This window comes from Pelobates fuscus, chromosome 9 (assembly GCF_036172605.1).
Source record: "Pelobates fuscus isolate aPelFus1 chromosome 9, aPelFus1.pri, whole genome shotgun sequence".
NCBI lineage: Eukaryota > Metazoa > Chordata > Amphibia > Anura > Pelobatidae > Pelobates > Pelobates fuscus.
The window spans coordinates 168,886,504-169,027,891 of NC_086325.1; the positions used below are offsets into that span (position 1 = coordinate 168,886,504).

At 46.8% G+C, this 141,388-nt stretch overlaps 4 protein-coding genes across 8 annotated transcripts; 3 read left to right on the forward strand and 1 right to left on the reverse strand.

The window, feature by feature from the left end:
• The first annotated feature begins 2,911 nt into the window (after nucleotides 1–2,911).
• Nucleotides 2,912–39,394, forward strand: CDK16 (cyclin dependent kinase 16). Of its 3 annotated transcripts, none has more exons than XM_063433063.1 (17): nucleotides 2,912–3,025; nucleotides 13,050–13,185; nucleotides 14,493–14,651; nucleotides 21,558–21,688; nucleotides 21,843–21,968; nucleotides 22,211–22,267; nucleotides 23,254–23,368; nucleotides 23,781–23,875; nucleotides 25,171–25,233; nucleotides 26,070–26,193; nucleotides 26,711–26,831; nucleotides 31,906–32,003; nucleotides 33,238–33,343; nucleotides 33,431–33,473; nucleotides 35,463–35,553; nucleotides 36,507–36,578; nucleotides 38,316–39,394. In XM_063433063.1, the coding sequence occupies exons 2-17, from the start codon at nucleotides 13,059–13,061 to the stop codon at nucleotides 38,354–38,356; spliced, it is 1,569 nt and encodes a 522-aa protein (XP_063289133.1). In that variant the 5' UTR covers nucleotides 2,912–3,025; nucleotides 13,050–13,058; the 3' UTR covers nucleotides 38,357–39,394. The 3 variants fall into 3 exon arrangements, with proteins under 3 accessions (XP_063289133.1, XP_063289134.1, XP_063289135.1); XM_063433064.1 differs by having other exon boundaries at nucleotides 38,327–39,394; XM_063433065.1 differs by lacking the exon at nucleotides 14,493–14,651.
• Nucleotides 39,395–39,517: 123 nt separating this feature from the next.
• LOC134573361 (ER membrane protein complex subunit 3-like) lies at nucleotides 39,518–57,039 on the reverse strand. The gene is made up of 8 exons (XM_063433066.1): nucleotides 56,885–57,039; nucleotides 43,883–43,940; nucleotides 42,144–42,237; nucleotides 41,958–42,062; nucleotides 41,782–41,863; nucleotides 41,627–41,706; nucleotides 40,705–40,787; nucleotides 39,518–39,697 (listed from the first exon to the last, which is right to left on the reverse strand). Exons 1-8 carry the CDS (start codon nucleotides 57,037–57,039, stop codon nucleotides 39,596–39,598), a joined length of 759 nt encoding a protein of 252 aa, XP_063289136.1. The 3' UTR covers nucleotides 39,518–39,595.
• A 96-nt stretch (nucleotides 57,040–57,135) lies between these two features.
• Nucleotides 57,136–73,346, forward strand: UXT (ubiquitously expressed prefoldin like chaperone). Its single transcript, XM_063433067.1, has 6 exons — nucleotides 57,136–57,219; nucleotides 61,825–61,906; nucleotides 62,087–62,157; nucleotides 62,424–62,531; nucleotides 67,381–67,444; nucleotides 73,090–73,346. Exons 1-6 carry the CDS (start codon nucleotides 57,158–57,160, stop codon nucleotides 73,126–73,128), a joined length of 426 nt encoding a protein of 141 aa, XP_063289137.1. The 5' UTR covers nucleotides 57,136–57,157; the 3' UTR covers nucleotides 73,129–73,346.
• A 19,080-nt stretch (nucleotides 73,347–92,426) lies between these two features.
• On the forward strand, nucleotides 92,427–130,572 carry ELK1 (ETS transcription factor ELK1). Of its 3 annotated transcripts, none has more exons than XR_010085319.1 (7): nucleotides 92,427–92,589; nucleotides 101,262–101,470; nucleotides 102,379–102,810; nucleotides 105,266–105,673; nucleotides 105,804–105,905; nucleotides 115,641–116,313; nucleotides 128,825–130,572. XR_010085319.1 is itself a non-coding variant. In XM_063433068.1 (7 exons), the coding sequence occupies exons 2-6, from the start codon at nucleotides 101,264–101,266 to the stop codon at nucleotides 115,737–115,739; spliced, it is 1,248 nt and encodes a 415-aa protein (XP_063289138.1). In that variant the 5' UTR covers nucleotides 92,427–92,589; nucleotides 101,262–101,263; the 3' UTR covers nucleotides 115,740–115,786; nucleotides 128,825–130,572. The 3 variants fall into 3 exon arrangements, 2 of the variants coding, with proteins under 2 accessions (XP_063289138.1, XP_063289139.1); XM_063433068.1 differs by having other exon boundaries at nucleotides 115,641–115,786; XM_063433069.1 differs by lacking the exon at nucleotides 128,825–130,572 and having other exon boundaries at nucleotides 105,266–105,658; nucleotides 115,641–116,716.
• The last annotated feature ends 10,816 nt before the right edge of the window (nucleotides 130,573–141,388 follow it).

Below are 141,388 nucleotides of genomic sequence, written 5' to 3' on the forward strand. Positions count from 1 at the left end.
AGTACCTCCGCCAATCGATGCTCCTAGTGCTCGCTGAGGACTCCAAGCACTCCAACCGACACCATCAGCACTGCGGACACCACTTCCAGCAATGCAGCTGCGCCGGGGTCTCGCCGTCTCCACCCACCCTGGACTCAATACCAGGATCCAGCTTCCCGTGGGTGAACCTCTCTTTCCCCAGAGAGCAGGAACAAGCTCTTAGCAGAGTTTAGTGGTCATACCCTGGGGAGTATAGTGATTGTAGCAATCCCCAGAGTGTAGGTATCCCTTCCCCCAAACATGAGCCAAGGCTTCAAGAAAGTTTCAAGATGATCTGACTTTAATTAGCACACACAGAATTTTATGCAAGGGGACATCCCACAGGGAGGGACAACATGTAACCAATCCCGTACAGTAAAACAGAAGGCACACCAAGCACAAACACATAAAATCCTCCCCTCTGCCTGTAATATAATTACTGAACACAATGGGTTAACGTAATTTATCACAGGCAGGACAAATACAGTTTTTACAGCATATTCATAACTTCTAAAATATACAACACATTCACATAATTATATTATATATTCACAATCAATCCATTCAGGGGAACAACATATCAAAAAATGGCATGAATCAGACCAGGGGTTCAGAAGTTAGTAAAGTATCTTTTGGGGCCTGGCTGGCAGCATGGCTATCTGGCCCAAACCGGTTTTACAGAGCCCTCTATCCTGGAGACAATGGGGAAAATAATCCAATTATATCCAGGGATAGAGGCAGACTCCATTGAGCACATGTTACCAGTAAAATACAAAAATACATAACTCCTATCATACTGAATTGAATGGGCCAAATGTCCCAGGGTCCATAGTCACAGGGCAAGAGGCGGGAAAGCAGTCCTCTCCAGGCCCAAGTAGCGAAGGGCACTTCGTCACAGGTACTTTTTCCGCACGAATGGACTTAACCCAGATAGCTATGCCATGGAGCCCATTCATATACCGAAAGACTATGTGAAAGACCTTGGCTCCATGGAGATTGAACTGTATGTATGTGATCTGAGCGCCATTCGGTAATAATGCACGCTCCGGTCTAAGCTATCTGGGGATACAATAATTGTACCTAGTGCATTCGGTATTTTCCCTGTTATACATTTTGTGTTTTTACTGTTACATGTAAAATGGCGATTTGCCTCTATCCTGGGAGATAATTGGATTACTTCCCCAATTATCTCCAGGATAGAGGCAAATCTCCAGCTAAAGGGGAGTGTTTATGTCTGAGTCACTGTGATTGGCTACTGTTTTATTATTATCCCAGTTTTCCACCAGGTCCCCTTGGGGAGTGTCCACCTGGTGGAATACCGCATAAATACCGGGCAGGTAGCCCACATTAAATCGGATCTCTGCTTAACCCTCAATACGGAGCTTGGTCTCGTACTTGGGGGTATTGGATTCGTATGGTTTACTTGTTCGGCTGTTTGATACGTGAAGGATTTCGTATGGTACCTGTTCAGCTGATTGGAGCTCTCGTTAGCTGTCTCTCCATTCGTAAGGTGAACGTCATCAGTGGTATTAACCCCTCTTATACCTGGGTATACCGTTAAACTGTATATCATAGGACAGCACTGAGTGGTACACACTGTATATCATGGGACAGAACTGAGTGGTACTCACTGTATATCATGGGACAGCACTGAGTGGTACACACTGTATATCATGGGATAGTACTGAGTGATACACACTGTATATCATAGGACAACACTGAGTGATACACACTGTATATCATAGGACAGCACTGAGTGATACACTGTATATCATAGGGCAGCACTGAGTTATACACACTGTATATCATAGGACAGCACTGAGTTATACACACTGTATATCATAGGACAGCACTGAGTTATACACACTGTATATTATAGGACAGCACTGAGTGATACACTGTATATTATAGGACAGCACTGAGTGATACACACTGTATATCATGGGATAGTACTGAGTGATACACACTGTATATCATAGGACAACACTGAGTGATACACACTGTATATCATAGGACAGCACTGAGTGATACACTGTATATCATAGGGCAGCACTGAGTTATACACACTGTATATCATAGGACAGCACTGAGTGATACACACTGTATATCATAGGACAGCACTGAGTGACACACACTGTATATCATAGGAGAGCACTGAGTGATACACACTGTATATCATAGGACAGCACTGAGTGATACACGCTGTATATCATAGGGCAGCACTGAGTGATACACACTGTATATCATAGGACAGCACTGAGTGATACACACTGTATATCATAGGACAGCACCGAGCGAGACACACTGTATATCATAGGACAGCACTGAGTGATACACACTGTATATCATAGGACAGCACTGAGTGACACACACTGTATATCATAGGAGAGCACTGAGTGATACACACTGTATATCATAGGGCAGCACTGAGTGATACACACTGTATATCATAGGGCAGCACTGAGTGACACACACTGTATATCATAGGACAGCACTGAGTGATACACACTGTATATCATAGGACAGCACTGAGTGACACACACTGTATATCATAGGACAGCACTGAGTGATACACACTGTATATCATAGGACAGCACTTAGTGGTACACACTGTATATCATAGGACAGCACTGAGTGATACACGCTGTATATCATAGGGCAGATATTTGGATCCATAGATGTATTGGTAGAGGTGTATGAATAACGCAGAGACAGCAGTGGGCTCTGAGCTCAGGATAACAGGAGGAGGGTAGGCTGACACACACCCATGGCAGAGGCGGTGAGAGAGGGATAGCAGGGGGAGGGCAGGGAGGAGACAGCCTGGGTAGGGGCAGGGGGAGGGCAGGGAGGAGACAGCCTGGGTAAGGAGGGGGGCAGGAAGAGGAGGGCACAGGCTCAGTCTGGGGGGGAAGGAGGGGTTTCAGCACAGGAACAATGGCTGAGGATTACAGAGACCTGGCTGCTGGGCCTAATTCATGTCATTGACTCTCTGCCCTTCACAAACAGGGTGAGCAGCTTGGCAGGGTGTGGACAACAGGGCAGGGGCAGCACACTGTATGCTGGGAGCAGGGAACACAGCTGGGGTAACATGTTAATGGGGGGGTTAGTGACAGATTGCAAGGGGTGTATACAGGGATAGCTGGTACTATACAGAGATAGGATGCACTATACAGGGATAGCTGGTACTATACAGAGATAGCTGGTACTATACAGAGATAGGATGCACTATACAGAGATAGCTGGTACTATACAGAGATAGGATGCACTATACAGAGACAGCAAGGGGGTGTATACAGAGATAGGATGCACTATACAGAGACAGCAAGGGGGTGTATACAGAGATAGGATGCACTATACAGAGACAGCAAGAGGGTGTATACAGAGATAACTGGTACTATACAGAGATAGGATGTACTATAAAGGGATTGCTGGTACTATGCAGAGATAGGATGTACTATACAGAGGTAGGATGTACTATACAAAGATAGCTGGTACTATACAGAGATAGGATGTACTATAAAGGGATAGCTGGTACTATACAGAGATTGCTGGTACTATATAGAGATTGCTGGTACTATATAGAGAGGATGTACTATAGAGAGATAGGAGATCGCTGGTACTATACAGAGATAGGATGTATTATACAGGGATAGCTAGAGATAGGATTCACTACACAGAGATAGCTGGTACTATACCGAGATATGATTCACTATACAGAGATAGCTGGTACTATACAGAGATAGGATGTACTATACAGAGATAGCTAGTACTATACAGAGATAGGGTGCACTATACAGGGATAGCTAGTACTATACAGAGATAGGTTGCACTATACAGAGATAGGTTGCACTATACAGAGATAGGATGCACTATACAGAGATAGGATGCACTATACAGAGATAGCTGGTACTATACAGAGATAGGATGTACTATACAGGGATAGCTGGTACTATACAGAGATAGGGTGCACTATACAGGGATAGCTAGTACTATACAGAGATAGGATGCACTATACAGAGATAGCTGGTACTATACAGAGATAGGATGCACTATACAGAGATAGCTGGTACTATACAGAGATAGGATGTACTATACAGGGATAGCTGGTACTATACAGAGATAGGGTGCACTATACAGGGATAGCTAGTACTATACAGAGATAGGGTGCACTATACAGGGATAGCTAGTACTATACAGAGATAGGGTGCACTATACAGGGATAGCTAGTACTATACAGAGATAGGGTGCACTATACAGGGATAGCTGGTACTATACAGAGATAGGGTGCACTATACAGGGATAGCTGGTACTATACAGAGATAGGGTGCACTATACAGAGATAGCTGGTACTATACAGAGATAGGGTGCACTATACAGAGATAGCTGGTACTATACAGAGATAGGGTGCACTATACAGAGATAGCTGGTACTATACAGAGATAGGGTGCACTATACAGAGATAGCTGGTACTATACAGAGATAGGATGCACTATACAGAGATAGCTGGTACTATACAGAGATAGGATGCACTATACAGAGATAGCTGGTACTATACAGAGATAGGATGCACTATACAGAGATAGCTGGTACTATACAGAGATAGGATGCACTATACAGAGATAGCTGGTACTATACAGAGATAGGATGCACTATACAGAGATAGCTGGTACTATACAGAGATAGGATGCACTATACAGAGATAGGATGTACTAGTACTATAAAGACCGATATCGGTGAGAACCGGTAAATATAAATATATTTGTTAGAATGTACAGGAATAGAATAGTGATTTATGTTAAAATATACAGGAATGGCAGAGAGACGTGTGTATACGAATAGCAGAGTTTTTGTGTTGTGTGTTTGAAGAGTTGTATTATGAAGTGTGTTAGAATGTACAGGAGTAGCAGGGTTGTGTCTGTGGTTTATAGAATGTACGGGAGTAGCAGGGTTGTGTTTATGGTTTATAGAATGTACAGGAGTAGCAGGGTTGTGTTTGTGGTTTATAGAATGTACAGGAGTAGCAGGGTTGTGTTTGTTGTTTACAGAACGTACAGGAGTAGAAGGGTTGTGTCTGTGGTTTATAGAATGTACAGGAGTAGCAGGGTTGTGCTTATGGTTTATAGAATGTACAGGAGTAGCAGGGTTGTGCTTATGGTTTATAGAATGTACAGGAGTAGCAGGGTTGTGTTTGTTGTTTACAGAACGTACAGGAGTAGAAGGGTTGTGTCTGTGGTTTATAGAATGTACAGGAGTAGCAGGGTTGTGCTTATGGTTTATAGAATGTACAGGAGTAGCAGGGTTGTGTTTGTTGTTTACAGAACGTACAGGAGTAGAAGGGTTGTGTCTGTGGTTTATAGAATGTACAGGAGTAGCAGGGTTGTGCTTATGGTTTATAGAATGTACAGGAGTAGCAGGGTTGTGTTTGTTGTTTACAGAACGTACAGGAGTAGAAGGGTTGTGTTTGTGGTTTATAGAATGTACAGGAGTAGCAGGGTTGTGTTTGTTGTTTACAGAACGTACAGGAGTAGCAGGGTTGTGTTTGTGGTTTATAGAATGTACAGGAGTAGAAGGGTTGTGTTTGTGGTTTATAGAATGTACAGGAGTAGAAGGGCTGTGTTTGTGGTTTATAGAATGTACAGGAGTAGCAGGGTTGTGTTTGTGGTTTATAGAATGTACAGGAGTAGAAGGGTTGTGTTTGTGGTTTATAGAATGTACAGGAGTAGCAGGGTTGTGTTTGTTGTTTACAGAACGTACAGGAGTAGAAGGGTTGTGTTTGTGGTTTATAGAATGTACAGGAGTAGCAGGGTTGTGTTTGTGGTTTATAGAATGTACAGGAGTAGCAGGGTTGTGTTTGTGGTTTATAGAATGTACAGGAGTAGAAGGGTTGTGTTTGTGGTTTATAGAATGTACAGGAGTAGCAGGGTTGTGCTTATGGTTTATAGAATGTACAGGAGTAGCAGGGTTGTGTTTGTGGTTTATAGAATGTACAGGAGTAGCAGGGTTGTGTTTGTGGTTAATAGAATGTACAGGAGTAGCAGGGTTGTGTTTATGGTTTATAGAATGTACGGGAGTAGCAGGGTTGTGTTTGTGGTTAATAGAATGTACAGGAGTAGCGGGGTTGTGTTTATGGTTAATAGAATGTACAGGCGTAGCAGGGTTCTGTTTATGGTTTATAGAATGTACAGGCGTAGAAGGGTTGTGTTTGTGGTTTATAGAATGTACAGGAGTAGCAGGGTTGTGTTTATGGTTTATAGAATGTACAGGAGTAGCAGGGTTGTGTTTGTGGTTTATAGAATGTACGGAAGTAGCAGGGTTCTGTTTATGGTTTATAGAATGTACAGGCGTAGAAGGGTTGTGTTTGTGGTTTATAGAATGTACAGGCGTAGCAGGGTTCTGTTTATGGTTTATAGAATGTACAGGCGTAGAAGGGTTGTGTTTGTGGTTTATAGAATGTACAGGAGTAGCAGGGTTGTGTTTGTGGTTTATAGAATGTACGGAAGTAGCAGGGTTGTGCTTATGGTTTATAGAATGTACAGGAGTAGCAGGGTTGTTTTTGTGGTTTATAGAATGTACAGGAGTAGCAGGGTTGTGTTTATGGTTTATAGAATGTACAGGAGTAGCAGGGTTGTTTTTGTGGTTTATAGAATGTACAGGAGTAGCAGGGTTGTGTTTGTGGTTTATAGAATGTACAGGAGTAGAAGGGTTGTGTTTGTGGTTTATAGAATGTACAGGCGTAGCAGGGTTGTGTTTGTGGTTTATAGAATGTACAGGAGTAGAAGGGTTGTTTTTGTGGTTTATAGAATGTACAGGAGTAGCAGGGTTGTGTTTGTGGTTTACAGAACGTACAGGAGTAGAAGGGTTGTGTTTGTGGTTTATAGAATGTACAGGAGTAGCAGGGTTGTGTTTGTGGTTTATAGAATGTACAGGAGTAGCAGGGTTGTGTTTGTTGTTTACAGAACGTACAGGAGTAGAAGGGTTGTGTTTGTGGTTTATAGAATGTACAGGAGTAGCAGGGTTGTGTTTGTGGTTTATAGAATGTACAGGAGTAGCAGGGTTGTGTTTGTGGTTTATAGAATGTACAGGAGTAGCAGGGTTGTGTTTGTGGTTTATAGAATGTACAGGAGTAGCAGGGTTGTGTTTGTGGTTTATAGAATGTACAGGAGTAGTAGGGTTGTGTTTGTGGTTTACAGAATGTACAGGAGTAGAAGGGTTGTGTTTGTGGTTTATAGAATGTACAGGAGTAGCAGGGTTGTGTTTGGTTTACAGAATGTACAGGAGTAGAAGGGTTGTGTTTGTGGTTTATAGAATGTACAGGAGTAGAAGTGTTGTGTTTGTGGTTTACAGACACGCTCACTCACTGTCACACACACTCACTCACTGACACACACACTCGCTCACTGACACACACACTCGCTCACTGACACACACACTCGCTCACTGACACACACACTCGCTCACTGACACACACACTCGCTCACTGACACGCACACACTCGCTCACTGACACACACTCACCAATGTGGCTTAGTAGAGAAGTAAAAAAAGAGATTAAAAATAAGAAAAGGGCATTTAAAGCATTTAAATCAGAGGCATCCTATATAAGATATAAGGAAGCCAATAATGCTGGCAAAAAAGGCAATTAAAGTGGCTAAACTAGAAAATGAGAAATTGATAGCCAAAGAATGCAAAACCAACCCCAAAAGTACATCAATTCTAAAAAAAATAATAAAAAAAATGAAAGTGTAGATACACTGGAAACAGAGATAGTTCTGTTAGTTAATGAAGACCAGGAAAAGGCAGAAATTTTAAATAATTATTTTTCTTCAGTATATATTAATGTGGATCCCATGGCAAGAGATATGCAAATGATTGCTGCAAAAAACTTGCAGATAACTTGTGATTGGATGACTTGAGACAAGGTGCTACAGCAGGTAAAGAAAATTAATGTAAATAAAGCACGGGGGCCTGACGGTATTTACCCACTAGTATTTAAGGAGCTAAGTGGGGAAATAAGTGAACCTCTGTATTTAATCTTTCAAGATTATTTTGTTTCGGGTATTGTACCGGAGGATTGGAGGAAGGCAGATGTTGTTCCTATATTTAAAAAGGGTTCAAAATCCTTGCCTGGAAATTATAGACCTGTGAGCTTAACTATTGCGACTGGGAAAATATTTGAAGGACTATTAAGGGATAATATTCAGGAATGAATTCTGAAGAACTTTGTTATTAGAAATAATCAGCATGGTTTTATGAAACATAAGTCATGTCAAACTAATCTAATTGCATTCTACGAAGAAGTAAGTAGAAATATAGATCAGGGTGTTGCAGTGGATGTGATCTACTTGGATTTTGCCAAGGCATTTGATACAGTTCCTCACAATAGGTTAGTCTTCAAACTAAAAGAAATTGGTCTAGATGAATATTCTTGTTCTTGGGTAGAACATTGGCTTGAGGATAGAGTACAGTGAGTTGTCATTAATGGTAAATTTTCGGGCTGGACAAAAGTGGTAAGTGGTGTCCCTCAGGGTTCTGTTTTGGGACCGCTTCTATGTGTGTGTCAGTGAGCGAGTGTGTGTGTGTGTCAATGAGTGAGTGTGTGTTTAGGTGATCGGTCCCCCTCCAATCACATGGGTAAGGGGGTTTTACTCACCCTTTTCCCCCCACGCTGTGCTGGTCTTGCCGCAGCTGGCCCTGCCTCCTTGGCTGCGATCATCAATTTTGATGATCTCAGCCAATCCAATGCTTTCCTATAGGAAAGCATTGGAAGACTATTGCGCACGCGCAGCAAAACGCCAAGCTCTGCAATCAGCTTCTCCTCATGTATCTTACAACTACTTTAGTGTATCTCATCCTCCTTTTCCCCTTTGTGTGTCTCTTACTACCCCAGCCCCTTTGTGTGCCTTCTACTTCTCCCAGCTCCGTTGTGTGTGCCTCACCCCAGTGTGATGAGAGAATTAATTTATACAAGGGTGGCAAAGAGATTGGAAGATTAGAATGTACATGAATAGCAGACAGATGGAAAAATTAGAATGTACAGGGATAGCAGAGAGGTGTGGAGATTAGACTGTACAGGGATAGTAGAGAGGTGTGGAGATTAGACTGTACAGGGATAGTAGAGAGCTGGGAAGATTAGAATGTACAGGGATAGCAGATAAATGGGATTAGAATGTACATGATAGCAGTGAGGTGGGGAGTAGAATGTACAGGGATAGTAGAGAACTGGGAAGATTAGAATGTACAGGGATAGCAGATAAGTGGGATTAGAATGCACATGATAGCAGTGAGGTGGGGAGTAGAATGTACATGGTTAGCAGAGAGATGAGAAGAATAGAATGTACAGTGATAGCAGAGAGCTGGGAAGATTAGGGTGTACAGGAATAGCAGATAGGTGGGGATATTAGAATGTACAAGGATAGCAGATAGGTGGGGATATTATAATGTACAAGGATAGCAGAGAGGTGGGGAGATTAGAATGTACAGGGATAGCAGAGAGGTGGGAAGATTAGAATGTACAGGGATAGCAGATAAATGGGATTAGAATGTACATGGATAGCAGTGAGGTGGGTAGAGTAGAATGTACAGGGATAGCAGAGAGGCGGGAAGATTAGAATGTACAGGGATAGCAGAGAGACGGAAAGATTAGAATGTACATGGATAACAGAGAGGTGGGAAGATTAGAATATACAAGGATAGCAGATAGGTGGGGAGATTAGAATGTACATGGATAGCAAAGAGGTGGTAAGTTTAGAATGTACAAGGATAGCAGAGAGGTGGGATGATTGGAATGTACAGGGATAACAGAGATGTGGGAAGATTAGAATGTACAGGGATAACAGAGAGGTGGGAAGATTAGAATGTACAAGGATAGCAGATAGGTGGGATGATTGGAATGTACAGGGATAACAGAGAGGTGGGAAGATTAGAATGTACAAGGATAGCAGATAGGTGGGATGATTGGAATGTACAGGGATAACAGTGAGGTGGGAAGATTAGAATGTACAAGGATAGCAGATAGGTGGGATGATTAGAATGTACAGGGATAACAGAGAGGTGGGAAGATTAGAATGTACAAGGATAGCAGATAGGTGGGATGATTGGAATGTACAGGGATAACAGTGAGGTGGGAAGATTAGAATGTACAAGGATAGCAGATAGGTGGGATGATTAGAATGTACAGGGATAACAGAGAGGTGGGAAGATTAGAATGTACAAGGATAGCAGATAGGTGGGATGATTGGAATGTACAGGGATAACAGAGAGGTGGGAAGATTAGAATGTACAAGGATAGCAGATAGGTGGGATGATTGGAATGTACAGGGATAACAGTGAGGTGGGAAGATTAGAATGTACAAGGATAGCAGATAGGTGGGATGATTAGAATGTACAGGGATAACAGAGAGGTGGGAAGGTTAGAATGTACAAGGATAGCAGATAGGTGGGATGATTGGAATGTACAGGGATAACAGAGAGGTGGGAAGATTAGAATGTACAAAGATAACAGGTGGGAAGATTAGAATGTACAAGGATAGCAGATAGGTGGGAAGATTAGAATGTACAAGGATAGCAGATAGGTGGGATGATTGGAATGTACAGGGATAACAGAGAGGTGGGAAGATTAGAATGTACAAGGATAACAGAGAGGTGGGAAGATTAGAATGTACAAGGATAGCAGATAGGTGGGATGATTGGAATGTACAGGGATAACAGAGAGGTGGGAAGATTAGAATGTACAAGGATAGCAGATAGGTGGGATGATTGGAATGTACAGGGATAACAGTGAGGTGGGAAGATTAGAATGTACAAGGATAGCAGATAGGTGGGATGATTAGAATGTACAGGGATAACAGAGGTGGGAAGATTAGAATGTACAAGGATAGCAGATAGGTGGGATGATTGGAATGTACAGGGATAACAGAGAGGTGGGGAGATTAGAATGTACAAGGATAACAGGTGGGAAGATTAGAATGTACAAGGATAGCAGATAGGTGGGATGATTAGAATGTACAGGGATAACAGAGAGGTGGGAAGATTAGAATGTACAAGGATAGCAGATAGGTGGGATGATTGGAATGTACAGGGATAACAGAGAGGTGGGAAGATTAGAATGTACAAGGATAACAGAGAGGTGGGAAGATTAGAATGTACAAGGATAGCAGATAGGTGGGATGATTGGAATGTACAGGGGTAACAGAGAGGTGGGAAGATTAGAATGTACAAGGATAGCAGATAGGTGGGATGATTGGAATGTACAGGGATAACAGAGAGGTGGGGGGATTAGAATGTACAGGGATAACAGAGAGGTGGGAAGATTAGAATGTACAAGGATAGCAGATAGGTGGGATGATTGGAATGTACAGGGATAACAGTGAGGTGGGAAGATTAGAATGTACAAGGATAGCAGATAGGTGGGATGATTAGAATGTACAGGGATAACAGAGAGGTGGGAAGATTAGAATGTACAAGGATAGCAGATAGGTGGGATGATTGGAATGTACAGGGATAACAGAGAGGTGGGAAGATTAGAATGTACAAGGATAACAGGTGGGAAGATTAGAATGTACAAGGATAGCAGATAGGTGGGATGATTAGAATGTACAGGGATAACAGAGAGGTGGGAAGATTAGAATGTACAAGGATAGCAGATAGGTGGGATGATTGGAATGTACAAGGATAGCAGATAGGTGGGGAGATTAGAATGTACAGGGATAACAGAGAGGTGGGAAGATTAGAATGTACAAGGATAGCAGATAGGTGGGATTATTGGAATGTACAGGGATAACAGAGAGGTGGGGAGATTAGAATGTACAAGGATAACAGGTGGGAAGATTAGAATGTACAAGGATAGCAGATAGGTGGGATGATTAGAATGTACAGGGATAACAGAGAGGTGGGAAGATTAGAATGTACAAGGATAGCAGATAGGTGGGATGATTGGAATGTACAGGGATAACAGAGAGGTGGGAAGATTAGAATGTACAAGGATAACAGAGAGGTGGGAAGATTAGAATGTACAAGGATAGCAGATAGGTGGGATGATTGGAATGTACAGGGGTAACAGAGAGGTGGGAAGATTAGAATGTACAAGGATAACAGAGAGGTGGGAAGATTAGAATGTACAAGGATAGCAGATAGGTGGGATGATTGGAATGTACAGGGATAACAGAGAGGTGGGAAGATTTGAATGTACAAGGATAGCAGATAGGTGGGATGATTGGAATGTACAGGGATAACAGAGAGGTGGGGAGATTAGAATGTACAGGGATAACAGAGAGGTGGGAAGATTAGAATGTACAAGGATAGCAGATAGGTGGGATGATTGGAATGTACAGGGATAACAGTGAGGTGGGAAGATTAGAATGTACAAGGATAGCAGATAGGTGGGATGATTAGAATGTACAGGGATAACAGAGAGGTGGGAAGATTAGAATGTACAAGGATAGCAGATAGGTGGGATGATTGGAATGTACAGGGATAACAGAGAGGTGGGAAGATTAGAATGTACAAGGATAACAGGTGGGAAGATTAGAATGTACAAGGATAGCAGATAGGTGGGATGATTAGAATGTACAGGGATAACAGAGAGGTGGGAAGATTAGAATGTACAAGGATAGCAGATAGGTGGGATGATTGGAATGTACAGGGATAACAGAGAGGTGGGGAGATTAGAATGTACAGGGATAACAGAGAGGTGGGAGGATTAGAATGAGATGATTAGAATGTACACGAATAGTAGTACGAAAGTTTAAAATGTTCATGGGTAGATGAGAGGTGAGAAGATTAGAATTTACAGGAATTAATTCATTTACTGTGAGTTCTGTGATTCCACCAATTTATTCTTATTTCCACACCCAAACAATCCTCATAAAGTGTTGAGCCCCACCTGTCTGAGATTGATTGCTACCAAATTACTCGTGGCATGGCTCCTTAGCTCCAACATCCTCTCCGAGAGGGCTACCTTTACCTATAGTACCCAAGTACTTTCTTGTGTTTTGTTACTTTTTCCCAAATCGTTATGATTCTATTTCCTTTCAGCTGGAAACCATGGATCGGATGAAAAAAATCAAGAGGCAACTGTCCATGACCCTTCGGGGAGGACGAACAACGGAGAAAGGCCCTGGGGACCACTCCGAACCTATTGCATTGGAGGAGAACAGCAGCAGTGATAACGGTGAGCTCCTATCCCACTCCCTCATCACCTGATCATGAGGGTAAGGTGGGCAGAGAGGTGACAGCAATGAGGGCTTGTCTGAAGAGTGTAGGCAGATGTGGGTTGGTTGGATAAATTGGGTAGAGGCACAGAGTGTCGATGTTCTGCCAAGTATTTGGTGAAGAGGTTTTGTAGAAGAGGTCAAGGATTGGAGGAGGGTTGGTGAGAAATTAGGGAGACTGAGAACGGGAAGTTATCACTCTAGGCTGTGTGAATTTGGGTTGTAGAACTGGTGAAGACAGATTTTCGTGGTGGTCAGGTAAGTGGCACACGTTATACTATATACACCCAGATCATTATAGCCAAATTCCTGACTGGAGGGAGACAGGTGAGTGTTGCTTTGCATGTGGCTGAATAGGAGTAAAATCTGGGTGTTTTTCCGTCTATTTTTTGTTTGTTTCTTTTCCTTTGTTTCTTTCTCAGTTTGGTTTATTTTTTCCCCCCATTATCTTTCCTCTTGCTATTCCCCAACCCCTGCACTTTCCCTCCTTGTGAATCTATTATTACTTTCACCCTCGTCTTAATTGATTTGTTCATTTTTACTTTTTCCGCCCCCCTCCCCACCCCCACACTCCAACCTGCGATCCCTGCTTTGAATACGTGCTTGCCCTGACTTCTTTCATGTTCATGTATCGCCACCACTTCCTTCCTGCTCCCATCTTCCTCCGACTTCCTTCCTGCTCTTATTGTCTACGGACTTTCTCCTCCTATCTATCAATGACATTTTCTCTGCTCCTACTCCCACTTCCTTCCTTCTCCTGTCTTCCACTGAATTCCTGCTCTTACTTTAACTTCCTTCCTTCTCCTGTCTTCGACTGAATTCCTGCTCTTACTTCCACTTCCTTCCTTCTCCTGTCTTCCATTGACTTCTTACCTGCTCCTACTCCCACTTCCTTCCTGCCCTTATCTTCCAATTACTTTTTACCGGCTCCTATTCCCACTTCCTTCCTGCTGGTACTTCCACTTCCTACCTGCTCCTACTTGCACTTCCTTCCTGCTATCTTCCACTGACTTTCTGCTCTTACTTCCACTTTCTTCGTGCTCCTGTCTTCCATTGACATCCTTCCTGCTCATGATGTCCCTTGTCCTGCAATTGTTTTTTCCTCCTTGTTCTTCCAACTTGTCTCTGCTTTTGCCTCTCTAATTGGTCCCCATGCATGTCTTGTCACTACTGCTTTCCTGTTCTTGTCTTGCCCCTTACCTTTTTACCTCTTACCTGCTTTTGCCCTGCCTCTCCAATCTGCCCCTGCTCTTATCCTGCCCCTCAGAGCCCATCGTCAGAAATGGGAGAAGCCTTTCGTCCCACAGCATGCAATCCTTCCTGCACCACTACACAGCCAGCTCCTTTCAAAAGCCGCCCATTCCCAGACCTCACAGCGCCGTCTGCAGGAGTCTGAGCTCTTACCTGAACAGGAGCAGCAGACTAGGTACGTGTGCGCAAGTCGTTTCTCAGCCTCAATTTGTGTAAGCACTGCCGTGTGTGAGCATGAGTGAACACTGGCTTCAATGGTGTATGTGAATGCACAAACATATATGCACTGGCTGATAACATAGTTTGCACTGAAAACAGTGTTGGACATGTGTCGTTGCACTGTGTAGCTATATGTGTATAATGACCCTATCTGTTTGTGTATTGTGGCCCTATGTGTGTATTGTGTCCTTGTGGGTCTGTGTATAGTGGCACTCTGTGTGCAGTATGTGCTTTCAGGAAGTATGTGTGTCTGTCTATAGTGGCCCTGTGTGTGTATATAGTGATCCTGTGTGTGTGTGTGTGTATAGTGACCATGTGTGTGTATAGTGACCGTGTGTGTGCGTCTAGTGGCCCTGTGTGTGTGTGTGTGTGTGTGTATAGTGACCCTGTGTGTGTGTATAGTGACCCTGTGTGTATAGTGACCGTGTGTGTATGTGTGTATAGTGACCCTGTATGTGTAGTGATCGTGTGTGTATAGTGACCATGTGTATGTGTGTATATAGTGATCCTGTGTGTGTGTGTGTGTTGTGGCAGAAATGCCTCTGCCACGTGTTCTTGGAGGGGCCTGCTTGCCAGCCTCCTGCCAAAAGTCTATGGGCAATTTAAAAACGTATGTGATTTCTGTATTTTTGTACTCCATAAGGAGAGACCGACCGTTGGCCCTAATTCCCTGGAACTGTTTTGGGCATAGGACCAGTGCATGGTCAGTCAAAATTATGACTTCCATGGAAATCCCGAACCCCTGAACCGATCTGGGTGATTTTTGGATATGTTGGTTCCCCAGATCGGGGCTATCAGGGGATATGACTTTGTGGGGTTTCCATGTGTTTTAGGGGTACTTTTGGGGTATTGTTGTATTGCATGTTTTCTGTGCTTGGAGATAATTGGATTAGGTCAGATTAGATTAGCTTAGCTTAGTACAGTTCCTGATCCAATTATCTCCAAAGCACAGAGTAGGGATTGTCTTATTATGTATGGGAGTGTCCTGGATTTGAGAGCCAATGTAATTGTGTATTTGTTTCTACTGTGGTTTACTCTCTGGTCCAGGGGGGAGTTCCCCTTGCATGGGGACCTGTATATAAGGCCAGTTGTGGCTACCATTAAACAAGTTCCTGCCTACCCTTAACATAGAGTCTCATCTCATGTAACGGCACCCCAGGTATAGAAGGGGTTAACGCCGCCAAAGATGTTCCCTTTCCGAATACAAGATCAGCTATCGAACACTCCTAAGCGGCGAACAGGAAAACACACAAATAATCCCCCCCAAGTATGAGACGAGGCTCTGATTTGAGGGTCAAGAAGGAATCTCAGCATTCTGAGGGTTTATTGTCATATATGCAACTTTTCCCACAAGGTTACCACCCACGTGGTCTTGTGGAACAGCCAATCAAACACATTACAATACAGTCAGACCCTCCCAGTTAAGGCACACAAACCCTCCCTTCTGCCTGTGATATAATTACTGAACACAATGGACTAACTTAATTATCACAGGCAGAAAACATACAGTTTTCATACAGCATGGCTTTCCTACCCAAAACGGTTCCACAGATTTGGGCTGTGCGGACGGTCTTTTCCCCATAGTTCACATAATGTTCAAATGTCTTTTGAATGCACGAACTGGGCCATTCGTGCAAATAGCCGATGTAAAAAGTGGCGTTCGAATCCCGCCGAAGTGTCGAAGTTCCAAAGAAGGTAAGGTTCAGCGGTGTTCGCGCCGTTGTGTAGCCGATTTCAGTTCCATGAGCTTGACAGCAAAACACCGCTGACCGCGTTCGACAAAACAAGATGGCCTCCGCCATGTGTTTGATTATACGAACGGCGGCCACCCAGTGTTCGACCATTAACCTGCGGTTAACCACAGCTTCTGGGAGGTAAATTGCCTGCACACTCCACATGCAGGTGGTCCGGCTGTTCAGTTGTTTGTTCGGTAAATTCCATTTACCGAACCCCATGGTAACAAAGCATGAACAAAGTATTTGCACAGTCTGGGGACACAGTTTTAAAGAGGCATTGTTCCCAAAAGTCTCCATATGCCCCAATAACAGTTTTAAAGGGCCATACACCACAGGGCCATAATCCTGCTCTGGGGATTGCTATACTCCTTATACTCATCTGGGTTATAATCACTTGCTCTTGTAAGAGCACCCTGTTACACTCTGGAGTAGGAGAAGTCTGCCCTCTGGAAGCTGGATCCTGGTCTTGCATCCAGGGTGGGTGGAGGATGGCGAGACCCCAGCCAAGCTGTAACGATGGAAGTGGGACTACGGTGCTGATGGTGTCTAGTGGAGTGGTTGGAAGTACTCGGAGGTAGTAGGAAGCAGCAATTGGTGGAGGCACCCAGTTGGGGTGCCAGGTGGTCTGTCACATGTGTATAGTGACCCTGAGTGTGTGTGTATAGTGACCCTGAGTGTGTGTGTATAGTGGCCCTGAGTGTGTGTGTGTGTATAGTGGCCCTGTGTGTGTGTGTGTGTATAGTGGCCCTGAGTGTGTGTGTATAGTGGCCCTGAGTGTGTGTGTGTATAGTGACCCTGAGTGTGTGTGTGTGTGTATAGTGACCCTGAGTGTGTGTGTGTATAGTGGCCCTGTGTGTGTGTCTACGTATAAGCCGTGTAGAGCTTTAGTTGCAGTAATATCCCATAACTGCTTGCTTTTTTCCAATTTCCAGTGGAAAATCAAATAAATTGAAAGCCAACATTTGAGTCAGTTAATTTACGTTCTGGTTGAATTGCTGAATAATGTCAGACGTTGTCTCTGTAAAGTGTTCTTTTAAAAAACCCAGAGTGTTTATTATTAATGAGTTATATATAATAAGCTCTTTAACTATTAATAAATAAATCTCTGTACAGGCTTTACAGCACATGGTAAATTATTGCAGTGTATTATAACATGCCAGTCTGTACTGCCAACACATTACATGCTACGTCATGCCAGTCTGAACTGCCAACACATTACATGTTATGTCATACCAGTCTGAACTGCCAACATATTACATGCTACGTCATGCCAGTCTGAACTGCCAACATGTTATATTGATCTCCTTGTGACAGCTGGCATGAACTGAATACAATGCTTTATCGTTACGATGGGCAGACTGGCAGATGTACTTTCCTGTTCCTAACGCTAAGACATTTAACTAGTGGACAAACATTTAAAGGATCTCTATAGGGTCAGGAACACAAATATGTATTCCTGACCCTATAGTGTTAAAACCACCATCTAGCCCCCCTGGAACCCTCATGCCTCCATAAATATAGCAAAATCTTACTGTATTCAAGCAGGAAGCTGTAACTCTGCATGCTGTTTGCCTCAGAATAATAAGTAGTCTGCTGACATCATCAGAAGTGGTGCCCTGATCCAATCACAATGCTTCCCCATAGGATTGGCTGAGACTGACAAAGAGGCCGATCAGGGGCAGAGCCAGCATGATTCAAACACAGCCCTGGCCAATCAGCATCTCCTCATAGAGATGAATTGAATCAATGAATCTCTATGAGGAAAGTTCAGTGTCTGCATGCAGAGGGAGGAGACACTGAATGTTTGGATGCATTTTAGGCAGCCATGACCCAGGAAGGATCTCTAACAGCCATCTGAGGAGTGGCCAGTGAAGTTATCACTAGGCTGTAATGTAAACACTGCATTTTCTCTGAAAAGACAGTGTTTACAGCAAAAAGCCTGAAGGTAATGATTCTAATAAGCTGTAGTTGTTCTGGTGACTATAGTGTCCCTTTAATAACTGATGACAAGGAGGCTGGGGAGGGGCTGCAGGGTGATGGGTGGAGGTGTTCAGAGATGTGACTGATGGCTGGATGGGTTTTCCAGATACCCTGGATTCTATGGCAGTTTGATGAGCGTCTAATGGAGTGCGGCCACTTTATTTTAGGACCTCTACAGAGAGCTGCAAGGTATATACACAAAGGAATTCCCTACATCTTGATGGATAATTGCTCCCAGTACCCCACTAAATAGTTTCTTAAATCGCTCATTGAGAGCTCACTTTGCTCAGTGTTTGTACAATGAAAGGAGCAATCAGCACTGTGTGAGTGCTCTCCTCCAATCAGTTCTGTGTGAGTGCTCTCCTCCACTGGGTACTGTGTGAGTGCTCTCCTCCAATCAGCACTGTGTGAGTGCTCTCCTCCAATCAGTTCTGTGTGAGTGCTCTCCTCCATTGGGTACTGTGTGAGTGCTCTCCTCCATTCAGCACTGTGTGAGTGCTCTCCTCCAATGGGTACTGTGTGAGTGCTCTCCTCCAAATCAGCACTGTGTGAGTGCTCTCCTCCAATCAGTTCTGTGTGAGTGCTCTCCTCCAATGGGTACTGTGTGAGTGCTCTCCTCCAATCAGCACTGTGTGAGTGCTCTCCTCCAAATCAGCACTGTGTGAGTGCTCTCCTCCAATCTGTTCTGTGTGAGTGCTCTCCTCCAATGGGTACTGTGTGAGTGCTCTCCTCCAAATCAGCACTGTGTGAGTGCTCTCCTCCAAATCCACACTGTGTGAGTGCTCTCCTCCAATGGGCACTGTGTGAGTGCTCTCCTCCAATGGGCACTGTGTGTGTGCTCTCCTCCAATCAGTTCTGTGTGAGTGCTCTCCTCCAAATCCGCACTGTGTAAGTGCTCTCCTCCAATGGGTACTGTGTGAGTGCTCTCCTCCAATCAGCACTGTGTGAGTGCTCTCCTCCAATCAGCACTGTGTGAGTGCTCTCCTCCAATCAGTTCTGTGGGAGTGCTCTCCTACAATCAGTTCTGTGTGAGTGCTCTCCTCCAAATCAGCACTGTGTGAGTGCTCTCCTCCAATCAGCACTGTGTGAGTGCTCTCCTCAAATGGGCACTGTGTGAGTGCTCTCCTCCAATCAGCACTGTGTGAGTGCTCTCCTCCAATGGGCGCTGTGTGAGTGCTCTCCTCCAATCAGCGCTGTGTGAGTGCTCTCCTCCAATGGGCACCGTGTGAGTGCTCTCCTCCAATGGGCACTGTGTGAGTGCTCTCCTCCAATGGGCACTGTGTGAGTGCTCTCCTCCAATGGGCACTGTGTGTGTGCTCTCCTCCAATGGGCACTGTGTGAGTGCTCTCCTCCAATCAGCACTGTGTGAGTGCTCTCCTACAATCAGCACTGTGTGAGTGCTCTCCTCCAATGGGCACCGTGTGAGTGCTCTCCTCCAATCAGCACTGTGTGAGTGCTCTCCTACAATCAGCACTGTGTGAGTGCTCTCCTACAATCAGCACTGTGTGAGTGCTCTCCTCCAAATCAGCACTGTGTGAGTGCTCTCCTACAATCAGCACTGTGTGAGTGCTCTCCTCCAATCAGCACTGTGTGGGTGCTCTCCTCCAATCAGCACTGTGTGAGTGCTCTCCTCCAATGGGCGCTGTGTGAGTGCTCTCCTCCAATCAGCGCTGTGTGAGTGCTCTCCTCCAATCAGTTCTGTGTGAGTGCTCTCCTCCAATGGGCACTGTGTGAGTGCTCTCCTCCAATGGGCACTGTGTGAGTGCTCTCCTCCAATGGGCACTGTGTGTGTGCTCTCCTCCAATGGGCACTGTGTGAGTGCTCTCCTCCAATCAGCACTGTGTGAGTGCTCTCCTACAATCAGCACTGTGTGAGTGCTCTCCTCCAATGGGCACCGTGTGAGTGCTCTCCTCCAATCAGCACTGTGTGAGTGCTCTCCTACAATCAGCACTGTGTGAGTGCTCTCCTACAATCAGCACTGTGTGAGTGCTCTCCTCCAAATCAGCACTGTGTGAGTGCTCTCCTACAATCAGCACTGTGTGAGTGCTCTCCTCCAATCAGCACTGTGTGGGTGCTCTCCTCCAATCAGCACTGTGTGAGTGCTCTCCTCCAATCAGCACTGTGTGAGTGCTCTCCTCCAATCAGCGCTGTGTGAGTGCTCTCCTCCAATCAGTTCTGTGTGAGTGCTCTCCTCCAATCAGCACTGTGTGAGTGCTCTCCTCCAAATCAGCACTGTGTGAGTGCTCTCCTCCAATCAGCACTGTGTGAGTGCTCTCCTCCAATCAGCACTGTGTGAGTGCTCTCCTCCAATCAGCACTGTGTGAGTGCTCTCCTCCAATCAGCGCTGTGTGAGTGCTCTCCTCCAATGGGTGCTGTGTGAGTGCTCTCCTCCAATGGGTGTTGTGTGAGTGCTCTCCTCCAATCAGCGCTGTGTGAGTGCTCTCCTACAATCAGCACTGTGTGAGTGCTCTCCTCCAAATCAGCACTGTGTCAGTGCTCTCCTCCAAATCAGCACTGTGTGAGTGCTCTCCTCCAAATCAGCACTGTGTGAGTGCTCTCCTCCAAATCAGCACTGTGTGAGTGCTCTCCTCCAATCAGCACTGTATGAGTGCTCTCCTCCAATCAGCACTGTGTGAGTGCTCTCCTCCAATGGGCGCTGTGTGAGTGCTCTCCTCCAATCAGCGCTGTGTGAGTGCTCTCCTCCAATGGGTGCTGTGTGAGTGCTCTCCTCCAATGGGTGTTGTGTGAGTGCTCTCCTCCAATCAGCACTGTGTGAGTGCTCTCCTCCAATCAGCACTGTGTGAGTGCTCTCCTCCAATCAGTTCTGTGTGAGTGCTCTCCTCCAATCAGCGCTGTGTAAGTGCTCTCCTCCAATCAGTTCTGTGTGAGTGCTCTCCTCCAATCAGTTCTTTGTGTTCTAATACATTCAGTTGTGTCAGTGCTTTCCTTCACTCAGTTCTGTGTGTCCTGTTCCAGTCTGCACTCCTGCTGGCGGCACTGTGTGAGCGTCTCCTCCAGTCAGTCCTGTGTGTAGCGGGTCCACCAGTCTGTCTTACTTTCTAACACCCATTACCTAGCTCCTGCTGTTTGTATGATGGAATGGACCTGCCTGTCTTCTCCAATAATCATATGCCCTCTTTGTTCAGAGATTGTGCATGAAGATTTGAAGATGGGCTCAGACGGGGAGAGTGACCAGGCCTCGGGCTCCTCTGACGAGGTCCAGTCCCCTGTGCGCGTGCGAATGAGGAACAACGCCGCTCGCAAAATATCCACGGAGGTAAAGCTTCAAGCATGCTCTGACCCGATATACTCACCATGTTCTGAATTACTACTCAAACGCTGGTCACTCGGGGTCATCCACGCTCCGCTGTAGTCAGTATAAGACTTTGTACGTTGCACAATGCTAATTAGTCGTTTTACCTCCTCTGCAGGATATTAATAAGCGCCTATCCCTCCCTGCGGATATTCGCCTCCCAGAGGGATACCTGGAAAAGCTGGCTCTTAGCAGCCCCCCATTTGACAAACCTCTCAGCAGACGTCTTAGACGCGTTTCTCTGGTGAGCAGAAATTTATAGAACGCAAGGTGTGTGGCCAATGTAATGACTCAAGGGCTAAAGTTATTGTCAAAATTACATGAGATTGCAAATTTTAGATAGTTGGAGAACTTGGCCCTAAACATTTGCAATTCTGAGTTTAGTAAATAAACCCCATGTTTGCCTCACATGAGTATAAAGTTTCTGTGGTTTGTTAACAGTCGAGCAGAATGAGCTGATATTCTTGGTGTCTCTCTCTCCTGCAGTCGGAAATCGGTTTTGGGAAACTGGAGACTTACGTCAAGTTGGATAAACTGGGAGAGGTGTGTACCTTAAGGAAATAACCTTCAATCAAACTTAATATAACATATAAAGAGACTGGAGCCATGGCCTTTCAGTAATACTGTGTTAGGATTGTGAGTGACACCAAACCTCTTAATTGCCTTGATTTTAGTGGGTCTGTCCAAATTTTAGGGTCATGTCCTCCTTTTGGGGATTCTAGGACCATGCAATGAGCAGAGCACTGAAACAGTGCTTCCTGCGTGGTCCTCCTCAGTGAGTTGGCCTGAGTGGTTGAGGTACATTCATGCCAACCTGTCATTTATTTGGGTGAACCCAGCCCCCATTCAAGGCAGATCCACTTCTTTGGGCTGCACCAGTCATTGCCAGTGGCGTGATTCAAGTGGCGTGATTCAAGTCATTGCCTGCCCCCTTTTTGCTCTGCCCACTGGCATTCCAATTAACGGAACGCCAATGTTGGCGGGGGGGGGAGGGGGTGAATGTGAGATTATATGACTTTATATTATATGATGCTTTACATAAAATAGGAGATCACTAATCCAGTCCGGAGACCACTCCAAGTATTCATCCTGTGTTATCGGAGTACCAGGGGGATAAAGCCTTGAGCTGCGAGAAACTGATATAATGGCTGAATATTCCTATTTTTTACAACTGACTCCATAGATTGTCTCATTTCTGTAGAGAAGGGATAGGCAACCTTCGCCACTCCAGATGGTGCTGACTACATTTCCGATAATGCTTTTCCAGCTATAAGAGCATCAGGGGGGGACGGGGGGACGCAGAGTCAAACTCTCTATTTTATTTTTACAGGCTGGAGGGGGACCTTCTCCATATTTTATAATGGTTTGAGTAACCCCTTAAACCTCTCGTTCTTTTCCCGGTTTAGTGAGACAGGCAGTCTATTGCAATGGTCTGACTCGTATTGAAACGCAGCTCTTTAGAGAGGATCTTTGTTAGGGTGACCCTTCTCTCCATTTGGTTCTGTGTCTTAGTCTAACTGTCTTTTTAGGGAACCTATGCCACAGTATACAAGGGCCGCAGCAAACTGACCGAGAACTTGGTTGCTCTTAAAGAAATTCGCCTGGAACATGAAGAGGGGGCTCCGTGTACAGCCATTAGAGAAGGTGAGTACCCCTAGGGCACTGCAGAGGTATAAGTACCCCTAGGGTATCGGTATTATTAAATTCTGTATCAGTATTGTTAGATATTTTGTCACCCATTCATCATATGGTTGGTCCTTAGAACAGGTTATTAGAAATTATCTCAGTGGAGGGGCGCGCAGTGAGCCTGTGCCTGTATGACGCACCTTCGAAGGTGCATTATGGTATGTAATGTATTTTATTGCTAACTTGTAGAATAATAAACATATACCACACCACCTAGCATTGTACCTGGAGGACAGTCTGCATCCTGTGATTCTGACACCCACAGTAGTGCTGTATCCCCATAACAATACTCTGTCCCGGCTCTGAGATCGGTGGCACATGGCATTCTCTAACTTTACTCATCTATAATAATTTATTTCTTTTTTGGCAGTTTCTCTTCTGAAAGATTTAAAGCACGCAAATATTGTTACTCTCCATGACATCATCCACACGGAAAGGACACTCACGCTTGTCTTTGAATATTTGGTAAGTGAATAAAGGTATAACGGGGGTCTCTTGCTATAACGGTCCGTGTTCCGGTGCTGTCACTCAGTATCCGGCTGTAATATGACTGTGGTTACCATGGTGATGAGTGTTTGTTCTGGTGCTGTCACTCAGTATCCGGCTGTAATATGGCTGTGGTTACTATGGTGATGAGTGTTTGTTCTGGTGCTGTCACTCAGTATCCGGCTGTAATATGGCTGTGGTTACTATGGTGATGAGTGTTTGTTCTGGTGCTGTCACTCAGTATCCGGCTGTAATATGGCTGTGGTTACTATGGTGATGAGTGTTTGTTCTGGTGCTGTCACTCAGTATCCGGCTGTAATATGGCTGTGGTTACTATGGTGATGAGTGTTTGTTCTGGTGCTGTCACTCAGTATCCGGCTGTAATATGGCTGTGGTTACTATGGTGATGAGTGTTTGTTCTGGTGCTGTCACTCAGTATCCGGCTGTAATATGACTGTGGTTACCATGGTGATGAGTGTTTGTTCTGGTGCTGTCACTCAGTATCCGGCTGTAATATGGCTGTGGTTACCATGGTGATGAGTGTTTGTTCTAGTGCTGTCACTCATTATCTGGCTGTAATATGGCTGTGGTTACTATGGTGATGAGTGTTTGTTCTGGTGCTGTCACTCAGTATCCGGCTGTAATATGACTGTGGTTACCATGGTGATGAGTGTTTGTTCTGGTGCTGTCACTCAGTATCCGGCTGTAATATGGCTGTGGTTACTATGGTGAATAGTGTTTGTTCTGGTGCTGTCACTCAGTATCCGGCTGTAATATGGCTGTGGTTACCATGGTGATGAGTGTTTGTTCTGGTGCTGTCACTCAGTATCCGGCTGTAATATGGCTGTGGTTACCATGTTGATCAGTGTTTGTTTTGGTGCTGTCACTCAGTATCTGGCTGTAATATGGCTGTGGTTACTATGGTGATGAGTGTTTGTTCTAGTGCTGTCACTCATTATCTGGCTGTAATATGGCTGTGGTTACTATGGTGATGAGTGTTTGTTCTAGTGCTGTCACTCATTATCTGGCTGTAATATGGCTGTGGTTACTATGGTGATGAGTGTTTGTTCTAGTGCTGTCACTCATTATCTGGCTGTAATATACCTGTGGTTACTATGGTGATGAGTGTTTGTTCTGGTGCTGTCACTCAGTATCTGGCTATAAAGTGGTTGTGGTTATTCCGGTGCAGGATGTGTACCACGGCACTGTCACTTACAATGTAATATTTGCAGTTTTTACTCTACTGATGCAAACCTGTTCTTTTTTTTTTTCAGGATAAGGATTTGAAGCAGTATCTGGATGATTGTGGAAATCTAATAAATATCCATAATGTAAAGGTGAGGAGATGAAGGAGGATAGCGGTGGGTGTGTGGTGTGGCGGCCTACGCGCAGTGGACCCTTAGAAATTTCCCTTAGAAATTATAGCCCACTTGTGCCAATGAACAATTTCTAATAAAAAAAACAACATATTTCCTTTGTCTACATCCTTAACCCCTTAAGGACACATGACGTGTGTGACACGTCATGATTCCCTTTTATTCCAGAAGTTTGGTCCTTAAGGGGTTAAACAAATGCCATCCCTGGAAAGCTCTCTTCTGAGCGCCCACTCTGTACAAAGAGCACTCGAATCAGAGGTGGCTAGCCCAAGTTAGCTAGAAGTAAGGTTGTGACCAGGTCATGATAGTCCTTCGATCCGGCGCGAGTTCCATAGCATTTGGTGTGAAGTCCTGGTCACCTAAACTGATGGAGCTCCGTCATGGCCTGGGTATCGTTTAATGCCTCACCACGTCCTCTATGACCCCTCCAAATAGCGCTCCGATAGGTGACTCTGGGACCGAGAGCACCGTCAACAGAGTTCCTGAGGTGGCTCCTGGTCAGGAGCGCCGTACCTCTATGAGTTTTCTGATGGTCTGCGTTGAAAGGGCACTGGACTGGGAGGTACAGGCTGGAGGGGTAAATATGGTGATTATAGTCCTTTTTAAAGGGAGGTGGTGGTTGGGAGACATGTACCAGTCCTGGGTGAACGGGTGGCCTGTCACAGGTGGTAATAAGAGTGTGGAGGAAGAATGGCTGTGTGGAAATACTGTCAGGTAGGTAGTGGGTGAAGAAGAGATATGGAGCTCTATTGAACATGAAATCACGCCTTTTTTTTTTTACTTTGTCGTCTCCTCAGATCTTCCTTTTTCAGCTGCTTCGGGGGCTAGCCTACTGTCACCGACGCAAGGTGCTGCACAGAGACCTGAAACCGCAGAACTTGTTAATAAATGAGAAAGGAGAACTCAAACTAGCTGACTTTGGTGAGTCCGGAGTGGGCGCTGGGAGCGTGGCAGGGATACAGGGAGGAGTGGGCGCACGGAGCGTGGCAGGGAGTGGGCGCTGGGAACGTGGCAGGAATACAGGGAGGAGAGGGCGCTGGGAGCGTGGCAGGGAGACAGGGAGGAGTGGGAACTGGGAGCATGGCAGGGATACAGGGAGGAGTGGGCGTTGGGAGCCTGGCAGGGAGACCGGGAGGAGTGGGCGCTGGGAGCATGGCAGGGAGACAGGGAGGAGTGGGCGCTGGGAGCGTGGCAGGGAGGAGTGGGCGCTGGGAGCGTGGCAGGGATAGAGGGAGGAGTGGGCGCTGGGAGCGTGGCAGGGATACAGGGAGGAGTGGGCGCTGGGAGCGTGGCAGGGAGACAGGGAGGAGTGGACGCTGGAAGCGTGGCAGGGATACAGGGAGGAGTGGGCGCTGGGAGCGTGGCAGGGATACAGGGACAAGGATAAGCTGGGATTTCTTCAGGATTTTGTTTGTGTCATAATTGCTTCTTTTCCCAGGATTAGCTCGAGCAAAGTCCATCCCCACCAAGACTTACTCCAACGAGGTGGTTACCTTGTGGTATCGACCCCCAGATATCCTGCTAGGGTCTACAGAATATTCCACGCAGATCGATATGTGGTGAGATGAGGGTGTTGATGTTACCACAAGGGTGGGTTATAAGGGCATAAGAGCAGGGGGGTTTTATAAGAAAGGGTAATTTTTTTAACATGATGCTAGTGTGATAAGAACAAAGGATGAGGAGAGAGTACATGGTGGGGGTTGGTGTAGCTCTGTGTATACTGGGAGGGTTGGTGTAGTGCTGTGTATACTAGGAGGGTTGGTGTAGTGCTGTGTATACTGGGAGGGTTGGTGTAGTGCTGTGTATACTGGGAGGGTTGGTGTAGCGCTGTGTATACTGGGAGGGTTGGTGTAGTGCGGTGTATACTGGGAGGGTTGGTGTAGTGCGGTGTATACTGGGAGGGTTGGTGTAGTGCTGTGTATACTCGGAGGGTTGGTGTAGCTGTGTGTATACTGGGAGGGTTGGTGTAGCGCTGTGTATACTGGGAGGGTTGGTGTAGTGCTGTGTATACTGGGAGGGTTGGTGTAGTGCTGTGTATACTGGGAGGGTTGGTGTAGTGCTGTGTATACTGGGAGGGTTGGTGTAGTGCTGTGTATACTGGGAGGGTTGGTGTAGTGCTGTGTATACTGGGAGGGTTGGTGTAGTGCTGTGTATACTGGGAGGGTTGGTGTATGCTGTGTATACTGGGAGAGTTGGTGTAGTGCGGTGTATACTGGGAGGGTTGGTGTAGTGCTGTGTATACTGGGAGGGTTGGTGTAGTGCTGTGTATACTGGGAGGGTTGGTGTAGTGCTGTGTATACTGGGAGGGTTGGTGTAGTGCTGTGTATACTGGGAGGGTTGGTGTAGTGCTGTGTATACTGGGAGGGTTGGTGTAGTGCTGTGTATACTGGGAGGGTTGGTGTAGTGCTGTGTATACTGGGAGAGTTGGTGTAGTGCGGTGTATACTGGGAGGGTTGGTGTAGTGCTGTGTATACTGGGAGGGTTGGTGTAGTGCTGTGTATACTGGGAGGGTTGGTGTATGCTGTGTATACTGGGAGAGTTGGTGTAGTGCGGTGTATACTGGGAGGGTTGGTGTAGTGCTGTGTATACTGGGAGGGTTGGTGTAGTGCTGTGTATACTGGGAGGGTTGGTGTAGTGCTGTGTATACTGGGAGGGTTGGTGTAGTGCTGTGTATACTGGGAGGGTTGGTGTAGTGCTGTGTATACTGGGAGGGTTGGTGTATGCTGTGTATACTGGGAGAGTTGGTGTAGTGCGGTGTATACTGGGAGGGTTGGTGTAGTGCTGTGTCTGGGAGGGTTGGTGTAGTGCTGTGTATACTGGGAGGGTTGGTGTAGTGCTGTGTATACTGGGAGGGTTGGTGTAGTGCTGTGTATACTGGGAGGGTTGGTGTAGTGCTGTGTATACTGGGAGGGTTGGTGTAGTGCTGTGTATACTGGGAGGGTTGGTGTACTGCTGTGTATACTGGGAGGGTTGGTGTAGCGTTGTGTATACTGGGAGGGTTGGTGTAGTACTGTATATACTGGGAGGGTTGGTGTAGTGCTGTGTATACTGGGAGGGTTGGTGTAGTGCTGTGTATACTGGGGGGGTTGGTGTAGTGCATACTGGGAGGGTTGGTGTAGTGCATACTGGGAGGGTTGGTGTAGTGCATACTGGGAGGGTTGGTGTAGTGCATACTGGGAGGGTTTGTGTAGTGCATACTGGGAGGGTTGGTGTAGTGCATACTGGGAGGGTTGGTGTAGTACATACTGGGAGGGTTGGTGTAGTACATACTGGGAGGGTTGGTGTAGTGCTGTGTATCCTGGGAGGGTTGGCGTAGTGCATACTAGGAGGGCTGGTGTAGTGCATACTGGGAGGGTTGGTTTAGTGCTGTGTATCCTGGGAGGGTTGGTGTAGTGCATACTGGGAGGGCTGGTGTAGTGCATACTGGGAGGGTTGGTGTAGTGTTGTGAATACTGGGAGGGCTGGTGTAGTGCATATACTGGGAGGGTTGGTGTAGTGCTGGGAATACTGGGAGGGCTGGTGTAGTGCATACTGGGAGGGTTGGTGTAGTGTTGTGAATACTGGGAGGGCTGGTGTAGTGCATACTGGGAGGGCTGGTGTAGTGTATACTGGGAGGGTTGGTGTAGTGTTGTGAATACTGGGAGGGCTGGTGTAGTGCATACTAGGAGTGTTGGTGTAGTGCTGTGAATACTGGGAGGGTTGGTGTAGTGCATACTAGGAGGGCTGGTGTAGTGCATACTGGGAGGGCTGGTGTAGTGCATACTAGGAGTGTTGGTGTAGTGCTGTGTATCCTGGGAGGGTTGGTGTAATGCGGTGTATCCTGGGAGGGCTGGTGTAGTGCATATACTGGGAGGGTTGGTGTAGTGTTGTGAATACTGGGAGGGCTGGTGTAGTGTATACTGGGAGGGTTGGTGTAGTGCTGTGAATACTGGGAGGGCTGGTGTAGTGCATACTGGGAGGTTTGGTGTAGTGCTGTGTATACTGGGAGGGTTGGTGTAGTGCATACTGGGAGGGTTGGTGTAGTGCTGTGTATACTGCGAGGGCTGGTGTAGTGCATACTGGGAGGGTTGGTGTAGTGCTGTGAATACTGGGAGGGCAGGTGTAGTGCATACTGGGACGGCTGGTGTAGTGTATACTGGGAGGGTTGGTGTATGCTGTGTATACTGGGAGGGTTGGTGTATGCTGTGTATACTGGGAGGGTTGGTGTATGCTGTGTATACTGGGAAGGTTGGTGTATGCTGTGTATACTGGGAGGGTTGGTGTATGCTGTGTATACTGGGAGGGTTGGTGTAGTGCTGTGAATACTGGTAGGTTGGGGTAGTGCATACTGGGAGTGTTGGTGAATACTAGGAGGGCTGGTGTAGTGCTGTGAATACTGGGAGGGTTGGTGTAGTGTTGTGAATACTGGGAGGGTTGGTGTAGTGCATACTGGGAGGGTTGGTGTAGTGCTGTGTATACTGGGAGGGCTGGTGTAGTGCATACTGGGAGGGTTGGTGTAGTGCTGTGAATACTGGGAGGGCTGGTGTAGTGCATACTGGGAGGGCTGGTGTAGTGCATACTGGGAGGGTTGGTGTAGTGCTGTGAATACTGGGAGGGCTGGTGTAGTGCATACTGGGAGGGCTGGTGTAGTGTATACTGGGAGGGCTGGTGTAGTGTATACTGGGAGGGCTGGTGTAGTGCATACTGGGAGGGTTGGTGTAGTGTTGTGAATACTGGGAGGGCTGGTTTAGTGCATACTGGGAGGGTTGGTGTAGTGCTGTGTATACTGGGAGGGCTGGTGTAGTGTATACTGGGAGGATTGGTGTAGTGCTGTGAATACTGGGAGGGCTGGTGTAGTGCATACTGGGAGGGTTGGTGTAGTGCTGTGTATACTGGGAGGGTTGGTGTAGTGCTGTGAATACTGGGAGGGGTAGTGTAGTGCTGTGTATACTGGGAGGGTTGGTGTAGTGCTGTGTATACTGGGAGGGTTGGTGTAGTGTATACTGGGAGGGTTGGTGTAGTGCATACTGGGATGGTTGGTGTAGTGCTGTGTATACTGGGAGGGTTGGTGTAGTGTATACTGGGAGGGTTGGTGTAGTGCATACTGGGAGGGTTGGTGTAGTGCTGTGAATACTGGGAGGGTTGGTGTAGTGCATACTGGGAGGGTTGGTGTAGTGCTGTGAATATTGTCAGGGTTGATGAAGTGCTGTGTATACTGTAGAGCAGGGGTCCTCAAACTCCCCCCCTCCCCCCCCCCCCCCCCCCCCCCCCCCGATGTTGCTGAACTACAACTCCCATGATTCTCTGGCTATCTATGTAATTCAAAGAATCATGGGAGTTGTAGTTCAGCAACATCTGGGGGGCCGGAGTTTGAGGACCCCTGCTGTAGAGGGTTGGTGTAGTGCTGTATATACTGGTAGGTTGGGGTAGTGCATACTGGGAGTGTTGGTGAATACTAGGAGGGCTGGTGTAGTGCTGTGAATACTGGGAGGGTTGGTGTAGTGTTGTGAATACTGGGAGGGTTGGTGTAGTGCATACTGGGAGGGTTGGTGTAGTGCTGTGTATACTGGGAGGGCTGGTGTAGTGCTGTGAATACTGGGAGGGCTGGTGTAGTGCATACTGGGAGGGTTGGTGTAGTGCTGTGAATACTGGGAGGGCTGGTGTAGTGCATACTGGGAGGGCTGGTGTAGTGTATACTGGGAGGGCTGGTGTAGTGCATACTGGGAGGGTTGGTGTAGTGTTGTGAATACTGGGAGGGCTGGTTTAGTGCATACTGGGAGGGTTGGTGTAGTGCTGTGTATACTGGGAGGGCTGGTGTAGTGTTGTGAATACTGGGAGGGCTGGTTTAGTGCATACTGGGAGGGTTGGTGTAGTGCTGTGTATACTGGGAGGGCTGGTGTAGTGTATACTGGGAGGGTTGGTGTAGTGCTGTGAATACTGGGAGGGCTGGTGTAGTGCATACTGGGAGGGTTGGTGTAGTGCTGTGTATACTGGGAGGGTTGGTGTAGTGCATACTGGGAGGGTTGGTGTAGTGTATACTGGGAGGGCTGGTGTAGTGCTGTGTATACTGGGAGGGTTGGTGTAGTGCATACTGGGAGGGTTGGTGTAGTGCTGTGAATACTGGGAGGGCTGGTGTAGTGCATACTGGGAGGGTTGGTGTAGTGCATACTGGGAGGGTTGGTGTAGTGCTGTGAATACTGGGAGGGGTAGTGTAGTGCTGTGTATACTGGGAGGGTTGGTGTAGTGCTGTGTATACTTGGAGGGTTGGTGTAGTGCTGTGTATACTTGGAGGGTTGGTGTAGTGCTGTGTATACTTGGAGGGTTGGTGTAGTGCTGTGTATACTGGGAGGGTTGGTGTAGTGCATACTGGGAGGGTTGGTGTAGTGCTGTGAATACTGGGAGGGTTGGTGTAGTGCTGTGTATACTGTAGAGCAGGGGTCCTCAAACTCCCTCCCTCCCCCCCGATGTTGCTGAACTACAACTCCCATGATTCTCTGGCTATCTATGTAATTCAAAGAATCATGGGAGTTGTAGTTCAGCAACATCTGGGGGGCCGGAGTTTGAGGACCCCTGCTGTAGATGGTTGGTGTAGTGCTGTGTATACTGTGGAGGGTTGCTATGGTGCTGTACTTACTCCTGTCTTGTTTATTCTAGGGGCGTTGGTTGTATATTCTATGAGATGGTTACAGGGCGTCCGCTCTTTCCAGGATCTACGGTTGAGGAGCAGCTCCATTTTATATTCCGGATTCTCGGTATTGTGGCGCTGTAATGATATGCTGCTGATTGTTTTACTGGTGATGAAACTATACGAGTACTCTGGGGATCGGTGTGAGTGCTACGAGTACTCTGGGGATCGGTGTGAGTGCTACTAGTACTCTGGGGATCGGTGTGAGTGCTACGAGTACTCTGGGGATCGGTGTGAGTGCTACGAGTACTCTGGGGATCGGTGTGAGTGCTACGAGTACTCTGGGGATCGGTATGAGCGCTACGAGTACTCTGGGGATCGGTGTGAGTGCTACAAGTACTCTGGGGATCGGTGTGAGTGCTACGAGTACTCTGGGGATCGGTGTGAGCGCTACGAGTACTCTGGGGATCGGTGTGAGTGCTACGAGTACTCTGGGGATCGGTGTGAGCGCTACGCGTACTCTGGGGATCGGTGTGAGTGCTACGAGTACTCTGGGGATCGGTGTGAGCGCTACGAGTACTCTGGGGATCGGTGTGAGTGCTACGAGTACTCTGGGGATCGGTGTGAGTGCTACGAGTACTCTGGGGATCGGTGTGAGTGCTACGAGTACTCTGGGGATCGGTGTGAGTGCTACGAGTACTCTGGGGATCGGTGTGAGTGCTACGAGTACTCTGGGGATCGGTGTGAGTGCTACGAGTACTCTAGGGATCGGTGTGAGCGCTACGAGTACTCTAGGGATCGGTGTGAGCGCTACGAGTACTCTAGGGATCGGTGTGAGCGCTACGAGTACTCTAGGGATCGGTGTGAGCGCTACGAGTACTCTAGGGATCGGTGTGAGCGCTACGAGTACTCTAGGGATCGGTGTGAGCGCTACGAGTACTCTGGGGATCGGTGTGAGCGCTACGAGTACTCTGGGGATCGGTGTGAGAGCTACGAGTACTCTGGGGATCAGTGTGAGTGCTACAAGTACTCTGGGGATCGGTGTGAGCACTTCGGGTACTCTGGGGAGCGGTGTGAGCGCTACGAGTACTCTGAGGATCAGTGTGAGCACTTAGTAAATTGTAGTGTTAAATGTGAGTCCTGGGTGTTTTGTAGGAGGATAATTATGAATGCATGGTGCAAAGATACGTGTGAGTGCTGAGTACACTGTAGTGGAATTAGTGTGAGTGCTGAGTACACTGTAGTGGAATTAGTGTGAGTGCTGAGTACACTGCAGTGGAATTAGTGCGAGTGCTGAGTACACTATAGTGGAATTAGTGTAAGTATTCTGAACAGTGACTCATGGGATTGTCTGCACACAGGAACCCCAACTGAAGAAACCTGGCCTGGAATTCTCTCCAATGACGAATTTAAATCGTACAATTATCCCAGATATTCCCCAGATCCCATCCAGAAGCACGCAGCCAGGTAGGAGACTGGGTTCGCTGCGGCATGGTGCCCTCCACGGCCATAACTGAACATACACAAGGCTAACACACTTTCCTCTTCATACAGGCTGGAGTCAGATGGAGCTAACCTGCTCTCCAAACTATTACAGGTAAAACGGCCCCATTGCTCAACGGCCCCAATGGACAGAGAGAGAGGGACAGGGTGCGTGTCTGAGCTAGGGGTGGAGGGGTCATGGTGAGAATAGGGGGGATATTGAGGATGCAGGGCAGAAGATAGTCTGATGTCATAGTAAGAAGAAGGGGGCATATTGGGGGTCATGGTGAGGAGGAGGATATTGGGGATTAAGGGCACACTAGCCTGAGGTCATGGGGGTCATGGTGAGAAGAAGGGGAGATATTGGGGATCATGGTAAGCAGAAGGTACAAGCTAGCGTGAGGTCATGGTGAGTACAAGGGCAGATAAATGGTTAAATAACTCTTTAAACACTTGCCTGACTCAGGGAACCTAATGTGCATACGGTGACTGCCTTGCCCCTAGGGAAGCATTGAATCACTGTGTGGACGTCTTCATGCACAGCGTTGTTTCACTGAGTCAAACTCGGTGATACTGCAGGAAGCGCCTCTAGTGGCCGTCTGGTAAACATGTAAACATTACAGTTTCTCTAAATCTGGGACACTGCAAGCCAACCACTTCAGTCAGCAGTTTTAGTAAATATAGATCGTGCCCCTAAATTCTCTGCTTTTTAGGAGGTAAATCACTTTATTTATTATGCAGCCCTAGCCACACCTCACCTCGCTGTCATTCACACATAGAGGTCACATATGTATATATATATATATATATATATATATATATATATATATATATATATTTATATACTGTATGTATGTGTATATATATATGTGTATATATATATATATATATATATATACACACACATATATAATATAATATAATGTGGAAGCTAGGATCAGATAGAGGTCACCGACTTAAACTGAGGTCAGCTGGCTCATTGTAAGGTGGAACCAGATGTCACAGAATGAGCAGAGCTTACAGTGTGAGCAGGTGGTCAGTCAGAGGTCACTATCTAAGCAAGGGGGTCAGTCAGAGGTCACTAAGCAAGGGGGCTCGTCAGAGGTCACTATCTAAGCAAGGGGGCTCGACAGAGTAAGCAGGGGCAGTCAGAAGTCACTATCTAAGCAAGGGGGCAGACAGAGGTCACCATCTAAGCACAGGGTCAATCACAGGTCACTATCTAGGCAAGGGAGCTAGACAGGTCACTATCTAAGCAGGGGGCAGGCAGACAGAGGTCACTTTCTAAGCAGGGGGCAGACAGAGGTCACTATCTAAGCAGGGGGCAGACAGAGGTCACTAAGCAGGGGGTCAGTCAGAGGTCACTATCTAAGGGGTCCGTCAGAGGTCACTATCTAAGCAAGGGGCAGACAGAGGTCACTATCTAAGGGGGCAGACAGAGGTCACTATCTAAGGGGGCAGACAGAGGTCACTATCTAAGCAGGGGGGCAGACAGAGGTCACTATCTAAGCAGGGGGCAGACAGAGGTCACTAAGCAGGGGGTCAGTCAGAGGTTACTATCTAAGCAGGGGGCAGACAGAGGTCACTATCTAAGGGGGCAGACAGAGGTCACTATCTAAGGGGGCAGACAGAGGTCACTATCTAAGCAGGGGGGCAGACAGAGGTCACTATCTAAGCAGGGGGGCAGTCAGAGGTCACTATCTAAGCAGGGGGATAGTCAGAGGTCACTATCTAAGCAGGGGGGCAGTCAGAGGTCACTATCTAAGCAGGGGGGCAGTCAGAGGTCACTATCTAAGGGGGCAGACAGAGGTCACTATCTAAGGGGGCAGACAGAGGTCACTATCTAAGCAGGGGTTAGTCAGAGGTCACTATCTAAGCAGGGGGCAGTCAGAGGTCACTGTCTAAGCACTATCTAGGCGGGGGGAAGAGGAATAAGTCACTATCTAGGTGGGTGGGGAGAGGAATAAGTCACTATCTAGGCGGGGGGAGAGGAATAAGTCACTGTCAAAGCGGGCGGGGGAGGAGGGAGGAAGAAATCACTATAAGGCTTTGTCTTCAGAATGAACCCATCAGCTGCACATATTCACACATATTCCTGTTACAGTTGGAGGGCAGGAGGAGGATCTCTGCAGAGGAAGCAATGAGGCATTTCTATTTCCAGGACCTTGGAGAAAGGATCCACAAGCTACCAGACAGTGAGTGCAACTAACCCTCCAAACCCCATATCCACCCATATTATCTGTCCCCTCCCAGACTCCTCCATGCGGTCAGATTATCTACCCCATGGATCTCCATTTAGTCATTAACTACCCAAGTACTCCGCCCAGTCATAATATCTACCCCTAGACCTCCGTCCAGTCATATTATCTACCCCCGAGCACTCCGTCCAGTCATATTATCTACCCCCGAGCACTCCGTCCAGTCACATTATCTACCCCCGAGCACTCCGTCGAGTCATATTCTCTACCCCTAGACCTCCGTCCAGTCACATTATCTACCCCATGTCCTCCGTCCAGTCACATTATCTACCCCCGAGCACTCCGTCCAGTCACATTATCTACCCCCGAGCACTCCGTCCAGTCATATTATCTACCCCTAGACCTCCGTCCAGTCACATTATCTACCCCATGACCTTCGTCGAGTCACATTATCTACCTCTAGACCTCCGTCCAGTCACATTATCTACCCCTAGACCTCCGTCCAGTCACATTATCTACCTCTAGACCTCCGTCCAGTCACATTATCTACCTCTAGACCTCCGTCCAGTCACATTATCTACCTCTAGACCTCCGTCCAGTCACATTATCTACCTCTAGACCTCCGTCCAGTCACATTATCTACCTCTAGACCTCCGTCCAGTCACATTATCTACCCCTAGACCTCCGTCCAGTCACATTATCTACCTCTAGACCTCCGTCCAGTCACATTATCTACCTCTAGACCTCCATCCAGTCACATTATCTACCTCTAGACCTCCGTCCAGTCACATTATCTACCTCTAGACCTCCGTCCAGTCATATTATTACTGCCCTCACCTCAGCAAGATTACACATGCATCCATTTAGTCATGTCTACTTGTCCAACCCCTTTAATTCATATTTCACCTTTTTCTGTGTTCAGCGTTGACTTGTGTACTTTCTCTCTCTAGCTACTTCCATCTTTGCACTGAAAGAGATTAGTCTCGAACCAGAGACCAAGCTCAGACCTGTCCCCGAACCAGGTAAAAAAAATAAACAAACTCCATCAATTGCCCCCCCCCCCCCCCCCCTTTCATCTTTATTTAACTAAATAACATTTAAGGGATGGTTGGGAGATATAAAATATATTAAAAGTGTTGAAAGCCAAATGCTAAAGTGAATCTAGAACCATCGAATGGGAAAGGGGTACATCCCATTGTACAGCGCTACAGAATTTGCTGGTGCTATATAAATAATAAAATAATAATCATATACTGAATCTAGAAACCTTGTATCCGAGAGGGAGGATATTTAATATACAGAATCTAGAACCATGGATCCGAGATGGATATATAATATACTGAATCTAGAACCATGGATCTGAGAGGGAGGATATATCCTATACTGAATCTAAAACCTTGGATCTGAGTGGGAGATATATATTATACACTGAATCTAAAACCATGGATCTCGGAGGGAGGATATATAATATACTGAATCTAAAACCTTGGATCGGAGTGGGAGATATATATTATACACTGAATCTAAAACCATGGATCTCGGAGGGAGGATATATAATATACTGAATCTAAAACCATGGATCTGAGTGGGAGATATATATTATACACTGTATCTAAAACCATGGATCTCGGAGGGAGGATATATAATATACTGAATCTAAAACCATGGATCTGAGTGGGAGATATATATTATACACTGAATCTAAAACCATGGATCTCGGAGGGAGGATATATAATATACTGAATCTAAAACCATGGATCTGAGTGGGAGATATATATTATACACTGTATCTAAAACCATGGATCTTAGAGGGAGGATATATAATATACTGAATCTAAAACCATGGATCTGAGTGGGAGATATATATTATACACTGAATCTAAAACCATGGATCTCGGAGGGAGGATATATAATATACTGAATCTAAAACCATGGATCTCAGAGGGAGGATATATAATATACTGAATCTAAAACCATGGATCTGAGAGGGAGGATATATAATATACTGAATCTAGAACCATGGATCAGACAGGGAGAGGGCTATATCATACCGAGGGTAGATTGGGAGGGTGCTATATCATATAATATTTCTAGGACCATAAATTAGACAGGGAGAGAGGTATATCATATCTAGTGTAGGTTGGGAGGGGGGGCTATATCATAATATTTCTAGGACCATAGATCAGACAGGGAGGGGGCTATATCATTCCGAGTGTAGATTGGGAGGGGGCTATATCATATAATATTTCTAGGACCATAGATCAGACAGGGAGGGCTATATCATATAATATTTCTAGGACCATAGATCAGACAGGGAGAGGTTGATATACTAAATGTAGAAACCGATATCAGTCAGTGTTTGGCTATATGATCTATACTATCTAGAATAATGTCGGTCAGCATGATGGGTGTATTATACCCTAAATCTGAGCCAGGACACCTAGAAGTAGTCCCATTAATAAGACATAGATAAAATTAGAAAGAAAGGGAATTGGGGGCACACCCAGAACATGCATTTGTCAGCAGTGGTACTGGCGTAGAGGCCAAAATGTAAACACAATACAGATTAAGGAACAACGCACACACACAGAAAGTGTACTTAAAATAACCTAGCTCAGCAAACTAACGTGTATCCGGTTCCACCATGTGGGACGTACATTCATTTTAACGTGGGAGACGAATTAGTGCTAAATGAACGAAGTATTTAATAAATCTGTTGTGAGAGAAGTCAGACTGCCGAGATCTCACTTGTTTTTCAGTTCACATCCAGTCACGTAGACTCAGCCTGGTCCTCGGGTGAATGGAAGAATGTGGTCTTCACTAGAAGATTGTGATCTTGACGGCTGGAAGAAAAATGAGCCGGGCAGTGCCTGACAGACTGCTCTCTGTGCCCGCAGCTGGTGGACAAGTGAACGTGGATATTAGGCAGTGCCAGCATGGGGCACATAAGATACCCATATTATCTCTCCCAGTACGGACACTATGTGCTGATTTGCTGCTGTCCCTTTCAGGGACCCCTCCCACACTCCCTGCCGTGTAATGCTGTGCTCTTGCTGCCCCTCCTTCCTATGTTACTTCGTGTGTGCTTATTCTATCCTTTACGCTCGGGCGCTGCTGAGCTCCACTATATAAAGGACTCGTGTGTTGCCCTGAGATGTTAACTCCCACAACCCTGGACATTCTCCATGACATTTATACCTTTGTCCAGCAAGTGGCCTGGACCTGTTGCAACAGAAGTGATGGAGACGTTTAGATGAAGGAACAGAAGTTTTGTATAATGTGTGAGTGCCAGAGGGGGGTGGATAAAGGCTGTGCGGTATCGTGGTAGAGAAGGAATGAAGCCTGGAAGGGAGAGGAGGGGTTTATGTGATGTCTTGCACAGGATGAATTCCTGGAGGGGGTGTTAAATCACAAGAGTTCTCTCTGCAATTCAGCAGAGGCCCATGTCACCCTCGGTCCTGCTCTGTTTTAGGCTCTTGTCAAACTTCACTCTGGGGGCCCAAGTCTGGCAGATGTGGGTTCTCTAAAGGAACATTAACTGTATTTTCTCAGGAATTAAGAAGCAGCGCTCTGAGTGAGGCAGTCAGTGTTAGAAGGGGGTCATTAGACCAGATAAAGTGATGGTGTAGGCAGGGACAGGTGCTGGACTTTCCAAATCCTGCTTGCTCACAGGCCCCATGTTTAATGCTATGGAGGCTGTACTGCTGTACTCCCTACCCTGTAATGAAGGTATTAAATTATTTGTTTGCTAGTCAGGGAAGAGTAAGGCAGGACTGAATCCCTCTCCCTGCTACATATCAACTGTATGAACTATTACAATAAAAACACGAAAGCTGTACTCTGTATTCTAGTCTTTGAGAACCAGAAGCTGTACTGTGTGTGTACTCAAGGAAGTGCCAATCATGGCATGTGTAAACGTATAAAAAGGTACGCAAAAACCACTTTAAAGAATGCAATCATCTCCAAAAAAAAATCCACTTTATTGTGTCACTCTGCAGGAAAAGCATAATGCAGACGTCCAGCTAAGAAAATGATGCTTTCAGTGAGAACTGTCAAGGTTTAGGTCATGCGATGTCACATCCTCTTCTACGTTTTCCAAGGCCCAGTGATGCTCTGTGATTTCCATGGCTTCCCACTCGGCCTGAGTATAGGAGAAAGTAAATAGGATTTGTCTCTACCTCCATAATGGCACATTCCAGTAGTGAACTAAATGTCAGCTGCCGTTGCCCAATCAAATTAAAGGGATCCTATAGTGCCAGGAAAACAAACCCGCTTTCCTGGCACTATAGGGTTAATATGTCAGTCCCTCCCTTGGCTGAAGGTTTTACTTACCTTAATCCAGCGCCAGGCTCCCGCTGCGCTGGTGACCTCTCCTCCCCCTGCTGTCAGCTCCCGAGTGGAGCCGCATGCGCAGCCAGAGGCGGGCACATTCAAACCCACCCATAGGAAAGCATTAATCAATGCTTTCCTATGGGGATCTTTTTTGACATTGGAATCAGTGAGAACGTAAAATACATGCGATTTACTCCATGTAAATGGTAGAGGCGGCCTCGAGTGAGTGTCAGGAAAACGGCCACTAGAGGCTGGATTAACCCTCAGTGTAAACATAGCAGAGTCTCTGAAACTATGTTTTCAGCTGCAGGGTTAAAACTGGGGGGGGGGGGGGGGGAGACTTGGAACCAGTCCAAAAGATACAGTAAGACAAAGTAGGGACTACTTTGTTTTATGGTAAAGCCTGAGGTCGATTAAAAGTGGAGCTTCGCTGTCAGCTATTGTCCAATCCCAATAGCCGTTACAAATGACAGCTGTGGGATTCAGGCTTTGTCTATGAGGATCTTGCGGGATCTCGTGCATATGCAAGAGTACAGCACTGACATGGCTACAGACAACTGAAGCACCAGGAGCCAAAAAAGACCTGCAGCATGAAGATGGCAGCAGCCGTGAGGGACTGAAGAAGGTAAGTAAAACTCACCTCCCCATTATTCCACAGTCACGGCACCCACACCGGATCTGTCAGTTTCAGGGGTCTTTGCAAAATATACACACTTTGCTTGTGTAAAAAATACTGTTCAACAAACACATCTAAACTGGCCATAAAGCAGGGTTTAGCATAATATTAACAGAAAATAAGGGGCTTGGTAAACTCACTTTAAAAGCTTTGTTGGGGTCAGGAGGTACAGCTAACGCAGCGCCTGTCATTTGATCCTGCATTATACGACTCTGGTCGGCAGCTGGAATAGTGAGGACAGTCATTAAATCAGCACAGATTCACCACACTAAATCGCTTGTACTCAGAGTAACAGGACTGGCTCATGGTATACATTACATCACTCCACAGAGAGAGACAGGACTGGCTCATGGTATACATTACATCACTCCACAGAGAGAGACCGGACTGGCTCATGGTATACATTACATCACTCCACAGAGAGAGACCGGACTGGCTCATGGTATACATTACATCACTCCACAGAGAGAGACAGGACTGGCTCATGGTATACATTACATCACTCCACAGAGAGAGACCGGACTGGCTCATGGTATACATTACATCACTCCACAGAGAGAGAGACAGGACTGGCTCATGGTATACATTACATAAATCCACGAGAGAGACAGGACTGGCTCATGGTATACATTACATAAATCCACGAGAGAGACAGGACTGGCTCATGGTATACATTACATAAATCCACGAGAGAGACAGGACTGGCTCATGGTATACATTACATAAATCCACGAGAGAGACAGGACTGGCTCATGGTATACATTACATAAATCCACGAGAGAGACAGGACTGGCTCATGGTATACATTACATAAATCCACGAGAGAGACAGGACTGGCTCATGGTATACATTACATCACTCCACAGAGAGAGAGACAGGACTGGCTCATGGTATACATTACATCACTCCACAGAGAGAGACAGGACTGGCTCATGGTATACATTACATCACTCCACAGAGAGAGACCGGACTGGCTCATGGTATACATTACATCACTCCACAGAGAGAGACCGGACTGGCTCATGGTATACATTACATAAATCCACCGAGAGAGTCACTCACCGTTGTCCTGTCCTAAGAGAAGCGCATACATACTGCGAAGGCCAAACACATTAAGGAAATACCAGGAGGCTGAACTCACCCTGCAAACAAATAAAGACATTAAGGACGTGGAATGGTGGCTGGCCAAGCATCAAACAGTGTGTCAGATGTCTTACCAGGAGGCGTCTAGAGACACCAGGTCAATCCCACGCTGCAACATGGGTTTAAATCTCAGTGTTAAGGGAAATGGCACTTTAGCTAGAAAAGATAAAAGCATGGTCTTCTAACATCTCCAAGTACTCAAGTTCCATCACATGGCATTAGCCTAACACATTACAGTATTTCTACCTACTTGTCAGAAAGCCAGAGAAGGCCCAGTTGATCCAACCTCCGATGAGAATCATAGGGAGAACATTCGTGAGATTCCCCTTCATCATCTCAGTGACCATGGTGGGGTCTATAGGCCAAAAGAGGGAAATTATAACAGTTGCAATTCTTAGAGTTGGAATGGGTCTGGGAGGAGGCTTCGCATTCTTACCTGTCATTGGATTTTTCTGGGTTACTTTTCTCTTGGTCTTCTTGAAGAAACCATTCTCTGAGTCATTGAAATAAATCTTCCTCATCAAGAAAGACTAAGGACAAGTCAGAAAATGAAGGTTATGTTTGTGTAACTTGCCATATAGTCAGGGAGGTTATATGTACAAGTCATCACAGAGGGTATGTTTACAGGGCACAACAAACACTGACACATTGGGGGGAGATTTATCGTACTTGTCGCTGACACATTGGGGGGAGATTTATCGTACTTGTCGCTGACACATTTACATGTAATTTTCATAGATTTTGTTGGCAGAATTTGTTAAATGTGAGACCTTTAAACCTGGTGGTCTTCTAAAATGTATATTCTGAAATTGGCAAGATTTACAAAATTGTCACTTTATAGATCACTTGTCCCGTGGCACACAGTCATAGTCAGCTGTTACATGCGCCGTGGCACACAGCCAGCTATTACATTGTCCCGTAGAACACAGCCAGCTGTTACATGCACCATGGCACAGTCATAGCCTGCTGTTACATGCGCCATGGCACAGTCATAGCCAGCTGTTACATTGTCCCATGGCACACAGCCAGATGTTAGATACTCCGTGGCACACGGTCACACACACAGGCACAGTCAGCTGTCACATGCGCCGTGGCACACAGGCACAGTCAGCTGTCACATGCGCCGTGGCACACAGCCACAGTCAGCTGTCACATGCGCCGTGGCACACAGCCACAGTCAGCTGTCACATGCGCCGTGGCACACAGCCAGAGTCAGCTGTCACATGCGCCGTGGCACACAGCCAGCTGTCACATGCGCCGTGGCACACAGCCAGCTGTCACATGCGCCGTGGCACACAGCCAGCTGTCACATGCGCCGTGGCACACAGCCAGCTGTCACATGCGCCGTGGCACACAGCCAGCTGTCACATGCGCCGTGGCACACAGCCAGCTGTCACATGCGCCGTGGCACACAGCCAGCTGTCACATGCGCCGTGGCACACAGCCAGCTGTCACATGCGCCGTGGCACACAGCCAGCTGTCACATGCGCCGTGGCACACAGCCAGCTGTCACATGCGCCGTGGCACACAGCCAGCTGTCACATGCGCCGTGGCACACAGCCAGCTGTCACATGCGCCGTGGCACACAGCCAGCTGTCACATGCGCCGTGGCACACAGTGTCCTGCGATACCCATAATAAATCCCACAGTGTCCTGGCACGTTGCACTGTGCCACGTTACATGCGCCGTGGCACACAGCCAGAGTCAGCTGTTACATGCGCCGTGGCACACAGCCAGAGTCAGCTGTTACATGCGCCGTGGCACACAGCCAGAGTCAGCTGTTACATGCGCCGTGGCACACAGCCAGAGTCAGCTGTTACATGCGCCGTGGCACACAGCCAGAGTCAGCTGTTACATGCGCCGTGGCACACAGCCAGAGTCAGCTGTTACATGCGCCGTGGCACACAGCCAGAGTCAGCTGTTACATGCGCCGTGGCACACAGCCAGAGTCAGCTGTTACATGCGCCGTGGCACACAGCCAGAGTCAGCTGTTACATGCGCCGTGGCACACAGCCAGAGTCAGCTGTTACATGCGCCGTGGCACACAGCCAGAGTCAGCTGTTACATGCGCCGTGGCACACAGCCAGAGTCAGCTGTTACATGCGCCGTGGTACACAGGAGTAGGCTGTTGTTCAACATCAGATAGACAATGCAGTCTCCCAGGCTCATATATACCTGACGGGGGATATACTTGCAATTCTCCCTGAGGATCCGGCTGCGAAGTAGTACCTGGCTGAGAGATGGAGGAAAATCTTGTTTATTAAGTTTAGTAATTACTTTAGTATAAGCGACATGTCAAGTCTCAAGTAAGGTGAGTAGCAGTAATAGGGGGGGGGGGACGGGGGGGGGCAGGTTAGTGGGAAGGGAGTAATATTACTTAAAGATGATTCATTTGGGGGAGGGGGAGTGGGTGTAGGATATTTGGTAGATGGAGGGTAATCGCAGGGCACTATGGGATTTATTATGGATATCGCAGGACACTATGGGATTTATTATGATATCGCAGGACACTATGGGATTAATTATGATATCGCAGGACACTATGGGATTAATTATGATATCGCAGGACACTATGGGATTAATTATGATATCGCAGGACACTATGGGATTAATTATGATATCGCAGGACACTATGGGATTAATTATGATATGGGATTAATTATGATATCGCAGGACACTGTGGGATTTATTATGGGTATCGCAGGACACTGTGGGATTTATTATGGGTATCGCAGGACACTGTGGGATTTATTATGGGTATCGCAGGACACTGTGGGATTTATTATGGGTATCGCAGGACACTGTGGGATTTATTATGGGTATCGCAGGACACTGTGGGATTTATTATGGGTATCGCAGGACACTGTGGGATTTATTATGGGTATCGCAGGACACTGTGGGATTTATTATGGGTATCGCAGGACACTGTGGGATTTATTATGGGTATCGCAGGACACTGTGGGATTTATTATGGGTATCGCAGGACACTGTGGGATTTATTATGGGTATCGCAGGACACTGTGGGATTTATTATGGGTATCGCAGGACACTGTGGGATTTATTATGGGTATCGCAGGACACACTGGGATTTATTATGGGTATCGCAGGACACTGTGGGATTTATTATGGGTATCGCAGGACACTGTGGGATTTATTATGGGTATCGCAGGACACTGTGGGATTTATTATGGGTATCGCAGGACACTGTGGGATTTATTATGGGTATCGCAGGACACTGTGGGATTTATTATGGGTATCGCAGGACACTGTGGGATTTATTATGGGTATCGCAGGACACTGTGGGATTTATTATGGGTATCGCAGGACACTGTGGGATTTATTATGGGTATCGCAGGACACTGGGATTTATTATGGGTATCGCAGGACACTGGGATTTATTATGGGTATCGCAGGACACTGTGGGATTTATTATGGGTATCGCAGGACACTGTGGGATTTATTATGGGTATCGCAGGACACTGTGGGATTTATTATGGGTATCGCAGGACACTGTGGGATTTATTATGGGTATCGCAGGACACTGTGGGATTTATTATGGGTATCGCAGGACACTGTGGGATTTATTATGGGTATCGCAGGACACTGTGGGATTTATTATGGGTATCGCAGGACACTGTGGGATTTATTATGGGTATCGCAGGACACTGTGGGATTTATTATGGGTATCGCAGGACACTGTGGGATTTATTATGGGTATCGCAGGACACTGTGGGATTTATTATGGGTATCGCAGGACACTGTGGGATTTATTATGGATATCGCGGGACACTATGGGATTTATTATGGATATCGCAGGACACTATGGGATTTATTATGGATATCGCAGGGCAATGTGGGATTTATTATGGGTATCGCAGAGCACTGTGGGATTTATTATGGGTATCGCGGGGCACTATGGGATTTATTATGGGTATCGCGGGGCACTATGGGATTTATTATGGGTATCGCGGGGCACTATGGGATTTATTATGGGTATCGCGGGGCACTATGGGATTTATTATGGGTATCGCGGGGCACTATGGGATTTATTATGGGTATCGCGGGGCACTATGGGATTTATTATGGGTATCGCGGGGCACTATGGGATTTATTATGGGTATCGCGGGGCACTATGGGATTTATTATGGGTATCGCGGGGCACTATGGGATTTATTATGGGTATCGCGGGGCACTATGGGATTTATTATGGGTATCGCGGGGCACTATGGGATTTGTTATGGGTATCGCGGGGCACTATGGGATTTATTATGGGTATCGCGGGGCACTATGGGATTTATTATGGGTATCGCGGGGCACTATGGGATTTATTATGGGTATCGCGGGGCACTATGGGATTTATTATGGGTATCGCGGGGCACTATGGGATTTATTATGGGTATCGCAGGTCACTGTGGGATTTATTATGGGTATCGCGGGGCACTGTGGGATTTATTATGGGTATCGCAGGTCACTGTGGGATTTATTATGGGTATCGCAGGTCACTGTGGGATTTATTATGGGTATCGCAGGTCACTGTGGGATTTATTATGGGTATCGCAGGGCACTATGGGATTTATTATGGGTATCGCAGGACACTATGGGATTTATTATGGGTATCGCAGGGCAATGTGGGATTTATTATGGGTATCGCAGGACACTATGGGATTTATTATGGGTATCGCAGGACACTATGGGATTTATTATGGGTATCGCAGGACACTATGGGATTTATTATGGGTATCGCAGGGCACTATGGGATTTATTATGGGTATCGCAGGACACTGTGGGATTTATTATGGGTATCGCAGGACACTGGGATTTATTATGGGTATCGCAGGACACTATGGGATTTATTATGGGTATCGCGGGGCACTATGGGATTTATTATGGGTATCGCAGGGCACTGTGGGATTTATTATGGGTATCGCAGGACACTGTGGGATTTATTATGGGTATCGCAGGACACTGTGGGATTTATTATGGGTATCGCGGGGCACTATGGGATTTATTATGGGTATCGCAGGGCACTGTGGGATTTATTATGGGTATCGCAGGACACTGTGGGATTTATTATGGGTATCGCAGGACACTGTGGGATTTATTATGGGTATCGCGGGGCACTATGGGATTTATTATGGGTATCGCAGGACACTGTGGGATTTATTATGGGTATCGCAGGACACTGTGGGATTTATTATGGGTATCGCAGGGCACTGTGGGATTTAGTATGGGTATCGCAGGACACTGTGGGATTTATTATGGGTATCGCAGGACACTATGGGATTTATTATGGGTATCGCAGGGCACTGTGGGATTTATTATAGGTATCGCGGGGCACTGTGGGATTTATTATGGGTATCGCGGGGCACTGTGGGATTTATTATGGGTATCGCAGGACACTGTGGGATTTATTATGGGTATCGCAGGACACTGGGATTTATTATGGGTATCGCGGGGCACTATGGGATTTATTATGGGTATCGCAGGGCACTGTGGGATTTATTATGGGTATCGCAGGACACTGTGGGATTTATTATGGGTATCGCAGGACACTGTGGGATTTATTATGGGTATCGCAGGACACTGTGGGATTTATTATGGGTATCGCGGGGCACTGTGGGATTTATTATGGGTATCGCAGGACACTGTGGGATTTATTATGGGTATCGCAGGACACTGTGGGATTTATTATGGGTATCGCAGGACACTATGGGATTTATTATGGGTATCGCGGGGCACTATGGGATTTATTATGGGTATCGCAGGGCACTGTGGGATTTATTATGGGTATCGCAGGACACTGTGGGATTTATTATGGGTATCGCGGGGCACTATGGGATTTATTATGGGTATCGCAGGAAACTGTGGGATTTATTATGGGTATCGCAGGACACTGTGGGATTTATTATGGGTATCGCAGGGCACTGTGGGATTTATTATGGGTATCGCAGGACACTGGGATTTATTATGGGTATCGCAGGACACTGGGATTTATTATGGGTATCGCAGGACACTGTGGGATTTATTATGGGTATCGCAGGGCACTGTGGGATTTATTATGGGTATCGCAGGGCACTGTGGGATTTATTATGGGTATTGCGGGGCACTATGGGATTTATTATGGGTATCGCAGGACACTGTGGGATTTATTATGGGTATCGCGGGGCACTATGGGATTTATTATGGGTATCGCAGGACACTGTGGGATTTATTATGGGTATCGCAGGACACTGTGGGATTTATTATGGGTATCGCAGGACACTATGGGATTTATTATGGGTATCGCAGGACACTGTGGGATTTATTATGGGTATCGCGGGGCACTATGGGATTTATTATGGGTATCGCAGGGCACTGTGGGATTTATTATGGGTATCGCAGGGCACTGTGGGATTTATTATGGGTATCGCAGAACACTGTGGGAATTATTATGGGTATCGCGGGGCACTGTGGGATTTATTATGGGTATCGCAGGACACTGTGGGATTTATTATGGGTATCGCGGGGCACTGTGGGATTTATTATGGGTATCGCAGGACACTGTGGGATTTATTATGGGTATCGCAGGGCACTGTGGGATTTATTATGGGTATCGCGGGGCACTGTGGGATTTATTATGGGTATCGCGGGGCACTGTGGGATTTATTATGGGTATCGCAGGACACTGTGGGATTTATTATGGGTATCGCGGGGCACTGTGGGATTTATTATGGGTATCGCGGGGCACTGTGGGATTTATTATGGGTATCGCGGGGCACTGTGGGATTTATTATGGGTATCGCAGGACACTGTGGGATTTATTATGGGTATCGCGGGGCACTGTGGGATTTATTATGGGTATCGCGGGGCACTGTGGGATTTATTATGGATATCGCAGGGCACTGTGGGATTTATTATGGGTATAGCAGGACACTGTGGGATTTATTATGGGTATCGCGGGGCACTGTGGGATTTATTATGGGTATCGCAGGGCACTGTGGGATTTATTATGGGTATCGCAGGACACTGTGGGATTTATTATGGGTATCGCAGGACACTGTGGGATTTATTATGGGTATCGCAGGGCACTGTGGGATTTATTATGGGTATCGCGGGGCACTATGGGATTTATTATGGGTATCGCGGGGCACTATGGGATTTATTATGGGTATCGCGGGGCACTGTGGGATTTATTATGGGTATCGCAGGACACTGTGGGATTTATTATGGGTATCGCAGGGCACTATGGGATTTATTATGGGTATCGCAGGACACTGTGGGATTTATTATGGGTATCGCAGGACACTGTGGGATTTATTATGGGTATCGCAGGACACTGTGGGATTTATTATGGGTATCGCAGGACACTGTGGGATTTATTATGGGTATCGCGGGGCACTGTGGGATTTATTATGGGTATCGCGGGGCACTGTGGGATTTATTATGGGTATCGCAGGACACTGTGGGATTTATTATGGGTATCGCGGGGCACTATGGGATTTATTATGGGTATCGCGGGGCACTATGGGATTTATTATGGGTATCGCAGGGCACTATGGGATTTATTATGGGTATCGCAGGGCACTGTGGGATTTATTATGGGTATCGCGGGGCACTGTGGGATTTATTATGTGTATCGCAGGACACTGTGGGATTTATTATGGGTATCGCAGGACACTGTGGGATTTATTATGGGTATCGCAGTGCACTGTGGGATTTATTATGGGTATCGCAGGACACTGTGGGATTTATTATGGGTATCGCGGGGCACTATGTGATTTATTATGGGTATCGCAGGACACTGGGATTTATTATGGGTATCGCAGTGCACTATGGGATTTATTATGGGTATCGCAGGACACTGGGATTTATTATGGGTATCGCGGGGCACTGTGGGTTTTATTATGGGTATCGCAGGACACTATGGGATTTATTATGGGTATCGCAGGACACTGTGGGATTTATTATGGGTATCGCAGTGCACTGTGGGATTTATTATGGGTATCGCAGGACACTGTGGGATTTATTATGGGTATCGCGGGGCACTATGTGATTTATTATGGGTATCGCAGGACACTATGGGATTTATTATGGGTATCGCAGGACACTATGGGATTTATTATCGGTATCGCAGGACACTGTGGGATATATTATGGGTATCGCAGAGCACTATGGGATTTATTATGGGTATCGCGGGGCACTATGGGATTTATTATGGGTATCGCAGGGCACTATGGGATTTATTATGGGTATCGCAGGGCACTGTGGGATTTATTATGGGTATCGCAGGGCAATGTGGGATTTATTATGGGTATCGCAGGGCAATGTGGGATTTATTATGGGTATCGCAGGGCACTATGGGATTTATTATGGGTATCGCAGGACACTATGGGATTTATTATGGGTATCGCAGGACACTGTGGGATTTATTATGGGTATCGCAGGGCACTGTGGGATTTATTATGGGTATCGCAGGACACTGTGGGATTTATTATGGGTATCGCAGGACACTGTGGGATTTATTATGGGTATCGCAGGACACTGTGGGATTTATTATGGGTATCGCAGGGCAATGTGGGATTTATTATGGGTATCGCAAGGCACTGTGGGATTTATTATCGGTATCGCAGGGCAATGTGGGATTTATTATGGGTATCGCAAGGCACTGTGGGATTTATTATGGGTATCGCAGGACACTGTGGGATTTATTATGGGTATCGCAGGGCAATGTGGGATTTATTATGGGTATCGCAGGGCACTGTGGGATTTATTATGGGTATCGCAGGACACTGTGGGATTTATTATGGGTATCGCAGGACACTGTGGGATTTATTATGGGTATCGCAGGACACTGTGGGATTTATTATGGGTATCGCGGGGCACTATGGGATTTATTATGGATATCGCAGGGCACTGTGGGATTTATTATGGGTATCGCAGGACACTGTGGGATTTATTATGGGTATCGCAGGACACTGTGGGATTTATTATGGGTATCGCAGAGCACTGTGGGATTTATTATGGGTATCGCGGGGCACTGTGGGATTTATTATGGGTATCGCGGGGCACTGTGGGATTTATTATGGGTATCGCAGAGCACTGTGGGATTTATTATGGGTATCGCAGAGCACTGTGGGATTTATTATGGGTATCGCAGGGCACTGTGGGATTTATCATGGGTATCGCAGGGCACTGTGGGATTTATTATGGGTATCGCAGGGCAATGTGGGATTTATTATGGGTATCGCAGGGCAATGTGGGATTTATTATGGGTATCGCAGGGCACTGTGGGATTTATTATGGGTATCGCAGGACACTGTGGGATTTATTATGGGTATCGCAGGGCAATGTGGGATTTATTATGGGTATCGCAGGACACTGTGGGATTTATTATGGGTATCGCAGGGCACTATGGGATTTATTATGGGTATCGCAGGGCAATGTGGGATTTATTATGGGTATCGCAGGGCACTGTGGGATTTATTATGGGTATCGCAGGGCACTGTGGGATTTATTATGGGTATCGCAGGGCACTGTGGGATTTATTATGGGTATCGCAGGGCACTGTGGGATTTATTATGGGTATCGCAGGGCAATGTGGGATTTATTATGGGTATCGCAGGGCACTGTGGGATTTATTATGGGTATCGCAGGGCACTGTGGGATTTATTATGGGTATCGCAGGACACTGTGGGATTTATTATGGGTATCGCAGGACACTGTGGGATTTATTATGGGTATCGCAGGACACTGTGGGATTTATTATGGGTATCGCAGGACACTGTGGGATTTATTATGGGTATCGCAGGACACTGTGGGATTTATTATGGGTATCGCAGGACACTGTGGGATTTATTATGGGTATCGCGGGACACTGTGGGATTTATTATGGGTATCGCGGGACACTGTGGGATTTATTATGGGTATCGCAGGACACTGTGGGATTTATTATGGGTATCGCGGGGCACTGTGGGATTTATTATGGGTATCGCAGGACACTGTGGGATTTATTATGGGTATCGCAGGACACTGTGGGATTTATTATGGGTATCGCAGAGCACTGTGGGATTTATTATGGGTATCGCAGAGCACTGTGGGATTTATTATGGGTATCGCAGGGCACTGTGGGATTTATTATGGGTATCGCAGGGCACTGTGGGATTTATTATGGGTATCGCAGGGCACTGTGGGATTTATTATGGGTATCGCAGGACACTGTGGGATTTATTATGGGTATCGCAGGACACTGTGGGATTTATTATGGGTATCGCAGGGCAATGTGGGATTTATTATGGGTATCGCAGGACACTATGGGATTTATTATGGGTATCGCAGGACACTATGGGATTTATTATGGGTATCGCAGGACACTGTGGGATTTATTATGGGTATCGCAGGACACTGTGGGATTTATTATGGGTATCGCAGGGCACTATGGGATTTATTATGGGTATCGCAGGGCAATGTGGGATTTATTATGGGTATCGCAGGGCACTGTGGGATTTATTATGGGTATCGCAGGGCAATGTGGGATTTATTATGGGTATCGCAGGGCACTGTGGGATTTATTATGGGTATCGCAGGGCACTGTGGGATTTATTATGGGTATCGCAGGGCACTGTGGGATTTATTATGGGTATCGCAGGGCACTGTGGGATTTATTATGGGTATCGCAGGGCACTGTGGGATTTATTATGGGTATCGCAGGACACTGTGGGATTTATTATGGGTATCGCAGGACACTGTGGGATTTATTATGGGTATCGCAGGGCACTGTGGGATTTATTATGGGTATCGCAGGGCACTGTGGGATTTATTATGGGTATCGCAGGGCACTGTGGGATTTATTATGGGTATCGCAGGACACTGTGGGATTTATTATGGGTATCGCAGGACACTGTGGGATTTATTATGGGTATCGCAGGACACTGTGGGATTTATTATGGGTATCGCAGGACACTGTGGGATTTATTATGGGTATCGCAGGACACTATGGGATTTATTATGGGTATCGCAGGACACTGTGGGATTTATTATGGGTATCGCAGGGCACTGTGGGATTTATTATGGGTATCGCAGGGCACTGTGGGATTTATTATGGGTATCGCAGGACACTGGGATTTATTATGGGTATCGCAGGACACTGTGGGATTTATTAAGGGTATCGCAGTGCACTGTGGGATTTATTATGGGTATCGCAGGACACTGTGGGATTTATTATGGGTATCGCAGGACACTGTGGGATTTATTATGGGTATCGCGGGGCACTGTGGGATTTATTATGGGTATCGCAGGACACTGTGGGATTTATTATGGGTATCGCGGGGCACTGTGGGATTTATTATGGGTATCGCAGGACACTGTGGGATTTATTATGGGTATCGCGGGGCACTGTGGGATTTATTATGGGTATCGCGGGGCACTGTGGGATTTATTATGGATATCGCAGGGCACTGTGGGATTTATTATGGGTATAGCAGGACACTGTGGGATTTATTATGGGTATCGCGGGGCACTGTGGGATTTATTATGGGTATCGCAGGGCACTGTGGGATTTATTATGGGTATCGCAGGACACTGTGGGATTTATTATGGGTATCGCAGGACACTGTGGGATTTATTATGGGTATCGCAGGGCACTGTGGGATTTATTATGGGTATCGCGGGGCACTATGGGATTTATTATGGGTATCGCAGGGCACTATGGGATTTATTATGGGTATCGCGGGGCACTGTGGGATTTATTATGGGTATCGCAGGACACTGTGGGATTTATTATGGGTATCGCAGAGCACTATGGGATTTATTATGGGTATCGCGGGGCACTGTGGGATTTATTATGGGTATCGCAGGACACTGTGGGATTTATTATGGGTATCGCAGGACACTGTGGGATTTATTATGGGTATCGCAGGACACTGTGGGATTTATTATGGGTATCGCAGGACACTGTGGGATTTATTATGGGTATCGCAGGACACTGTGGGATTTATTATGGGTATCGCAGGACACTGTGGGATTTATTATGGGTATCGCGGGGCACTGTGGGATTTATTATGGGTATCGCGGGGCACTGTGGGATTTATTATGGGTATCGCAGGACACTGTGGGATTTATTATGGGTATCGCGGGGCACTATGGGATTTATTATGGGTATCGCGGGGCACTATGGGATTTATTATGGGTATCGCAGAGCACTATGGGATTTATTATGGGTATCGCAGGGCACTGTGGGATTTATTATGGGTATCGCGGGGCACTGTGGGATTTATTATGGGTATCGCAGGACACTGTGGGATTTATTATGGGTATCGCAGGACACTGTGGGATTTATTATGGGTATCGCAGGACACTGGGATTTATTATGGGTATCGCAGTGCACTATGGGATTTATTATGGGTATCGCAGGACACTGTGGGATTTATTATGGGTATCGCGGGGCACTGTGGGATTTATTATGGGTATCGCAGGACACTATGGGATTTATTATGGGTATCGCAGGACACTGTGGGATTTATTATGGGTATCGCAGTGCACTATGGGATTTATTATGGGTATCGCAGGACACTGTGGGATTTATTATGGGAATCGCAGGACACTGGGATTTATTATGGGTATCGCAGGACACTGTGGGATTTATTATGGGTATCGCGGGGCACTATGGGATTTATTATGGGTATCGCAGGACACTATGGGATTTATTATGGGTATCGCAGGACACTATGGGATTTATTATGGGTATCGCAGGACACTGTGGGATATATTATGGGTATCGCAGAGCACTATGGGATTTATTATGGGTATCGCGGGGCACTATGGGATTTATTATGGGTATCGCAGGGCACTATGGGATTTATTATGGGTATCGCAGGGCACTGTGGGATTTATTATGGGTATCGCAGGGCAATGTGGGATTTATTATGGGTATCGCAGGGCACTATGGGATTTATTATGGGTATCGCAGGACACTGTGGGATTTATTATGGGTATCGCAGGGCACTGTGGGATTTATTATGGGTATCGCAGGACACTGTGGGATTTATTATGGGTATCGCAGGACACTGTGGGATTTATTATGGGTATCGCAGGACACTGTGGGATTTATTATGGGTATCGCAGGACACTGTGGGATTTATTATGGGTATCGCAGGGCAATGTGGGATTTATTATGGGTATCGCAAGGCACTGTGGGATTTATTATGGGTATCGCAGGGCAATGTGGGATTTATTATGGGTATCGCAAGGCACTGTGGGATTTATTATGGGTATCGCAGGACACTGTGGGATTTATTATGGGTATCGCAGGGCACTGTGGGATTTATTATGGGTATCGCAGGGCACTGTGGGATTTATTATGGGTATCGCAGGACACTGTGGGATTTATTATGGGTATCGCAGGGCACTGTGGGATTTATTATGGGTATCGCGGGGCACTGTGGGATTTATTATGGGTATCGCAGGACACTGTGGGATTTATTATGGGTATCGCAGGACACTGTGGGATTTATTATGGGTATCGCAGGACACTGTGGGATTTATTATGGGTATCGCAGGACACTGTGGGATTTATTATGGGTATCGCAGGGCACTGTGGGATTTATTATGGGTATCGCAGGACACTGTGGGATTTATTATGGGTATCGCAGGACACTGTGGGATTTATTATGGGTATCGCAGGACACTGTGGGATTTATTATGGGTATCGCAGGGCACTGTGGGATTTATTATGGGTATCGCAGGACACTGTGGGATTTATTATGGGTATCGCAGGACACTGTGGGATTTATTATGGGTATCGCAGGGCACTGTGGGATTTATTATGGGTATCGCAGGACACTGTGGGATTTATTATGGGTATCGCAGGACACTGTGGGATTTATTATGGGTATCGCAGGACACTGTGGGATTTATTATGGGTATCGCGGGGCACTGTGGGATTTATTATGGGTATCGCAGGACACTGTGGGATTTATTATGGGTATCGCAGGACACTGTGGGATTTATTATGGGTATCGCAGGACACTGTGGGATTTATTATGGGTATCGCAGGGCACTGTGGGATTTATTATGGGTATCGCAGGACACTGTGGGATTTATTATGGGTATCGCAGGACACTGTGGGATTTATTATGGGTATCGCAGGACACTGTGGGATTTATTATGGGTATCGCAGGACACTGTGGGATTTATTATGGGTATCGCGGGGCACTGTGGGATTTATTATGGGTATCGCAGGACACTGTGGGATTTATTATGGGTATCGCAGGACACTGTGGGATTTATTATGGGTATCGCAGGACACTGTGGGATTTATTATGGGTATCGCAGGACACTGTGGGATTTATTATGGGTATCGCGGGGCACTGTGGGATTTATTATGGGTATCGCAGGACACTGTGGGATTTATTATGGGTATCGCGGGGCACTGTGGGATTTATTATGGGTATCGCAGGGCACTATGGGATTTATTATGGGTATCGCAGGGCACTATGGGATTTATTATGGGTATCGCAGGGCACTGTGGGATTTATTATGGGTATCGCAGGACACTGTGGGATTTATTATGGGTATCGCAGGGCACTGTGGGATTTATTATGGGTATCGCAGGACACTGTGGGATTTATTATGGGTATCGCAGGACACTGTGGGATTTATTATGGGTATCGCAGGACACTGTGGGATTTATTATGGGTATCGCGGGGCACTGTGGGATTTATTATGGGTATCGCAGGACACTGTGGGATTTATTATGGGTATCGCGGGGCACTGTGGGATTTATTATGGGTATCGCAGGACACTGTGGGATTTATTATGGGTATCGCGGGGCACTGTGGGATTTATTATGGGTATCGCAGGACACTGTGGGATTTATTATGGGTATCGCAGGACACTGTGGGATTTATTATGGGTATCGCAGGACACTATGGGATTTATTATGGGTATCGCAGGGCACTGTGGGATTTATTATGGGTATCGCAGGACACTGTGGGATTTATTATGGCTGTCGCGGTGCATGCCGGGTAGCAGTGTATGTGTCGCGGTGCATGCCGGGTACTCAGTATAATTCTCGCGGTGCATGCCGGGTACTGTCACTGTGTGGCTCTCGCGGTGCATGCCGGGTACTGTCACTGTGTGGCTCTCGCGGTGCATGCCGGGTACTGTCACTGTGTGGCTGTCGCGGTGCATGCCGGGTAGTACCTGTCGCTCAGGGCCTCCAGCTCGGTGCCCTTGTCCCCCTGGAGGAGCCGGCTGACATGGTGTCGGAGGAGGCCGCTCAGGAAGGTGATGAAGACGATGGGTAGGACGACCCACACCCGGATACTGGAGTCCAGCAGCAGCTCGGGACTCGCCATCTTGCCGTGACGTCACCCAGGAGGACTTCCGGGTCACCTGACAACTTCCGCCTCCCAGCCGGGTCAAGTCAGTCCCACGTGATCCCGGAAGTGGGTGGAGCGAGCTGGAGCCGCTCTGATGGAGGAGAAGGTCCAGCGCTATGAGGGCTTCGTGTCAGACACCCTGCAGCGAGACCTGCTGTGAGTACTGAGACACGCCCACCGCGCGGCCAGACACGCCCACCGCGCAGCCAGACACGCCCACCGCGCAGCGAGACCTGCTGTGAGTACTGAGACACGCCCACCGCGCGGCCAGACACGCCCACCGCGCGGCCAGACACGCCCACCCTGCAGCGAGACCTGCTGTGAGTACTGAGACACGCCCACCGCGCAGCCAGACACGCCCACCGCGCGGCCAGACACGCCCACCGCGCAGCCAGACACGCCCACCGCGCGGCCAGACACGCCCACCGCGCAGCGAGACCTGCTGTGAGTACTGAGACACGCCCACCGCGCGGCCAGACACGCCCACCGCGCAGCGAGACACGCCCACCGCGCAGCGAGACCTGCTGTGAGTACTGAGACACGCCCACCGCGCGGCCAGACACGCCCACCGCGCAGCCAGACACGCCCACCGCGCAGCGAGACCTGCTGTGAGTACTGAGACACGCCCACCGCGCGGCCAGACACGCCCACCGCGCAGCCAGACACGCCCACCGCGCGGCCAGACACGCCCACCCTGCAGCGAGACCTGCTGTGAGTACTGAGACACGCCCACCGCGCAGCCAGACACGCCCACCGCGCAGCGAGACACGCCCACCGCGCAGCGAGACCTGCTGTGAGTACAGAGACACGCCCACCGCGCAGCGAGACACGCCCACCGCGCAGCGAGACCTGCTGTGAGTACTGAGACACGCCCACCGCGCAGCCAGACACGCCCACCGCGCGGCCAGACACGCCCACCGCGCGGCCAGACACGCCCACCGCGCAGCGAGACACGCCCACCGCGCAGCGAGACCTGCTGTGAGTACTGAGACACGCCCACCGCGCGGCCAGACACGCCCACCGCGCAGCGAGACACGCCCACCGCGCAGCGAGACCTGCTGTGAGTACTGAGACACGCCCACCGCGCGGCCAGACACGCCCACCGCGCAGCCAGACACGCCCACCGCGCAGCGAGACCTGCTGTGAGTACAGAGACACGCCCACCGCGCAGCGAGACACGCCCACCGCGCAGCGAGACCTGCTGTGAGTACTGAGACACGCCCACCGCGCAGCCAGACACGCCCACCGCGCGGCCAGACAAGCCCACCGCGCGGCCAGACACGCCCACCGCGCAGCGAGACACGCCCACCGCGCAGCGAGACCTGCTGTGAGTACTGAGACACGCCCACCGCGCGGCCAGACATGCCCACCGCGCAGCGAGACACGCCCACCGCGCAGCGAGACCTGCTGTGAGTACTGAGACACGCCCACCGCGCGGCCAGACACGCCCACCGCGCAGCCAGACACGCCCACCGCGCAGCGAGACCTGCTGTGAGTACTGAGACACGCCCACCGCGCGGCCAGACACGCCCACCGCGCAGCCAGACACGCCCACCGCGCGGCCAGACACGCCCACCCTGCAGCGAGACCTGCTGTGAGTACTGAGACACGCCCACCGCGCAGCCAGACACGCCCACCGCGCAGCGAGACACGCCCACCGCGCAGCGAGACCTGCTGTGAGTACTGAGACACGCCCACCGCGCGGCCAGACACGCCCACCGCGCAGCGAGACACGCCCACCGCGCAGCGAGACCTGTTGTGAGTACTGAGACACGCCCACCGCGCAGCCAGACACGCCCACCGCGCGGCCAGACAAGCCCACCGCGCGGCCAGACTCGCCCACCGCGCAGCGAGACACGCCCACCGCGCAGCGAGACCTGCTGTGAGTACTGAGACACGCCCACCGCGCAGCGAGACACGCCCACCGCGCAGCGAGACCTGCTGTGAGTACTGAGACACGCCCACCGCGCAGCCAGACACGCCCACCGCGCGGCCAGACAAGCACACCGCGCGGCCAGACTCGCCCACCGCGCAGCGAGACACGCCCACCGCGCAGCGAGACCTGCTGTGAGTACTGAGACACGCCCACCGCGCAGCCAGACAAGCCCACCATGCAGCGAGACCTGCTGTGAGTACTGAGACACGCCCACCGCGCGGCCAGACACGCCCACCGCCCGGCCAGACACGCCCACCGCGTAGCGAGACCTGCTGTGAGTACTGAGACACGCCCACCGCGCGGCCAGACACGCCCACCGCGTAGCGAGACCTGCTGTGAGTACTGAGACACGCCCACCGCGCGGCCAGACACGCCCACCGCGCCGCCAGACGCTCACCGCGCAGCCAGACACGCCCACCGCGCAGCGAGACCTTTTTGAGTACTGAGACACGCCCACCGCGCGGCCAGACACGCCCGCAGTGTGGAGTCCCAGGATTCCGGCTGCCCGCCCAGTGTGGGAGTAAGACGGAGAGCGGGTCTGTAAGGTGCGCAGCCATTAGTAAAGGCGCTATATTGCGAACAGACTCGTTTTCCTGGCACTATAGTGTTAATAGCCTCCCCCCCCCCCGCCGGGCTCTAGGGGGAGGAAGGGGTTAAACTCTTACCTTTCTCCAGGGCCGGGCTCCCTCAGCGCTGGGGACTCCCCTCCTTCCGACGTCATCCACCGAATGTATTCACACAGTCCATAAAGCATTACTCCACGCTCTGCACGCTGAATGCCAACTTCACATCCATATAGTGTTACTGGCCCCCCACCCTCAAATCACAGCGAGAAGTGCCTCCAGCGGCCTCTATTGTCTGTCATTGTGAGAGCCACTTGCGGCTGGATTAACCCTAACATCGCAATGACGGAGTGTACCGAGTGTCCGTCACATCGCAATGACGGAGTGTGCCGAGTGTCCGTCACATCGCAATGACGGAGTGTGCCGAGTGTCCGTCACATCGCAATGACGGAGTGCGCAGAGTGTCCGTCACATCGCAATGACGGAGTGCGCCGAGTGTCCGTCACATCGCAATGACGGAGTGTTCCGAGTGTCCGTCACATCGCAATGACGGAGTGTTCCGAGTGTCCGTCACATCGCAATGACGGAGTGTTCCGAGTGTCCGTCACATCGCAATGACGGAGTGTACCAAGTGTCTGTCACATCGCAATGACGGAGTGTACCGAGTGTCCGTCACATCGCAATGACGGAGTGCGCCGAGTGTCCGTCACATCGCAATGACGGAGTGTTCCGAGTGTCCGTCACATCGCAATGACGGAGTGTTCCGAGTGTCCGTCACATCGCAATGACTGAGTGTTCCGAGTGTCCGTCACATCGCAATGACGGAGTGTACCAAGTGTCTGTCACATCGCAATGACGGAGTGTACCGAGTGTCCGTCACATCGCAATGACGGAGTGTACCGAGTGTCCGTCACATCGCAATGACGGAGTGTGCCGAGTGTCCGTCACATCGCAATGACGGAGTGCGCCGAGTGTCCGTCACATCGCAATGACGGAGTGCGCCGAGTGTCCGTCACATCGCAATGACGGAGTGCGCCGAGTGTCCGTCACATCGCAATGACGGAGTGCGCCGAGTGTCCGTCACATCGCAATGACGGAGTGTTCCGAGTGTCCGTCACATCGCAATGACGGAGTGTTCCGAGTGTCCGTCACATCGCAATGACGGAGTGTTCCGAGTGTCCGTCACATCGCAATGACGGAGTGTTCCGAGTGTCCGTCACATCGCAATGACGGAGTGTACCGAGTGTCCGTCACATCGCAATGACGGAGTGTACCGAGTGTCTGTCACATCGCAATGACGGAGTGTACCGAGTGTCCGTCACATCGCAATGACGGAGTGTACCGAGTGTCCGTCACATCGCAATGACGGAGTGTACCGAGTGTCCGTCACATCGCAATGACGGAGTGTACCGAGTGTCCGTCACATCGCAATGACGGAGTGTACCGAGTGTCCGTCACATCGCAATGACGGAGTGTTCCGAGTGTCCGTCACATCGCAATGACGGAGTGTACCGAGTGTCCGTCACATCGCAATGACGGAGTGTACCGAGTGTCCGTCACATCGCAATGACGGAGTGTACCGAGTGTCCGTCACATCGCGATGACGTAGTGTACCGAGTGTCCGTCACATCGCGATGACGGAGTGTACCGAGTGTCCGTCACATCGCGATGACGGAGTGTACCGAGTGTCCGTCACATCGCGATGACGGAGTGTACCGAGTGTCCGTCACATCGCAATGACGGAGTGTACCGAGTGTCCGTCACATCGCGATGACGGAGTGTACCGAGTGTCCGTCACATCGCGATGACGTAGTGTACCGAGTGTCCGTCACATCGCGATGACGGAGTGTACCGAGTGTCCGTCACATCGCGATGACGGAGTGTACCGAGTGTCCGTCACATCGCGATGACGGAGTGTACCGAGTGTCCGTCACATCGCGATGACGGAGTGTACCGAGTGTCCGTCACATCGCAATGACCGAGTGTCCGTCACATCGCAATGACGGAGTGTACCGAGTGTCCGTCACATCGCAATGACGGAGCTGGACGTGTACTGAGTGTCCGTCACGTTGAAATGCAGATTATTTGGCTCCCAGTTCAGCTCAAGTGTACAGTCAGAGCTGTGTACGTACACTGACAAGGAAGTCTTTGTTTTAAAAATGGGGGGTCATGGCGAAGGAGGCAGGCTTATGGGGCAGCTTTCTCCAAACCATTTATTAAAGACTCTATTAAGCAGCCTCTGTATGTGTTTTCCCATCACAGGAAAGTCATGGAGAATCGAGATGCTGTCTATGAGAAAATCAGCCAATATCTACAGTTAAAGAATGTCATAGAGAGGCTCCAGGTAACCGCGTGCATTGTGGGAACTTGATGATTGCTGTGGGTTATAAATGATCAGGGGAGGCTGTATAGAGGGTACTACAGAGAGAGTGTACAGTAAGGGGAGTCCTGGGTTTATTATTATAAATAAAGCAATGTAAATGCTGACCTATGTATTAATCACAGTACGGCTCTTTTTGTGCAGGAGATGTCGCCATCTGAAACCCTCGAAACACAGGTTGATCTGGGCTGCAACTTCTATGTGAATGCTGAGGTGTGAGTAATCAGATTGTGGGAGTTAACCTGATTCCCAAAGGCCGAACCCTCTTCATAATCATGGGAACCTAATACAAGTTTTAGCACATGTCTCTCTCTCTCTCCCCATTGGCACATGTCTCTCTCTCCTCATTGGCTCATGCATTTCCCTCTCTCTCCCCCCATTGGCATCTGTCTCCTTCTCTCTATTTCTTACCCCATTGGAGTGCCTGGGAGTTTTTCTTGTTTGCCATTGGTACATGTCTAGCTTTGTCTCTCTCCTTTAGTCCAGATGCCTCGAAGATCTTTGTTGCTTTAGGATTTGGATTTTACGCTGAGCTGACGCTGGACGAGGCATTGAAATTCATTGAAAAGAAAAGCAAGATGTTAACTGAGTAAGTGAAGTTCCATAATGATACGACCGCAACCCAATATAACTTACCTGTCTGTACAACCTACCTGTCTGTGCTCCACCACTCTGTATAACTTACCTGCCTGTGCCCCACCACTCTGTGTAACTTACCTGTCTGTACAACCTACCTGTCTGTGCTCCACCACTCTGTATAACTTACCTGCCTGTGCCCCACCACTCTGTGTAACTTACCTGTCTGTACAACCTACCTGTCTGTGCTCCACCACTCTGTGTAACTTACCTGCCTGTGCCCCACCACTCTGTATAACTTACCTGTCTGTGCCCCACCACTCTGTATAACTTACCTGTCTGTGCCCCACCACTCTGTATAACTTACCTGTCTGTGCCCCACCACTCTGTATAACTTACCTGTCTGTGCTCCACCACTCTGTATAACTTACCTGTCTGTGCTCCACCACTCTGTATAACTTACCTGTCTGTGCTCCACCACTCTGTATAACTTACCTGTCTGTGCTCCACCACTCTGTATAACTTACCTGTCTGTGCTCCACCACTCTGTATAACTTACCTGTCTGTGCTCCACCACTCTGTATAACTTACCTGTCTGTGCTCCACCACTCTGTATAACTTACCTGTCTGTGCTCCACCACTCTGTATAACTTACCTGTCTGTGCCCCACCACTCTGTATAACTTACCTGCCTGTGCCCCACCACTCTGTATAACTTACCTGTCTGTGCCCCACCACTCTGTATAACTTACCTGCCTGTGCCCCACCACTCTGTATAACTTACCTGTCTGTGCTCCACCACTCTGTATAACTTACCTGCCTGTGCTCCACCACTCTGTGTAACTTACCTGTCTGTGCTCCACCACTCTGTGTAACTTACCTGTCTGTGCTCCACCACTCTGTATAACTTACCTGTCTGTGCTCCACCACTCTGTGTAACTTACCTGTCTGTGCCCCACCACTCTGTATAACTTACCTGTCTGTACAACCTACCTGTCTGTGCTCCACCACTCTGTGTAACTTACCTGTCTGTGCTCCACCACTCTGTATAACTTACCTGTCTGTGCTCCACCACTCTGTATAACTTACCTGTCTGTGCTCCACCACTCTGTATAACTTACCTGTCTGTGCTCCACCACTCTGTATAACTTACCTGTCTGTGCCCCACCACTCTGTATAACTTACCTGCCTGTGCCCCACCACTCTGTATAACTTACCTGTCTGTGCCCCACCACTCTGTATAACTTACCTGCCTGTGCCCCACCACTCTGTATAACTTACCTGTCTGTGCTCCACCACTCTGTATAACTTACCTGCCTGTGCTCCACCACTCTGTGTAACTTACCTGCCTGTGCTCCACCACTCTGTGTAACTTACCTGTCTGTGCTCCACCACTCTGTGTAACTTACCTGTCTGTGCTCCACCACTCTGTGTAACTTACCTGTCTGTGCCCCACCACTCTGTATAACTTACCTGTCTGTGCCCCACCACTCTGTATAACTTACCTGCCTGTGCCCCACCACTCTGTATAACTTACCTGTCTGTGCTCCACCACTCTGTATAACTTACCTGCCTGTGCTCCACCACTCTGTGTAACTTACCTGTCTGTGCTCCACCACTCTGTATAACTTACCTGTCTGTGCTCCACCACTCTGTGTAACTTACCTGTCTGTGCCCCACCACTCTGTATAACTTACCTGTCTGTACAACCTACCTGTCTGTGCTCCACCACTCTGTGTAACTTACCTGTCTGTGCTCCACCACTCTGTATAACTTACCTGCCTGTGCTCCACCACTCTGTATAACTTACCTGCCTGTGCTCCACCACTCTGTATAACTTACCTGTCTGTGCTCCACCACTCTGTATAACTTACCTGTCTGTGCTCCACCACTCTGTATAACTTACCTGTCTGTGCTCCACCACTCTGTATAACTTACCTGCCTGTGCTCCACCACTCTGTATAACTTACCTGCCTGTGCTCCACCACTCTGTATAACTTACCTGTCTGTGCTCCACCACTCTGTATAACTTACCTGTCTGTGCTCCACCACTCTGTATAACTTACCTGTCTGTGCTCCACCACTCTTTAAAACTTACCTGTCTGTATAACTTACCTGTCTGTGCCCCACCACTCTGTATAACTTACCTGTCTGTGCTCCACCACTCTTTAAAACTTACCTGTCTGTATAACTTACCTGTCTGTGCCCCACCACTCTGTATAACTTGCCTGTCTGTGCTCCACCACTCTGTATAACTTACCTGTCTGTGCTCCACCACTCTGTATAACTTACCTGTCTGTGCCCCACCACTCTGTATAACATACCTGTCTGTGCAACCTACCTGTCTGTGCCCCACCACTCTGTATAACTTACCTGTCTGTACAGCCTACCTTTCTGTGCCCCACCACTCTGTATAACTTACCTGTCTGTACAACCTACCTGTCTGTGTTCCAGCACTCTGTAAAACTTACCTGTCTGTCTAACTTACCTGCCTGTGCCCCACCACTCTGTATAACTTACCTGTCTGTGCCCCACCACTCTGTATAACATACCTGTCTGTTCAACTTATCTGTCTGTGCCTCACCACTCTGTATAACTTACCTGTCTGTACAACCTACCTGTCTGTGCCTCACCACTCTGTATAACTTACCTGTCTGTACAACCTACCTTTCTGTGCCCCACCACTCTGTATAACTTACCTGTCTGTACAACCTACCTTTCTGTGCCCCACCACTCTGTAAAACTTACCTGTCTGTATAACCTACCTGCCTGTGCTCCACCACTCTGTATAACTTACCTGTCTGTGCTCCACCACTCTGTATAACTTACCTGTCTGTGCTCCACCACTCTGTATAACTTACCTGTCTGTGCTCCACCACTCTGTATAACTTACCTGTCTGTGCTCCACCACTCTGTATAACTTACCTGTCTGTGCTCCACCACTCTGTATAACTTACCTGTCTGTGCTCCACCACTCTGTATAACTTACCTGTCTGTGCTCCACCACTCCAAATAACTTACCTGTCTGTGCTCCACCACTCCATATAACTTACCTGTCTGTGCTCCACCACTCCATATAACTTACCTGTCTGTGCTCCACCACTCCGTATAACTTACCTGTCTGTGCAACTTATCTGTCTGTGCCTCACCACTCTGTATAACTTACCTGTCTGTACAACCTACCTGTCTGTGCCTCACCACTCTGTATAACTTACCTGTCTGTACAACCTACCTGTCTGTGCCTCACCACTCTGTATAACTTACCTGTCTGTACAACCTACCTTTCTGTGCCCCACCACTCTGTATAACTTACCTGTCTGTACAACCTACCTTTCTGTGCCCCACCACTCTGTATAACTTACCTGTCTGTACAACCTACCTTTCTGTGCCCCACCACTCTGTAAAACTTACCTGTCTGTGCCCCACCACTCTGTATAACTTACCTGTCTGTGCCCCACCACTCTGTATAACATACCTGTCTGTGCAACTTATCTGTCTGTGCCTCACCACTCTGTATAACTTACCTGTCTGTACAACCTACCTGTCTGTGCCTCACCACTCTGTATAACTTACCTGTCTGTACAACCTACCTTTCTGTGCCCCACCACTCTGTATAACTTACCTGTCTGTACAACCTACCTTTCTGTGCCCCACCACTCTGTAAAACTTACCTGTCTGTATAACCTACCTGCCTGTGCTCCACCACTCTGTATAACTTACCTGTCTGTGCTCCACCACTCTGTATAACTTACCTGTCTGTGCCCCACCACTCTGTATAACATACCTGTCTGTGCAACCTACCTGTCTGTGCCCCACCACTCTGTATAACTTACCTGTCTGTACAGCCTACCTTTCTGTGCCCCACCACTCTGTAAAACTTACCTGTCTGTCTAACTTACCTGCCTGTGCCCCACCACTCTGTATAACTTACCTGTCTGTGCCCCACCACTCTGTATAACATACCTGTCTGTGCAACTTATCTGTCTGTGCCTCACCACTCTGTATAACTTACCTGTCTGTACAACCTACCTGTCTGTGCCTCACCACTCTGTATAACTTACCTGTCTGTACAACCTACCTTTCTGTGCCCCACCACTCTGTATAACTTACCTGTCTGTACAACCTACCTTTCTGTGCCCCACCACTCTGTAAAACTTACCTGTCTGTATAACCTACCTGCCTGTGCTCCACCACTCTGTATAACTTACCTGTCTGTGCTCCACCACTCTGTATAACTTACCTGTCTGTGCTCCACCACTCCGTATAACTTACCTGTCTGTGCTCCACCACTCTGTATAACCTACCTGCCTGTGCTCCACCACTCTGTATAACTTACCTGTCTGTGCTCCACCACTCTATATAACTTACCTGTCTGTGCTCCACCACTCTGTATAACTTACCTGTCTGTGCTCCACCACTCTGTATAACTTACCTGTCTGTGCTCCACCACTCTGTATAACTTACCTGTCTGTGCTCCACCACTCCGTATAACTTACCTGTCTGTGCTCCACCACTCCGTATAACTTACCTGTCTGTGCTCCACCACTCTGTATAACTTACCTGTCTGTGCTCCACCACTCTGTATAACTTACCTGTCTGTGCTCCACCACTCCTGCCCCACTTTACTGTATAATTTAACCCTCCCTGCCCTACCTTACTGTATAATTTAACCCTCCCTGCCCTACCTTACTGTATAATTTAACCCTCCCTGCCCTACCTTATTGTATAATTTAACCCTTCCTGCCCCACCTAACTGTATAATTTACCCCTCCCTGCCCCACCTTATTGTATAACTTACCCTTCCCTGCCCCACTTTACTGTATAATTTTAACAATAGTTTTACCAATCTTTGTCTTATTTTAGAATAAGTGAACAATTAACTAAAGACGCTGCAAATATAAAGGCTCACATCAGGCTGGTTCTGGAGGTGAGAGAATTGGGATTGATGTGAATCGATGTTTTAGGGACTGTGAATGATAGTATACATTGAGCACTTAGTGTGGCTGGGTGTAGGGGGGGATTTAATGATTGCTGTATAGGATGAGGGGCAGTTAGTGCGGTTGGGTGTAGGGTTATTAAATTAATGGTGTATAGGATGAGGGGCAGTTACTGCGGATGGGTGTAGGGGGGGGATTAAATGATTGGTGTATAGGATATGGGGTAGTTACTGCGGTTGGGTGTAGGGGGGTGTAACGGATCACCTGGTACCCCGACTGAGTACCTCCGTTGACTGATGCTCCTAGTGCTTCCCGAGGGCTCCAAGCACTCCACTTGACACCATAAGTACTGCATACCCCCCGAACCGCCGCAGCTTGGTTGGGGTCTCATAGTCTCCTACCCACCCTGCACCTATGACAAGGCTCCAGTTTCCAGTGGGTGAACCTCTCTTTTCCCAGAGAGTGAAGCAGGAACAGGCTCTTAAAAGAGCTTAGTGATTATTCAAGGGAGTATGAAGAGCATAGCAATCCCTTGTAGAAGATTCCCCCAATAAGGGACAGGACTCTAAATTGAGGGTGAAGTAGAACTGGTTTAATGAGCACACAGGCACTTCTTATACACTGTTTTCCCCCACAAGGTTACCACCCACGTGGACCCTGTGGAGCACAGGACACAAAGTTACAACAGCCAAACAACACAGCACTGTTCAGCTAGACACCCCCAGCCAATGCACACAAACCCTCTCCTCTGCCTGTGACACAACTACCAAACACAAAGGACTAACTCAATTACCACAGGCAGAAAACATCCAGCCAAAGTCCAGAAACACCCCAAAACAACAACACATTCCCACATCCCTGGATAGCCCTGATCCGGGCGAACAACACATCAAAAAATCACCCAGATCAGAGCAGAGGTTCAAAAGTTCCTTGGAAGTCACATTTGACCGACCGCAAGCATGGCTTTCATGCCCAAAATAGTTCCACAGATTTAGGCTGTGCAGCCGGTCTATCTTCTCCTCTATCCTGAAGACAGTTGGCTTAAGTGGCTGTGGTAAGCCAATTATCTCCAGGTACAGGAAATATCTCTCTAAGTCCAAAAACCGTTACAAAAAATACATAACTCATATAATACAATGTTTAACCTACATGTCCAACATATCCCCAGACAGCTTGGATCTGAGCACTCAATATGTTCGAACAGCGCTCAGATCTCAGGAATACAGTTGGATCGCCATGTGGTTAAAGTTGTCTCTTTTGACCGACCGCAAGCATGGCTTTCATGCACAAAATAGTTCCACAGATTTTGGCTGTGCGGCTGGTGTATTTTCAATGTTAAAAGTGCACTATAGTAGGGTGAGGTCAGAAAATAGCAAGGGTTTATGGGAGATTGAGGAGGGACAAAGCAGCCAGTCCAAACTGGTCTGGCAGTGTCCCTGGGACAACACCCCGCTGGAGAAACAATAGGACAGAAAAAAGGGGGAAGGGAAGAAGCACATTTTCCCATGGATTCAAAGGGGCAGAAAAAGTGTTCCAAAATCCAACAAGCCTAAATAGACTTTTTCAAATGGCAATGCACCCCAGGGGCCATAGTCACAGGGCAGGAGGCGGGCAAGTAGTCCCCTCCAAAACCTCATGGCAAACTCCCTAAAAAAGGGGAGTTTGTCACAGGGGGATTAAATGATTGGTCTACAGGATGATGGACAGTTAGTGCGGTTGGGTGTGGGGGGGGGGGTTAAATGATTGGTGTGTAGGATTAGGGGCAGTTAGTGCGGTTGGGTGTAGGGGGGCTTAAATGGTTAAATGATTGGTGTATAGGATGAGGGGCAGTTAGTGCAGTTGGGTGTAGGGGGATTAAATGACTGCTGTATAGGATGTGCTTTAGTTTTGCTTAAGGTAGGGATTGACTTGGTAGTTGGTGATATGAATACTGCATCTTGGAAGACTGCAAAAGTTTTACCTATCCATAAAAGTGGTGACAATACTTTGGTATCTAACTATCGCCCGATATCATTGCTCCCGGTCAAAAATCTTGGAAAAATGCGTCCATGCGCAACTATGTGAATATTAACAACCATCAAATGATCTGACCCCTGATCATCAGGCTTTGGTCCAAATCACTCAACTTCGACTGTCCTCTTAAAAGTTTGCAATAACATCCAAATTGAAATGGAACAAGGAGACTTAACTGGAGCTATTTTCCTTGATTTTGCCAAGGCCTTTGATACAGCAGACCATGGCATTCTTTAGCAAAAACGTTAAAACTCAGGCATTGGTTATCATCCGCTAATCTGGTTTCGATCGTATGTTTCAGACCGATTGCAATATGTGGCTGTGACAAACTCCCCTTTTCCTGTGAGTATGCCACGAGTTTTTGGAGGGGCCTGTTTGCCAGCCTCCTACCATGTGACTATGGCCCCTGCAATAGACCTGGCTAAAATACTTTAAAAGGCTCTGTTCATGTGAAGTATGTACTTTTGTACTCCGGACAGAGAGATCGACCGTTAGCACTAATTCTCTGGAACTGTTTTGAGCATGGGACCATGTGCATGGTTGGTCAAAAATAAGACTTCCAGGAATTTCCTGAACCCCTGCTCTGATCTGGGTGATTTTTGGATATGTTGTGTTTTGGGGTACTTATGAGACTTTATAAAATGTGTTTTTTCTGCCTGGAGATAATTAAGTTACATAATCTACTTTACTCAATTATCTCCCATGCAGAGGGGAGGGATTGTGTGCTGTGTGTGGCAAAACCAACCTCGCCACTATGTTCTGGAAAATCCAGGTTGCCCGCCTGCTACCCCAGGATTATGGCCCCCAAGTAAAAACCTTTTTTCTCCCTGCAGAAAGGCTTGTTCGTGCCTTTCTGCCAGGGCGTTCGGTATATTGAATCTACCGAACAAACAGACGAATGATCGGACCACCTGGGAAAGGAGTGTGCCAGCAATTTACCTCCCTGAAGCTGCAGTTAACCGACGCTTAATTGACAAACGCTGGATGGCCGTTGTTCGTATAGCCGAACACGTGGCAGTGGCCACCTTAAACAGACGAATGCTCAGCGTAGTTCGTCGACGATTCCCTTGAACTGGAAACAGCTATGACTTTCACACAAACACCGCTGAAGCCGCCGACCTCCCTTCTACTGTATCATTCATTTGTACGAACGCCGGGCCATTCGGTACTTTGATTGTGTGAACAGTGCTACCCCAGATAGCTATGCCATGGAGCCCATTCGTATAACAAAAGACTATGTGAAAGACTTTGGCTCCATGGCGATTGAACTGTCTGTGTGTGATCTGAGCGCCATTCGGTAATAATGTGCGCTCAGATCTAAGCTATCAGGGGATATGTTGAATGTATCTATTCTGTTCGGTAGTTGTAATATTGTATATTTTTATGTGTTTTCTCATCATGTGTAAAATGGAGATTTGTCTCTATCCTCGGAGATAATTGAATTACTTCCCAATTATCTCCAGGATAGAGAGGAGGGATTATAATGTGCATGTGGGAGAGTTTACTGTTAAACTGTATCTATGGGTCAATGTACAATTTGTGTCCCAGTTTCCCACCAGGTCCTTTATGGGAGTGCCCACTTGGTGGGAGACCTGCATAAATACCGGGCAGGTAGTCCAGATTAAACAGATCACCTGCTTACCCTCAATACGGAGCCTCGTCTCGTACTTGGGGGGGGTTATTTTTATGGTTTTACTATTTGGCTGTTTGGGAGTGTAAACATTCCGTATGGTTTTTCCTGTTTGGCAGTTCGGAGTATTCGCATGTTTTGGAGGATTCGTATGGATATCGTGTTCGGCGGATTGGTGTCTTTGGTAGCTGACTTTGTATCTGGAAGGGGAATATCTACTAAACGGCTTTAACCCCTTTTATGCCCGGGGTGCTGTTACAGGGAGTGTCGTACATTTAATTACTGTTCTGATTGGTTTGTAAGCTTTGTGTCCCTGTCCCCCACAAGGTCCATTTGGGCGTATACCTTGCTTGGGGACTTGCGTAGAAGGCCAGGTGTGGCTTCCATTAAACACACTAGTTGTACCCTTCATGAAGTCTAGGCTCATGTTTAGGTGATTGGAGAACTACATTCACTCTGGGGATTGCTATAATCACTATACTCCCCTGAGTATAATCACTAAGCTCTTGTAAGAGCTGTTCCTGCTACGCTCTCTGGACTAGGAGAGGTCTACCTACTGGAAGCTGGATCCTGGTCTTGGGTCCAGGGTGGGTGGAGGACGGTGAGACCCCAACCAAGCTGCGGCGGTTAATAGGGTTTACGGTGGTTATGGTGGTGCATTGCTTATGGTATTTGAAAGAACTAGGAAGCCGCGATTGACTGAGGTACCCGGTCGGGGTGCAGACTGTCCATCACAGTGGCCATTTCTGATGGAGCTTCCCTCCCTCTCCCAGTCATGTGTGGTGTTCCCAAGCCTCCATACTCGGCCCCCTGCTATTTACATTATTTATAAGTGCTCTGCCTAACGTCTTCAAATCATCAACTGTACACATGTATGCAGACGACACTGTAATCTACGCTAGTAACACAAGCTACCGCAGCTTGAGGCTGTGCTCCAAAACCAATTCACAGAGGTAGAAAAGTGGATAGCGGATAACTCTTCCTAAACATTGACAAAACTGTTACAATGATCTTTGGAACTGTACCTCAATTACGTTAACTACAAAATCAACAACTGTGTATTAGAACAAATTCAAATAGCACACTGACAGCAGTCTGTTCTTTCAAATATCTAGGTATGTTGCTAGACCCCAATCTATCCTTTGGCCTTCACATTGAAAAAATCTCTTTAAAACTTTACCCAAAACTAGGTGCCCTGTACAGAAACAAATCCTGCCTAAGCCCTACAGTAAGGAAACAAACAGTGCAACAAATGCTAATGCCGGTTATTGATTATGGGGATGTAGTGTATGCACCCGCACCGCAAACCCACCTTAATAAACTTAATACGTTATATAATTAGTTCTGCGGCTTTGTACTAGAATGGAATTACTTTACCCACCACTGTGACATGTTAAAAGAGCTAAACTGGCTATCGCTGGAATCCCGACGCACTCTTCATCTTTCCAGCCTTGTGCATAAGAGCATTTCTGGGAAGCTCCCATCCTGCCTGAGTAGAATGCTCTCCCCAGCCGTTCCCACCTCCTACAACCTCCGATACAGTACTAGCACGATACTTCGCATACTGCAATACAAAAATAAAGCGTCTCGATCCTCATTTTCCTACAGAGCACCGCAATTATGGAATAACCTCAGGGACACAGTCAAATCTTCATTCAATCTAAAATCTTTTATGGGATCTATGGCAACATACCTCAGCACAGAATGCACCTGTCATGGTTGAATATATTTATCACCTGTTATGTCTAAAATGTATGTGTGTGTGTATGTGTGTATATATATATTTTATTATTTTATTGTAATATTGTATCCTATTGTATCAATGCAATGTTTTGTGGACCCTGGACATACTTGAAAACGAGAGAAACCTCAACGTATCTTTCCTGGTAAAATATTTTATAAATAAATAAATACAAATCTTGGTGTTCTTTTATCTTCCTTTTTTTTTTTGCTAAACAATTAATCTGTTTTGGGTTTTTGGGTTTTTTTCAGGGTCTGCGGGAACTACAGGATCTGCCAGATGACCATTAAGAGAGACTTCCATATAACAATTTGTGTGGGTATGCTGTTTGTGGCAGGGCTGTGGGTATGCTGTTTGTGGCAGGGTTGTGCGTGTGGTGAGTTTACATGAAGGTTGTATGTGGTGTGTTGATCTGTTATAGTAAACCTTTGTATTAATGTTTGTTTCACGTTGTCTGAAATCGAACACATTTGTTGAATAAAGACTCACTGTATATTTGTTTTAAATTAATTATTGCATAATCCTTTTATTGTGAGATTTTGGTGCATCCTAGGATTCAGCCAATGAAGTGGTTAAGTTCAGGGTTCTGTTCGGAAAGTTTTGATGAGTTGCTGAGTTTTGTCATTATTGCTGCATAGGGTTTGGCTGTCAAAGGGTTAAGAGATGCTGACCTGATGCAGAGAAGAGGTTAAGTGAAGCTGTGTACGGTTCTGGTAGTGAAGTTATGGGCTGCCAAGCTGTAATAGGGATTGGGTTTAGAATAGAATAATATATAGGGCTCTGCTGACCCCTTGGCAGGAAAGAGTTTTAAGCCATATGTGCTGCTAGAATAATGGTTAATGTAAGGGACTGTGATTAAATTATACTACGCTTGGTTTTGGCATGGAAGGGGTTAATTGATCCTGTGTGGGTCTCTACCTACTAGTGCAGTGAGTAATATTCTATTGTAATCTAGTAGAGGTGTGCCCGCTTAGATCGGGTTAACTGGTAAATTGCAGGCAGGTAAACGATTCTGTTTTGGAGACTTTGCCACAAAATGGTCTCTGCTGGGAAAAGGTTCTGTGATATGGTGCAGGGGAAGGAAGTAAAGATGCTGTGTAAAGAAGGGGTTAACAATGCTGTATAAGGAGGGGGTTAAGCGATGCTGTGCAAGGAAGGGGTAAAGCGATGCTGTGCAAGGAAGCGGTAAAGCGATGCTGTGCAAGGAAGGGGTTAACGATGCTGTACAAGGAGGGGTTAACGATGCTGTACAAGGAGGGGGTTAAGCGATGCTGTGCAAGGAAGGGGTAAAGCGATGCTGTGCAAGGAAGCGGTAAAGCGTTGCTGTGCAAGGAAGGGGTTAACGATGCTGTGCAAGGAAGGGGTTAACGATGCTGTGCAAGGAAGGGGTTAACAATGCTGTGCAAGGAAGGGGTTAAGCGATGCAGGAAAAGGTTAGATAAAGCCGTATTGAGAATGAGGTTGAGAGATGCCGTGCAGGAAAGTGATTGTGCTCTATAGTGCAAGGAACGCGGTAACATACTGTGTGGTGAGGGGGTTAATCAGCACTGTGCAAGGAAAAGGATAAACAATACAAAGTGTGATGGTTTATATAATAATGGGTTAATTGGTGCACAGAAGGGGCTGAGATATACAAGGAAAGGGTTAAACTGAACTAAACCGCGCTATGCAGGAAAGGGTTAAATCATTCTGTAAGGATGCAGTGCAGGAATTGGGTAAAGCGATGCAAGGAAAGGGTTAAGTGATGCAGTGCCTCAGTTTGCTGGCGCACTGCTAGTTTCCATGGCGACAAGCCTTGTCATTGGGACTAGAGGGAACAAGCACCTTTACTGATACAATCCTTTCAATGTGATAATCTGCACCCCGTGTCCGCCAGATCTACACCCCCACTTCTTACTGTAATCCTAATATTACACTACCCTGCCACAGACACTGCCAGTACCGCAATGAGCCCCAGATGGCGGTGCCCAATACTGAGCAATGTGCCCCAGATGGCAGTGCCCAATACTGTGTAACTTAACCCAAATGGCAGTGCCCAATATTGTTCAATGTGCCCCAAATGGCAGTGCCCAATATTGTTCAATGTGCCCCAAATGGCAGTGCCCAATACTGTGCAACATCTCAGGCTGGCAGTGCCCAATATGGTGCAAACTGGGCATTGATTGGCAATGCCTAATATTGTGCAAATTGCCCACTGACCTCTAATGCCCTATATGGTGCAAATTGCCCTATTTGTTGGAAGGAGTTGCTAGCCCTGCCCTGCTTGTTGGTTTAGTCCCGTACACTTTACAGGGTTTTATCTAGTAAATGCCAACAATCCTTGAGAAGCACCAACAGTTACAATACAGAGAGCGTAATAAGATAATTTCCTCAATTAAATTTATAATTCTATACATCATACTACACACCAAACATCATACTACACATCTTACTATACATCATATTACACACATCATACTACACATAATGTAAATATAATTTCTGAAATATATACACGGATCAGAAAGAAGATTAAAACCACCTGCCTAATCTCATGTAAATCCTCCTATTGCTGCCAAAACAGCTCTGATGCGTCGAGGGATGGACTCCAAGACCTCTGAACATGTCCTGTGGGATCTGGCACATTAGCATGAGATCCTTTAAGTCCTGCAAGTTGTGAAGTGGGGCCTCCATGGATCAGATTAGTTGTTCCAGCACATCCCACAGATGCTCAATTGGACTGAGTTCTGGGGGATTTGGGGGCCAAGGCAACACCTTGAGCTCCTTGCCATGATCCTCAAACATTTCTGAACAATGTTTTCAGGATGCATTATCTTACTGAAAGAGGTCACTGCCATCAGGGAACACCATTGCCATGAAGGGGGGTACGTGGTCTGCAACAATCTCTAGGTAGTTGTACGGATGTAGGTAACATCCCCGTGAATAATAAATAAAAGGATCAGCGCTAACAAAACCAGAATAATAAAACAAGGATAATATTGTCAAGGCAGCACTCATAAGGAAATAGGGTTCCCTCACAAACCCTAAACAGTTATGCAATCGGAGTAAACCGGAAAAAAAGGTAGCGCTATAAAATAATATTGTACAGTGCAGATGGCGGACAGCGTGTACGGCATCGTGTGGGTGAACGGTTTGCTGATGTCAACGTTGTGGATCGAGTGGCCCATGGTGGCGGTGGGGTTATAGTATGGGCGTATGTTATGGACAATGAACACAGGTGCATTTTATTGATGGCATTTTGAATGCACAGAGATACCCTGATGAGATCCTGAGGCCCATTGTTGTGCCATTCATCCACGACCATCACCTCATGTTGCAGCATGATAATGCACAGCCCCATGTTGCAAGGATCTGTACACAATTCCTGGAAGCTGAGAACATCCTAGTTCTTGCATGGCCAACATACTCACCCATGTCACTCATGTCACCCATTGAGCATGTTTGGGATGCTCTGGATCGGCTTATACGACAGCGTGTTCCAGGTCCTTCCAATATCCAGCAACTTCACACAGCCATTGAAGAGGAGTGGACCAACATTCCACAGGCCACAATCCACTACCTGATCAACTCTATGCGAAGGAGATATGTTGCACTGCATGAGACAAATGGTGGTCACACCAGATACTGACTAGTTTCCAGGGACTCTAATTAGCATCTTGATATGCCACACCTGTGCAATAATCATGCTATCTAATCAGCATCTTGATATGCCACACCTGTGCAATAATCATGCTATCTAATCAGCATCTTGATATGCCACACCTGTGCAATAATCCTGCTGTCTAATCAGCATCTTGATATGCCACACCTGTGCAATAATCATGCTGTCTAATCAGCATCTTGATAGGCCACACCTGTGCAATAATCATGCTGTCTAATCAGCATCTTGATATGCCACACCTGTGCAATAATCATGCTGTCTAATCAGCATCTTGATATGCCACACCTGTGCAATAATCATGCTGTCTAATCAGCATCTCGATAGGCCACACCTGTGCAATAATCCTGCTGTCTAATCAGCATCTTGATATGCCACACCTGTGCAATAATCATGCTGTCTAATCAGCATCTTGATAGGCCACACCTGTGCAATAATCCTGCTGTCTAATCAGCATCTTGATATGCCACACCTGTGCAATAATCATGCTGTCTAATCAGCATCTTGATATGCCACACCTGTGCAATAATCATGCTGTCTAATCAGCATCTTGATATGCCACACCTGTGCAATAATCATGCTGTCTAATCAGCATCTCGATAGGCCACACCTGTGCAATAATCATGCTATCTAATCAGCATATTGATATGCCACACCTGTGCAATAATCATGCTATCTAATCAGCATCTTGATATGCCACACCTGTGCAATAATCATGCTGTCTAATCAGCATCTTGATATGCTACACCTGTGAGGTGGATGGATTATCTCGGCAAAGGAGAAGTGCTCACTAACACAGATCCAGACAGATTTGTGAACAATATTTGAGAGAAATAGGCCTTTAGTGTACATAGAAAAAGTGTTGCATTTATAATTTTGTTCAGTGGATAAAACCCAGGAATAATAACAGTATATATATTGTACTCACATTTAGTCGAGCAGACTCACTGCTCAATGTATGGGGCGCAGTTGGTATGATCCCCACCCTGGATTCTTTAGTGTGGTCCTCACTGGAGTCAATATTCAGGATGCCAGGCAGTTGATAAAAACAAATAAAGTATACAAAAGGAATATAGTATAAAAGTGGCCAATAATCCTTAATAATAATAATAATAATAAAACAAATACAATTAAAAATCTTCTACAATGTGTTCCACCTTTCAAAGGCTTTATCAAGTAGAGATAGATAGTCAGCCTGGCAGACGAGGGTTTATATAGGGATTAACAAACTTTTTAATTTTGGCGCCAAAGTGACGTCATCACACAGAGGCATGCAGATAAATATCAATATTACCTGAGAGTGAACCACAGTAGAAACAAATACACAATCACATTGGCTCTCCAATCCAGGACACTCCCATACAAACTAGGTAAATCCCTCCTCTGTACCTGGGAGATAATTGAGTCAAGTACTGTATTAACTCAATTATCTCTAGACACAAAAACACACATTTTTATAAAAAAAAAAACAAATACCTTCAAAACATACAAAACCCCCATAAAAGTTACATCCCCTGATAGCCCCGATCTGGGTGAACAACATATCCAAAACTCACCCAGTTCGGTTCAAGAATTTCCTGGAAGTCATAGTTTTGGCCGACTGCACGCATGGTCCCATGCCCAAAACAGTTCCATAGAATTGCGGCTAAGTGCCGCTGGGGACCGACCTGGGACCGCAAAGTTTTCATGCCGAAAATAGTTCCAGGGCATACGCGGCTAAGTCCCCCTGAAGTCTATTCGCGGTTTTGGTCCATGCGAACGGCTGCCAGTGAGCTAGTGTTCGGTTCTATGGAAAGTGCCAAAACAGGGGAACCAGGGGGAATAAAATATGGGTCCTTACAGTCATTGACCTGGCCCGTAGTCTTTTGGCAGAAGGCTGGTAAGCAGGCCCCTCCAAAAGCCCGTGGTGAGGTTCTGTTCGCCACATACACTGATAGACAGACATACTGACTGTAATGTAGCTCCCTGTGCCCCTGGATGGGTACCTCTGCCAAGGACCGCTTCCTAGCTGGAACAGGGGACAAACCGCAGCACTTCTGCCCACAGTCGCCGTGGCTTGAGCCGAATGGGGAATTAGCTCTAGTCCTTACAAGGACTTTCCCCGTTGGATCTCCTGCAAGCTGGAACAGCAGACACAGGAGTAAATCTTCTTTCCCTCCAATAACAGGATGACACACAGTGTTGGAGTGTAAGCTGGAATGGCATTTTAATGGCGGCACACTGGCCTTTTATGCAAATTTCCCAACAAGGGCGACACCCAGGTGGACCTTGTTGGGCACAGGGACACAAAGTGAATAAACCAATAAAAACAGAGTCATACAGTGAGACACTTCCATACACAAAAAATAGAATTCCTCCTCTGTGCTTGAATCAGGAACTGTACTAACCCAATTATCTCCAAGCACAAAAAAAACATACAATTTTATGAAACCCCAAAAAGTACCTTAAAAACACAAAAATGCCCATAAAAGTTTTGACCGACCGTGCACTTCCCTGGGGTCCAGTGAGGTGCCTGAGGTTGATGGGAGTGAGGAGCCCCCATCCTCACTGCCTGTTCCTCCCTCCCGCGCGGCTTCTCTTTCTCTGTGGGAGGAAGTGACTCACGGCTGTCACTTCCTCTCATGCCGAAAAGCATGGGGCCCGGTCGTGCTGTTAAAGGTCCACAGCGCCCAACCGGGCCCCTGCTAAAACAAGCCGGTCAGGTGGCCCTAAGGTCATGGGCCACCTGGTGGGCCTCCTTAGTGTGTGGCCCCCGGTGGGCCTATAGGGTGGAGGGGGAATAAATAGATCAGGGCAGCGGGGGCCCACGGGGCAGCTGCCTTGGGCCCCCAGTAGTATCTGGGCCCAGGGCAACTGCCCTGTTTGCCCCATGTTAAAGATAGCCCTGCTGGCATCCCAAATATTGACTCCACTGAGGACCTCACCAAAGAATTCAGGGTGGGAATTATAGCCTCTGCGCCCTATACATCGAGCAGTGAGTCTGCTCGACTAAATGTGATTACAATACATATACAGTTATTATTCCTGGGTTTTATACATACAGAGAGCACTATTTTCCCTTCTTTTTTTAATCTGTTTTAGATTTGTCAGGATAACAAGTTGATCCAGCACGCAGTACTGTGTCACACCTAGGACTAAGGATAACGTATAACCGGACCTTAGAATGGCCGGACTTAACGTCTCCAAGAATAGTCAAAATACTAGCCGAGGTCAGGGACACAGAATCAGACACAAAGATGAGGGAAAGCCAAAAGTCAAGGATACCAGATATCAGGGAAGTCAAAACAAAGTTAAATACCAGAAAATCAAGATCAGGAACGCGCTCTCGGATAACCATACGCATGAAACAACGACAGGGCACAGAGCAAGAGGAGAACTGGGCCTAAATACCCCTCCTGTGGATCTGATTGGCTGTAACCGGCCTTTGACCCCAAAGGCAATTACCAGGTTTCCAGGTGCATGATTGCTGCTCAGCACAAACCCTCCTGTGAATTTAATTGCTGCTTGGCACAACTTTTTCTGTCAGGGTGGTAATGCTGCTCGGCACAACTTTTCCTGTCAGGACGGTAAATGCCATTAACCACATTTTTATGTGCGGATGAGTACGTGACATTACCCCCCTCTTGAAGAACGCCCACCGTGCGGGCAGGACCAGGTTTGAGAGGAAACTTGGCGTGAAAAGAACTAATTTTACGGCCAGCATGGATATCAGAAGCCGAAACCCAAGAACAGTCAGTGGGCCCATACCCCCTCCAATCAACCAAATACTGTAAGGAACCACGAGAAAACATGGAATCAATGATGGAGGAGACTTTGTACTCCTCCTGTCCAGAAACAACCAAAGGTGGAGGGGAACAATTGGACTTGTGTACCGATTTGCCGAAAGCGGTTTGAGCAGGGACACATGAAAAGTATTAGGTATACGTAAGGACGCTGGAAGGGCCAGAGAATAAGAAACAGGGTTGATTCTCCTAACCACACGAGAAGGACTAAGGAACCTTGGAGCAAAGTTCATGCTGGGAACCTTCAACCTGATGTTGCGTGAGGATAACCAAACGTGATCACCCACCTAGTAAACTGGATTGGCACTGCGCCGTTTATCCACATGAAACTTAAAGCGAGCAGCCGCAGTTTCAAGAGCGGAGTGAACCTTAGTCCAGGTATCACGACTAGAGGTAAGGTGATCATCCAGAGTAGGGATAGCCGTATCAGAAAACACAGCAGGGAGTACAGCAGGATGTTGACCCGTATTGACAAAAAACTGACAATGCCCAGATGGGTCATGGGTAGCGTTATTCCTTGCAAATTCGGCCCAGGGCAATAATTCAGCCCAGTTAGACTGTGTACTATTCAAGAAGCAACGTAACTACAGTTCAAGTGTTTGGTTAGCTCTTTCAGCCGTACCATTAGTTTGGGGATGGTAGGCAGAGGAAAATGACAATTCAATGCCCAACTGTTTATTGAATGCCCTCTAGAACCGTGACACCAATTGGGAACCCCTGTCAGACTCAATATTTTGAGGAATACCATGTAGCCTGACAATATCACATATAAATATGTGCACCAGGTCCTGAGACAATGGCAATTTTTTAAGTGGAGTGAAGTGTGCCATTTTGGAAAAACTGTCAACTACCATGAGGATGGTAGTATACCCATTGGAACTAGGCAGTTCAACAATGAAATCCATCGATAAATGAGACCATGGGATACTGGGTATAGGAAATGGCTGTAACAATCCACACGGAAGTTTATGAGGAACCTTCGAAACTGCACAGACAGAGCAAGCTTCTACATAATCTTTAATATCCCTCCTGAGTGACTCCCATCAAATGACTTGGAAATGGTAGATACAGTTTTATTAATACCCAGTTGCCCATCGGTCACATTGTCATAGAATACCTTCAGCACCTCTTTCCTGTCAGGCAATGGAATAAACAATTTATCTTGAGGTTTGTTGCAAGGTGCCTGGGGCTGAGCCGCCATGATAGCACGGAGCAAAGGGGACAATAAAGAAAGGACAGTGGATGCAATAATACACACAGGAGAAATAATAGGGGATGTCTCTTGTTCTAGATCCAAGTCAACGTCAAATTGCCTAGACAAGGCGTCAGCTTTAACGTTCTTACAACCGGTTCTGTAGGTGATAATGAAGTTAAAGCGAGAAATAATGACCATCTAGCTTGTCTAGAAGACAGTCGTTTGGCATCCCCAATATATGCCAGGTTCTTGTGATCAGTAATAATCAGAATGGGATCCTTGGAACCCTCCAAAAGATGTTGCCATTCCTTAAGCGCTGGTATGATGGCTAATAGTTCTCTATTACCAATGTTGGAGTCAACTTTCTGGAGAAGTAACCACAAGGATGCAAAGGGGCATCCTGACTCTCTCTCTGAGAAAGAACAGCCCCGACCCCTGTCTTGGAGGCATCAACCTCAAGTAGGAAAGATTTACTAGTGTCAGAATGTCTTAATATGTCAGCAGATGCGAACATTTGTTTAAGAAGCTCAAAAGCCTCTTAAGCTTCTTTAGGCGATATAGTACAATTAGCCCCCTTGCATGTCATACTGGTGATGGGGGCTATTACCGAAGAGAAACCTTTGATGAATCTCCTGTAATAGTTAGAGAAACCAATAAACCTCTGTATGGCTTTTTTACCCACTGGATAATGGCCATTGTAGAACAGCCTCTAGTTTGCGAGGATCCATTTGGAAACCAGAGGCAGAAATGTTATACCCCAAAAACTGAACCTCATGTTGATCAAATACGCATTTCTCAAGTTTACAATAAAGACTATTTTTAATCAAAGTTTGTAAAACTTGTTTGACATGATCATGATGAGTTTGGATGTTGGGGGAATAAATAAGGATTTCATCCAGGTATACAAGCACAAAAGAGTAAATATAGTCTTTGAGTACATCATTAATGAAGTCTTGAATTACGGCCGCAGCATTTCATAACCCGAAGGGCATAACAAGATATTCGTAGTGTTAAACGCCATCTTCCATTCATGATCCTCCCTTATTCTCACCAAATTGTACACACTCCTAAGGTCAAGCTTAGTGAAGATCTTAGCACCCTGGAGTCTATCAAACAATTTGGATATAAGGGGAATGGTATAGGCATTTTTTATAGAAATCTTTTTAATGCCCTGTAGTCTATGTAAGGTCGTAATTCTCCATCTTTCTTAGCTACAAAAAAAAAGAACCCTGCATCAGCAGGCGAGGATGATTTATGTATATGGCCTTTACTTAAAGATTCCTTAATGTACTCATCCATGATTTCACTGGCAACAGATCAATAGAACAATCATAAGATCTGTGTGGAGGAAGAGCATTAGTCTGGTAACATGCAGCTTTCCTGACAGTCTCTACCCCATTCCAGTATTTCCCCTCTAGTCCAGTCAATATGAGGGTTATGCTTGATGAGCCAAGGGAACCCTAATACGATGGGACAAGAAGGGGAAGCGATTATCTGGAAAGTAATGTCTTCCTTATGCAAAGCTCCTATCGTAATGCAAATAGGCAAGGTCTCAGGGGTAATAAGAGGTTGAGCTAGGGGTCTCCCATCAATAGCCTCAACCGCTAGAGGTGATGATCTCTCCCTGACTGGTATAGTGTGTTTCTTAACAAAATACAAATCAATAAAGTTACCAGCCGCACCCGAGTCAACCAGGGCTTTGCGTGAAAAGTTCTCCTCGTTGCAAAAGGCAGAAATGTCAAGGAGAAATCTGCTTCGCGAATTACTAGAGGACGTATCCATTACACCTAAGACCTGTCCCTTTAAGGTTCTTAGGTGCGGAAGTTTTCCGGACGTATAGGACAAGCATCTCTCCTATGCCCTTTATTGCCACAATATTAGCACAGACCCTCTCTTCTCCTATACGGTTTCTCTGCCTCAGACAGTCCTGTAACCCCTAACTGCATAGGTTCGGGTTCAGACCTCGTCGAGAGGTCAGGGACAACAGGTTTGGAGAATCGAGGTGCTAGTGACCTAGTCAAACGTCTAGTTCTGTTTCTAGTAAATTCCCAGGTCCTGAGTCTTGTCAGGGTATTTATATCGGCAGACATTTTGTGCTATGATAGAAATTAAAGTGTATATTGCCTAAATCATTCTGAACAGAGCAGACTCCATTTTGTTATCTTCAAGCTAACAAAAGACACAAGATTTTTATCCTTTCTGTAAAACTAACCACTTTGACGGAGCTAAAGGAATGCTTAGTATATACAAACCTGTTGATAAGAAATGAGAACGGGGGATGGACAGACTGTCTAAATGCTAATGGAATAAATTAATCCTAAACCCAGACATTTATGACAGAGAAGATTAAATAATGTAATTTTACTTTCGATATTGTATAACGTCCCAATGTTTAGGGGTCATACTTAGTTATAACTGTCATATTAGAAATTTTAGCAGAATTTGCCAGACACATAGTCTGAAGAAAGCCCAAAGAAACTATTTGAACTGACAGAAAACTTAAGTTATAGACAACCATGAAGATAAGCTAAATGACGTCAAAATAGCCACCAGGAAAAGTTAACTCTTTCCTGGATAGGAATGTTTAGTGGGACAAGACTGCCCTCTATAGACCAAATACTTAAATTGCTATCTGGAAGGTAACCACACCTCCAGTTCTCTATTGGTCTATCACCTAGTGAATTTTCCCTTATAAAAAGTTAAGACAAAGGGAAGAGAGGGAGGGATGCAAAGGAAGCAAGAAAGTAAGCAAAGAAGCAAAGGAGTGAGCAGTCGGGGGAAAAAGTCAGAGTCGGAAGCAGGCTAAGAAAGAAAAGCAGAGTCAGAGCGAGAAAGAAACATTCCTTAAACTTAGCTACCTGAGAATATCTGATGAGAATGTCTACTCAACTGGTAATTATACTGGTTTCATTTAATTAATCTTAATTAATTAAAAAAAATTAATAGCATGATATATGACTGGATAAATCACGATCAGATTTCGATATTTAGAAATCTTAGTTACTAAAGAATATATAGTTATTATATCCCAATCTGCAGATGGGAAAATAATAATTATGTATTAATGTGACATATCACATGTTAGCATATCGTGATATTTATCCAGGTGTATTGATTTGCTCTAAAATAAGATAAAATATCTGTTTAGGCATGTTAAAATTCTGCTTATAGAACATGGTAGATTACTCTTATTGGATGGTTCAAGGAAATGACTAATGAGCTGGTTTAAATGTTATTTTATTTAAAATCACATGAGAATAGATCTTAATTACCTAGGAGGTCTAGCCAGCATTGAAAGGGTTATTCTAACTGTTAGCTAAAGTTTTATGGTCTTAAGCGGCAAGCTCTGTGTGTGTAAGTTTCACTTTCGTTTCTCTGTGAAGCCCATCATAAATCATTGTTTGACAATTGCTGTGGAATGTGTATTGCCATTAATTGCATACCATGTTATACTGAATATTCATTGATTATTAACACGCATGTTACATATTATTATTATTTAATTTGTCACAATAAATTGTATCTATTTTTATAACAAATTGTGATTTTATTTATATGGAATACATTTCACTTACACGATAACGATCTTTGGGATCTGAGAATTGAAATAGTGGGCAATTCTCAACTGTTTACTATTATTATCCCATAAATATCCCCACAGTCTATTATCGATCTGCATCACATAGGTAATAAAGTCATTTAACCCCTTAGGTAGGTCTTTGGCAGCAATTTCATCAAGTATAACTTCGGATAATCCTTTTTTAAAAGCAGCGATTAATCCGTTGTTAGTCCAGTCTACTTCAGATGCCAAGGTACGAAATTCTATGGCATAATCCGAGATAGACCGGTTCCCTTGTTTGATATGCATCAGGGCAGTGGAGGCGTCTTCCTCTCAGCTTAATGGTTCAAACGTCAGTTTGAATTCCGCCAGGAATTCCTGGTAACAATGAGCGATACTCCTATTACTTTACCACAATGGATTAGCCCAGGTTAAGGCCTTACCTTTAAGATACCCAATCTTAGCTCTATCTGAAGGAAATGAACCAGGTGAGGCCTCAAGGTGGTACTCAATCTGATTGAGAAATCCCCTACATTCCTGGATATTACCAGAAAAATGCGTCGGAGGAGATAAGGAGATCATAGGTGCCCTATATACTATAGGTGGAGGTACATTAGGCAGGGGTGACATAATTGGAGAAGCTTCAGGTTGTAAATGAGCCGTCCTAGTAAGGAGCATGCTAAAAGCCTGGGCAAATTGATCCATACGGTGATCATTCTCCTCTAGCTTTCTCTCACAAGCTGCTATGTGCTGACACAATTCTGCAGGATCTATGGCCATGTCGTAATGTCAGGATTACAAGTTGATTCAGCACACAGTACTTTGTCACACCTAGGACTAAGGATAACGTATAACCGGACCTTAGAATGGCCGGACTTAACGTACCTAAGAATAGTCAGAATACTTGCCGAGTGTCAGGATTACAAGTTGATCCAGCACGCAGTACTGTGTCACACCTAGGACTAAGGATAACGTATAACCGGACCTTAGAATAGCCGGACTTAAAGGGACACTGTAGGCACCCAGACCACCCACTACTCTTAACCCTGCAAGTATAATTATTATCCACGGCACATGAAACCACTCTTAATACATCAGAGGTTATTTGCCCTGGTATCGACACCGCTAGCCAGTTAATTTTCAGATACACCACTCTCAAAACTAAGTGTAAAGGTGAGCAAACAGTACAATATATTTTTATAATGTGTATTGTACGTAATGGAGAGTTCGATCCCGGACATTACCTGTTCGTACATGAGACATATCACCCCAGAATCTAGTATATAAAGTGTTTTATTGGCGAGATTACTTCCGCTTATATCTTTTCACATGTTGGAATTACGCTTATGAAGGACCAGGCTCAGTCATCGTATGATATTTTATTGTTTAGACCGCTATTGATTAACTAGTGAATGTTCATTGCCGTTATCTACCTGTTCTACTTTGTTGTTTCATTTGCAATGCTGGACCTGCGAGTCCTATCAGTTTGACATGTCGTCTTTACTAATCCTTTAATAAAAAGATTTTCAAAAAAAAAAAGTATAATTATTATAATTACCTTGCAGGGTTAACTCCACCTCTAGTGGCTGTCACTAAAGGGGAATTCCTGCTTAATAGCACAGAAAACCTAGGAGGACCTCCAGTGTCACTCAATTCCCCATAGGAAAGCATTGAAAAGCATTTTCAATGCTTTCCTATGGAGAGCTCTAATGCGCGTGGGGACATCGGCGGGGTCTCAGGTAAGTGACCTGAAGGGGTTTTCACCCCTTCAGCAACCAGAGGATGTGTGGTGGGAGGGACAAGGGACCTGCAGTGCCAGGAAAACTGATTGTTTTCCTGGCACTGGAGTTTCCCTTTAACGTCTCCAAGAATAGTCAAAATACTTGCCGAGGTCAGGGACACAGAATCAGACACAAAGATGAGGGAAAGCCAACAGTCAAGGATACCAGATATCAGGGAAGTCAAAACAAAGCCAAAGTCAAATACCACAAAATCAATATCAGGAACGCGCTCTCGGATAACCATACGCATGAAACTACGACAGGGCACAGAGCAAGAGGAGAACTGGGCCTAAACACCCCTCCTGTGGATCTGATTGGCTGTAACCGGCCTTTGACCCCAAAGTCAATTTCCAGGTTTCCATGTGCATGATTGCTGCTCGGCACAACTTTTCCTGTCAGGGTGGTAATGTTGCGCGGCACAACTTTTCCTGTCAGGACAGTAAATGCCATTAACCACATTTTTATGTGCGGACGAATATGTGACAATATCACCCTGGGCTCCTTCAACGATACAACGCTGAGAGAGCTAAGAATTTCACCTACCCATATATCCTAGAAGTGGGGATTATACCAATCTACCCTGTGTATACCAGAGCTGGCCTTAGCTCCGGTAAATGTTTATTGAACCGTTTTAATTTCCGAACATACTGCACCATTGGAACTTTCTTTTGTCTTTTCTACATATGAACGCTTGGACTCTGAGCCACACCTGACCCAGAACCCCATATAAGATTTTACATCTATCAAGATCCTGCTGTTCCCCTACAAGTGGTATTTTATTTCCTTTTGGTTGGACTTTTAACTGTGGAATTTTTATGTTATCCCATTTTATTAAACATCTTCATATTTCCAGAGATATTATATAATTGGCGCTACCTTTTTTCTAGTTTACTCTTTGTTAACATCCACATGAATGCCAGGACCCAATGTTTCCCAGCAGAACATTGCCCAGAGCATAAAACTGCTTCCGCCGGCCTGCCATCTTCGCATAATGCATCCTGCAGCCATATCTTTCCCATATAAACCACGCGCACCAGCCATCCACCTGATCTAAAAGAAAACAAGATTCATCCGACTAGACAGCCTTCTTCCATTGCTCCACGGTCCACTTCTGAGCAATAACCCATATATTTCAGCGGTGGATAGGGGTCATCATGGGCACTCTGACCGGTCTGTAGCTACGCTACACAATGCACTGTGTTTTCTGACACCTTTCTATCATGGCCAACATTTAAGTTTTTCAGCAATTTGAGCTACAGTAACTCTTCTATCTGATCGGAACAACTGGGCTAGCCTCATGCATCAATGAGTCTTTGGTACCCATTATCCTGATGCTGGTTCACCGGTTGTCCTTCCTTGCTCCACTTTTGGTAGGTACCAACCATTGCATATGGGGAACACCACACAAGACTTACCGTTTTGAAGATGCTTTGACCCAGTCGTCTAGCCATCACTATTTGGTCCTTGTCAAAGTCACTCAGATCTTTATGCTTGCCCATTTTTCCTGCTTCCAACACGTGAAATTCAAGAACCGACTGTTCACTTGCTGCCTAATATATCCGACCCCGTGACAGGGGCCATTGTAATGATATAATCAATGTTATTCACTTCACCAGGCAGTGGGTTTAATGTTGTGGCTGATTAGTGTAATGTACAGTGCCTTGCAAAAGTATTCACCCCCTCCCCCTTGGCATTTTTCGTGTTTTGTTGCCTCACAACCTGGAATTAACATGGATTGTTTGAGGATTTGCATAATTTAATTTACAGAACATGCCCACAACTTTTAAGATGTATTTTTTTTTTATTGTGAAGCAAACAACAAATAGGACAAAATAACAGAAAAATCAATGTGCGTAACTATTCACCCCCCATAAAGTCAATACTTTGTAGAGCCACCTTTTGCGGCAATATCAGCTCCAAGTCGCTTTGGATAAGTCTCTATGAGCTTGCCATCTCTTACCACTGGGATTTTTGCCCATTCCTCCTTGCAAAACTGCTCCAGCTCCTTCAAGTTGGATGGTTTGCACTTGTGAACAGCAATTTTTAAGTCTGACCACAAATTTCCAATTGAATTGAGGTCTGGGCTTTGACTAGGCCATTCCAACACATTTACATGTTTCCCCTTAAACCACTCAAGTGTTGCTTTAGCAGTGTGCTTGGGGTCGTTGTCCTGCTGGAAGGTGAACCTCCGTCCTAGCCACAAATCACGCACAGAGTGGTACAGGTTTTGCTCAAGAATATCCCTGTATTTAGCACCATCCATCTTTCCCTCAACTCTGACCAGTTTCCCAGTCCCGGCTGCTGAACAACATCCTCATAGCATGATGCTGCCACCACCATGTTTCACTGTGGGGATGGTGTTCTTTGGGTGATGTGATGTGTAGGGTTTGCGCCAGACATAGCGTTTTCTTTGATGACTGAAAAGTTCAGTTTTAGCTTCATCAGACCAGAGTACCTTCCTCCATACATTTTGGGAGTCTCCCACATACCTTTTCGCAAACTCAAAACGTGCCATTTTGTTTTTTGCTGAAAGTAATGGCTTTCTTCTGGCCACTCTGCCATAAAGCCCAACTCTATGGAGCGTACGGCTTATTGTCCTCCTATGTACAGATACTCCAGTTTCTGCTGTGGAACTCTGCAGCACCTCAAGGGTTACCTTAGGTCTCTGTGCTGCCTCTCTGATTAATGCCCTCTTTGCCCGGTCTGAGAGTTTTGGTGGGCGGCCATCTCTTGGCAGGTTTGCTGTTGTGCCATGATCTTTCCATTTGGTTAAGATAGATTTAATGGTGCTCCAGGGGATCATCAAAGATTTGGATATTTTTTTATAACCTAACCCTGACTTCTCAACAACATTGTCCCTTACTTGTTTGGTGAGTTCCTTGGTCTTCATGGCAGTGTTTGGTTAGTGGTGCCTCTTGCTTAGGTGTTGCAGCCTCTGGGGCCTTTCATAAAAGGTGTGTGTATGTAATGACAGATCATGTGACACTTAGATTGCACACAGGTGGACATCATTTCACTAATTGTGTGACTTCTGAAGGTAACTGGTAGCACCAGAGCTTTTTATGGGCTTCATAACAAGGGGGTGAATACATACGCACATGCCAATTTTCTGTTTTCTATTTCTAAAAAAATAGTTTAATCTATATATTTTTCTCATTTCACTTCACCAACTTAGACTATTGTGTTCTGATCCATTACATAAAATTCAGATTAATAAAACATTGAACTTAAGGCTGTAATGTAACACAATAGGTAAAAAGTCAAGGGGGTAAATACCTTTGCAAGGCACTGTACATAGTGTAAATATAATGTCTGTAATATAATTAACGTGACTAGATTGTATTTAATATATACATTGATAATGGAAGTAAATGATATATTATATGTTTTTATTATGTATTTGTAAATAGCTGCTTGGCGGCTGCTGTAAAAGGGGGCCCCGTACCCTGCTTTACGTTCTGCGATAACAATCAAAGCAACAGCTGGAGACAAAGGGCTAAACTAAGGGCAGTTGTCATGGAAACCAACAGAATGTCTCAATATTTGGCACTTTATAAATAGCATCTGTTTTGCCTCAATAAATCTCCCTAATATGTTTTTCAGGAATAAAATCCCATTATTCTTTGATTACACCCCTGGAGGGGAGGGAGGGCTCATTATTTGCTGAAATACTAAGATTATTTGTAAAGGGGTGAATACATTATACCTCACAGGGTGCCGGAGGGTTGGGTAAGCCCAGTCTGGCTGGTACCCCCACATATCTGGGATTCCTGGAGTAACAGCGCCAGAATGTGACCACATATTAATAGCTGCCTTAACATGCATGGCAATCATACTATGGAGTATTAATACTGCCTGCTATGGGACAGATGGTATTTACTATTCTGCCATCCTGGTCTGGGGCACTGTGCACCCCTCTGTAAAGCAGTCTCCATGTCTACCCCCCAGCCCCTGTATGAAGCTGTCTCCATGTCCCCCCAGTCCCTGTATGAAGCATTCTCCATATCCCCCCCAGTCTCCATGTCCCCCCCAGCCCCTGTATGAAGCTGTCTCCATGCCCCCCCAATCTCCATGCCCCCCCACCCCCGTATGAAGCTGTCTCCATGCCCCCCCAGTCTCCATGTCCCCCAGCCCCTGTATGAAGCTGTCTCCATGCCCCCCCCAGTCTCCATGTCCCCCAGCCCCTGTATGAAGCTGTCTCCATGCCCCCCCCAGTCTCCATGTCCCCCAGCCCCTGTATGAAGCTGTCTCCATGCCCCCCCCCCCCCCAGTCTCCATGTCCCCCAGTCTTGTATGAAGCTGTCTCCATGTCCCTCAGCCCCTGTATGAAGCTGTCTCCATGGCCCCCCAGTCCCTGTATGAAGCAGTCTCCATGTCCACCCAGTATGAAGCAGTCTCCATGTCTGCCCAGTCCCTGTATGAAGCAGTCTCCATGTCCCCCCAGTCCCTGTATGAAGCATTCTCCATATCCCCCCCAGTCTCCATATCCCCCCCAGTCTCCATGTCCCCCCCAGGCCTGTGTGAAGCAGTCTCCATGTCCCCCCAGTCCCTATATAAAGCAGTCTCCATGTCCCCCCAGTCACCGTATGAAGCATTCTCCATATCCCCCCAGTCTCCATGTCTCCCCAGCCCTGTATGAAGCAGTCTCCATGTCCCCCCAGTCCCTGTATGAAGCATTCTCCATATCCCCCCCAGTCTCCATGTCCCCCCCAGGCCTGTGTGAAGCAGTCTCCATGTCTGCCCAGTCCCTATATGAAGCAGTCTCCATGTCCCCCCAGTCCCTATATAAAGCAGTCTCCATGTCCCCCCAGTCACCGTATGAAGCATTCTCCATATCCCCCCAGTCTCCATGTCTCCCCAGCCCTGTATGAAGCAGTCTCCATGTCCCCCCAGTCCCTGTATGAAGCATTCTCCATATCCCCCCCCCCAGTCTCCATGTCCCCCCCAGGCCTGTGTGAAGCAGTCTCCATGTCTGCCCAGTCCCTATATGAAGCAGTCTCCATGTCCCCCCAGTCCCTATATAAAGCAGTCTCCATGTCCCCCCAGTCCCTGTATGAAGCATTCTCCATATCCCCCCAGTCTCCATGTCCCCCCAGCCCTGTATGAAGCAGTCTCCATGTCCTCTCAGTATCCTGTCCCCCAAGTCTTCATGTCCCCCCCCCCCCCGTCTCCATATCCCCCCCCAGTCTCCATGTCCCCACCACCCGGTCTCCCTATCCCCCCCATTCTCCATGTCTCCCCCATTCTCCTATTCCCCCCCCCCCCCCCATTCTCCATGCTCCTCCAGTCTCCATGTCCCCCAGGTCTCCATGCCCTCCATTCTCCATGTCCCCCCGGTCTCCATGTCCCCCCCAGGTCCCCATATTCTCCATGTCCCCCTATTCTCCATGCCCCCCCCCCCACCCTCCATGTCCCCCCATGCCCCCCCCCCCCAGTCTCCATGTCCCCCCCCCTCCGGTCTCCATGTCCCCCCCGGTCTCCATGCCCCCCACCCCCGGTCTCTCCATGTCCCCCCCGGTCTCCATGTCTCCTCCTCCCCGATGCTCGCTGGGTGACGTTGCGGCGGCTCTCTGGGTGGGGGAGAGAGGGAGAGGGGGCTCTGTACCCGGAGGAGGAGAGAGCTGCCATGCTAGCAGGCAGTGCGGAGATCTAGGCCGGACTGGGGGCACTGTCTGCCCGGGGCCCCGGACCATGCTGACGGCGGGCTCCATGCCTGGCACCCCCAGCCTGGCACAGCCTGGCACCGAGCCCTGAGAGACAGCCCGGACTGGGGCAGGTGAGACACACACACACTGACTGACTGACTGACAGGACATCACCTGGGTCTCAGACAGTCACAGAGAGAGAGAGAGAAAGAGAGAGAGAGACTGCCACGGAGAGAGAGAGAGACTGTCACAGAGAGAGAGAGAGAGGAGACTGTCACAGAGAGAGAGAGAGAGAGAGAGAGAGAGAGACTGACTGACTGACTGACTGACAGGACATCACCTGGGTCTCAGACAGTCACAGAGAGAGAGAGAGAGAGACTGCCACGGAGAGAGAGAGAGAGAGAGACTGTCACGCAGAGAGAGAGAGAGAGAGACTGTCACACAGAGAGAGACTGTCACACAGAGAGAGAGAGAGACTGTCACACAGAGAGAGACTGTCACACAGAGAGAGAGAGACTGTCACACAGAGAGAGACTGTCACACAGAGAGACTGCCACAGAGAGAGAGAGAGACTGCCACACAGAGAGACTGTCACAGAGAGAGAGAGAGACTGTCACAGAGAGAGAGAGAGAGAATGTCACAGAGAGAGAGAGAGACTGTCACACAGAGAGAGACTGCCACAGAGAGAGAGAGACTGCCACACAGAGAGAGACTGTCACACAGAGAGACTGCCACAGAGAGAGAGAGAGAGAGACTGCCACGGAGAGAGACTGTCACAGAGAGAGACTGCCACAGATAGAGAGACTGTCACAGAGAGAGAGAGAGACTGTCACAGAGAGAGACTGTCACAGAGAGAGACTGTCACAGAGAGAGACTGCCACGGAGAGAGACTGTCATGCAGAGAGAGAGACTGCCACGGAGAGAGACTGTCACAGAGAGACTGTCACACAGAGAGAGAGACTGCCACGGAGAGAGAGACTGTCAGAGAGAGAGAGAGAGAGAGACTGACACGGAGAGAGAGACTGTCAGAGAGAGAGAGAGAGAGAGACACAGAGAGAGAGACTGCCAGAGAGAGACTGTCACAGAGAGAGAGAGACTGCCACTGAGAGAGACTGTCACACAGAGAGACTGCCACAGAGAGAGACTGCCAGAGAGAGACTGTCACAGAGAGACTGTCAGAGAGAGAGACTGCCACAGAGAGACTGTCACGGAGAATGTCACAGAGAGAGAGACTGCCACAGAGAGAGAGAGAGACTGCCACAGAAAGACTGTCAGAGAGAGAGAGACTGCCACAGAGAGAGAGAGAGAGAGAGAGAGACAGAAACAGAGAGACTGCCACAGAGAGAGAGAGAGACTGCCGCAGAGAGACTGTCACAGAGAGACTGTCAGAGAGAGAGAGACTGCCAGAGAGAGAGAGACTGCCACGGAGAGACTGTCACAGAGAGAGAGAGACTGCCACAGAGAGAGACTTTCAGAGAGAGAGAGAGACTGCCATAGAGAGACTGTCAAAGATAGACTGTCACAGAGAGAGAGAGAGACTGCCATAGAGAGAGAGACTGCCACAGAGAGAGACTGCCACACAGAGAGAGACTGCCAGAGAGAGAGAGACTGCCACAGAGAGAAAGGCTGCCACAGAGAGAGCCTGTAACAGAGAGAGAGACTGCCAGAGAGAGAGAGACTGCCTGAGAGAGAGAGACTGCCACAGAGACAGAGAGACTGCCACAGACAGAGAGACTGCCACAGACAGAGAGACAGCATGAGAGAGACTCACAGAGAGAGAGACAGAGGCTGCCACAGAGAGACTGAGACAGAAAGCAAGAGAGAAAGACTGCCACAGAGAGAGAGACACTGCCATAGAGAGAGAGAGTGCCACAAAGAGAGAGAGAGACAGACAGAGAGCGAGAGCAAGAGAGAGAGAGACTGCATGAGAGAGAGACTGCCACAGAGAGAGAGAGCCTGGGAGAGAGACTGAGAGGCAGCCCGGACAGGGCAGGTCAGACAGACTGACTGCCGAGACATCATCAGTGTCTCAAAGAGAGAAAGAGAGAGGCTGAGACATGGAGTGAGAGAGAGAGACCGACATACTGACTGTTGCCCATACATCACCTGGGTCTCAGACATTACCACAGAGACAGCCTGAGAGAGACAGAGAGAGAGACTGCCACAGAGAAACAGAGAGAGAGAGACTGAGACATGGAGTGAGAGATGGACAGCCACAGAGAGAGACTGAGAGTGTGGTGTGACATTGAAAGTGTGAGAGAGACAGTCACAGTGTGAGAAAGTGCTGTGATATAACATGGAATGTGTGACAGAGAGTGCTGTGATATAACATGGAATGTGTGACAGAGAGTGCTGTGATATGGAGTGTGAGAGAGTGCTGTGATATGGAGTGTGAGAGAGTGCTGTGATATGGAGTGTGATGAGAGGCATGGAATCAGGTAAGAACTTGCATTGGTCCTCAGCCTTCATCCTCCTCCTCATCAACAACACTGCCACACTCTGTCTGCCCACACTGAGACTGCCCACACTAAGACTGTCACACTCTGTCTGCCCACACTGAGACTGCCCACACTAAGACTGCCCACACTGAGACTGCCACACTCTGTCTGCCCAGACTGAGACTGCCCACACTAAGACTGCCACACTCTGTCTGCCCAGACTGAGACTGACACTCTCACAGTCTGCCCACACTAAGACTGTCACACTCTGTCTGCCCACACTGAGACTGCCCACACTGAGACTGCCACACTCTGTCTGCCCAGACTGAGACTGCCCACACTAAGACTGCCACACTCTGTCTGCCCAGACTGAGACTGCCCACACTAAGACTGCCCACACTGAGACTGCCCACACTGAGACTGCCCACACTGAGACTGCCCACACTAAGACTGCCCACACTAAGACTGCCACACTCTGTCTGCCCAGACTGAGACTGCCCACACTAAGACTGCCACACTCTGTCTGCCCAGACTGAGACTGCCCACACTAAGACTGCCCACACTGAGACTGCCCACACTAAGACTGCCACACTCTGTCTGCCCAGACTGAGACTGGCACTCTCGCAGTCTACCCACACTGAGACTGCCACACTCTGTCTGCCCTCACTGAGACTGACACTCTCACAGTCTGCCCACACTGAGACTGCCACACTCTGTCTGCCCACACTGAGACTGCCACACTCTGTCTGCCCTCACTGAGACTGACACTCTCACAGTCTGCCCACACTGAGACTGGAACTCTCATATTCTGCCCATACTGAGACTGGCAACCCTCTGTCTACGCTCTGTCTTTCAACAGTGAGACTGGCACTCTCACAGTCTGCCCACACTGAGACTGGCACACTGAGACTGGCTCTCTCACAGTCTGCCCACACTGAGACTGACACACTCTGTCTGCCCACACGTAGACTGGCACTCTCACACTGAGACTGCCCACACTAAGACTGCCACACTCTGTCTGCCTGCCCACACTGAGACTGGCACTCTCACTGACTGCCCATACTGAGACTGTCACTCACACACTGAGACTGCCCACGCTGAGACTGCCACACTCTGTCTGCCCACATTGAGACTGGCACTCTCACAGATTGCCCACACAGAGACTGGCACTCTCACACTGAGACTGGCTACACTGAGACTGCCACACTCTGTCTGCCCACACTGAGACTGACACTCTTACAGTCTACCCACACTGAGACTGCCACACTCTGTCTGCCCTCGCTGAGACTGACACTCTCACAGTCTGCCCACACTGAGACTGGCACTCTCATATTCTGCCCACACTAAGATTGCCACACTCTGTCTTCCCAAACTGAGACTGGCACTCTTACAGTCTGCCCACACTGAGACTGGCACACTGAGACTGGCACTCTCACAGTCTGCCCACACTGAGACTGACACTTTCACAGTTTGCCCACATTAATACTGGCACTCTCACAGTCTTCCCACACTGAGACTGGCACTCTCACAGTCTGCCCACACTGAGACTGCCACACTCTGTCTACACTCTGTCTTCCCACACTGATACTGGCACTCTCACAGTCTGCCCACACTGAGACTGGCACGCTCACAATCTGCCCACACTGAGACTGGCACACTCACTGTCTGCCCACACTGACACTCTCACAATATGCCCACACTGAGACTGGCACTCTCACAGCCTGCCCACACTGAGACTGACACTCTCACAGCCTGCCCACACTGAGACTGACACTCTCACAATCTGCCCACACTGAGACTGGCACTCACATATTCTGCCCACACTAAGATTGTCACACTCTGTCTTCCCAAACTGAGACTGGCACTCTTACAGTCTGCCCACACTGAGACTGGCACACTGAGACTGGCACTTTCACAGTCTGCCCACACTGAGACTGACACTTTCACAGTCTGCCCACATTAAGACTGGCACTCTCACAGTGTGCCCACACTGAGGCTGGCACTCTCACAGTCTGCCCACACTGAGACTGCCACACTCTGTCTACACTCTGCCTTCCCACACTGATACTGGCACTCTCACAGTCTGCCCACACTGAGACTGGCACACTCATAGTCTGCCCACACTGAGACTGACACTCTCACATTCTGCCCACACTCAGACTGACACTCTCACAGTCTGCCCACACTGAGACTGGCACTCTCACAATCTGCCCACACTGAGACTGGCACTCTCACAGCCTGCCCACACTCTGTCTGCCCACACTGAGACTGACAGTCTGCCTACACTGACACTGCCACACTCTGCCTGCCCACACTCAGACTGGCTCTCTCACAGTCTGCCCACACTGAGACTGGCACTCTCACAGTCTGTGACTATAACATTGAGACTGGCACTCTAAGACTGGCACTCTCACAGTCTGTGACTATAACACTGAGACTGGCACTCTCACAGTGATACTCTCACACAGAGACTGGCACTCTCATTGTCTTTGACTATCACACTAAAACTGACACTCTCACAATCTGTGACTAGCACAAAGACTGATACTCTCACACTGACAATGGCACTCTCAGATGTCTGTGACTCTCACACTGAAACTAGCACTCCCACGGTCTGTGACACACTGAGACTGGCACAGTCACAATCTGTGACTATCACACTGAGACTGGCACTCTCTCAGTATGGGACTTATACTGAGACTGGCACTCTCACAGTCTGCGACTCTCACCCTGAGACTGTCACTCTCACAGTCTGCGACTCTCACTGAAACTGGCACTCTCACAGCCTGCCCACACTCTGTCTGCCTACACTGAGACTGCCACACTCTGCCTGCCCACACTCAGACTGGCTCTCTCACAGTCTGACCACACTGAGACTGGCACTCTCACTCACAGTCTGTGACTATAACATGGAGACTGGCACTCTAAGACTGGCACTCTCACAGTCTGTGATTCACACTGAGACTGGCACTCTCACAGTCTGTGACTATAACACTGAGACTGGCACTCTCACAGTATGATACTCTCACACTGAGACTGGCACTCTCACAGTCTGTGACTATAACACTGAGACTGGCACTCTCACAGTATGATACTCTCACACTGAGACTGGCACTCTCACAGTCTGTGACTATAACACTGAGACTGGCACTCTCACAGTATGATACTCTCGCACAGAGACTGGCACTCTCATTGTCTTTGACTATCACACTAAAACTGACACTCTCACAATCTGCGACTAGCACAAAGACTGGCACTCTCACAGTCTGCAACTTTCACACTAAGACTGATACTCTCACACTGACAATGGCACTCTCAGATGTCTGTGACTCTCACACTGAAACTAGCACTCCCACAGTCTGTGACACACTGAGACTGGCACAGTCACAATCTGCGACTATCACACTGAGACTGGCACTCTCTCAGTATGTGACTCTCACACTGAGACTGGCACTCTCTCAGTATGTGACTTATACTGAGACTGGCACTCTCACAGTCTGCGACTCTCACACTGAGACTGGCACTCTCACAATCTGCGACTCTCACTGAAACTGGCACTCTCGCAGTCTGCAACTCTCACAGTTTGAGACGATCACACTGAGACTGGCACTGTCACAACCTGTGATTCTAACACTGAGATTGGCACTCTCACAGTCTGCGACACACAGAAACTATGACTCTCACACTGAGACTGGCACTCTCACAGCATGATACTTTCACACAGAGACTGGCACTCTCATAGTCTCGGACTATCACACTGAAACTGACACTCACAGTATGCGACTAGTACAAAGACTGGCACTCTCACACTAAGATTGATACTCTCACACTCTGGGACCCTTACACTGAGACTGGCACTCTCACAGTCTGCTACTTTCACACTGAGAATGGCACTCTCACAGTCTGCTACTCTCACTGAGACTGGCACTCTCACAGTCTGCAACTCTCACACTAAGACTGATACTCTCACACTCTGCGACTCCCACAATGGGATTAGCACTCCCACAGTCAGGGACACACTGAGACTGGCACTTTCACACTGAGACTATGGCTTTCACACTGAGACTGGCACAGTCACAATCTGCGACTATCACACTAAGACTGGCCCTCTCTCAGTATGTGACTCTCACACTGAGACTGGCACTCTCTCAGTATGTGACTCTCACACTGAGACTGGCACTGTCTGCAACTCACAGTCTGCAACTCTCACACTCTGTGACTCTCACACTGAGACTAGCACTCCCACAGTCAGGGACACACTGAGACTGGCACAGTCACAATCTGCAACTATCACACTACAACTGGCACTCTCTCAGTATGTGACTCTCACACTGAGACTGGCACTGTAACAACCTGTGATTCTAACACTGAGATTGGCACTCTCACAGTCTGTGACTTATACTGGCACTATCACAGTCTGTGACTCTCACTGAAACTGGCACTCTCCTAGTCTGCAGCTCTCATAGACTCTCACACTAAGACTGCCACTCCCAAAGTATGGGACTCTCACACTGAGACTGGCACTCTCACAGCATGATACTTTCACACAGAGACTGGCACTCTCATAGTCTCGGACTATCACACTGAACCTGACACTCTCACAGTATGCGACTAGCACAAAGACTGGCACTCTCACAGTCTGCAACTCTCAAACTAAGACTGATACTCTCACAGTCTGCTACTCTCACTCATACTGGCACTCTCACAGTCTGCATCTATCACGCTGAGAATGGCACTCTCACAGTCTGCTACTCTCACACTGAGAATGGCACTCTCACAGTTGCTACTCTCACAGTCTGCTACTCTTACTGAGACTGGCACTCTCACAGTCTGCTACTCTTACTGAGACTGGCACTCGCACAGTCTGCAACTCTCACACTAAGACTGATACTCTCACACTCTGCGACTCTTACACTGAGATTATCACTCTCACAGTCTGCAAAACAAACTGAGACTGGCACTCTCACAGTCTGCATCTATCACACTGAGACTGACACTCTCACAGTCTGCATCTATCACACTGAGACTGGCACTCTCACAGTTTGTGATTATCACACTGAAACTGGCACTCTCGCAGTCTGCATCTATCACACTGAGACTGGCACTCTCACAGTCTGCATCTATCACACTGAGGCTGGCACTCTCACAGTCTGCATCTATCACACTGAGACTGACACTCTCACAGTCTGCTACTCTTACTGAGACTGGCACTCGCACAGTCTGCAACTCTCACACTAAGACTGATACTCTCACACTCTGCGACTCTTACACTGAGATTATCACTCTCACAGTCTGCAAAACAAACTGAGACTGGCACTCTCACAGTCTGCATCTATCACACTGAGACTGACACTCTCACAGTCTGCATCTATCACACTGAGACTGGCACTCTCGCAGTCTGTGATTCTCACACTGAGACTGGCACTCTCGCACTTTGCGACTCTCACACTGAGACTGGCACTCCCACAGCCAGGGCCACACTGAGACTGGCACTTTCACGCTGAGACTATGACACTCACACTGAGACTGGCACAGTCACAATCTGCGACTATCGCACTGAGACTGGCACTCTCTCAGTATGTGACTCTCACACTGAGACTGGCACTCTCTCAGTATGTGACTCTCACACTGAGACTGTCACTCTCTCAGTATGTGACTCTCACCCTGAGACTGGCACTCTCTCAGTATGTGACTCTCACCCTGAGACTGGCACTCTCTCAGTATGTGACTCTCACCCTGAGACTGGCACTATCTCAGTATGTGACTCTCACCCTGAGACTGGCACTCTCTCAGTATGTGACTCTCACCCTGAGACTGGCACTCTCTCAGTATGTGACTCTCACACTGAGATGGGCACTCTCACAGTCTGAATCTCACACTGAGATGGGCACTCTCACAGTCTGAATCTCACACTGGCACTGTCACACTTGGGCCTGCACTCTCAAAAGTCTGCGACTCTTACTGTCTTTCATACTGTCTTTCACCGGTACTTTCATATTAGGATATATATTCGGTCACAGTCAGACGCTCTAACACTGAAATATATAGTCTTATTCTCGCTGGACCTCACTCGCTCTTATTGCACAATCTTTCTGACGTATTTTTTTTGTCATGCTGTCTCTTTATGTTACTGTGCCCTCTGTCACATTATCACTTTTCATGGCTGCTCTCTCTGTCACGCTGTCTCCTGTGACAATACTATTTATCATGCTGTCTCTTTCTGTAGGAATATTATCTGTCATGTAGTCACTCTCCATGGCTGTTCTCTCTCTCAGGCTGTCTCTTTCCATGGTATGCTCTGTGTCATGCTGTCTCTTTACTAGGGCCTAGAAGCCCTGTCTCATGTTATGTTCCCCCTCTGGCAGCGATGGACCCCTCTGGTACTCTCTGGCAGTTTCTCCTGCAGTTACTGGAGGAAGAGTCTCATCGGCACCTCATTTCATGGACATCCAACGATGGCGAATTCAAACTCCTAGACGCTGAGGAAGTAGCGCGGCTCTGGGGTCTCCGAAAGAATAAAACTAACATGAACTACGACAAGCTAAGCCGAGCCCTGAGATATTATTATGACAAGGTGAGCGAGCGTAGCAGGGAGCCCCTGCACGTACAAATCTGGGATGTGGCCGAGTGTTGAGACCCAGAAACTCATAGCTAGGGCACACAACACACGAGGTAATGTTTAAACGCGTGCAAAGTCTCCACTAACATGTATCGCTCAGGATTTGAAGACTTTACCCATGCCCAAACGTGGCCTCACCTGGAATGGACAAATGGTCTCTGGAGTGTAAGAACCCATTAGTGATTGAGATCCCACTTTGCTGTGGTAAGGTGAGTGATGGCTCAGTATGGCTGTGACCATCTTTGAGTGAATGCCCAGTATTCTTATGACAGACTTTGAGTGAGTGCTCATTATGTCTGTGACAAGCTTTGAGTGAGCATTCAGTATTCCTATGACAAGCTTAGACGGTTCACTATGGTGATAGCAAACTTAGTGAGTCTTTAGTTTGACTGTGAAAGGCTGTGAGAGAGCACTAAGCAGGGCTGAGACAAGCTCTGAGTGTTATCTGTAACAAACATGGCGTAGGCATGGTTGTGAGTAACTTTGATTGTGCGCTCAGTAAGACTGTGACAAATGTTTAGTGTGTGCTGAGTATGGCTGAGACGAGCAGGGTCATTCATAAAATTACTTTTGACGACAAAGAAAGTGCAAATTTTAGGTTAAAATAGCAAAGTTAAAGAAAATTCTCTAAAATGACTATTTCTACACAATATTTATAATGTCTATTTAAGATTTGCAATTTCCTGATCAGCTGTCTGCAGTTTCCAGTTTAGTAACGGCATCCCCTGCCATTGTTTGTGGGACCAGGTGATATAACGCTGTCTCTTTCTCTCTAATTCATGAATTGCACATGAGGACACCTCATCACCGCTGGATCAACGTAGGAATTCTGGTGCATTAATGGCGTTTATTTCTTCTTACAGAACATTATTAAGAAAGTGAGCGGGCAGAAATTTGTGTATAAATTTGTCTGTTACCCGGACCCTGGCAGCACTGACACTTCAAAAGACGAGGGAAAATGTAGAGAGTCTGTGACGGACCTGAGCCCGCTCCCCAAACTTGCCGAAAACTCTGCGTATGTCCCTAAAATGGTGAGGAGCAGCTCCAAGACCAGTCGAAACGAGTACATGCGCTCAGGACTATATTCTACCTTTACCATCCAATCCCTGCAAGCTCCGCCCAGTGGTCAGTCCAGGACTAGCAAGCTGGAACCACTGCCTCCCAACGAACCTCTCCAATCCCTGGAAGTCAAGGACCAGAGTGTAGACATATCGTCCTACGAGGCCGCAGACCAGAATGACGGAGCTTTGTCTGTAGAAGTCAACATCCACAGCTCGGAGGAACTTCAGCTACACGTAACTAACATATACTTTACTATAGCTCTTTCTGTATCTTCTGTGTAACAGTTGCAGGACTCGGGGAAGTAGGATTTTATACGTGCCCCAAACTAAACTTTGAAAAGCATTTGGAGCAGTCAAAAAATGCAAGGATACCTTATATGTCCTTGCCACCATGAGTAAATAAACTCACTGCAATTTGTTTACACAGACAGTTCAGTATGGAATTGACCCTGACTGTTGTTAAGGGGTCAATGCAAGCACCATGGCAGCTTCAGCTCCACGTCCCACGTCCCACAGCCTCACTTTTAAAATTGTATTTCTTTACAATTGTTTTATCATTTATAAAGTACCAACATTTTCAGCAGCGCCGTACAATGGATTCACAAGTTTGATTTAAAGGAAGAAGTAGCGAAGGTCCAGCTCAAATGAGCTTACAGTTTTTAAAGTATTATGTAGATAATGTGCTCAAAATATGCATAAAATAAAATTAGACTATAACATTTTTTAGTATTTCTTAAATGCAAATACCTATGTTTTGCACCTACTGCACTTAGCTCTTCGTACTGCACTGATTGGCTGAGAGTGTCAGCTGACCGCTTTCAGCCTATCACAGCACCCATTGCTGGTATGAATCGGTATGACTAAAGGGAAGTGTTTCATTTCTGCTTTAGCTACACCTCCAGGGGCGGGGCTATGGGTGGCCAGGGCCCCTCTTTCGGTGTAAAACTGCTCGATTATGGTTTATAATGCCTACAGTATCCCTTTAAGTACAGAAGATTTATATTTGTCTCAAACCTCTGCCTCGTAGACACTAACTCCCATGTTGCCTGGCTGAGTACCCTGCACTGTGTAATTTAGAAAAATCTTGAATGCCAGGGTAAGCAAAATTACATTTGCACTATATAAACACCTTACAATAATCCGTGCCTTGCGTATGATAACTAGACCTCACAATGTCCATTGCCCTGGTCCAAAGTGCCCGACACCCTCTGTTAGCAGGCTCTGAACAGGTGGTCTGCTCCTTGCTCCAGCTAAAGGATGACCCCCTCCCCACCTAACATACTGTTTATCCAAGCCAATGTAGTCGTTAATAGTAATTCAGGGATGTATTTCATAAATATCATAAAATGTAAAATTAAAAAGACATTTTGGGCACTAATAGAAATGTAATCTCCTGGACAGGTTTGGGCCTAATTAATATGCTGCAGTGGGCCTTTAAGTACGGCCTTCCCATGCCGAAGAAATTTCTTTATATGCACACAGCCCTAAATGAACACTATAGGGTTAGAAATACAAACATATATTCCGAACGCTATAGTAACCTGCGCACTATTTAGGTTGCCGTGTGAAGTGTACAGGTAGTTAACATTCTCCTTCCCTCTATCTGCAGCCGGCTCTGCCTCCTTGGCTGAGATCATCAGTCTTGACAATCTCAGCCAATCCACTGCTTTCCCATAGGAAACATGGGGCTGTTTGTGAGCACCACGCCTATCAAATGGTCTCTATGAGTTTAACGTGGCTATTTCGGTGGGAGTGCCTCTTGTGGCTTTCAGCGTGACAGCCGCTAGAGGCACATTAACCCTGCATTGTAAGCATTGCTGCAGAACATAATGTTTTTTGTCGCAGGATTAAAACGACAGGAGCATGGCATTAAGATGAAGTGTTGTGGGTGCTCATAAAGAAAACTGTGATCAGATTTTCACTTTTATTTTTTTTTAAAGTTTATTCCATTTAATGAAATGTAATGTTTTTTGGGGGGGAGATGGGGTCGAGAGGGTTATACTCTATTGTCTCTGATGAATTGTCACTGAGGCATGAACCTTGTTAGCCCCTTCGGCCTGTACTGTCTGTGATGCTGCTGTGTCCCAATCTGATGTCACAGTTTTAAAGGGACGCCATTAAAAAAAAGAAAGGGAAAAAAATCACTGTTTAGTAAATATACCCCCAATATAAACTGCATGCATTTAATTATGTATTTTGTTTTTTGGGATATATCTAAAACCAGCTTGTAAAACCTGCAAATCTCATGTCGGCAGCCTTTACATGCCCTCCCATTCTTACCCCAGGGTTATTATGCGACAGTTAGTCTCTCTGATCTTCCTTTGTTCTGTGCAGGAGTGAAGCCAGGAAGACCATAGAGACTAACCATAGAGACTAACCATAGAGCCTAACTGTCGGTTTTCAAACACTGTCTGACCCAAGGTGTACGTATATGGCTGAAAGATCCTGTCCTATACTAAAGGGAGGGATGGGTTTTTCACATTATTCTCATACACTTCACAAACTCAATGAAAGGATTACTATTATAAATTAGTTTTCAGGTGACATTTATGCTTTAAGATTTAATTGAACATATTGTATATATTATTTATCTCACCAAATAGCACTAGCTTGTATAGAGGTATGTTGCCAGCACGTCTTACCACGGTAGGATGAACATGTTTAATTGAGCGTTTCTATTCTGTCCCAGGTCACGGTGGAACCCCCAACTCCAGATATTAAAGTGGAGGATACCACGCTGGTTGGCGAAGAGGAAATTTCCGAGCCTCACATTTTCCTCACTTCTCTGCCCGAGTTGAAGGTTCCCACCTCAGAGCAGTCACTAACACAGGAGATTGTGGTACTTATCGATTCTGCGGACAAGGACGATGTTAAAATGAAGACAGAACCACATGAATGGGAAAAGAAAGAGGAAGGCTCCACTCCAGTCACATCTATGGAGGGCCAGCCTGTGAAAGGAAAGAAGCCGAAAGACTTGGAGCTTCCATTCTCTGCTGTGATTGGCCAGGAGAAGGTGAATGCCACTGTCAATTCATTGCTGGCTCCTGGGAGCGCGTCGTCTGTGATCACATCTCATTCTCTGGTCAGTGAATCCACAGTACGTTCTCTAGTCACTTCCTTTCCTTGGGTTAGAACGTGGGCCTTTGTATTGATTGAGAGAAAGCCTGATAGCCTGATTTTAATGTAATTCAAACTATCACTCAGTAACTGTCAGTTTGGCTTTTCAGACCCCGCTCCTACTCACCCCGAGTTCTCTGCCTCCTTCAATACACTTCTGGAGCACCCTCAGTCCGATTGCTCCCCGAAGTCCCGCCAAGCTCTCCTTCCAGGTAAGCTTTTGTTATATCATTATGTGCTTTTTGGTCCTGCTTGTTACATGTTTCTCCTTTCAGCTATTGCCCAGTTGCTAGTTATCATGGCATATTCAACCCTAAATTATTGTTATGGGAGCAACACAACTGAGTTTATGGCAGGAAAGGTGTTTTAGTTGTGTACATGAAATGAGAGGGCCTCCACGTATCTTAGAACAAGTCTTTCATTTGATTTAACCCAGTTTAGGATTTTATTCAGACCTGTTGGTCTACTAGACAGTGGTTGGACATCCCCATGTTTGTCACATGATGTTATGTGAATATTTTTCTTATTTTTCAAATAAAACCTAGATGCGGATAATTAATAGAACGTGGAGATATTTTATCTTCTTTATTTATATCAATTCTGAGGTGCAATGTGGTGACTAATAGAGGGTGGAGCCTGCTATACCAAGAGGGTGGAACAACAATGCATCTCAGTGGGGCCTGCTATGCTAAGAGAGTGGAGCCACAATGCATCTCAGTGGGGCCTGCTATGCTAAGAGAGTGGAGCCACAATGTATCTAAGAGGGGCCTGCTATGCTAAGAGAGTGGAGCCACAATGTATCTAAGAGGGGCCTGCTATGCTAAGTGGGTGGAGCTACAATGCATCTCAGTGAGGCCTGCTATACTAAGAGGGTGGAGCCACAATGCATCTAAGAGGGGCCTGCTATACTAAGAGGGTGGAACTACAACGCATCTAAGAGGGGCCTGCTATATGTCAGGGTACCTGAAGTCTCTACCTCCGAGAGAGGTAGAGACTTAGACGTCCATCCATCCGGACGGGCTGTTTCCTCTGTTCCTCGCGGTCCATCCGGTCACGTAAACGCCGGCCGCGAGGGACTCACTTCCTTTTCTAGCATGACGTCCGGAAACCGACGTCATGACGCCAACCCGGAACGACCTGTCACTCAATCCTTCAGAGACTAATCAGGACTCGTCGGAGGCGTGTCTACCCTTCCGAGCCAGGGTATTTAAACTTGCTTCTCCCATTTGCTCATTGCCCTGTCGTGGTTCTAGTCTGCCTAGTCACACAGTGCTCTTGTATTTCTGTTATCCCTTTGGTTCTGACCCGGCTTGTTTGACTTACTCTGTTTATCTCTGTTACCCTTGACCCGGCTTGTTCCTCGCTTACCTGTCTTCTCGTTCCCTCGACCTCGGCTTGTCTTTGACTATTCTCTATATTCTCCGTACGTTAGTCCGGCCATTCTAAGGTCCGGTATACGTATCCTGTACCTGTTTGTACTCTGCGTGTTGGATCCCTGTCCCGATCCTGACATTACGACAGGGCCAATGGATCCTGCAAGTACAAACAGTCAGCTTGGTCCTTCTGATCCTAGGTTCGAAGCCATGGAGCACAGAATGGATCAGATGGCGCTAGCACTACAGGCGTTATTGTCTCATGCTAATAACCCGCCAGAGGAGACGCGTACTACTTCTATTTCTCCTGTGAGCTCAGGCCTAGAGGTAGCCACTGTAGGTGCCTCTTCCCGTATTACACCACCAGTACGTTATGGTGGCTCACCTGAGAAGTGTCGTGGTTTCCTTAACCAGATCAGTATCCACTTTGAATTACAACCTCGCTCCTATCCTACAGATAGGGCGAAGGTTGGATTTATTATCACCTTACTCATTGAGAAAGCTCTGAGATGGGCCAACCCATTATGGGAGAATGATAACCCTTTGGTATATAATTATAATGCCTTTGTAGCTGCCTTTAGAAGAACTTTTGACCCTCCTGGTAGAAAGGTCAATGCAGCTAGATTACTGTTGCGCCTGAGACAAGAGAACCGAACACTTGTGGATTATGCACTAGAGTTCAGGTCTTTGGCGGCAGAAGTTAAGTGGAACGAGCAGGCATATATAGATGTATTTTTGAATAGGCTATCAGATGTAATCCTCGACGAGGTTGCTACTAGAGAGCTTCCTGAAAATTTGGAGGATTTAATTTCATTCATTTCTCGTATTGATGAGCGTTTAAGAGAGAGACAGAACACTCGAGAGAGGAACCTTAGACCTTCATTTAAATTAGCTCCCGCATTTCAAAGTCCTGATTCCACTACCTCACTATGTCCTGAACCTATGCAGATAGGCAATACTCGCCTCTCAGAGGAGGAGAGGCAGTACAGGAGAAGGGAGGGATTATGCATGTATTGTGGAGTCAGAGGTCACCTACGCCTGAATTGTCCTAATCGTTCGGGAAACGCTCGCACCTAAGTTTCTCTAGAGGACAGGCCGTGGGTGTTTCTATTTTGTCCTCTACGCATAATTATAAAGATCACAGGCTTCTGTTACCAGTTTCTTTAACTTGGGAAAGGGGAGTACTAAGGACCATGGCTTTGATAGATTCCGGTGCTGCTGAGAATTTTATCGATCAAGCCTTTGCTACTAAACACACTATCCCATCCCAATTAAGGGATACACCCTTGGCCGTTGAGGCCATAGATGGTAGACCTTTACTTGAGCCTGTTATCTCTCGTGAGACCATCCCAGTTAGCTTAACTGTTGGTATCTTACACGAGGAAAACTTATCGCTTATGCTTATTTCATCCCCTTCTGTTCCCATAGTCCTGGGTTACCCATGGTTAAAAAGACATAACCCTATTATTGATTGGGAGTTAGGGGAGATACTCTCATGGGGCCAGGGTTGCCAGGAGAATTGTTTACGGAGGGTTTCTCCATTGGGTGTAATTAACACACCAGGTAGTTCTACCCAGTCTACAGAGATACAGATACCGCCCCTGTACCTAGACTTAAAAGCAGTATTCGACAAAAAGAATGCTGACACTCTACCTCCACACAGGACCTTTGATTGTAAAATTAACTTACTACCTGGTACCATGCCTCCGAGGGGCAATGTATACCCCCTATCCACTAAGGAGAATTCAGTTCTAGAGAAGTATATTCGGGAGAATCTAGACAAGGGATTCATTAGGAGATCTTCTTCTCCTGCCGGGGCTGGTTTTTTTTTTGTTAAAAAGAAGGATGGTTCACTAAGACCTTGCATTGATTACCGAGGTTTGAATAAGATAACCATCAGAAATGCCTATCCGATTCCCTTGATTACCGAGCTGTTTGATCGTCTGAAAGGCTCTAAAATTTTCACCAAGCTGGACCTCAGAGGGGCATATAACTTGGTGAGAATCCAGCAAGGACACGAGTGGATGACAGCGTTCAATACCCGTTATGGGCATTATGAATACACGGTCATGCCTTTTGGTCTTTGTAACGCACCTGCAGTATTTCAGGATTTGATTAATGAGGTTCTTAGGGAATTTCAACATGATTGTGTTATTGTATACCTGGATGACATACTGATACACTCTAGAGAGGTTGAGACCCACCACAGACAGGTCAGAAAGGTATTACACAAACTCCTGCAACATGGCTTATACTGTAAATTGGAGAAATGTAGCTTTGACCAGTCTCAGATATGCTTTCTTGGATACGTGATTTCTGGGGAAGGCTTTAAGATGGACCCTGACAAACTCCAGTCCATTTTAGAGTGGCCTTTGCCTAAGGGACTCAAGGCTATTCAGAGGTTTATTGGTTTCTCCAATTATTATAGGCGCTTCATTAAGGGATACTCTTCTATTATTGCACCTATTACCAATATGACCAGACAGGGGGTTGACACTAAGACTTGGTCTAATGAAGCTCTCGCTGCTTTCAAGACTCTCAAGGATCTTTTTGCTTCTGCTCCAATTCTAGTCCATCCTGATACGACTCTGCCGTTCCTACTCGAGGTCGATGCCTCTGAGACAGGCGTAGGGGCTGTTCTGTCGCAAAGGTTAGGGGTGGATAAACCACTACACCCTTGTGGTTTTTTTTCTAAGAAACTGTCTGGCCCTGAAAGTAGATATGACATTGGCGACAGGGAACTCTTAGCGGTCATTATGGCCTTAAAGGAGTGGAGACATTTATTGGAGGGGACCTTACATCCTGTTACTATTTTAACGGATCACAAGAACTTGTCTTATATTGGGGAAGCTAAGCGACTGTCCGCCAGACAAGCTCGTTGGTCCTTATTCCTGACCCACTTCAATTATGTGCTTACTTATAGACCTGGTTCTAAGAACTCCAAAGCCGATGCTTTGTCTCGCCAATATGAACCTTCTACTATATCTGAACCGGTTCTTTCCTCTATATTTCCGAAATGCAATATTATCGCCAACACGAATCTCAGGATTCACTCTCCGTTACTTGCCGAGATCATTAAACTGCAACATCTAGCTCCTAAACAGACTCCTGACGGTCGACGTTTCGTTCCTCCTGTTCTACAACTGGAACTGTTGCAATGTTTCCACAACAGCAAGGTGGCTGGACATCCTGGTATTCGCAAGACATGTGCTTTGATCTCTAAGGACTTCTGGTGGCCTGAGTTACGGAAGGATATTAAAGATTTCATCGGTGCATGTGAGGTTTGTACTAAGACCAAGCAACCTCATACCCTTCCCTGTGGATTTCTGCACCCCTTAGAGGTTCCAGAGAAGCCATGGTCCTGTTTGGCTATGGACTTTATTGTCGATTTACCTATCTCTAAAAAACAGACTGTTATCCTCACCGTGGTTGACAGATTCACCAAGATGGCTCACTTCGTTCCTCTGCCTAAACTCCCGTCTTCTCCCGAATTGGCGGAGATATTCGCAAGGGAGATTTTTCGATTACATGGGATACCCTCCCAAATTGTATCTGACAGAGGTTCCCAATTTGTTTCCCGTTTTTGGAGGTCCTTCTGCTCTCAACTGGGTATCAAATTGAATTTCTCTTCTGCCTATCATCCTCAGTCTAACGGAGCTGCTGAACGCACCAACCAAAAGATTGAACAATATTTACGTTGTTTTGTTTCCGAACACCAGGACGATTGGGTTGGTTTGATTCCTTGGGCGGAGTTTGCACACAACAATCTCGTTTGTGATTCTACTCGTTCAAGCCCCTTCTTCATGAATTATGGCTTTCATCCATCTATTCTCCCTTCGGCTTCTTCTTCCCAGGGGGTGCCGTCGGTTGATGTTCATGTTGCCAATTTGAGGAAGTTGTGGGATCAGACTCGACAGATTCTTCTGCACAATTCTATGCTGGTTAAGAAACACGCTGATAAACGTAGAAGGGCGGCTCCGGTGTTTGTTCCAGGTGATAGAGTATGGTTGAGTACAAGAAACATCCGTTTAAAAGTGCCTTCCATGAAGTTCGCTCCTCGTTATATTGGACCTTACAGGGTGCTAACTCGCATTAACCCAGTTGCGTATCGTCTAGCTCTTCCAACTGCCTTACGCATCCCTAACTCATTTCATGTTTCATTGTTGAAACCACTAGTCTGTAACAGATTTTCCTCCACATCATCCTCTCCTCGCTCTGTTCAGGTGGAGGGTCAGGAGGAGTATGAGGTTAACTCTATTATCGATTCTCGAATTTCCCGGGGGAGAGTACAATATCTGGTCGATTGGAAGGGATATGGTCCTGAGGAGAGGAGTTGGGTACCTCAGGAGGATGTTCATGCTCCTCGTCTCCGCAGGGCGTTTCACTCCCGCTTCCCATCTCGTCCCGGTTCCTTCCGCCCGGTGGGCGTATCTGAGAGGGGAGGTACTGTCAGGGTACCTGAAGTCTCTACCTCCGAGAGAGGTAGAGACTTAGACGTCCATCCGTCCGGACGGGCTGTTTCCTCTGTTCCTCGCGGTCCATCCGGTCACGTAAACGCCGGCCGCGAGGGACTCACTTCCTTTTCTAGCATGACGTCCGGAAACCGACGTCATGACGCCAACCCGGAACGACCTGTCACTCAATCCTTCAGAGACTAATCAGGACTCGTCGGAGGCGTGTCTACCCTTCCGAGCCAGGGTATTTAAACTTGCTTCTCCCATTTGCTCATTGCCCTGTCGTGGTTCTAGTCTGCCTAGTCACACAGTGCTCTTGTATTTCTGTTATCCCTTTGGTTCTGACCCGGCTTGTTTGACTTACTCTGTTTATCTCTGTTACCCTTGACCCGGCTTGTTCCTCGCTTACCTGTCTTCTCGTTCCCTCGACCTCGGCTTGTCTGACTATTCTCTATATTCTCCGTACGTTAGTCCGGCCATTCTAAGGTCCGGTATACGTATCCTGTACCTGTTTGTACTCTGCGTGTTGGATCCCTGTCCCGATCCTGACACTATACTAAGATGGTGGAGCCACAATGCATCTAAGAGGGGCCTGCTATACTAAGAGGGTGGAGCTACAATGTATCTAAGAGGGGCCTGCTATACTAAGAGGGTGGAGCCACAATGCATCTAAGCGGGGCCTGCTATACTAAGAGGGTGGAGCCACAATGCATCTAAGAGGGGCCTGCTATACTAAGAGGGCGGAGCCACAATGCATCTAAGAGGGGCCTGCTATACTAAGAGGGTGGAGCCACAATGCATCTAAGAGGGGCCTGCTATACTAAGATGGTGGAGCCACAATGCATCTCAGTGGGGCCTGCTATACTAAGAGGGTGGAGCCACAATGTATCTAAGAGGGGCCTGCTATGCTAAGTGGGTGGAGCCACAATGTATCTAAGAGGGGCCTGCTATGCTAAGAGGGTGGAGCCACAATGTATCTAAGAGGGGCCTGCTATGCTAAGTGGGTGGAGCTACAATGCATCTCAGTGAGGCCTGCTATACTAAGAGGGTGGAGCCACAATGCATCTAAGAGGGGCCTGCTATACTAAGAGGGTGGAACTACAACGCATCTAAGAGGGGCCTGCTATACTAAGAGGGTGGAGCCACAATGCATCTAAGAGGGGCCTGCTATACTAAGAGGGTGGAGCTACAATGCATCTCAGTGGGGCCTGCTATACTAAGATGGTGGAGCCACAATGCATCTAAGAGGGGCCTGCTATGCTAAGAGGGTGGAGCTACAATGTATCTAAGAGGGGCCTGCTATGCTAAGAGGGTGGAGCCACAATGCATCTAAGAGGGGCCTGCTATGCTAAGAAGGTGGAGCCACAATGTATTTAAGAGGGGCCTGCTATACTAAGAGGGTGGAGCCACAATGCATCTAAGAGGGGCCTGCTATGCTAAGAAGGTGGAGCCACAATGTATTTAAGAGGGGCCTGCTATGCTAAGAGGGTGGAGCTACAACGCATCTCAGTGAGGCATGCTATACTAAGAGGGTGGAGCCACAATGCATCTAAGCGGGGCCTGCTATACTAAGAGGGTGGAGCTACAATGTATCTAAGAGGGGCCTGCTATGCTAAGAGGGTGGAGCCACAATGCATCTAAGAGGGCCCTGCTATACTAAGAGGGTGGAGCCACAATGCATCTCAGTGGGGCCTGCTATGCTAGGAGGGTGGAGCTACAATGTATCTAAGAGGGGCCTGCTATACTAAGAGGGTGGAGCTACAACGTATCTCAGTGAGGCCTACTATACTAAGAGGGTGGAGCCACAATGCATCTAAGAGGGGCCTGCTATACTAAGAGGGTGGAGCCACAATGCAGCTAAGAGGGGCCTGCTATACTAAGAGGGTGGAGCTACAATGCATCTAAGAGGGGCCTGCTATACTAAGAGGGTGGAGCCACAATGCATCTAAGAGGGGCCTGCTATACTAAGAGGGTGGAGCCACAATGCATCTAAGAGGGGCCTGCTATACTAAGAGGGTGGAGCTACAATGTATCTAAGAGGGGCCTGCTATACTAAGAGGGTGGAGCCACAATGCAACTAAGAGGGTTCTGCTATACTAAGAGGGTGGAGCCACAATGCATCTAAAAGGGGCCTGCTATACTAAGAGGGTGGAGCTACAACGCATCTCAGTGAGGCCTGCTATACTAAGAGTGTGGAGCCACAATGCATCTAAGAGGGGCCTGCTATACTAAGAGGGTGGAGCTACAACACATCTCAGTGGAGGCCGGCTATGCTAAGAGGGTGGAGCTACAATGTATCTCAGTGAGGCCTGCTATACTAAGAGGGTGGAGCCACAATGCATCTAAGAGGGGCCTGCTATACTAAGAGGGTGGAGCCACAATGCATCTAAGAGGGGCCTGCTATACTAAGAGGGTGGAGCCACAATGCATCTAAGAGGGGCCTGCTTTACTAAGAGGGTGGAGCCACAATGCATCTTAGAGGGGCCTGCTATGCTAAGAGGGTGGAGCTACAATGTATCTCAGTGAGGCCTGCTATACTAAGAGTGTGGAGCCACAATGCATCTAAGAGGGGCCTGCTATACTAAGAGGGTGGAGCTACAACACATCTCAGTGGAGGCCGGCTATGCTAAGAGGGTGGAACTACAATGTATCTCAGTGGGGCCTGCTATACTAAGAGAGTGGGGCAACAATGTATCTAAGAGGGGACTGCTATGCTAAGAGGGTGGAGCTACAACGCATCTAAGAGGGGCCTGCTATGCTAAGTGGGTGGAGCCACAATGCATCTAAGAGGGGCCTGCTATACTAAGAGGGTGGAGCCACAATGCATCTAAGAGGGGCCTGCTATGCTAAGTAGGTGGAGCCACAATGCATCTAAGAGGGGCCTGCTATACTTAGAGGGTGGAGCCACAATGCATCTAAGAGGGGCCTGCTATGCCAAGTGGGTGGAGCCACAATGCATCTAAGAGGGGCCTGCTATACTAAGAGAGTGGAGCTACAATGCATCTCAGTGGGGCCTGATATGCTAGGAGGGTGGAGCTACAATGTATCTAGGAGGGACCTGCTATACTAAGAGGGTGGAGCTACAATACATCTAAGAGGGGCCTGCTATTCTAAGAGGGTGGAGCTACAATGCATCTAAGAGGGGCCTGCTATACTAAGAGGGTGGAGCTACAATGCATCTAAGAGGGGCCTGGTATACTAAGAGGGTGGAGCTACAATGCATCTAAGTGAGGCCTGCTATACTAAGAGGGTGGAGCTACAATGCATCTAAGAGGGGCCTGCTATGCTAAGAGGGTGGAGCTACAACGCATCTCAGTGAGGCCTGCTATACTAAGAGGGTGGAGCTACAACGCATCTAAGTGAGGCCTGCTATACTAAGAGGGTGGAGCTACAATGCATCTAAGAGGGGCCTGCTATGCTAAGAGGGTGGAGCTACAACGCATCTAAGTGAGGCCTGCTAAACTAACAGGGTGAGGTCTGCTATGCTAAGAGGGTGGAGCCACAACGCATCTCATTGGACCTGCTATACTATACTGCTATACTATACTGCTATACCTGCTATACTATTAGGGTGGAGTCACATCACATTTGGGTGGAGTTACATTCTCACATAGCCCAGATCTTGGTGACCAACATATCCACAAATCACCCAGATCGTTTCAGTGGTTCGGTTTTTCCAATTCAATTATTTGACCAACCGCACACATGGTTCTATGCCCAAAACAGTTCCATGAAATCAGTGCTAACGGTCGGTGTCTTTCGAGAGTATAAAAGTGCATAAAATACCAAACAGAATCCATAGTTAACATGTGTAGCTTGTTCATCTTGTTCATGGGAATGTTTCCACCGAACAATGCCCTTCTAAATTGTATAGAACCGAACGCAGGCGACTTTTTTGTGACTACGCATCTCTGCATTACGTTGTGTGGAGCTATATTCATCTGGGATGGGCTTAGTCACAATGAGTGGATGGAGATAGGTTATTATACATCATTAGAATAATCTGAGATTTAGGATTTGTCCAGTTAATGTACCCATTTACTTTTTTGTGTCAGTGTGAAATATTTCTTTGAGGTTAAAAACCTCCCTGTCCTGCCTCACTCTTTTTGTCTCATTTCAGTTTCCCACCAATGGAAGCAGCCAGATTCACGTACCAACTCTAAGCGTCGATGGACTTTCCACCCCGGTTGTCCTTTCCCCTGGACCTCAGAAGCCATAAGGAGTCCATAGTGCTGTGACTTTCTTATTTCTCTCAGAGCACAAGATGTAATGTCTTACAGAACACACACACATCACTTCAACAATTCCTCAGAAAAAGAGATTGCATTGTGTCTACTCTAAGTGTTACAGGAAAATTGTGTGTTTTGTGCTTTGATGCCAGTGTGGGCAGTGCCCACATCAGTGCGCTTTGGTTCCTCGTGTATCTGCAAAAAGACGCACTTTGTGATGCCCTCATTAGAATTTTGCTTCAGATCGGTTTGCAGTTTGTCCGACGAGAGCTAAAACAAGCCTTGTTTCTGTGCTGTTTGTGTACTAAATAACCAGCAGGTTTTCTGAAATACTCGAGAATGGTCGAGTTTAGCGACCGCACGTCATGCAGCTACGAGATAAGAAGACCATCAGTGTTCACGACTGTCCGAGGTGTGGCTCATGTAAAAGTTGGAGCTATTACAAAGAACTAAATTCAGCTAATTTATAATAATTTATTGGAAAAAAGGATGAATGGAGAAGATGGCATTAAAGGACAAGCAGAATTTATCTTTTAGTGACGACCTGTCACAAATGGTTTTCAGGTAGCGATCTCAATGTCCGTTAACTTTGTATCCTCTGAGCGGATCAGGGAAGTGATTGCTGAAATTGGTTGTTTCATTGGAATTTTTGGGAACAAAAAGAGAAATATTCTTTGCGTGGGAGGTCTTGTTTAAAAAAAAAAAAGTATAGTTTTGATAATAGCTGAAACATCTAAAAAGAGTGAAGAAATCCCCCTTTCTATTTAATTTCCTGAAGCAACCTACAAGATAATGCTTAAGTCTTTATTTTTAACTGTTCCCTGAATTTAAGCAGGGTGCAGGAAATAATTATTTAAAATTATTTTTTTAAAATGTGAAAAAGTAGTATAATTTGATATATTAAAATGGCGTCCATTGCCACCTGTTATATATATATATATATGGAGAACAATGTGTATGGAAGTGTCCCACCATTTAGTCTGAGGTAATATATACTAAACAAGTAGAAAAGCCTGTAATAAAATGTATTGCGGGATAATTTAGAAGGCGGCTAAGCCAGAAAATGGCTGGTCTTGGAATAATATTACCCAGTGTCTGGATTGGAAAATATGGCTGCCAGTGGAATAATTTCAGCTCCAGCTGAATTGGAGACGGTTCAGCTTCCACCAGGAGGACACAATATGGCGTCCAACTCCAGCTGGATTGGAGAAATGGTTCCCAGCTGGATGAGTTGAGACTTGATTTGAGTAGGATAATTGGCCTTCTAATTGGGTGCTATGAATGGAACAAGATGGCTCCATGCTGGTTAAGACGACATGGATTCAAGATAGATAACAAAACGACTTGTTATTGGTTGAGATAAGGTGGCTTCTGGTTAGATGAGAGAAAATTACTACTAAAGAGTTGAGACAAAATGGCTTCCAGCGGGATGAAGAGAAAATGGCTTCCAGTTTGATGTGAAAAGATGGCTACTAATTGAATGAGGTTAAATGGCTTCGATCTAAATAAGAAATGATGGTTTTCATCAGAGATAACAAGGGAAGATGGCGTCTACCTGGGTGAGAGGCGATGGCTTCCGGCTGAATGAAAGATAATATTAGTATGTGGGAGTTTTCAAGTGGTTCCTGGCGTTCACATTCAATCTGACAGACTGCTGCGTTTTCTTAAACGTTTACTGAAAGCTTCACGTGTATCTCATGTTCCAGATGTGTGAAATATTTTCCTGTCACGGTCTGTGGAAAGCATGAGTTTGTGATCCGCACACAGATTTAATGTTGATTTTTTTTTATTAAGAGCAGCACAAAGATTAGACACTTCTAATCTGCGAGAAAAAAAGGCTAAATTTAGAGACATTTCTCGCACCCTTTAATTATCCCTGTGCTTTTATCGTCACCTCATTATTCCGTTCTCCATGGAGTCATTATTTGCTTTCTTTGTGCAATAACTCCATGAGTTTCAGAAGCTATCGTGTGCCATCTCTCCATTACTCTGCCACCCACAGACATGTTGGGAAGGCAGGACTAATAAGACATGGTTAATAAACAGTTAATGCTTTCCTATTAACACTACGTCCACTAATTAAGAAAACACTAATATGAATTATCACTACATAAAAACACATGAATAAGCAATGGGGTGCTTGCTGTAAGTATCCCTGCTCAATCTTCTATATTACATCCACAGTGACCCCCGTATACCACATATATCAACAATGACCCCCATATACCATGTTATATACACAGTGACCCCCGTATACCACATATATCAACAGTGACCCCCATATACCACTTTATTTCCACAGTGACCCCCTACCACATATATCCACAGGGACCCCCATATCCTTGCTATATCCACAGTAACCCCCCTATGCCACATATATCAACAGTGACCCCCATATTCCACATATATCAACAATGACCCCCATATACCACGTTATTTCCACAGTGACCCCCCTATACCACATATATCAACAGTGACCCCCATATACAACGTTATATCCACAGGGACCCCTGTATACCACATATCCTTGCTATATCCACAGTGACCCTCATATCCAATGCTGTATCTTCAGTGACCCCCATATACCACGTTATATCCACAGTGACCCTCATATCCCATCTGTATCCTGAGTGCCCCCACATATCCAGCGTTGTGCTCTCAATGACTCCCTCAAATCCCAAATTGTATCTGCAGTCACCCCCAAATACCCCGTGATGTAGAGTCAGTCACCCCCATATCTCATGCTTTATCCAGTCACCCCATAATGCCACACGTTGTATTCTCAGTCAGCCCCATATCACCACATGCTCTATCCACAATTACACTCCGAATCCAGGGGCGTTGTTGCTAAGGGGGGCTTTGACATGGCTTGGAACCCCAAGTGAGGTCCTGAAAACCCCAGGTCTAATTTTGACACTATTTCTAATCTGTAATACTAAGAGAAAAATGACACTTTGTGACAGTGCCCCTTTAATGCCCCCTGTTTGAAGTTAAAGGAACACTATAGTCACCTAAATTACTTTAGCTAAATAAAGCAGTTTTAGTGTATAGATCATTCCCCTGCAATTTCACTGCTCAATTCACTGTCATTTAGGAGTTAAAGGGACACTATAGTCACCAGAGAAAAGGCAGCGTTTACATTGCTGCCTATGGACACTAAAGGTCAGTGCTGCACAATGTTCTGTATCTCCACCCCCTGCATGGAGGCGTTTAACGTTTCCCATAGAGATGGATTGATTCAATGTATCTCTATAAGGAGATGCTGATTGGCGCAGCGTTTGACTGTGCATGCTCAATAGTCTCCCAATGCTTTCTGACTGGAATGCCTAGCCACGCCATGCCCATATCAATGTCATCTTCTATTGTCCCAAACTGAATCCGCAGTTACCCACATATCCTACATGTGTCTGCAGTGAACCCCCATATCTTACTCTGTATATACAGTCACCCCCCATATCTTACTCTGTGTATACAGTCACCCCCCATATCTTACTCTGTGTACACAGTCACCCCCAATATCTCAGTCTCTGTACACAGTCACCCCCAATATCTTCCTCTCAATACACAATCAACCCCCATATCTTACTCTGTATATGAAGTCACCCCCCAATATCTTACTCTGTGTACACAGTAACCCCCCGTAACTCACTCTGTATATACAGCCCCCCCCCTCCAATATCTCACTCTGTGTACACAGTCACCCCTTCCCAATATCTCACTTTGTGTATACAGTCACCCCCCCCATATCTCACTCTGTGTACAGTCACCCCCTCCCCATATCTCACTCTGTGTATACAGTCACCCCTCCCCATATCTCACTTTGTGTATACAGTCACCCCCCCATATCTCACTTTGTGTATACAGTCACCCCCCCAATATCTCACTCTGTGTACACAGTCACCCCCTCCCAATATCTCACTTTGTGTATACAGTCACCCCCCCAATATCTCACTCTGTGTACACAGTCACCCCCTCCCCATATCTCACTCTGTGTATACAGTCACCCCTCCCAATATCTCACTTTGTGTATACAGTCACCCCTCCCAATATCTCACTTTGTGTATACAGTCACCCCCTCCCCATATCTCACTCTGTGTACACAGTCACCCCCTCCCAATATCTCACTTTGTGTATACAGTCACCCCCCCAATATCTCACTCTGTGTACACAGTCACCCCCTCCCAATATCTCACTTTGTGTATACAGTCACCCCTCCCAATATCTCACTCTGTGTACACAGTCACCCCCTCCCCATATCTAACTCTGTATACACAGTCACCCCTCAAAATCTCACTTTTATTACACAATCAACCCCCATATCTCACTCTGTATACAGTCCCCCCCATTTATCTCTCTGTATATACAGTCACCCCCCAATATCTCACTCTGTGTACACAGTCACCCCCTCCCAATATCTCACTTTGTGTACACGTTCACCCCTCCCCCATAGCTAACTCTGTGTACAGTCATCCCCCCATATCTTACTCTGCATACACAGTCACCCCCAATATCTCACTCTGTGTACACAGTCAATCCCTAATATCTCACTCTGTGTACACAGTCACCCCCAATATCTCACTCTCAATACACAGTCACCCCCAATATCTCACTCTCAATACACAGTCACCCCCAATATCGCACTCTGTATACACAGTCACCCCCAATATCTCACTCTGTATACATAGTCACCCCCCATATCTCACTCTGTGTATATAGTCACCCCCCAATATCTTCCTCTCAATACACAATTAACCCCTATATCTCACTCTGTGTACACAGTCACCCCCTATATCTCACTCTGTGTACACAGTCACCCCAATATCCTACTCTGTGTATACAGTCACCCCCAATATCTTACTATGTGTACACAGTCACCCCCCAATATCCCACTCTGTATACACAGTCACCCCCATATCTCACTCTGTGTACACAGTCACCCCCCCAATATCTCACTCTCAATACAAAGTCACCTCCCCCCCAATATCTTACTCTGTGTACACAATCGCCCCCCTCCCCCAATATCTCACTCTCAATACACAGTCACAGTCTGTGTACACAATCACCCCCCAATATCTCATTCTTTCTAAACAGTCACCCCCCCAATATCTCACTCTCAATACACAGTCACCCCCCCCCCCACCCAATATCTCACTCTGTGTACACGGTCACCCCCCATATCTCACTCTGTGTACAGTCACCCCTCCCAATATCTCACTCTGTGTAGACAGTCACCCCCCAATATCTCACTCTGTGTACACAGTCAACCCCCCCCCCCAATATCTCACTCTCAATACACAGTTGTAGCGGTACTTACCCTTTCCAGGGGCCGGCCGGGGTCCTCTGTTCAAGCCGCGCGGCTCATCCGACGGCTGCAACAGGAAGGCGGGCAGTGATCGCGAGAAGCGGTCACGTGTCCCGCCTGACTCTAAGAGCGCGCGGCGGGTCTCGGGCGCGCTCTTCAAGGGACAGTGGGAGCCTAAATTGGCAAAGGCCTACCATTGGTCCCTGTCATGCCACACTCCCCATACACTTACCTTTTGGTATATATAGATATATATACTCACCTCTTTCCCTTAGTTCCTTGCCCTATCGTGGCTTCTGTTTCAGTGCTCTTTAGCGCTTGTTGTATTCAGTTGTGTTCCTTCGTACTTGACCTTGGCTTTGTTTTTTGACTACGTTATCTCTTTATCCTTATCTGTTCTGTTTGCCGGCTTGCTGTTTACTGTGTACCAGACCCCGGCTAGTCCTACTTTTCGCTGTCTCTTTGTGCCCTTGACCTCGGATCGCTCCTGACTCTGTACTTCTCCTATATACGTCGAGTCCGGGCACTCTAAGGTCCGGTAGACGTATCTCCCCTCTGTGTTGTCTTCTGTTTAGTTGAATCCTGCGTGTTGGGGTATATTTTCGTTACATTACGATAGGGCCAAGGACCCCGCAGATTTAGCTCAGCAGATGGCGTCTCATGAGGCTAGATTTGTAGAGCAGGATCACCATATGGATCAGATAGCCCAGGCTCACCAGACGCTCTTCTCTAGAACTATTCCAGCAACCTACACCTCTTCTTCCTGAAGTATCTACTTTGCCTAATACTTCGGCCCATTTAACACCTCCTCCTAGGTATGGAGGGGACTTTAAGACATGCAGAGGTTTCATTAATCAAATAGAATTCCACTTTGAGATGTATCCACGTTCCTTTCCCACAGAAAGGTCTAAGGTGGTGTTCCTTATGCACCAACTTACCGATAAAGCACTTGAGTGGGCAAATTCTATTTGGGAGGCTAATAGACCTATGGTGCATGATTTCAATAGTTTTCTTACGGCTTTTCGTAGAACTTTTGACACAACGAAAAGGTCAAAAAATGCCGCAAGAGCATTAATTAGAATTAAACAGGGTTCTAGGTCTGTGGCTGACTATGCTATTCAGTTTCGTACCCTTACTTCACAGGTAGATTGGACCAACAATGGGTTAACTACTGCATTCATGGAAGGTTTATTTGACACTATATTGGATGAGGTAGCAGCTAAGGAGCTTCCTATTGCATTAGAGGACCTTATTGACTACCTCATTGATATAGATAATAGGATTCGTGACAGGCTCTATACTAAGAACAGGAATAGACGTTTGGTTACACCTATTAACCCCAGAGTTGATAAACCTGAGAGTGTTAAAATATCTGAGGAGGAACCCATGCAATTAGGGGTTGCCAAACTCTCTGATACTGAAAAATTACATAGGAGAAGAGACGGACTCTGCCTATATTGTGGTAGGAGAGACCATATGGTAAAGGAATGTCCTTTGCTTCCGGAAAACTCTCGCACCTAAGACCTTATAGGGGACTGGCCTTGGGTGTGATATCTAAGTCTCCTAAATTGCCTCCTAACCGTTTGCTTCTCCCTGTTTCTTTACATATGGGAGAGAGTTGCATAGCTGAGCACATATACGCTCTGGTTGACTCCGGGGCAGCTGAAAATTTCATAGACTCTGGTTTTGTTAAGAAAAACAACATTCCCATCAGAGAGAAGGAGATACCCTTGGCTGTTGAGGCCATAGATGGTAGACCATTAAGTTCTCCAGTTGTTACTCATGAAACTGTACCGTTACACATGTATACAGGGGTTTTACACTTTGAAACCATTCGGTTCCAGGTCATCACCTCTCCCTCTTCTCACGTCGTGTTAGGGTACCCATGGTTACGTGCTCACAATCCCATTTTCGACTGGGTCAGGGCAAATAAAATCATGGAGCGAAGCCTGCCACGAGTCTTGTACTATTGAAATCACCCCTTTGAATTCTATTAATGTTCCAACTACTCCTACTTTCTCTACTGTAATACCCCCTCAGTACTTATTTCTCAAGACTGTCTTCGATAAAAGGGAGGCTGACAAATTACCGCCTCACAGGCCCTACGATTGTGCTATTGATTTATTGCCTGGTACTATACCTCCAAAGGGCAGGGTGTACCCTTTATCTGTTCAAGAAAACCGTGTCATGGAGGAATATATTAAGGAATCACTAGAAAATGGGTTTATTAGGAGATCCTCTTCTCCGACTGGAGCGGGGTTCTTCTTTGTATCAAAGAAAGAAGGTGATTTAAGACCGTGTATCGATTATAGAGGTCTAAATAAAATCACCATCAAAAATGCATACCCTATACCTTTAATCACGGAATTATTTGACAGGCTAAAACATGCTACTATATTCACTAAATTGGATCTTAGAGGTGCATACAATTTAATACGTATTAAGAAAGACCACGAATGGAAGACGGCATTCAACACTAGATCTGGCCATTACGAGTATACTGTGATGCCATTTGGTCTATGTAATGCCGCAGCAGTATTTCAAGAATTTATTAATGACGTCCTAAGAGACTTTATTCACACATTTGTAATTGTGTACTTGGACGACATATTAATATACTCTACAGATTTACACACTCATCATAGACATGTTACAACAGTTCTGAAGACCCTTCTTGCTAATGGTCTTTATTGTAAACTGGAAAAATGTCTATTCGACCAATCCGAAGTCCAGTTTTCGGCATATTTGATTTCCGCTAAAGTTTTCGTATGGATCCCCAGAAGCTTTCTGCTGTCATAGAATGGCCTCTACCACAAGGTTTGAAAGCCATTCATCGTTTTCTTGGTTTTCTAACTATTATAGATGCTTTATTAAAGGTTTTTCCTCTATTGTAGCGCCTATCACCCATATGACAAAAAAGGATGGCAATACTCGTGTCTGGTCTCCCGAGGCACTTGAGGCTTTTGAATTTCTTAAAACTACGTTCGCATCTGCACCTATTTTACAGCATCCTGTCCCCTAACTGCCCTATATTATTGAAATTGATGCTTCCGATATTGGGTTAGGTGCTGTCTTATCCCAAAGAGAGTCGCCTGAAAAGCCTTTGCATCCTTTTGGCTTCTTTTCCAAACAAATGTCCAAAAGAATTATGATGTGGGTAATCGCGAACTCCTTGCTATTATTTTAGCACTTAAAGAATGGAGACATTTGTTAGAAGGAACTAAGGATCCCATCCTCATATTTACGGATCACAAGAACCTATCCTACCGTAGTGAGGCTAAAAGATTGTCTTCCAGGCAGGCTAGGTGGTCACTGTTTTTGTCCCATTTCAATTATATTATCACCTATAGGCCAGGTGATCGCAACACTAAAGCAGATGCTCTGTCCAGACAGTTCGAAACTGCTGACAAACAGGAGATTGATGTTACTCCTGTCATTCCCCCAGACAGGATAATAGCTACTACTATTTTGTCTATTTCCTCATCCCTCTTGCAGACCATACAAGCGAAACACAGCATGGCACCTAGCGAGAGGCCTACTGATAAACTATTCGTTGATGTTCCCGAGAGACGGGATATTCTGTCGTTGTATCATGACACTAAGACTGCTGGACATCCTGGTATTTCCAAAACGGTGTCAGCTGTTTCTCGGTATTTTTGGTGGGATTCCTTGCGCAAGGATGTCACCGACTATATAGGTGCTTGTACTACTTGTGCCTGTATGAAATCTTCTCGTAGAGTTCCTTGTGGGCTGTTGCATCCGTTACCCGTTCCCGAGAGACCTTGGTCTAACCTGTCCATGGATTTTATTGTTGAATTACCCCCATTGAATGGTAACACAATTATCCTAATGATAGTAGATCGGTTTTCCAAGATGGCTCACTTTGTGTCTCTTCGCAAGCTGCCCACGTCTAAGGAACTGGCACTTATCTTCGCTAGAGAGGTGTTTCGGTTGCATGGAATTCCCGTATCTATTGTGTCCGATAGGGGTAGCCAATTTATTTCCAGGTTCTGGAAAGCCTTTTGTTCGGAAATGGGTATTACTCTCTCATTTTCTTCCGCTTACCACCCCCAGTCTAATGGAGCTGCTGAACGTGCCAATCAATCTCTGGAGCAGTACCTTCGTTGTTTCGTATCCCACCATTAGAACAATTGGTCTGACCTTCTTCCTTGGGCTGAGTTTGCTCGGAATAACACTACTCATGATTCTTCCGGCAAAAGTCCTTTTTACGTTGTCTATGGCCAGCATCCCGTTGTTCTTCCGGCTGCTTTCTCCTCACAGGGCATGCCAGTTCTGGATGAGCATTTGGCTGGTTTGCGTAACACTTGGGAGCAGGTTTAGCGTTCTTTGGTGGATTCCGCTGCTCGCCAGAAGGTGCTGGCTGACAAGCATCACAGGGCGGCTCCTTCTTATGTTGTGGGGGACAGGGTTTTGCTTTCCACGCGAAATATTCGCCTCCGGGTGCCTTCTATGAAATTGGCTCCCCGCTTTATTGGTCCTTATCGTGTTTTGCATAAGGTTAATCCTGTTTCGTATGCCTTGGGTCTTCCTAAGAGTCTGCGTATTCCTAATGTCTTTCACACTTCATTGTTGAAGCCTTACGTACGCAACCGCTATACCCGGCATACTCCTCCTCCCCCTCTGTGTCTCTGTGGAGCGTCATGAGGAGTTTGAAGTTTCTGCCGTTCTTGACTCTCGTTTCCTTAGAGGTCGACTTCAGTACCTGGTGCATTGGAAGGGCTATGGGCCTGAGAAGCACAGTTGGATTTCCGCTGACACTGTTCACGCTCCTCGCCTTGTGCGTTCCTTCCATTCTCGTTTTCCTTCCAGGCCTGGCCCTCCCCGCCCGGAGGGCGTGTCCTCAGTGGGGGGTACTGTAGCGGTACTTAGCCTTTCCAGGGGCCGGCCGGGGTCCTCTGTTCAAGCCGGGTGCCGCCCTGCTGCTGCACGAGCCGCGTGCGGCTCATCCGACGGCTGCAACAGGAAGGCGGGCAGTGATCGCGAGAAGCGGTCACGTGTCCCGCCTGACTCTAAGAGAGCGCCGCGGGTCTCGGGCGCGCTCTTAAAGGGACAGTGGGAGCCTAAATTTGCAAAGGCCTCCCATTGGTCCCTGTCATGCCACACTCCCCATACACTTACCTTTTGGGGGCGTGGATGTGACAGGGACCAATCAAAATAGATGTTTAGATATATATACTCACCTCTTTCCCTTAGTTCCTTGCCCTATCGTGGTTTCTGTTTCAGTTCCCTTTAGCGCTTGTTGTATTCAGTTGTGTTCCTTCGTACTTGACCTTGGCTTTGTTTTCTGACTACGTTATCTCTTTATCCTTATCTGTTCTGTTTGCCGGCTTGCTGTTTACTGTGTACCAGACCCCGGCTAGTCCTACTTTTCACTGTCTCTTTGTGCCCTTGACCTCGGATCGCTCCTGACTCTGTACTTCTCCTATATACGTCGAGTCCGGCCACTCTAAGGTCCGGTAGATGTATCTCCCCTCTGTGTTGTCTTCTGTTTAGTTGAATCCTGCGTGTTGGGGTATATTTTTGTTACAACAGTCACCCCCAATATCTCACTCTCAATACACAGTCACCCCTAATATCTCACTCTCAATACACAGTCACCCCGCAATATCTCATTCTGTGTACACAGTCACCCACCCAATATCTCACTCTGTGTACACAGTCACCTCCCATATCTCACTCTGTATACAATCACCCCCCATATCTTACTCTGTATACACAGTCACCCCCCAATATCTCACTCTGTGTACACAGTCAATCCCCAATCTCTCACTCTGTGTACACAGTCACCCCCAATATCTCACTCTGTATATACAGTCACCCCCATATCTCACTCTGTGTACAGTCACCCCCAATATCTCACTCTGTATATACAGTTACCTCCTGCATCTCACGCTGTGTACAGTCACCCTTCCCAATATCTCGCTCTGTGTACACAGTCACCACCCCAATATCTCACTGTGTACTCAGTCACCCCCCAATATTTAACTCTCAATACACAGTCACCCCCCAATATCTCATTCTGTGTACACAGTCACCCCTCCATATCTCACTCTGTATGCAGTCATCCCCCCCATATCTTACTCTGTATACACAGTCACCCCCAATATCTCACTCTGTGTACACAGTCAATCCCTAATATCTCACTCTGTGTACACAGTAACCCCCCAATATCTCACTCTGTATATACAGTCACCCTTCCCAATAAATCACTCTGTGTACACAGTCACCCACAATATCTCACTCTGTATATACAGTCACCCCCATATCTCACTCTGTGTACTGTCACCCCCCAATATCTTACTCTGTGTACACAGTCACCCACCAAATCTCACTCTGTGTATATAGTCACCCCCAATATCTTCCTCTCAATACACAATCAACCCCCATATATCACTCTGTGTACACAGTCACCCCTCCATATCTCACTCTGTGTACAGTCATCCCCCCATATCTTACTCTGCATACACAGTCACCCCCAATATCTCACTCTGTGTACAGTCAATCCCTAATATCTCACTCTGTGTACACAGTCACCCCCAATATCTCACTCTGTATATACAGTCATCCCCCAATATCTTACTCTGTGTACATAGTCACCCCCATATCTCACTCTGTGTATATAGTCACCCCCCAATATCTTCCTCTCAATACACAATCAACCCCCATATCTCACTCTGTGTACACAATCACCCCAATATTTCACTCTGTATACACAGTCCCCTCCGTATCTTACTCTGTATACACAGTCCCCCCGTATCTCACTCTGTATACACAGTCATCCCTCCGTATCTCACTCTGTATACACACTCCCCAGTATCTCATTGTGTATATAGAGTCCCCCCCGTATCTCACTCTGTATACACAGTCACCCCCCGTATCTCACTCTGTATATACAGTCCCCCGTATCTCACTCTGTATACACAGTCCCCCCATATCTCACTCTGTATACACAGTCCCCCCATATCTCACTCTGTATACACAATCCCCCCGTATCTCACCCTGTATACACAGTTTCCCTCCCCCCGTATCTCACTCTGTATACATAGTCCCCCCGTATCTCACTCTGTATACACAGTTCCCCCCCATATCTCACTCTGTATACACAGTCCCCCCGTATCTCACTCTGTATACACAGTACCCCCGTATCTCACCCTGTATACACAATTTCCCTCCCCCCGTATCTCCCTCTGTATACACAGTCCCCCCGTATCTCACTCTGTATACACAGTCCCCCCGTATCTCACCCTGTATACACAGGTTCCCTCTCACTCTGTACACACAGTCCCCCCCCCGTATCTCACTCTGTGTACACAGTGTCCCCCCGTATCTCACCCTGTATACACAGTTTCCCTCCCCCCCGTATCTTACTCTGTATACACAGTCCCCCCCTATCTCACTTTGTATACACAGTCCCCCCCCGTATCTCACCTTGTATACACAGTTCCCTCCACCCTGTATCTCACTCTGTATGCACAGTTCCCTCCTCCCCCGTATCTCACTCTGTATACACAGTCCCCTCGTATCTCACCCTGTATACACAGTTTCCCTCCCCCACCCATATCTCACTCTGTGTATACAGTCGTCCCCCCAAATCTCGCTCTGTATACACAGTCACCTACATATCTCCCGTTATATCCTCGGTTTTTCCTCCGTACCTCCTTTTTCCCGATGAGATGTATATATTTTATTGCAGAATGTTTTGCGGCTCAGAGATTAACCCCATGTCTTATATTGTGTTTTACCCCTCTTTAGATGACCGTGGAACAGTCTGAATATCACATTCCCTCCAGGTGATCAGAGATCACCGTTTCCAAAGAACGCCTCAGGAATGTTCCACAGATGTCAGACAGGGAGCCCGGGGACACCTCCTGAACACAGACTTGTCAGGGTATTTTTTTATTTCCAGGGGTGTGTGTACCCTAGGGCTCTCCCTCCTACTTCCTAAGGCCTTTCTCTTTTAAACACAGGGGCGTCTTGTCCCTGAAAGGGCTTCTGGGAAAACAAGGGATTTTCCTGCGCAGTGTGCGTGCGGCGTGCTTAGATTTCGCTGCGTCACAGTCTGCTTTCTCCAGCGTTTACTGACTCAGTTTCCCGTATCAAACTCTCTCTTTGCTGCTCTGTCAAGCACAACAATAAGACATGACACGTATCCTGTGCTTGGTCTGACACCGTGCTATCTGCTTCGGGGTCTCGCTCATCCTCACTTAATCCCATGAGAAAAACAAAATCTATTTTTTGGAAGGAACGACTTTTTATTGTGATGGGTCTGAGCCAGGCCTTGCATTTCCCAGCTCACAAATGGTATTTTTATAGACAGAAGTCCAATGGTTTTAGAGGCACAATAACTAAATAGATGCCAGGTGTTATACAATAAATACTGACTGGTATCTTATTGAATGTCTTTACTGACTGCTATCCTATCAAATACTGGATTTTGGCTCCATGTTACTAGATCAGGGTTATTGACTAAGATCAGCAGAGCTTGCGTTCATTGGCGTTCATTTTGGGGGAGGGGGGTGCATGGTAAAGTTTTAACGCTTGTATAACGCTAACTTATCTCTTGAAACAGCGTTCATGAAAAGCTGATAATCGCCCACGATCGCATTTCATATGCAGTAACGTGGACCCCATAGGGTCAGGAAAAAGTTTAGATTGTGAGCTTTTTGCACAAAAACCTCACACTGCTGTTTTTGGACACAAATGGAGAGGTTTGGTTTACAAGGAAATTTGCTGACAATTAGTTACAAGTGTTTATAAAATATAAAATAATGTTTTATTTATTTAAGGGTGACACCCACTGCGCTTTCCTTTGAGATGCCTAAAGACAAGCACACACTGCGTCTGTTCCATGTGCAATGCGTTAGGTGAGATTTGCTGCGTACTTTAATCTGCTGTTTGTGTGCAGGTTTAGAGAATGTTTGTTTTGGTGTATGTACAGAAAGTGCTCGTTGCCCCCTGTGTGCTAATATTTTTATAACAGAGATAATCTGAGCGGTGAGTTTGATCATGGGGACAGCTGGTCGCCCTATAAATCAAGATTAGACCAAAACATTCAAAGCAGAGAAATCACATTTATATTATAGTGATGATAATACATTTATTTTTCTAACTTAAATCGGGTAAAGAAAACTGGACCTGTTTAGTACTTTGTACCCACTAGAGGGCAGTGCTGTGAAGTGGGTAATGCGGGTTACTGGCAGAGGAAGGGTTAATCATGTGGTTTTTACTTGCTATGGGTCTGGGATTAGAATATAGTGCAGTGTCTTGGTTTAACCATTAAGTGGTGAAATGCTGGGATTCGTAAAATGTCAAACTACACCATTTAGGCAAAAAGTGCCGATTTGGAAAGATTCACCAGTTCTGCTGTATTCACAGCTCGGTGACGTTATCCTAAATTTCACAATTTTGTTTTTAATTCAGTGTTAAACAAATTACCCCTCAGTATGTGTGTCTGTGGGTGCACAAGCAGCTTTTAGGGTATCCCAAGTTTTCTTAACAAATTACCCAGAATCCCCTGCCTGCTAAAGTGGTGGGCGCCTCAGATACTCAAAAAATGGCACGCGGACGTCTGAGCTGGCTCAAGTAAAGTCACAGAACAGGTGTTTCCTTTCTAGCTGTGTCTATTTGAGGCTACATTTCGTAATTTCGTTGGAACTTTACCATGAGTCATCGTCTCTGTTTCTCGATCTTATTGTGATTTCGAGAAAAAAAACTTTTTCAGATTTTACTGAATGTGAACTTTACAGAAGGTTCTGCCTTCCTCTGGCTCCTGTAAATACTTTTATCATTTTAATTTACAGCATATGACAATGTCAAGGCACTGCCTGGCACGCAATGCAAATTACAGCATTACAGTAAAATGGTGGTGTCAGTGCCTGGGTGTAACTCAGAAACAAACTGCACACCTACCATTCCCCCAGTGCTCGCAAAATAAAACTAATGATGTAACTATAGTTTATACTCCATACAACTCATCTTGACTACCATCCCTATCAATCTCTGCCAACCAGTACCTCACATCTAAGTGGCTGGCAGGCTAAGGATTATGGGTCAGACAGATTTAAAGTTATGTGTGTGCTTTGCTGACTATACCCAGATTGCATAAAGCCACATAACCCTTTTACTGCCAGGCGATTACAAAACGTATCCAAACATCTTTCTGGATTTTGCGGTAGTGTAGTGGCCAATTTATTTAACCCCACGTATGCTGGGAAGGCCTACACCTCGGAGAAGTTAATTCACGGGTCCGTGTTGTACTGTCTGGTCCCCATTCTGTCATGCTGCCGGCGCAGTTCGCGAACCTTCGTGTTTTCTTTCTAGATAGTCTGCTGTTTCAGGCTGCCATTGTAGGGGTCTTTGGTGAAGAAAACCCCTTCTCTCTGTGCCAAAAACGTGAATATTTAGGGACTATTTATGTGGCTTGCAGAGTCCAGGCCATTTGATAGATAATATTTAGGATTTGGTATTTCATATTTTTTTCAGGTGAAAAATCAAAGTTTTATGCAATATTTTCTGTGTTCTGATATTAAAAATGTGCATTTTAGAAACGTCTCTTGTGAGGGCGGCTTCTATGTAAAGGGAATTTTATGCTGAATTAATTCTGCGACTTTACTGATGTTTGTTATAAAAATATATTATTTATGCTGTCACTGGAAAACTTATTTCTTGCAATTGCTGAAAAATGTATTCTCATAAAAATAAAAGATTTTAATAGATATTGGTTCAGTGAAATTAATGACAAATAAAATATTTATATATGTTATATAAACTTCCCTAAATTATGTGATCTCATACTCCTAGGAGTCTTTTGAGGGGACTAGTTTGCGGATCACAGAGCTCCACAGCAAAAAAACTCACAGTAATGTGCACTGTATGAGGGTATCACAGAGCTCCACAGCAATAAAACTCACAGTAATGTGCAGTGTATGAGGGTATCACAGAGCTCCACAGCAATAAAACTCACAGTAATGTGCAGTGTGTATGAGTGTATCACAGAGCTCCACAGCAATAAAACTCACAGTAATGTGCAGTGTATGAGTATCACAGAGCTCCACAGCAATAAAACTCTCATTAATGTGCAGTGTGCATGAGTGTATCACAGAGCTCCACAGCAATAAAACTCTCATTAATGTGCAGTGTATGAGTGTATCACAGAGCTCCACAGTAATACAACTCACAGTAATATGCAGTGTATGAGCGTATCACAGAGCTCCACAGTAATAAAACTCACAGTAATGTGCAGTGTGTATGAGTGTATCACAGAGCTCCACAGTAATAAAACTCACAGTAATATGCAGTGTGTATGAGGGTATCACAGAGCTCCACATCAATAAAAGGCACAGTAATGTGCAGTGTTTATAAGGGTATCACAGAGCTCCACAGTAATAAAACTCACAGTAATGTGCAGTGTGTATGAGGGTTTCACAGAGCTCCACAGCAATAAAACTCACAGTAATGTGCAGTGTGTATGAGTGTATCACAGAGCTCCACAGCAATAAACTCACAGTAATGAGCAGTGTGTGTGAGTATATCACAGAGCTCCACAGCAATAAAACTCACAGTAATGTGCAGTGTGTATGAGGGTATTGTTATGGTACTTTTTGAAAGTAAACCAAAATGTTCAAAGTCTATCTGTTCCTGTCCAAATCAATAAAATTAAATTGCGTATATACGCTGAAGTAATTAAGTCTGACACACGAGGTTCAGGTTAAAATAACTTCGAGAAAGTTTATTGGCAAGTGAAGAAAAAGCGGGCGCGCAGGCCCTTTTAAGAGGCATTTTGCGTCATCATTGATTATTAGAATATCAGCAAATAAACATCATCAATTGGATTAATTGTTAAGTGACGGAGTTAGTGTCTTACCTATTGGTTAGTAAAATTAAGAGGTTAGTCCCGTGCCCACCCATCAGAGGTGGGATTATTCTGGACACGGGTGGGGGACAAGGGGGTCCTAAGCGTCATTTTACACGGTCAGTGATATCAGGCTTTATGTCCAGGTGCAAGGTCTATTATGAATAGAACATTTCATTACTACTGTGTTCTGTGGCCTTCAAACTGTACTATCTTACAAGCTCTTAAGGAGTAGCCAGCAAGTCTTAAGGAGTAGCCAGCACCTCCTGGTACTTGTCCTTGAAGGAAACACGGTCTTTGTCTACTGTATTAATTGGGTTGAGAAGTTCAGTCACGTAATGTAGTTTTAAAATGAACAAGTTAAGTCATGAGGACAAAATGGAGGATTGAAGAAGTCAGGTTAGGAGGACAAAATGGAGGACGAAGTCACAGTATAAAGTTAAAATGGAGTTAGTACAATAATTCAATACAAGTACAATAAAGATTTTTAATAATTCCACATCAGTCCCCCCTATGAAATGTTAGATTCTAAGAGATAAAACTTTATTATGTTAGTATCAGAAGACGTGTTAACCCAAAGGCACAGAAACCCCGTGGCTGCTAGCTAGATGTTAATGCAAAGTGCAAGGCTGTCCCTAGATCTGACCCTAATAGGCTAACCATCCGTCAGTATGGCTCTCGAACGCTTCACACCCAAGGGTATCCCATGGCAGCTAACCCACCACTTCTCCACATGGGGCCTTTACCATTCACTGACAGATGCTGTCCCTAATCTAGTCCCTTCCTAGAATTCCTGCACTTTATCAACAAAGGGGATAATTTGCAGCGGCAGACAGGGTGAGTTGATGTCTTGGAATTCTTGGTCATCAACTTCGAGATGGGTCAAAGTGGGTGCTGCTTGGTCAACAGTCTTCATGAGGGATTTTCTCAGACATGGGAGGACACAACAAAAGAGAAGAGCAAAAATAAAAAGAAAAATTAGTATAGCCATACCAATCTGCATTAAAGCCTTTTGCCATCCTGTCATCCAACCAAACCATCTTTCCCAGGGATCTTTTATCCCAGAATTCCTTTTTAACTCTTCAGACAAGTCATTTAATTTTTCTATAGCTAGTGTGACTTTACCATTAGGGCCTGTGTTTTCTGGGATGTAGGTACAACATGTCATAGTGTCGGGCAAAATCTTACAAACCCCTCCTTTTTCGGCTAAGATCATATCTAGGGCCATTCTATTCTGAAAAGTCATTTGGGATGTGGCCTGTAACTGTTCGGCCAACCCCTGGAGGGCGTCTCTGGTGTAATTGACAAAACGCTGTTGATTATAATAAATGTAATTTATCCAATTTAGATTCTTGTTTGCGGTAACTATGGTAAAAATTGATTCAAATCCTGCAGCAACTTCATCCCTAGCTTTAAACTCGTTGGGCACCCCCCTGGGCACTCCAATGGCATCAATGTATACATGAGGATCAAAACTTCCTTTCACTGGGGCGTCACGTTTAACCTTAGTGTGGCTGAACTCATGGGTGTTGAGGTGTGTGTCAGAAATAATATGTATAGGCATAATGGCCTTAGTCAAAGTACACTCTCCCCACCATTCTGTGTCCATTCTGGATCTTAGCTGTAAATCCCCACACAACCAATAAATGTCTCCTAGTGATCTAGTGTGATGTTGCAGCAAACGTACAGGGACAGTTCTGTATGTAGCACAATAGCCTTTGGAAAAGTTACCTACAAATTTACCAATACCATCGTACATGGCATAGCAAGTGTAATTACCTTTATATACGGTAATACCATCAGGGGGTTTGACATCGTTGGCTAGGAGAGGATACTCCTTTGTCCATGCAATACATATGGACCTGTTAAAATTATAGTGATAGGCAAAAAGGCTTAAAATACATTCTTCTATATCTACAGGTAGGATTAAAGGTACGGTACCCAGGTGAGGTCGGGCACCTCCACACACGTAACATGCAGTTCTATTATGCTTATTAGCATTATATTTCATCCATTCTAACCATAAATTTACATCATTAAAACCTGTTTCAGCGGCCATGGTATCTTCAAAAGTGGGGTTAGCAATGGCCATCATGTCCTGAAAGGTCTGGATATGGGGTTTTAATGGGTTAGGGACCATATGGGTGGCCCCTTGCCACTCAGAAGAGTTGCACATATCTTTGAGGTAGAAATGCCCTAATTTTTGGTAGGAACCCTTTTTCCAATACATTCCCATCACATACTGGTCTGCATCTGTTGGGCTTGGATGCTCAATGTTAAGGATTAATTTCATTGGTGTACTCCCCCCAGGCTTTCTCAAAGTCATTCTCTGGAGGAGGGATCTACCATGATCATCTACTTTAGATACGGCACTTTTTGGTTTGTAACCCCAGGCAGGCCCGGCATTCCATCCCGCCGCCCCCCAATGGTCACAATTGTGCCCCCATTGTTTGTCAACTACACAAACATATGGGTCTTTCGAATGAGGGATATCTCTATAGATGCTCTGGATTTGTGGTGTGGGAAATGGGCATTCTACAATATCACAATAGTCAAAGGTATAAGTAGCCACCTGGGTGCATGATGAATTATACCAGAAGGTGTACCCACTAATGTCTTTGGTAATGGCTACTTGCTGGGCCTTCATAAGGCTAATTAAGGAGAAGATGTACCAGAGATACATGTTTGTGCGATATTCGCTTCCTCTGGGGCAGGAGATTTCTTGCAGTGGGAAGCGTGGACCCAATTTGGCCTACCGGCCAATTTGACGGAGGTTGCGGTAATCAGGAGAACTTGGAATGGACCGTCAAATCTTGGTTCTAGGGTATTTTTCCGCACAAACTTCTTGATCAGGACCCAATCTCCGGGAAGCAGGTTATGGGAACCTGTATCCAATTCAGGATCTGGAATTGAAGAGAAAACTTGGGCATGTATTTTGTTTAAAACACTTGCAAGTTCAGTTACATAATCTACTAAAACATCTGATTGGAGCTGTAACTGCTGTGGATAATAACAACCTAACCTGGGTGCTGTCCCAAATAGAACTTCATATGGGGACAGTGAATGCTTCCCTCTAGGTGTGTGCCTAACACTAAATAAAGCTATTGGCAGGCTTTCTGGCCAGGGCATCTTTGTTTCTTGTGACATTTTTAACATTCTGGTTTTTAGGGTGCCATTCATGCGCTCCACTTTACCACTACTTTGTGGGTGGTAAGGGGTATGGAAGGCCAGAGTCACCCCTAGAGCAGTCCAAATTTCTTTAGTCACAGTTGCTGTAAAGGCTGGGCCTTGATCACTCTCAATGACTTCTGGGAGTCCGAATCTACATACAATATCTGTAATTAGGCGCTTTGCGGTTGTCTTTGCAGTGATATTGGCCACTGGGTAGGCTTCTGGCCAGCCTGAGAACATGTCCACTATTACTAGTGCATATTCATGGGGCCCACTCTTGGGCATTTGGATGTGGTCAATTTGAATTCGTTGGAAGGGGTACATGGGCTTTGCCAGGTTCTTTGCAGGCACCTTGACTGGTCTTCCCGGGTTGCATTTTGCACAAATAACACAGGCTTTGCAGAAGTTGCTTATCAATGTTGTGATTCCGGGTGCTTCATAATACTTCTGTATGAGGGCGGCCATCAGTTCTTTTGACAGGTGTGCAGGCCCATGTGCCCATTGGACCACTGCTGGGTACAAATTTCTGGGAAGACAAAATTTGAAGTTGTTGTAATATATTCCGTCCTTTTGGACAGCTCCTTTCTTTTTCCATTTCTGGATTTCCTCAGGAGTGACTGCAGCTTGTTGTTCTTGTAAGATTCGCAAATCAGTAGGAAGAGTTTGCAAAGCAAAAATAGGGACTTCTTCTTCTTCTTCTTCTTCTTGTCCGGACACTTCTTCATCCACTTCCTGCAAATCCCTGGCCGCTAACTTAGCAGCTTGATCAGCCAAATGGTTGCCCTTTGCTTCATCTGTATCCAATTTCCCATGGGCCTTGACTTTCAAAACGGCCACCTCTTTGGGGAGTAGGAGGGCATCCATTAGCTCCTTGATTGCAGTGCTGTGTTTGACTGGTGTACCGGCGGTGGTAAGAAATCCTCTAGTCTTCCAAATAAGGCCGAAGTCATGTGCCACACCCAGAGCATATCTTGAATCTGTATAGATGTTGGCACGTTTTCCTTCGGAAATTTTGCATGCTGAAGTCAGAGCCTGTAATTCAGCTTCTTGCGCAGACATTGCTGGCGGTAAGGATGATGATTTAATGACTTCATCTGTTGTGGTTACGGCATATCCTGTGTGATATGTTCCTCCTTCATCGGCATATCTCGATCCGTCCACAAACAGGGTAAAATCCGGATCTGGTAATGGGTTCTCATGCACAGTTGGTAAGTGCACTGTTTCCATTTTCATCTGTTCAAAACAGTCATGAGGTGTTTCTGGGTCATAATCATTCTTTATGACCAGGTCTTGAAATTCCTTTTCCAGGAAATGGCGTGGCCATGCTTCTAGAAGGTCAGTTGTTGGGTATTTGGCAATACCGTTTTCCTGTAGCTGTTCTTCATTCATGGTGGCCCATAGTTTTGCCATGGGCCCAAGGTCATTCCATGACTTTGTCTTCAACTTGGTAACAGGAATATGTGGGATAGCGGTATCCCAATGGCGGTAGAGGTAGTTAAGTTGTTGAGGTAGTTGGACCAAGACCATGCTATTACCTTCAGAGTCGCAATAAAAGTCTTGTGCAGTGAGCTTTACATCGGTCCAGTGGTAAAGCTCATCTTCATAGCAAGGTTCGGGAGTAATATTTGGCTTGTACCACATGGTACAGAAGGCGTAATCCGGGCCTTCACAAAGAGGTGTCTCATCTTCATGAAATGACAAATGTGGATGCATGACTTTCTTGATACATCCACAGAGCAGGTAGATGTAGGTTTCATCTGTGATAAATCCATAATAGATACCCCCCTCAGGGAGTGGAAGAAGAGTGGACGGATTAAGCACTTGACATCTTTGGATGGAAATGTTGTCAGGCAAAAGAAGATGACACTGTAGGCGCAGGTGTCTGGCTGGAGACACGTGCTTGAGCTGGACTTGGTTGACGATGGCAGAGATGTCATGAGGGGCCAAAACAACCAGAGGGTGGCCAAGGACCAGGTCTGAGGTCCTCTCTATGAGTTCTCTTGCAGCAAAAACAGCCCTGAGACAGGAAGGAGTCCCTCTGGCCACAATGTCCAGTTGACATGAGAAATATCCAATAGGCCTCTGGCGGCCTCTTAAGTCATTAGTTTGGGTGAGTACTCCTGTTGCGTGGCCTTGTCTTTCAGAGACAAACAATTTAAAGGGTTTGGAGTAGTCAGGTAGGCCCAAGGCAGGAGCAGAAGCAATGGCCCGTTTTAAAGCATCGAAATTGGCCAGGGCTTCATTGGTCAGACAGAACGGGTCAGACTTAAGAGCATCATAGAGAGGTTGCATAAGCAGAGAGGCTTCTGGGATCCATGCTCTGCAGTAGGAAATGAGGCCTAGGAAGGCATGAAGAGACTTTGAAGTCCTTGGAGGTGGAATGTCCAAAACAGCTCTTACCCGGTCCCGAGTAAGATGTCTGGTACCTTGAGATAGGCAATGTCCAAGGAAGATCACTGAAGATTGACAGAATTGTAGCTTGATGAGTGAAGCTTTGCATCCTTGTTCTGCCAAATAGCAAAGGAGACTAAGTGAACACCTTTCAGTAGTGGGTACATCATCTCCACATAGCAATAGATCATCCACATACTGAAGCAGGACAACTTCTGGGTGCTCAGCTTGCCATGGGTCAAGGATGGTGCCCATGGCCTTAGCAAATTGACTTGGAGAATTTTGTGCCCCTTGGGGCATGACAGTCCAGGTATACTGTTGCATTTCATGAGTGAAAGCAAACAGGTATTGACAGGATGGGTCCAGTGGGACACTGAAAAAGGCATTGGCCAGGTCAATAACTGTAAAGAATTTTGCAGATGGTGGGACTCCAGAGAGCAGAGTATGAGGATTTGGTACAAGAGGGGTGTCCAGGACGGTAGCTTCATTAACAGCACGGAGATCCTGAACCATCCTGTACTTCTCTGGTTCACCCTTCGGAGTTTTCTTTTTCACAGGAAATAACGGGGTGTTGCATTCAGATTTACATTTGACAAGGGCACCCTTCTCCAAGAGTGCCTTAATGTGGACAGAAATTGCAGCAGACTGTGCTGGTTTTAACGGATATTGTGGTTTTCTTGGTAACTTAGCTCCTGGAATAAGCTTTACCACCACAGGGGGAACATTTAGGTGACCTATGTCCTCTGGGCCTGAGGACCATAACTTGGCGGGCACCTGTGTTTTTAATTCCTCCGGGAAATTGGACCTTAATTCTGCTGTCTCCTCACGGGGCTTTTCTAAATGCAGCATCAGAGGCAAAGAGCAAAGGGCTGAAGTGTCTGATACAGACAGAGGTGTAAACATTTCTACCTGCCCATCCGGGGTAAAGGTGATGGATGCTTGCAGGCGTGAGAGAACATCAGCACCTAACAGGTTAATGGGGCACGTGGAGGATACTACAAAGCGAGCAAGCAGGCTAGAGCCAACTCGTAGTGGAGTTGTTAAAGGGCTACGTCTTGGCTGGCCATCCACTCCAACACAAGAGACATCAATACTGGACAGGAAGGATGGGTCTGGCAGGTCTTGTTCTCGTAGAACACTACGGGCTGCACCTGTGTCAACTAGAAATGTGGTGGGGTGGCCTTCAATGGGTAAAGTCACTGTGGCAAGTGGCCCCCCTTTGTCCCCTGTAGACACTGCCATGACAGGGGTCACAGACACAGGCTTGCCAATTTCCTATTCATCGGGTTCCTCAACTATTGGAACCTGTTTGGTGGCTTTGGGAGCCGGGGCAGGCTTGGGTAGTTTTCTGGGTTCCCTTTGCTCCCTTTTAGGTTCTGGACAGTCATTCCTAAAGTGACCCTTTGCTCCACAATTAAAGCAATGTCCCCCCTCCTCCGGTCTGGGACCTCTTGGGGCTGGAGCGGAGCGGGACACCATGAGAGGAGCTGAAGTAGGTCTCCTTGGGGTCTGAACGGATTCCAAACCTCTAGCAACTAAAAGCAGGGTATCCAGGGGAACAACCTTATATTCAGGGCGTGCGGCAATGATTCCCTTGCGTATAGAGTCTTTAACACCTTGGACAAACGCACCTGACAGCATTTGTGAATGAATCTTATCTGTAAGATCAAACCCCAAATCTGTGAACATTTGATACAGTCTTGCATGAAACCTTTCCACTGATTCTCCTTTATCTTGAATAACATCAGTAAGGCCAGCAGCCTGATCCGCAAGTTTGTCCTTAGCCCATTCTCTTAATTGGGTGCAAAAAGTTACTCCAGAGGGGTAATCAACATCACTGCTGAGCAAATCTGTACTGAGGTGTCGGGCCATACTTGGCCAATATGCATCCCCTGCTTTGATAGCACAAATGCTCAGCAGATCACGCCATGCGGCGGAATAAGTCTTTTGAATTTGAACTATCCCTCGGTAGAAGGGCATAGGCTGTTTTTCTGGGTCAGGGAGTGATTTCATTAGAGCACTAGCTTGAGTGGGATTGAAAGCAACATATTTAGGAGGGGCCTGTTCTCCCCGACCTTTGTGGCCAAAAGGGTCATCGATAGAACGGTGAGTTGGGGCTCCCGCGGCAAGCTCCGATGAGACATGGGACACCCTGTCCATCTCGTCATCATCGAATTCTATGATATTGGCTCTTTTGCGTGGTGCAGGGCCTGAATGAGGTGAAAGGATCGGTGGTTGGGAACGAGCCCCAGATGCAGGGGTGGCTAGCGAGTCATAACCTGGGGATAGGTAGTCACCGGGAATTACCGGCATCAGGGCCGAACTGGGGGCCGCCATATTGGTGGCCGGAGAAGGTACTACATTAGGGTTAAGGGAAGAAGTGGCGGCCATGTTGGAAGAGGGCACATCCGGGGCAGACTGTGCCGGACTGGGCATGACCGGAACCTGGGGCGTGGCTTGGGGAGTGGGGAGTGGATATCCGGGATAGGGCAGGGCCATGGGATATGGGAAGGGGTAGGGCCAGGCTGGGGAGGGGAAGGAGGTGGGGTATTGAGCTGGGGTGGAGATGGGAGGGAACGGAGAGGGATTGGTAGGGGTGGGTGTAGAGGGAGGAGCCGGGGCAAGGGCGGAGGAGGTGGTTAGTTGGGTGGAAGAAGAGGGGAGGGGGTCATGAACAGAGAGAGAGTGTAGGGCAGGAATGGCAGATGAAATGTTAGGGGAAGGTATAGCAGGTAGCGTAGGGATGGATGAGGGTGATGGGAATGTTAAAGATGGGGCAGGGGAAAAGAAAGATCCATCAGAATTCAGGACCGGGCAGACAGGGGAGGTGATGGGATGGGTATTGGGAGTGGGGAACATAGTCAGCTGGCTATCACTTATTGCTGACTGAACCTTGGGGATAG

What these genes read in the sequence shown, in the direction of transcription:
- CDK16 (XM_063433063.1), top strand. Translation starts at nt 13,059, where the DNA reads ATGGATCGGATGAAAAAAATCAAGAGGCAACTGTCCATGACCCTTCGG. An exon ending in TCCACGCAGATCGATATGTG is followed by an intron (nt 26,832 to 31,905) that starts GTGAGATGAGGG and finishes TGTTTATTCTAG; the next exon opens with GGGCGTTGGTTGTATATTCT. An exon ending in ATCCAGAAGCACGCAGCCAG is followed by an intron (nt 33,344 to 33,430) that starts GTAGGAGACTGG and finishes CTCTTCATACAG; the next exon opens with GCTGGAGTCAGATGGAGCTA.
- LOC134573361 (XM_063433066.1), bottom strand. Translation starts at nt 57,039, where the DNA reads ATGGCGAGTCCCGAGCTGCTGCTGGACTCCAGTATCCGGGTGTGGGTC. An exon ending in CTTCTCTGGCTTTCTGACAA is followed by an intron (nt 41,864 to 41,957) that starts GTAGGTAGAAAT and finishes TATCTTTTCTAG; the next exon opens with CTAAAGTGCCATTTCCCTTA. An exon ending in GTGTCTCTAGACGCCTCCTG is followed by an intron (nt 41,707 to 41,781) that starts GTAAGACATCTG and finishes ATTTGTTTGCAG; the next exon opens with GGTGAGTTCAGCCTCCTGGT.
- ELK1 (XM_063433068.1), top strand. Translation starts at nt 101,264, where the DNA reads ATGGACCCCTCTGGTACTCTCTGGCAGTTTCTCCTGCAGTTACTGGAG. An exon ending in CGGAGGAACTTCAGCTACAC is followed by an intron (nt 102,811 to 105,265) that starts GTAACTAACATA and finishes ATTCTGTCCCAG; the next exon opens with GTCACGGTGGAACCCCCAAC. An exon ending in CTCTGGTCAGTGAATCCACA is followed by an intron (nt 105,674 to 105,803) that starts GTACGTTCTCTA and finishes TTGGCTTTTCAG; the next exon opens with ACCCCGCTCCTACTCACCCC.
- UXT (XM_063433067.1), top strand. Translation starts at nt 57,158, where the DNA reads ATGGAGGAGAAGGTCCAGCGCTATGAGGGCTTCGTGTCAGACACCCTG. An exon ending in ATGTCATAGAGAGGCTCCAG is followed by an intron (nt 61,907 to 62,086) that starts GTAACCGCGTGC and finishes CTTTTTGTGCAG; the next exon opens with GAGATGTCGCCATCTGAAAC. An exon ending in ACATCAGGCTGGTTCTGGAG is followed by an intron (nt 67,445 to 73,089) that starts GTGAGAGAATTG and finishes GGTTTTTTTCAG; the next exon opens with GGTCTGCGGGAACTACAGGA.